Raw genomic sequence first — 140,686 nt, forward strand, 5'->3', positions numbered from 1 at the left:
TTATAGCTGGGAACCACGAGATCTGCAGGGGAGGGGGGTTGCGTGATTGCAGCGTACTACAGAGAACTAATTGAGGTTGAGACTCAATCTTGGATCAAAATCAAGGTTCATATGATATGTCTCTGGCTAGTCTGGGTGAATGTGTGGCCGGGATCATTTCATTTGTGGCCTGGCTTGGATGTCAGTCCTTGGCTGCTCTTGAGGGTCCTGTCTGTGATGGAGGTTGATCTCTTCCTATGCGTGACACTAACCCTTACCACCTGGTGAGAATCTCAGCTGAGCCAGACCCACTCTCCCCACCCCCCGCCATCCTGCACTGTATGAGGCCAGTCAGATGCTCAGTCTGGCCCTGCCTGTGCGTGTGGCCGCTCGGGCTACGGAAGCCTTAGCTGGAAAAGGCCTCATCAGGCAGCAGGGTGGGGGGCATGGAGAGGGATCCCGTGAGCAGGTTAGGGGTCACGATTTGCCCAGGCCAAGGGGGCACCTGCTGCGCCTGGAGAAAGAGCTACCCCCAGCTGGAACTGACTCAGTTGTGCCTGGGGCCGTTGCAGGTGAGAGGTGGGTAAGAGTGAAGAGCCGTCAGTCCAGTCCCTGAGAGGCTCTGGTTTCCACTGTCAGTGACAGAGAGGCGGCGGTTGGGCCAGCCCTTGCACCGGGCCCTGTGTGCTCCCTTTGTGGCAACCTCCCGGAGGGAGGCGTGGGTGGCAGCCGGTGGTTGTCAGGTTGTCAGTCAGCCTGCAGACGGGACCAGAGATGTAGATACAGGGGGCGCCTGATCCGCTGGTAGGGCTGCACGCTCTGAGAAGACAGGTTTCTGTGTCCCCTGACAGATCATGGTTAGAGCCCATCACAGGCAGAACAGCTCCCTCCCGAGGTAATGAGCCCCCTGCCTGTGGGAGAGTTCAAGCACAGGGTGGAAGAGTCTGCTCACATGCCCCATTCATTCATTTATCCATTTCCCATCTAATCGCCCATCCAGTAGTTTTCAAGCAGCAGACTTAGGCCAGGGGCTGGACTATTGGTTCCACACTGACAAGATAGAAGTGGCCCTTGGCCTGACAGTGGGCTGTGACCTTGACCTGGAAACCAGGGAAGGCTTCCTGGAGGAAACTGTCTTGGAAGCTGAAGCCTGAAGGCTGAGGAGGACTTAGGGTGGTGGAGATAATTTGCAGAAAGAGGAGGCGGCATGTGGGAAGGGCAAGAGAGAACGTGGCCAGCGAGGAGCCGGTAAGCTCGGTGAGGCAGGGTTTGGTGGGGGGCTGAGAGAGGTGAGAGTGAGGTCAGCACATGGGGTCGCCTTAGGGGGTCTGAGCTTTATCTCGGGAGCCACAAGGAACCAGTGAAGAGTTTTAAGCAAGGCAATGACATAGTCAGATGTGTGTCTTAGCTGGTTTTTCCAGAAACAAACCTTGAGACAGGGGTTCATCAGCAGGTTGTTTCTGTGGGGGGTGGGGGGTGATTCCAGAAAATACCAGTAGGGGAATGAGGGATTGAGACTGGCAAGGAGGCCAGCCAAGAGAGCATGTGTGGTCGAGCAAGTCGCCCCTGTGGGTACGGGAGCTTCACCCTGCTGGGGAACCCTGGGCATTCCGTCAGAGTTATTCCCCCCGACGGGGAGGGAGCTGGAGTGTTGATGCGCCACCCACCTCCCATCGGCCATTGGGCGAAGGCTGTCTGGGATGGGTGGGGCGCGGATACTGCGCCCTGGCTCTTCTAGCTTCCCCGTGGGGCAGGCAGAGCAGGCCTAGCTCAGGCCCTCGGGCAGAGATGTGGGGGCAGGCTCGGAGTGGGCCGAGGGACGGTAGGCTGGAGGGACACTGAGAAGCAGACAGGAGCCCAGGGATCTGTGAGGAGCCCACAGGAAGACATGTCCGGGAGATGTTGCTGTCCCGGGGAGGCTGAGGTTATGAGCAGAAGGGCACAAATGTCGGGATGCGGAAATGCCCAGGGTTGGGTGACAGACGGGGGGGAATCAGGAACACTGTGGAGAGGATGCACACCTCCCAAAGCTGCAAGGGCCCCTGCGCCTCTCAGAGGGCTCTCCCCACCCCCACACTGCCTGTTCTCCAGCAGGTCCCCCTTTGCAGCCTCCAGGGCAGCGGGGCCGCACCCCAGAGATCACTCAGCGGGTTTGAAGGGAGATGAAGGTGCTGTGAAGGAACTGCTTTAAAAAACCCCCAAACTGGGCTGTGCTTGGTGCCAGCCCCAGGTCTGAGGAGTGATCACTTGGACCTAGGACGGGGGATGAGAAAAAAGCAATGCAGCCGAGACCCCCCGCGCCCCGCCCCCCCAGTCTGAACGCCACCCTGCCCCCTGGACCGTCCTCCAAGTCCACATCTGTCTCCCGGTCAGACAGGCCGCCAGAGGGCAGGTGGGCTGCACGGCTAGTTTGCGGGACCTGGTTTACAGAAGGTGCTCTGTAACCATCTGCTCAAGGATGGAACCTGTGAGTGGTCCCAGCGTTCTGTGCTCTGTGCGCTTGGGAAGGGGGCGGGGGGAGTGCTGGGGACAAGTGAGCAGCTCTAAGGACAGATGGGGGTGGAAGGATGGTTGGGAAAGGGGACGGGAGTGTTGAAGTAGTGAGGGAGAAGATGGACGGTGTCATCAAGCCAGGGTTTTTCTTTGCCAGAAAGAGAAGCCAAGTCTGGATAAACTCAGTAGAAAAAGAATGTAGCTCTAACCAATGACCGATGGGAGGTGCTATATACTGCCGCCCAACTCCCTCCACGCGGAGCTGGGATAACTCTGAGGTGCGTGTTCTTCGTTGGCTCTGGGGGCCCATGGTGGTGACTTGCTGAATGGTGGGTCACTGTCCCTTCCCTGGCTCACTCGTCCTCTCCCCTGCTGGGCTTTCTGGGATTGCCTCTCCCATAAATCACCTATCCTCGAAACTTTGGCTCACCTCTGCTCCTGAAGGGACCCCATACCTGGGGCAGGTGCCTCCTACGGACAGACCCCATCGCATGTCCTTTCCTAGTTGCAGGGGAGGACGGGGAAGCAAAAGAGTCGGGCATTTCCAGCTGCTGGGGGGGTGGGGCTCTGCTTTCCACCGGGACTCATAGGTGGTGTGTCATCAGGGCCCCTATCGGTTCATTGGGGCTTTTTCAACAAAATATCACAGACTGGGTGGCTTACGCATGGGAGAAATACGTTCCTCTCCATTCTGGAGTCTGGAAGTCCCAGGTCAAGGTGTCGGTGGATTCAGTGGGCCTGTTTTCTGTTTGTAGAGAGCACCTTCCCATGGGTCCTCCAACGGTGGAAGGGGCCTGGAATCTCTCTGGGGCCTCTTTTACGACGGCACTAATCCTGCTCATATGCCCTCCCACAGCACCCCCCTCCTGAGGCAATCACCGTGGGGGCTACTATTTCAGCCTGTGACTTTTGAGGGGACACAAACATTCAGGCCATAGAGAAGCCAGTGGCAAATTCAAATTGTAATAATTTCAGGGAGGGTTGTTTCTAAAAGGCCTGTGTATGGGGCGGGGGCGGTTATAGAGAAACACATGGGATAGTGCAGTAACTCAGGATTGGTACAGTGGAACTGCTGCCATCCCTGGGTCTGAAAGGGTGAGAGAGGGGGGCAGTTGCCCAGAGACAGGCAGAAGCCCCCTGGGAAGAGCAGTGACCCAGCTGGACCCGGGCCACCTCACTGAGAGACTGGAGGGGAGCAAAAGCTCGAGTCTCTGAAATTCCCACCAACCCCCCCAAGCCCCCGATCTCTTGCCCCCTAGAGACGGTGCGGACAGATCAGCCTCCCAGGCCAGAGCAGGGTGGGACAGGGTGAGGACAGAGCCTGAGGAGGGCCGATGGAAGCAATCTGGCCCAGCAGGGAACTCCCCGAGCAAACAAGGGGCCTCGGGCTGACAGTCTTCCAGTCTGTGTGGGTTGGAAGGGGAAATTGCACACTGGGTCTCGAATTGGGGCTGAGGGCAAGCTGCCCCTCAACAAGGTTGGCCCATTCCTCCTCCCTGGCCATCCCACACCTTTTCGCCCAAGGGCCCTTTTTCTAGAGGCTTGTTGGTCTCTCCCAAGACTGGGGCTCGGAGCGCCGTGCGCAGGACTCGGAGACCTGACTGTGCTAGTAACTTCTACAACCGCAGCTCCATCCTCCGGGTCCCAGCTTCCCTAGATGGAACACCAGGAGGGGTAACAAGATGGCCTTTCAGTACCCTTTACGGAACACTGACCTTCTAGAAAGGCTTGTGGCCCCCTTCCACACAGTCCTGGGAACGGAGAAAAATGAAGAGTATCCTTCTGGGGAAACCAAGGCCCAGGGAACAAAGCGATTGCTGGAGGTCACTGATCCAGTGGGCACTTAAACAAGGCTCCCCTCTTCAGTCAGAGCAGTCCCCCGAGCCAGGCCTGCTTTCCCAGGGGGCTACGGCCCACACCCATGTTTATTTTCAATGAGCGCAGCAGCCTGCATGACCTTTCAAGATTTTTCTTGTGCTCTTGTTTGTGCGCGTGGCTGTGAAGGGAAAGGTGTAAGAACATTGGCTTCAAGCAGCCTTTTAGAGCCAGCCAGTCCCTCCTGCCCCCACCCCCCTTGGGGATTTGGGGTCAGCGTAACATGACTGCTGGGCTTCTGAGAGTATGGGTCCACACAAACCTCAAAGGCCTTAATTTGCAGGGAGTTTCGGAGAGAGTCAGGAAGCCAGGCCAGCAACCCAGGGCCCCTCTGACGGCAGCCCTGCCCGGCCCAATCCTGCCCGTTCTAGCAGGCTGCCTGAATCTCGCCACCCACCCCCATGGGCCTGTGTCCCAAGCGAGTGAAACAAAGACCATTTCATTTGAGGGCAGACCCCCGAGGCTCTGGGGTTCCCCACATGCCGAGGCCAGGAAGCCTCAGTCACCCCCTGGTTGGAGCCAATGCCTTCTCCCCTCCAACTGTGGGGGACGAGGGAGAGCTCTTCAGCCCGTCACATGGGTTCTGGTGAAATGACAGCTTTCAAGTTGATGGCTCTGGCTCGATTTCGGCCTGCACACACGTTCTCTGTGACTTGTACGTAGGTTTATTTTTACAAAGGGAACTGCCTTGCCAACAATTAGAGAAGCTAATTTGGGGTTTCTGGCTACTTTCAGAAATCCCCAGCCCTGCCAGCCCTCCTGTCTGGGAATGCCTGGCGGGGCCAGAGCTCCATAAATCAGCTCACCATAGTCCTCACCCTTCCCTGTGGCCACCCGGCTAGGGGCTGAACGTCTGTTGCCTTTCTCCCCGAGTTTGTGCTGCTGGGTCTCGAATCAGGAGTTTCGAGGGAAGTGAAATATTTTGGGTCCCCACGTTTCCAGCGCAAGTGGAAAGCCACTTGCTGGCCTGCTCCGGGGTGAGCGCCCTGTCCTGCTGCGTAGGGTTGCTGATGTAGACGTCCGTCTCTCCGGCCGCGTTTGGTCCCGGCCCTCTCCTCTGCCACAGGGACGGCCATGACGGTGGCCATCACAGCAAGGGTATAAGTCCTCCGTCAGGCTGTGCACACGCGAGGCCGGTCCAGACGGTCCCAGATTTGGCTGAGGGGCACAGCTGCTGGGCCAAGAAGAGAGAGCAAGCAGAGCAGCCGGGACGGGCAGGGTTAGACCCAGTGGGATGAAGAATTCCCCATGCGGGCAAGGGCTGCAAGGGAAAGTCTTCAGTGACAGCAAGCAGTCTGGGAGGAAGGGCCTCCTGGCCTTCTGCCCAGCTCCTGACCCAGGCTGTGGCGTGGGTAGCAGGCGCTGGAGGGCATGGCCTGGCCCCAGCTCATTTCCAGGGCTCGAGAATATCAGAGAGCTAAGGCAGTTTGGACAGGAGACTCAGGGCTGGCCTGGAAATTCAGCCACTTCGTTGAAAAAAAAAAAAAAAGTAAGCCTCAGTTTTCCATCTATCTACTGGGGATATGGAGAGAGGCCCTGGCTCCCTCCGTGAGGACCCCATTCAGTCCAGGCAGAGGTCCCCTGGTCCTCTCAAGACCCACTGCGCTCACCACACTGGCCCACTCCGGTTTCCTGGAGGCGCCCCCAGAAGACCGTGGGGGGCATACTGCAGGCAGGTTGCCCCCTCCAGGTGAGGCAAGCACTTGGCGTGGTAGAAGAATCTCAGGTGACCGTGGTTCAGGTTGCACATCACCTTATGGAAGCCCGACTGCGCTTTCTGGTCGCAGGTGCCGAGGAGGTCGTCGTCCCAGCCTCTGTCTTCGTCCCAGACCTGCACCCGCAGGGGCCTCTCCGTGGACAGGAGCACGTCCCCGAAGTCCAGCCGTGTCTCCCACTGGGGGTGGTTACTGTTCCACACCGTGTTGGTTCTCAGCTCCTGGTCTCCAAAGAAGACTTTCAGATAGGCATCTGTAGCAGTGAAGTGGTCTCCCCACAGGCCCGTCGCCTGGAATTTCATCACCTCCAAGTGGGCCAGGCCCCTCTGCCGGGGACAGCAGTCCTGGTTGGTGGCCGCCGAGCTGGGGCACACACACTGGCATGGGTCATGGGGGCTCTTCTGCTGCCCCGGGGGGCAGGGCCTACTGCAGTCCTTCCACCGGGCCCTGTCCATCACGTACTTGCTCACGGCCCGCCTCAGCGACTCCCGCCGTGGGTCCCGGCTCTTCACGAGCACGTGCAGAGGCTCCAGGGTGTAGTCCACCAGGCCGGGTCTGGCCATCAGTGAGTCCATCCAGGCTGAGAACTGCTCCGGCCCGGCCTGGTTCCCAAACAGCAGGTCGCCCACGGAGGTATGGTGGCCCCCGACTATTTGGGAAAAGCGTTCCCGGTAGGACTGGTGGAAGGAAGTCTCCATCTTGTGCTGCTTCTTCTTCTCCTCACAGGCCTTGAATTCTGATGAAGAGCTGGCGCGGCCACTGATGCTGACCTGGGCCTCGACGGCCAGGCAGTCCTCCACCTCATTGGCTGTGAGCCCGTTCAGGGCCAACTCACAGGTGCGCAGGGCAGTGAGGGCCGAGACCCGGCCGCCCAGCTCCAGGGACCGGATGAAGTGGGTGCCATAGTGGGAGATGAGCCTGATGTAGTCAGCCTCTGTGGAGGTGTTGAAGTTGGGGGGCAGGTCACTGAGGGCCTTCTGGAAGTTGGGGTGGAGTGGGGGAGAGTGTACCAGGTGAAAACTGGAAGAGGAGAGAAACATCAGATGGGCCAGCAGTGGTTAGTTTTCCCCATTCAGCCATCCCTCAAGGTCGCCCAAGGTCACATGTAAGTGATAGAAAGACAACTTGAACCCAGGTGGCCTGGCTCCAAGCCCAAGCTCTGAACCACTGAGCTGTCAGGGAAACCCAAGGTTGCTCCTTGGTGACCTAGGTATGCTGAATTTCTGCTTTTCCTTCGCAAAGTAAAGTTTTTTCTTTCCTTTTTATTTTCTAGTTAGAAAACTGATGGTGACCCTCTAGCTTTGGAACCTAGTCCTGTGGCCCTGTCCGTCTGTCCCCTAGATCGGGCTCCTGATAGCTCTGGCCACAAGGCAGGAGGCGCCCTGTCTCACTGTGGGAGAAATCAGGGTGGGTGACTTGGGTGCTCCATGGAGACCATGCATTTCTGGGATTGTGGGACCCAGGTCCCTGAAGGGAGGGGTGTGATTGCTGCTGTCTAGCCCTGTAGTTCTAATTCCCAGCACAGAGCCTGATACATGACAGGCATGCTCGTGGTCGAGTGGGTGAATGAGGCCCAGTGATGGGAAGTCTCCTGCCCACAGGACAGAGGGAACTGGGCACTCCGTAGATCCAAATGGCACCATGTTGCGGATCTCAGCACAGCCTTGCTCGCTCCTCCTCCACCTGTTCTCTCCCAGGGCTCTTCCTGTTCAGGGGACCCCGGGGCGGAGGCCCGAGGGCACCATACCACCCAGTGTGCGAGACCCAGGGTTGTGTATCCTCCTGGTGGACGCAGCCTCCGAGTCCCCACCCTGCCATCCCAGGGCTCCGGGACCACGCCGAGTTTCCCAGCCCTTTCTCTGAGCTCCTCCACCCCCACCTGCAGCACTCGCCTGTAGAAGTGACACTCCACCAAGTCAGTGCTGAAGCTGTACTGGTCCTGGTGGGTCTTCTGGGCAGCGAAGTTGGCCACCCTGGAGTGCGAGCCGGCCACGGTCACCTGCACATTGGCGCTGGGTTTGGGAGACACATCCAGCCCCACCCGCCAGTCGTTGCGGATGCTGCTGGCCGCCTCCCTGGCCACGCCCTTGATGGAACTGGCCTTGGCCCTGACCACTTGGCGCTGACAGCCTGAGCCCTGGGAGCGCCAGTCGGTCAGTGCCAGGGGCAGGCGCTGGAGGGCGCCCTCCTGCAGGGCATTCTGGCAGAGGGTGCAGGTGCCATCCGGCCGCAGGAAGCTCTCTGTGTCCACCGGGAAGGAGCCCGAGCGCCTGAGGCTGGTCACGTCCACGCCCTCCCCGGCCAGCGCCGCGCCGGGCACGAACACCTGGTTGCGCCGGCACTCATTGCGGGTGGCCGTGCGGCAGGGGGCTGGGGTGGGCGTGGGCAGCAACAGCAGGAGGAGGCCCAGGAGGAACAGGCGGGCACCCATGGAGCTGCGGAGACGGGGGGCGTCTGGGCTCTGGAAGCTGCGGGCAGAGGTATGGTGGATGAACCGTCGTGGCATATGGAATGGAGAGGGAATGGGATACCTCGTAAGTCATTGAACGTCAGAGCGGCAATGGCCTTTACAAACCTGGCCCATCCCCCACCTGTACAAATGGGCCCGAGGATGAGAAGGGACTTGCCGGAGGTCACACAGCCAGGAGGAGCCCCTTGCTAGGATTTCATTATTTAAGGCCTGATGGGGATTCAGACTGATGGCTTTGTCCCCAGGACCACAGCCGCTGCTGGTGGGGAAGGGGCTCTGCGCGCGGAAGTGGGGGCAGAGCGCAGATGGAGCGATTTTGGGGAGGGATCTGGGACTCTAGAGAAGCCTGGATTCTGGGGGAGTATCATTTTGGGCCCCAGAACAAGCCATGCTTTTCCCACCCCACCTCTCTCGTTCTCTGTCTGCCCTCTCTCGTTCTCAGCCCTTACCAGAACTGGGAAAGAAAGAATGCGTTGCCCTTATTGTCCCCACCTTCCCGTTGGGGCCTGCTCTCTGAGCCTCATGGGAGAACAGCAGCCCGAATTCCAGCCTGGAGGCTGAGCACGTGCCTCTGCCCTTGCCTCCTGTGTGGGGAGGGCTTCACGCTCCCTCTCCAGATCTCCGGATGCCCACGCCTCCTCTGGCATTCTCTGCCATGCTCTGCAGAATTCCGGCAGCACCGCGAGCTACCTGTGGCCTATTGTTGGGCAACCATCGGCTAGAAATTTCTTCCCAATTTTGAGGTGGCTCTGGAGCCTCACAGGGACCCGTTTATAATCTGGAGTCTCCACACTCTCCCCCTATCCAAACTGGACTCCTGGGAGGGCTGTCCCTTCCAGCGCCTGCCAGGGACCGCAGCTTCTCTGAGACATGGGGGCTGTGGAGAGCAGGAACGCCTGCATTCTAGCCAGGGCCTTCTGCGCCTCACCTGAAGGAGTGACTGGGTGGTGGGATTCCAGGTGACATGCAGGCCCCAGGGGAAGTAAATAGGAGAAGGCTCTGGGGTCATCCCACTTGGGAGGCCAGCACAGTTTATGACCTTAATGCACAGAGCTCCATCTCTATCCTGGTCCTCGTCATATGATCTTCCAGGGAGCCTGTTTCCAGCTTTCTAAAAGGCTCTCCCTGTCAGCATCTGAAGCGGCCTTATAGACGATGCCCTATAGCGTTTCCACTTTCTCTGTGAGGACACCGAGGCCCGGAGCAGGCATGAGGCCACCCAGCAAGTCAGTGACAGAACACAGTCTCATGGGTCATAGCACTTCCTGCTCCAACAGGCTCTTCCCCGGATGGAGCAGCCCCACTCCCGGGCCTCTCTGTCCCCACCCAGGGGCTCGCAGCCTCCCCGATGCCCGCCTTCCTCCCTACCTGGGGTCCTGGGCGGAGACGCTCTACACGGACATTCTCTTCCCCCAGGAGAGGCTCCTGAAATGGTGGTGTCAGCCCCCAGGCAGGCTCACCACACAGCTCATCACCCAGGCCACCGTGCACATCACTTCTGCTTCCTGCCCCGCCCCTCCAGCTGTGGTCATGGGTCCCCTCCGCTCTCCCCCTCCCACCAGCACCCATCCTGTCCTCACCTCCCCATCCGGCCCTTCTGACAGCCCTCCAGGAAGCAAAGCTGTGAGGGCCAGAATCTCATCCCTCAAGCAGAGCTGCCTGGGGCGCGGAGGCCTGGGCTGACAGGTGAGGCTTGGTGTGGAGCACACACAGGGGCCTGGGGATTTTGAGATTCAACTCCGGGGTTGACGAGTGGGCCAGCAGGGCAGTCCCCCTGCTTCTGATCTGCAGCGTCACGTGTGTGAGGCCCAGGAGGTGGCATAGCATAAGAGCTCACCATGGGGCTTGGAGCCTGCCGCCCGGGCTTGGGCTAGCTCCTTTAGGCTCTAGCTGTGTGACCTGGCAAGCTTCTCTAGCCTCTCTGGGCCTGAGTTTCCTGGCTGAAAAGGGGGATGATAATAGTGTAGACCCTACAGGTTGTGAAGAACGTGAGAGTTACTACGTGTGATGGGCTTAGAACAGTGTCCGGTTCTCAGCATGTGTGAACTCAGGTGACCATTTCCCGCTCCCCAGGCAGTGGGGAGAAATTAACCTCCTGGCCCACTTCCTACCCACACCTGCTTCCCAGCCCGCCCCGGCTCTAGACCCCAGACAACGTACCCCAGGACACAGTGACCTGGTCCCCCTTTTGTGAGGACAACCAGTGGCCACACTGGTTCCCCAGCCCCTCCCCAGCCCTGGCCTGAGGCTGCAGCCGCAGAGTGGGTGGGTGAACAAATGGGGAAAGAGATGTGAGTGGGGCCAGAGGCCCAGGGTCTTCATCCTTTGTCTTACCTGAGGTCAGGGTGGGGTGAGGTTTCCATGGGTTGAGTGACTCACAGGGCAACTTCTGGGGGCCAAAATCACACTGGTTTGAGGTGAAGACAGCTGGGTAAGTGGGGGGGCTATTTTAAGAGTTCACACTCCCAACTGGTGTACATGACGGGAACAGATACCCACAGGCCCCAGACCACATGTGACACCAAGGGGTAGCTCACCCCTTGAGTCTTTGTCTCCCCATGAGGGCCTTGCTCTTACAGGAACAGGGGCTTATGCTGCCTTCTGGGAACCTGGACGCCATCTCATCCCCGAGGTTCCGCCCCGCTCCAGAAATTGTAGCCTCCTGACCGCCTTCTATCTGTCTGTGCCTAGTTTTGTCACATGGACGTAAACAGGAGTTGGGTTGTTGTTTGCATGGCAGTGTGAAGATATATATTAAGATCTCTGAAACTTTTCAGAGACCGCTACCAGGTAAGTACTCTGGAGCGGCATTCAGAGAAATTAGTGTTGTTTTTACAGAAGTAGAAGGTAACCCGATTAAAATAGATCGACACATCTCAACATCAGCTTTTCAAAATGAAATTCAATTTAAACAGGGAGGAAAAGGCCCTACATGTCGAATAGTGTTGATACCATCGCATGAATAAAATTACATCTCTGCGTTTAAGGAATGGATAGGGACACGCCATGTCTCTTTCAGGAACACAAAACATATTTAGAATCTAGTGTGATTCACAACATATCTGTTGAATGCCCCTGTTACGGCTGCTGTCACCTTTAAAAATAAAAATCACCCGGGAAAAACTAAAAAAAAAAAAAGAAAGAAAGAAAAAAGAAAAAAAAAAGAGGTCAGCCTGCCGAGGCTGTGAGTTTAGTTCTGTAGGAAGAGACAGGTGAGGAAGAGGGAACAGGTTGTAGACTCAACTTTGTTGGAAACTTGCTAAGTTTGAACCCCTTTCCAGGTTAGTTTGCTCATCCATAACATCAAACGGAGGACTTGGGGATTTCTCACAATCCTTGGATTCTTGATGAAATGTGCATTTGGCACTTTCCGAGTCACGTACCCACCACCATGATCAATTTTCAAACACGTTCATCACTCTGAAAAAGAAACCCTGTATCCTTTAGTGGTCACTGCTCTTTTCATTAGACGCTGGTCTCCTTTCTGTCTCTATGGATGGAGGACAGAAAGTGTAGGACATTCCGTATTAATGGACTCATGGAAGATGTGACCTCTGTGTCTGGCTTATTTCATGTAACATCATATTTTCAAGGTTCATCCAAGTTGTACCATGTTATCAGTCCTTCATTCTTTTTTTGTGGCTAAATAATAGTCCCTTGTATGGAGTTACCACTTTGTATTTACTCATTAATTGTGGCCATTTGGGTTGTTTCCACTTCGGGGCTGTTATGAATAATGCTGCTATGAACATTTGCGTACAAGTTTTTGTGTGGACCTGGGTTTTCATTTCTCTTGGATATATACCTAATCATGGAATTGCTGGGTCATAAGGTAACTCTACATTTAACTTTTCAGGAACTGTTTTCCTACATGGCGGCACCATTTTACTTTCCCACCAGCATTGTAGGAGGGTTCTAACTTCTCCACATTGTTATTATTGGACTTTTTAATTACAGCCATTCTTGTAGATGTGAAGTAGTATCTCAGTGGTTTTGATTTGGATTTCCCCAATGGCTAATGATGGTGAGCTTCTGTTCATTTGCTTATAGGTCATTTGTATATGTTCTTTGGAGAAATGTCTATTCAAGTGCTTTGCCAATTTTTGAATTGCGTTGTCTTTTTGTTGTTCATTTATAATAGTTCTTTATATATTTTGGATTCAAGACCCTTTTCAGATATATGATTTGCAAACATTTTATCCTCTTCTGGGTTATCTTTTCACTCTCTTAAGAGTGTCCTTTGAAGCACAAAACTTTTTTTTTTAACTTTAATGTAGTCCAAAGTATCTGTTTGTCTTTTTGTTGCTTATATTTTTAATGTCATACCTGAGAGGTCTTTGCCTAACCCAAGATCATGAAGACTTACTCCTATACTTTCTTCTAAGCGTCTCATAGTTCTACCTCTCCCATTTAGGTATGATTCACCTAGAATTTATTTTTGTGCTTGTAAAGGGGTCCAACTTTATTCCTTTGCTTGTGGATATGGTTTTGATGTCTATTTTCCTAAGGTTACTAAATATTTACCCTTGACAGAAAGGTTCCATGGATACTCTACACAGAATGCATGAGGAAACTGTTGATCCTGATTGCATCTACTTACATAAACTCTACTTACTCTAGGCACTACACACACGAACTGTAATCAGAGAGGTCCTTCAACAAAACGGGGGTGCAGATTGCAATTATCGTGCCTATTTTGAAAACAACAACAACAACAAAAAACCAAATGCAGTCACAGTGACATTCCCTTCATCTTGTGATTATTCTTGGTTCCCTCTTCCTCTGGGGTTCTTCATGGGAAAGACCCGGGCAGTCTTTCCTCTTTTTCCATTCTGTGGAACACTGGCACCCAGTTTTTGTACTCAGCCCATATCTTCAGGAGTGATGGCTCTATTCGGATTTTCTGGCTTTTTTCCTGGTATCAGTTTTGGCAAGTTATATTTTTCTAGGAAAATTTCCAATCTGTCTGAAATTTCACTGTTGTGACCATGAAGTTATTTATAGTAGTCTCTCTCTCTCTCTCTTGCTCTTAGAAAAAATATCTTTCTGGGACGCCTGGGTGGCTCAGTCGTTAAGCGTCTGCCTTCAGCTCAGGTCATGATCCCAGAGTCCTGGGATCGAGCCCCGCATCGGGCTCCCTGCTCCACGGGAAGCCTGCTTCTCCCTCTCCCACTCCCACTGCTTGTGTTCCCTCTCTCGCTGTGTCTCTCTCTGTCAAATAAATAAATAAAATCTTTAAAAAAAAAAAAAAGAAAGAAAAAATATCTTTCTGAATCTTTTTAGCGATGTTTTCTTTCTTTTTTTTTTTTAAAGATTTTATTTATTTATTTGACAGAGAGAGAGATAGCGAGAGCAGGAACACAAGCAGGGGGAGTGGGAGAGCGAGAAGCAGGCTTCCCGCCGAGCAGGGAGCCCGATGCGGGACTCGACCCCAGGACCCTGGGATCATGACCTGAGCCGAAGGCAGACGCTTAACGACTGAGCCACCCAGGCGCCCGCGATGTTTTCTTTTTGATCACAGGTTTTTATCATTGTCTCTTTTTTTTAGATGAGTCTTGCTAAAGATTTTTCTATCTTTTATTATTTTTTTCAAAGAAGCTGCTCTTGGCTTTATTGATCCTCTCTATCGAATCATTATTTCCTGTTTGATCACTTTCATTCTTACCTTTTAATTTCCTTCCTTTTTCCCATATTCTTTGAACTCCTTCTACTGTTCTTTTACTAACTTAAAAAAAAGATTTTATTTATTTATTTTAGAGAGAGAGAAAGCCTGAGCACGGGAAGGGGCAGAGGGAGAGAGAATCTGAAGCAGACTCCGTGCTGAGCGCGGAGCCCCACACAGGGCTCGATCCCACGACCGTGAGATCATGACCTTAACCGAAACCAAGAGCCACTCAGCCACCCCTTACAAACTTCTTAAGTCCTTAGCTCGTTAATTTTCATTTTTGTTCCTTTTTAATGTAAACACCTAAGGCTCTACATTGCCCTAAAAATCTTTTAAACTGCTTCTCTACAGTTTTGGTAGGAAGTCTTTCTTCACTACTGCCTGGTTTCTTAACATTTTCTAAAAGTCCTGATTTTTCTTTAACCTGTGAGTTATTTAAAACTATGTTTTTTACATTTTCAAGAAAATGGGGTTTTATTTTTATTTATTTTTTTATTTTTTTAAAAGATTTTATTTATTTATTTGAGACAGAGAGAATGAGAGAGACAGAGAGCACATGAGAGGGGGGAGGGTCAGAGGGAGGAGCAGACTCCCTGCCGAGCAGGGAGCCCGATGCGGGACTCGATCCCGGGACTCCAGGATCACGACCTGAGCCGAAGGCAGTCGCCCAACCAACTGAGCCACCCAGGCGCCCCGAAAATGGGGTTTTAAATACTATCACTTGGCTAGTGATTTCTAATATAGTCACACTGTAGCAGGACGTGTCTGGATGAAAGCCATTCTTCGATGCTGGTTGAAATTTTCTCGGTGGTTAACTAAATGTTTTGGTAAATGTTCCTGTGTACGTGAGAAGAATATCTGTTGGTTGATTTTTTGTTGCAGCGTACTATGTTCAAAACTACGGTCTCTTGATATTTTAATTCCTAAGGAAATCATGTTAAACTCTCGCTCTGTGAAGACAGATTGTTCAAGACCTATAGATTTTCTCCTGCAATGAGAGTTCTGTCAACTTTGGCTTTATATGTTTGAGGCTATTTTATTAAACAAGTTTAGTATTGCTTTGTCTTCCCGGTGAATTAAATTCTTTAAACCACCCCAAATGATGCTTCTCCCCCCCAAATATAAATTTAGTCAGATCTTAATAGAGCTATTCCAATTTTCTTTTTTAATTTAATTATTTTTAATTGTGGTAAAATACACATAACATGAAGTTTACCATCTTGACCATTGTTCAGTGTGCCAACCTTCTTTCGATTAGTCCTCACAGGGAGATCTTTCATCTTACCTTTAAATTCCCTTTGTTTTTATGTTTCAGGTGGGTCTCGTTAACCACAAGTCATTGGATTTTGTGATGTCACCCAATCTGGGTAGTTGGCAGTGTGACCCTGAATTAGGTTCATTTATATTTATTGTTCTGTGAGAGTTTATTTCTACCGTGATGTGTTTGATCAATGGCCTGCTTTCCATGCTTTCTCCCCTCTTTTCCTGCCTTTTTCTTCTAAGATTTTATCTATTAATTTGAGAGAGAGCACGCACAAGCAGGGGGGAGCGGCAGATGGAGAGGGAGAAGCAGGCTTCCCGCGGAGCAGGGAGCCCGATGCGGGGCTCCATCCCAGGACCCTGGGATCATGACCTGAGCTGAACGCAGACGCTTAACCGACTGAGCCACCCAGGCGCCCCTTCTCCTGCCTTCTTTTAGATTGACGGAACTTTTAAAAAAGTCACATTCTTTTCTCTGTGCCGGTTGACTCTTAGAGCCCTTCTGATTCTCTAGTGGTTGCCCTTAAAAAGGCTAACATGCATTCTTAGCAAGGTCGAAAGTTTCTCATTGTTCTCCTTTCTAGGGATTTCATGACCTTAGGATGCCGTTAACTAAAATCACCCTTTCTCATTCTCTGGGGTATTGTCGTCCGGGACTTTTGTTCAGTCTTACTCTTCCTGTACTAACTTAGTCATTGGTGCTATTAGAGGATACTGTCAACGTTTGTTTATACTTATTCACACATTTGTCAATTTCTTTGCTCCTTCGTCTTTCATCTCTGAGCTTTCTTGGATCGTTTTTTTTTTCTTTTCCTTAAAGTACTGTGCACTGGAAATGTCTCTGGCAGCGCCTGCTCTCAGTTTCTGTTTGCCTGAAACGTCTTTATTTCACCCTCGGTTTTGGATCATCATTTTAGCGAGTTGACACTTTGAAGTCCCTGATGGTTGACACCTCTCGGCACTTTGAGGTCATTTCGCTGTTCCTGTCTTTCATCGTGGCTGTTGTTTACATATTATTCTGTGTAGAGAATTCATCTATTGGGGGGAGCAGGGACTGTTTCTAAGATCTTTTCATTTTTGATTTTTTGAAAGCTTACTACAAAATGTGTATCTAGATATGACTTTCTTCTTAATTTATCCTCTTTGGGGTTTGTTCTTCCTAAATCTGAGGATTCTCATCTTTCCTCATTCTGGAAAGCATCTTGGCCATCATCCCTTCATATACCCCATCTCCCCGGCTCACTCTAGTTTTGCCTTGTGGGGTGCCCAGCAGCGATGCAACAAGGCCCCTCACTCTCTCCTTCTTGTCTGTCATGCTCTTTTTCTTATTTCCTACTTTTTGTGTGTCTGTCCGTGTGCTCGTTGGTTTTTCTCCCCTTCTTTGTTCCAGTTCCCTAACGCTTGCTTTCTCTGTGTCTAGTCTGCGATTTAATCCATCCATTGAGTTTTTTAGATTAGCTCATACATTTACCAAGATGCAAACATCCAAACAATGTAAAAACATATTTAGTGAATAACCTCACTCCTGCCCCATTCCAACCTGCCTCAACGGTTGCCACTTTTTTTCTTTCTCTTTTTTTGTTTCTTTGGTGTCTTCTTGGAGTTATCCCCCTGTACAAATATAAGTAAATACTAGTAAAAATGCTTTCTTATTTTCTTCCTTCCTCACATAAAAGGAAGCATGTTATACATCTTGCTTTGTGCTTTTATTTTGTTTTAAAATAGTATACTTTGGAGATCTTTCCTCTTCAATATTAGGGAGTTTCCTCATTCTCTTATTTTTTTAAATGGTTGCATAGTATTTCATTACATAGATGAAACATAATTTATTTTACCAGCCTCCTCCTGATGGCCCTTTGAGTTATTTACAGTCTTTTGCTCTTACAATGTTGCAGTTGCATAACCCATACATAACTCATTTGCTGGATCAGAACATTATGAGTGTTCAATTTTGTTGTGTATAACACATATAGAAGTACATACACACAGGGGCACTTGAGTGGCTCTTTTGGTTAAGCATCTGACTCTTGATCTCAGCTCAGACCTTGATCTCAGGGTCATGAGTTCAAGCCCCATATTGGGCTCCATGCTGGGTGTGGATCCTACATAAAACACACACACACACACACACAATTTACATATATATACATGCATATCTATACATACTTTACACATATACATATATAGTGGATATATACATGCATATAGAAGTGTGTCTTCATACATACACACACACAACAAACACTCTCCATAGGGTTGGCATTCAGTTTTCACTCTACCAACAATGCATGAGTGAATTGGTTTTACCTCCACCTTACCTACAGAATGTGTGGTCTTCCAGATTTTTCTTCAGTTAATTTTTACTTTCAGTGATTTATTTTTTATTTATAAGATCTCTGTTTCACTCAGTTCCAAATTTGTGATTATGTTTTCATTCTGTTCCGAATTCTGTGATTATGCATTGTGATTATATTCTTTAAAAAGTTTTAAAACGGGGCACCTGGGTGGCTCAGTCGTTAAGCGTCTGCCTTCGGCTCAGGTCATGATCCCAGGGTCCTGGGATCGAGCCCCACATCGGGCTCCCTGCTCGGCGGGAGGCCTGCTTCTCCCTCTCCCACTCCCCCTGCTTGTGTTCCCTCTTTTGCTGTGTCTCTCTCGTCAAATAAATAAATAAAATCTTAAAAAAAAAATAAAATAAAAAGTTTTAAAACATTCAAACATACTTATTTAAAATTTCACATCTAGGCATGCCAATATCCGAAGACTTTGGTGCATCTAATTCTTTATCTTGTTCTATCAATGGAATCTGCCCTCTTGGTGGCTTGTATCCCGGGTGTTTTGCCTGTAGTTTAGACTGTGTTCTCATGCTTGGCCTCTCTTTACCTGTGGGCATCCTGCAAAGCCTGGGCTAAGAATATTCTTTTGCACTTGCTTTTGTGAGGCACCTCCCAGCTTTACCCACCCACCTATTTATGTTCATTTGTTGGCTTGGCATAGTTTGCCCTATAGCAGTAGGGTAAAATTGAACCACAAATGTAGGGAGAGTAAGTCTGTGGTTACTAGGTTTTAGGAGAGACTGTCGTTTTACTCAGATTTGAGACTGACACAAACAAGTATCTTCCTTGATTCCTTTTCCTAGTAAATAGATCCTTTTTCTAGTCTACACTTCCGTTGACTTTATTAGCCCATGGAGAATTTATTTAAGCTTTATGTGGGATGATCTCAGCTTCCATTCCCCTCCCCCTCCCCTAAGACATTATTGCCTTTTACTTCTGTGGTCATTATGACTCCGGATCTGGTTTTCCTGGATTGGCATGTGCCTCAGGGCATCCATGGCTGGTTGGCCTGCTTTTCTCTTTAGTTCTTACTTCTTCAGTTTTTGACTCCTTGGGATATTTCTCACTTATTTTCAATTTCATCTATGCTTTCTGATACATGTCGTTGTATTTAACTCAGCCTTTCTAGGTGTTTTTGCAGCAAGGTAGATTTTAAGAATAATTATTCTACAATATTTGATCTCACAAATGTTATTTATTCAATAAATATTTCATTCAATAATATTGAATGAAATAAATGTTTATTGATCACCTACTATGTGCTAGACTAATCTATTCTACTCTATTTCATTCCAAAAGATGCACAAAACTGGTAAGTATAGCAATCACCAGTTAATTCACACACCATTAAATGAAGGGGAAATTTTTTCCTGTTTCAACAAAGAAGTCTAAGCCCATGGTAGACGATGGCTATGACCAGGTTTGTGGTGGTTACATACTGACAACATTTTTTTGAAAAGATTTATTTATTTATTTGAGAGAGAGAGAGTGAAAGAGCATGCTTGGACAATCTTATTTTATTTTATTATTTTTATTTAGAGAGGGGAGGGGCAGAGGGAGGGAATCTCAAGCATACTCCTCACTGAGCATGGAGCCCCATGCTGGACTTGATCTCACAACCGTGAGATCATGACCTAACCAGAAATTAAGAGTTGGTCGCTTAACCAACTGTGCCACCCAGGTGCCCCTGACAACATTTTTATGTGAGATTGACCCAACTTAAGTGGCACTAAGAGGGCATTGGTCATACCCTTGGTTTGCAGTTTATCCCATCACATTAATCTCTATTGATTAATAAAATAAGACTCCAGGGGCGCCTGGGTGGCTCAGTCGTTAAGCGTCTGCCTTCGGCTCAGGTCATGATCCCAGGGTCCTGGGATCGAGCCCCGCATCGGGCTCCCTGCTTGGCGGGAAGCCTGCTTCTCCCTCTCCCAATCCCCCTGCCCGTGTCCCTCCTTTCGCTGTCTCTCGCTGTCAAATAAATAAATAAAATCTTTAAATAAAAAAAATCTTAAAAAAAAAAAATAAGACTCCAGTTTGCTAATGTACATATCATGGAAATGATGTTGTCGTAGAAATTGAATCTTTTGTGAATAATGAGGTTGCTATAAGGAGAGCCTACTGTGGAAATCACCCAGAATGCCTGTACTTGTGGAAACCAGAAAGACATCAGGCTCCTCGTTCTCTCCTCCTGTGTGTTCTGTATTTCTCTTTCAGATGACATGGCCTTCATCTCCTTTCCTTTCTCTGCTCCATTCTCCACTTTCACCAGGCTGCCTTCTTGGCTCACCCATCTGCTTCAGTGGTGCCATCATGGCTGTTGAGAAAATGGCAGCCCAGCCTTCCCAACTGGCTTCCATGGCTTACCTTCTTGATTTTATATGGCACAGACTTTCTAGCTTACAAAGACCTTCACATACATTATTTTTGTCTATGCCTAACAATGTTGTGACATAAGCAGAATGTTGTTATCCCTAATTGTTTTTTCAATGAGAAAAAACAAAGAACAAACAAGAAGAGGTACTTGCCCAACATTACACAGCCAACAAGTGGCAGAGCAGGGACCAAACCCTGGTTTTCTGGCTCAAGGCCAGTGCTTTCTCAGGAGTCCAGCTCACATACAGCTGCCTAGTAAATCCACATCCAAGTGAAATTCCAACGTCTGGAAAAACTGGATTTCTAACTCATCAGTGAGCTTTCAATTTTCTGATATTTCTATTAAAGAACAGTAGGTCTGGGATTTCTCTGTGAGAGTGGTGGCCTCAGATTATAGAGCTCAGAAAGTTGGTGTGGCTTTTCTGAATGTTCTCAGCACTGTGCCTAGCCATGTCTGGGAGTTTTGCGATGAGTTATTAGTGGCCAAGGGCTTGTGACAACATAAACATCTCACTGAGCTCAAACCTGAATGGAAAAAAGAAAAAAAGAAATTCTGAGTAAGAGTCTGACTAATGACTCTTTGGAAGAAATTGAGCAGTGTCTGAGACTTTTCCATCTGCCTTTCAGCTAGAAAAGTTTCTTCCTAAAACCTCACAGCCCTGTGCATTTAAGCAGCACAACGTACTGTGCACATTCATCTACTGTAGCTCACGATTAAATCTTTGCTGAACACCTACTGTGTGCTGGGTGCTGCTAGGAACTGATGATTACAGAGAGAGTTACAAAGGCATATAAGCCAGGACTCCATCCTTAATGGAGACTACAATCCAGAGAGTTGTAGCACCATGATCAAGCTTATAGTCTTGGGAACCAGACCACCTGGTCAAAATACCTGCTTTATTACAACCAACAATCAACCTTGGCATAAGCATCTAATCTCTTTCAACCTCATTGTCCATAAATGTAAAATAAGGCCAATAATTAGATCTACCCAATTATACCTATAATCAGGGTTTTGCTGTGGGGATTAAGAGGTAATATATGTAAAAGGCTTGGCATAGGACAGAAAATCTAAATAAAAGTTAGGGCATTGGCATAAAATCTTAGAGGAGGTTTAGGATGTGTGGCTTAGAAATGGAGCTACAGTGGTCCAGAGTGGTGGTTGGGTTCAGTTAACCCACTCATATAACCAGAATAGGATGCTCTTGAAGGATTGGTAGGTGACAGAGATTGTGCAGAAGTTTTTCAGGGAAAGGAATAGCAGGAGCAGAGGCATGGAGGCAAGAAAGAGAGAGTGTTTAGGGGTAGGACTAATATGTATGGTACAAGGTGGTAGGCATTAATAATTATAACTATTATAAATATCCTATGTCTAATACTATCTGCCAGGAACCTTGGGGAATGCTTTACAATCATGATGTAAATTAATCCTCCCAAGAACACATGGCATCTCCCTATGAAATGTTGGAATTCATTAGCCAAATATCTCTTCTAGGACAAAGCCCTACACTGAGGGGAAATGGCTAGAAGTAAACAAAAGGACAGCGCAGAGCCAAGTAGGGAGAAGATCCAGATAAAATAGGGGACCCAGGTTTCTGTGAATGCCTGCATGCACAACACGTGCGCACGCGCGTGCATGCACGCGCACACACACACACACACGGGGGGGGGGTACCAGAGGAAACAGTTCTCAAACTCCTCTGAAGGCAGTTTCAAAGACATTTTTCAGTACAACTGAAGATGGAGCCCTAGAGTCATGAATCTTAGCCAAGAAATCCTCTCCCATTCTCCCCACTTAGGAGTACAGGGAAGCCTATCTCACTTAAACACGGGCAACAGAATAGGATTGCAGAGAAGGAACCCAGCTCCATTCAGAGTTCTTATAAGAAAAGAGACTAATGAGCATAATAACAGGCCATCAGACCATGAAGGCCCCTAGAAAGACTTGCCCACAAACAAACGAAAATTTTAATTTAATATTTCAAAATGAGCTAAAAGAATTTTTTTTAAATGATGGAAGCTATGAAATTAAAGCTTAACTCAGGATCATAAAAATTAATAAATGAGATGATTGGACAAAAGGAAGACTTGAAAAGAGCTCACATAGAGTTAAGAAAGACAATTTTTCTTTTCTAAAAAGAAAAACCATGTCAGAAATGAAAAAAAAAAAACTAGAGTGACTACGAGAATGAACAAATAACACAAATAATATCATTAGAGAAATAGATGAAAAGGAGGAAAGTTAAAAAGAAATAAAAATAAACTGGGGAGTGAAAAAGAAAAGACATGTGAGAAAGAGATAGATATGGAAGACAGAGAAGATCCAACCTCTGTGTAAAAGAGAACCTAAAGAAGAAAACTCAAGCAGTGGGACAGAGTAAATACACAATCACAGTGAAAGACTTTATCCTCCCTCTCTCTATAACTGACTAAGTAAGTAAACAACAATAAAATCGGTATTGATATAGAAGATTTGAACAGCATGATTGATAAACTTGGCTCTATTGATGTGTATAGAGCACTGCATCCATGTGCTAAAGAAATAAATCTTCTTTTCCAGTGCGCATTAAATATTTCTCTAAATTGGCCATATAATGGGCCATAAAATAAGTCTAGAAAATGAATTCAATTTCAAAAGGTTGAAATTTTACAGACAGTATTCTATGACTCAATGGATTAAGTTAGAATCAATTCTATGAACAAAAAACAAAAGAAAATCCCCAAATGTTTGGGAATTAAATTCTTTCAAAATAACCCTAAGTCAAGGAATAAATTGAAAAATACTTTCAACTGGATGATAATAAAAACAGGACATACCAAAATATGTGGGATGCGACTAACATCATACTTAGGAGAAAATTTATAGTCATAAATACACACATCAAAAAAAGAGAGAAGGATTTACTATCAATAATCAAAAAACCATTTCCAGGTGTTAAAAAGGACAACAGATTAAATCCAAACAGTGTGGGAAGGAAATAATGAGGAGAAGAAAGTAATGAATCAGAAAGCAAATATATAATAAAGAAAACTAATAGCCATAGCTTGGTTTTTTAAATGATAAATAAAATTTATGAACCCTTAGCAAGGCTGATATAGACAAAGAGAGGGAAGAGGTACAAATCGACAGTATCAGGAATGAAAAAGCATTATCAGTACAGAGCCTACATACATTAAAAAGATCATAAGAAGTTATTATGAATGATTTTATACCAATAAACTTGACAATTTAGATAAAATCAATACATTTCCTTAAAGCAATAGCTTACCAAAATTTACATGGAATGAAATGTCTGAATAATCCCAAACCTAGAAAAAAAATGTTTTTCCTTTTTTTGTTGTATAAAATATTGTCTTTATATAGAAATCAACTGATTTATTCAGGGTCATTGTCTCCAATGTTATGCCTTCCTGAGAGATTGTTAAGAATAATTTGGATTATAAGTCAATTTAACTCTATATATCAGCTGTAAAACTGTTTTTATTTTTTTAATTAAGATATTCATACCAGAAAACCCACTCTTTTAAAGTGTAAAATTTAGTAGTCTTAAGTACATGCACAATGTTGTGCAACCATCACCACTATGTAGTGTTAGAACATTTTCATTACCCCGAAAAGAAACCTCATATCCATTAGTAGTCACTCCCCATTCTCTCCTCCCCTCCTTGTGCCAGTCCCTGGCAACAACTAATCCACTTTTCCTCTCTATGGCTTTGCCTATTCTAGAAATTTCATGCAAATGGAATCATATGACAAGTATATGTGTTCTTGTGTGTCTGGGTACATTCAATTAGCATAAGGCTTTCAAAGTTTGTCCATGTTGTAGCACTTATTAGTACTTTATTTGTTTTATGTCTAAATAATATTCCATTGTATAGTTATACCACATTTTGTTTATTTAATTATTAGTTGATGGATTGTTTCCACTTTTTGACTATTATAAACAATGGAGCTGTCAGCATTCATGTACAAGTTTTTGTGTGAATCTACATTTTCATTTCTCTTGGGTGTGGAATTCCTGGGTCATATGGTAACTCCAGGTTTAACTTTTTGAGGAACTGCCAAACCATTTTCCAAAGTAGCTGCACCATTTTACATTCCCACCAACAGTGTATGAAGGTTCCAATTTCTCTACAGCCTAGTTAACATTTGTAGTCATTTGTCCTTTTGATTATACCATCCTAGTGCATGTGAAATGGCATCTCATTGTGGTTTTGATTTGCATTTTCCTAAAAACTAATGATGTTGAACATCTTTTCATGTGTTTATTGGTCATTGTGTATACTTTCTTTGGAGAAATGTCTATTCAAATACTTTGCCTATTTAAAAAGTAAGTTATTTTTCTTATTGTTGAGTTGTAAAAGTTGTTTATATATTCTGGATAGTAGACCCTTTTCAGGTATATGAAAAGCACTTGATACAATTTAATACCCAGTCATGATAAAAACTCTTAATAAAATCTAAAAATAGATGAGAACTACTGCTAACATCATACTTAATGGTGACATAGTAAAAGCTTTTCCTTGAAAAATGGGAAAAAGACAAGTGTGCTTCTTTTCACCAATTTTATTCAACATTATATTGAAGGTTGTAGTTAGTACAATAAGCAAGAAAAGGAAATAAAGGCATATGATTGGAAAGAAAGAAATGAAATTATCACTTTATGAAGATGGTGTATTAAGTACATCGAAAATTGAAAAGAATCTAATCATAAACTATTGAATTAACAGTAAATTAGCAATGCCCCTGGATTCCAAGTCAGTGTACCAGCCATGATTATAAAATAAATTTTAAAGAATGATTCCATTTATCATAACATCATAGTACATCAAATTCCTAGGAAAAATTTTAATGAAGAATGTCTGCTATACAAAAATCTCCAAAACAGTACTGAGGTAAATAATGTAATTGAGGGATATACCATGTTCATGAATTAGAAGAGTTAAGGTTGTAGCGTAGTCATTTCTCCCCAATTTGATCTATAGATATAAGGCAATTCTACAAAATCCTGTTTTAATATGGAAATTTATAGGCCAATTCTAAAATCTATATGGAAATGCAAAAGGCCAAGGATAGTCAAGGATATATAAAAGAAGAACAAAGCTGGAATGCAGAACTTTTACCACCAAATATAAAGTCTTATTGTAAAGCTATAGTAATTGAGTCAGTATGGTGTTGGCATACATATAGAAAAATAGACCAATGGACAGAATAGGGTCCAGAGACAGACACACATATATGATCACCAAATTTCCAAGAAATGTGTCACTGAAATGCAATGAAAGAATGTTCTTTTCAATAAATGATATATGAGGGGCTCCCGAGTGGCTCAGTCATTAAGCGTCTGCCTTCGGCTCAGGTCATAGTCCCAGGGTCCTGGGATTGAGCCCCACATCGGGCTGTCTGCTTGGCGGGGAGCCTGCTTCTCCCTCTCCCACTCCCCCTGCTTGTGTTCCTGCTCTCGCTATCTCTCTCTCTGTCAAATAAATAAAAACAAATAAAAATTTTAAAAAATGATATGTGAAATTTGAATACCCATATAGGAAAAACATGCATGTTGAACCTTACTCTACCTCATGTAAAAATAAATTCTAGATGAATGTAGACCCAAATGAAAAAAATAGTAAAGCTTCTAAAAGATAACATAAGAGATTATCTTTAAGACCTTGGTGAGGTAAAGATTTATTAAGTAGGATTTTAAAAGGGCTTACTAGAGGAAGAATGGATAAATTAGAATTTATGAAAATGAAGAATTTCTGTTCATGAAAAGATATGAAAAGAGTAAAGAGGATAAGCCACAGAGTAGGAGAAATCCTTTTTTTTTTTTTTTTTTTTAAGTAGGTTCCAAACCCAGCATGGAACCCAACATGGGGCTTGAATTCACAACCATGAGATCAAGACCTGAGCTGAAATCAAGAGTCAGACACTTAAGTGACTGAACCACCCAGGCGCCCCAGAAGAAATCATTTTTTAATAGACATGTCCAACAAAGGATTAAAATCCAGAATATAAATAAGCTTCTACAAATCCATAAGAAAAAGACAGACAACCCGTGGTTAAACCATGGGTTTTTAAGATTTTTAAAGATTAACATACATATATCCTATGGTCAGGCAATCCCGATCCTGTGTACATACCCCCCAGAAATGATTGCTATGTCCAACCAAAGCTGCATACAAGAATGGTCATAGCAATGTTATTTATAACAGCCCAAATGGAAACCATGCAAATGTCTACTTACAACAGGATGGGGGAATGAACGGTGGTATCTTCATGCTGTGGAATTCTGCACAGCAACAAAATATAGCCAACAACCAACACAGGAAACAATGGTGGATGAATCTTGCATGTAAAATGTTGAGTGAAGGAAACCAGACACAACAGAATATAAACTGTACGAGTCCACGTATATGAAGTTCAAAATAGGAAAAACTAATCTTTGGTGGCAGAGGTCAGAATGGTGATCATTTTGTGAAGGGTTAGGGATGGGGAGACTACATGGAGGGGCATCTGGGGAGCTCACGATGCTTTATTGCTTGTTCTGGGAAGTACTTACATGAGTTAGGGGTGTAGATTTCTTATATTTCTTGAGCACATGCTCTTTGTGCACTTTTCAGTATATATATTACCCTTCAAATGGAAATTTACTTTCTTTAAAGGGATCTTGTATTTTAGAGATACATACTAAACTATTTATAATTTGCCTCAATATAATCTGGTGAGGATGGAGCGTGTGTGTGTGTGTGTGTGTCTGTAGGGGTGTGCAGAGCGTATAAATGAAGAAGATTAGCTACAAGTTAATTATTTAAGATTGTTTATGGGTACACGAAGGTTTCTTATACTCTTTGCTTTTGTATATATTTGAAAATTTTCATGCCCAAAGTTAAAAGATAAAAGCAAAAAGCCCCAAACACCAGGGTTTGGCAAGGGAGATGATGGAGATGTAATTTGCATATCCATCTACCTTGGAGAGGAGGGGAAGTCACTGGAAGTGCCATTTACGGAAGGACCCAGAATCCTACTGAAGAACGTGTCTCAAGGATGGGAATTAAGTACCTGGCACAGGGGCTGGAGAGTTATGTACAGAAGGGGTTGAAAATTAATCCTGTCCCATAAGACGGTCAGCAAATTGCCCAGGAGTCAAAAAACTCAGAGGACGAGACCTTCAGCTACTAGGAGTCAGTGTTGTTTTAATTCTACCATCAAGCCTCTCTCCTGACTGCTTTGGCCCCAGAGTCAGCTCACCAATCCCTGTGGCTTCTGTTGCCACCCAGAGGCTGATGATTCTCAGATCTCTCATCGCCCAGGAATTCCAGGCATGGGTGCTCACTGCATGCCGGGGGTGGGCCCCCATGGTTGTTCCAGAAACTTCAAACTCACCTTGTTCCAAATGAGCTCTTCCCTCTCCCTCTTGATCTTTTCTTCTCCATTTCAGGGGATGTTTCCCACCCATCCGCAATCACCAAGGCAAGAACCAGTGGGGTCATCTTTATGTGCTCCCCCTTCTCCTCCAAGCCTCTCCCCCGACTGCTGCGAACTGTCTAGTATATTCACCCAGCTTCTTCTCAGAGAGTCTGCCCTTTCCCGAACCTGTGGGCAGCATCCTGGGCCAGCCCCCCAACCCCCATCTCTCCCATGGCCTGTCACACAGCCCCTGCCCAACCACTGTCCATGCTTCCCTATCACCTAAGGGATAAATGTCCGATTTGGGAAGGGTGCCAGTTAGGAGCTATACATCTAGAGGGTACCGAACCATGGGGGCAAGGGAGCTGGAAGGGGAGGGTGCACACTGTGATATTGGGGATGAAAGGTCAAATTAAAAATGACTGTTTTGAGCATCTACCAGGGGCAGACACTGCATTAAGCACTTAATCTGCCCCCGCCAGCCATCCAGCAGGCCTCACCCCTGTGCCTGACAACCTGTAGAACTGATACGCCACCAAGTTTGTGGTCCTGGCACATCTTCAGGGCCTTGGAGTTGGCTGCCTTGGAGTGGGGCCAGTCACAGCCACAGTCACATTGACCCCTGGCATCTGGGCCATGTCCAGTCGGACCTGCCAATCACTGTGGATACTAGCAGCCAAATCCTGGGCCACTTCACGACAGCCGGATGTGGCCCTGGCCAGGTAATGCTGGCAGCTGGGGAGGGCCAGGGCAGGTGCTGAAGGGCACCCTGCTGCAGGGTGTTGTGGCAGAGGACGCAGGGGCCATCAGGCTGCTGGAAGCGTTGTGTCCCCCAGGAAGGAGCCCAAGCACTGGTGGCTGGTCACATCCTTGCTCTCCGCCACCAGCCAGGAGGCAGGCAGGAGGGGAGCCCCAGGAGGAGAAGCATGGAGCTGCAGAGATGGGGGTAGCGGGGGGACACTAGCTCATGGGGAGCGGAGCCTGCAAAGGGAGTGGAAGAGACAGATCTCTGCAGCTTCTTGCCTCCTTCCTCCTTTCAACCTCCCCACTGCTGACTCGGACACACCTGACCCTCTTTTTAGTACCTCCACCTCCTGCGCGGGGAGGTCTCCTAGGCGATGGTGCAGCTAGGGTGGGGTGCACAGCAGAAGCTGGGGATGGCTCCACTGAGGGTGCACAGGGGTGCACGCCCATCTCAGTGTGCCCAGGACTGGCAATGCCCGAACTGGAGAAGCCAGGCAAAGACAAGCTGGTGACCCCAGCCATGCACCCAGCCCACGCTTAACCCGACCTGTGAGCAGTAGGACAGAGGCCCTCTAGATGCTGCAGAGCCAGCTGGCTCTGGCCCCACTGGGACCTCTGCCTCTGTGGGACCTTGGGCGCTCTGCTGGACAGGTTCCAGTTCTGGGCCCGTGGAACTGTGGCCCAGAGGCTTTTTCCACATCTGTAAACAGGAGTGTTGGTCCCCACCTGCCCAGCAGATTATATGGAGTCATTGTGAACGTGAGAGAGCCCGGTGGGGACCTCCATCAGACAGCTGTGCACATTGTGGTCATCTTTCCACTCCGGTGAGGGACCCCAGAGGGACCCCAGAGAGCTGAGTCCAGCTGGTGGCCGCCGTGTCCTTCCTCCATTGTGGCACTATGTACTCGCTCTGCTTCCAGGCCTTTCTGACAGAAGTGCGTGTGTGAGCCACTTAATCATGGTCAGCACCCCCTCACCTGCTCTCATTTGGAGCAGAGACTCCACAAAGCCCCCAGATCTAGGTGTCTTCATTTAGGATAATACTACTAAATGCAGTCAGAGTAACAGCTGACATTGGTTGAGTCCTTATCACGTGCCTGGCACTCTGCTAAGTACTCTGCATATAGCAGTCCTCACCACAGTCCTATAAACCAGCTCTGAGTTTCCTATTTTACAGATAGGGAAACTGAGGCTTGAGGGGGTTAAGAAATGTTCCGAAAGTCACAAGCATTTCGGACTTTCCTGGAGCCCTTCCGGGGTGTGCATTTGACAGGACAAACCTAGGACAGTGGGTGGAATCCCCTTGGCCAGGCATCGACCACCCAAGGTGGGGGGGTGCTGGGCTGCCGAGTGGGAGAGAAGGGGTGGAAGGAAGGAAGTGGGGTTAGTGGATTGGACAGCCCCAGTTGGTGGTGGGCGTCTTGGGAGGGAGGTTGGTGTACCTGGGTTGGAATACAGAGCTTATGTTCTCTTGCTGTGGGACCTTGGCCAGTCTGCTTCTACTTTCTGTCTTTAGTTTTCCCACCAGAACCATCGCTGGGAAACAAGCGGTCATCATTCATGGTGCAGCTGCTTCATGATAGCTTAGCACTTGCCATGGACTGGTGGGTTAATCTTTACAAGATCTCTCATGAGGAGCTACCTTTATTCTTTCAATTTTACGTAGAAGGAAAGCGAGGCACTTGAGAGGTGAGGTGGCTTGCTCCGGGCTTGAACCTGTCCCAGTCTGACGCCAGGGCCAAGGCTTTAACCTCTGGGCTAAATTCGTGGAGCCCTCAGGTTCCTACCAGCTGCATGAGATCAGGATTCCCCTGGGGCCTTCCCTTTTGCTAGGATCGGGGAGGTCAGGTGGATCAAGCAGGGAAGTCCCATGGGTGGGGGTTCTTTGGGAGCAGACACAAACAGGTCACCTAAGTCACAGGCTGGGCTCCCGGAGCCCCCTTATCAGTTCCGATGCCCGTTCTGCAGCCTCCTTCCCTCTCTTGGACCCCAGGTACCTGGTTCCCCCAGCAGCCTTCCCCTGGGTGTCTCAGACCCTGCTTCTCGATGCTCTAGTCCGAGTCAGGGCTCAGCCAAGGGAAAAAAGGATGTAGTTCCCCACTGCCCTTGCACTTAAGGAGACAGGTGGCCTCTTTCTGCACAGCTCACAGACGTGCATTATTTCCACCGTATTTGTTGGGACATGATTCTAAGGAGACTGTCTCCTGAATAGCTTTGGTTCTGGACCACATTTTTGAGGACTTTTGCATAGCAGATGGCCCTGGCATGTAATGATCTTGTCTTTTTCCAGGGCAGGGCCATTTGCTAGCAGCTCCCTTGTAAGACGGGCATTTCCTAAACTCAGGGTTCCTCAACTGCGACACCAACCCACTATGGGCCCAGCATCCACCAGGGCCCACCTCCAACTTGGCCCCATGGGACTTGGCATCAGGGAAGGAGAAGCTCACTCAGCCCACCATGCCATGAACAACAAAGTCCTTGGTCTCTGACCCAGGCATTTAGTGTCTTCCTCCGGAAAAGAGGGTGAGCCCACAAGGAGGGTAACATCTCAGACCTTCACAGATCTTTATAGTTACGGTGATGAGGGTGGGTGCTACAGAGACATGGCTTTCTGGAAGAGGGAAGAGCAAGAGCCCCATGGGAGCCATGATGAGGGATAGAAGACCCCATGGATGCTGTCACCCAGGTGGTGGCGGAGGGTTGAGGAGTAAGGGTCCCTCATTGTCCTTCCTGTCACTGAGGCTGTGGGGCTGGAGGTTGGAGGGAAGCAAGCGGGCTGAGCGTCACCTTGGCTGTCACTCGTGCTCCTGTATCGAGGAGGAGGAAAGGCCAAGGAGTCCCCAGAGCTGACAGCTGACAGCTCTGGACGGATCCAGTCTGAGACCAGGCTGTCGCAGCTCAACACCCCAGCCCACGATGGGCAGCAGCTGCTGACATGTCTGCAGGTGACCGATAAACCCATGTAGTCTTGGAGCTAATCTGTGGCTTGTGTTTGGCTATCTGGGCCATTTGCCCTTTGATAGGGGTGCCCCTTCCAAAAGCCACTCCCCGGGGACTGATGGAGGGCCCAGCCTTCTGCCTCCCCCTGGTGCTCCCGGCTCAGTGGTGAGCCATGAGGTCACTGGGTGTGGCTGCCTCCCGGGAGGGCTCCATCTCTCAGCTGCTCTGCTCTGTGGGCCACGGCGCTGGAGACATATGTGGACCTATTTGGAACATTCGGTGGAGGTCAGTCGCGGCCGGGTGGGAGGAAGCTTCCTCTTGGCCAGCTGGAGTGGACCCGGGAGAGCACACAGCTTGTAACATGCAATCTACGGCCCTTTTTTTAGCCCGCTCCGGATTTGGGTCTTCACCCTGTGCTTTAAATGCCCCGTGCACTTTGCTCTCTCTGTGACCTGGTCTTCCCACAGCCCTTGGCACCCTTCCGCCCAAGGCTCAGCTCCACTGGCCCGAAGTAGCTCTTTGCTGGCTGCGAGGGATTTCTGACCCGGTTCCCACCCCACAAACCTCCCAACTTCTCAGCACTGACTTGGCTAATTGATCTGGAGGCCTTGCCAAAAAGCACATCCTGGAGGCCTGTGGAGCATAAATGTGGGGGCAGGTGTAGGGCCCGCTGGCCTCAGCTGCCCAGAGTTATAAAAGGAACAGAAGTGCCTGTGGTGGGTGGGTGATTAATGGTGACCGCAAGGGTGTCATCATCAGCTGTTGGGGGAGATGATGCGTTTCAAGCCTCCCTTGGTTCCCAAGGCCTGAGTATCTCTGGAGGCCTCTGTCCTTTTTCACCTCACAGCTTTCACGGCAAAGGGTTTAAACCGTTAGAAGAATGACTTAGCCCTCTGGAGAGTGCTACTCACCCAGCGTGGAGGGCTGAGGGAAGGGACCTCGATGCTGGTCAATACAGCACGCTTTTATTGAGCACCTGCTGTGTGCCAAGCCTCAGTGAGATGGCACCTGAGCCCTGCCCTTAAGAAAATTGATAAGAGGGACCCCTATGGGGCTCAATCGGTTAAGCTGCTGCCTTCGGCTCAGGTCATGATCCCGGGGTCCTGGGATCGAGCCTCACATCGGGCTCCCTGCTCAGGGGGAGCCTGCTTCTCCCTCTCCCTGCTGCTCCCCCTGCTTGTGCTCTCTCTCTCTGCCAAATATATGAACAAAATCTTTTTTAAAAATTGATAAGAAATGCTTCACTGAGAAGTATGTGTCATAATGGGTTCAGGGAGGAGGTGGTTGCTGACAAAGGATCTAAAGGAAGAGTCAAAGCTTGCCAGGAGGAGGTGTGGGGGAAGGCACCCCTGGCTCAGGAAAGAGCCTGTGTGCAAAACCCTGGGGGCTGAGTCATGAGGGGGCGCTCAGAGGCCCCCCGAGAGGTGATCTCATCTGCGCGCTCACAGCGCAGGGCCGGAAGGCACTGCCCAGAGCTCCCCAGCCCGTTAGCAGCAGAGTCTTGACCAGAACCCCAGCCTTCCAACTTCCCAGCTGAGGTTTTTCCTCTCGCTGGGCAAATGCATACACAACATCATACACAACATCACCTTCACCGCTGGACTCACAAGCAGGCATACATCCAGGTCACCTGAACTGCGTTCAAAGTTTGTCCACGGAGAGCAGAGCTGGAGAATTGGATGTTTCTTGGGTTTCTAGGGGCCTGGACAGTGCTTTCCAGAGCCCCCAGTACACAGTCGGTGCTCAACAAAGACCTCTCCCTCTTCTGGAGGACACAGAGGACAATTGTCTACTCATGACGATTTTGAAGCCAGGGCTTGTGAAAGCTCTGTGCCGATGGAAGGCAGGAATTCCACAGGCAAAGTGTGGGTGTCTGTGTGTCCCCTCCACCCCCTCCCCATTTAAAAGAGGGCGGGTCATCCTGGAAATGAGCAAATGTAGCCTCACCTCCAACCCGTCTGCCCTTTGAGTGGCAGACAGTGATGCTTTTCAGGCACGCAGGGCGTTCAGTTTTAAGAGCTAAGAAGGAAGCAAAATGCCAATAGTATTTTGCCTCCTCTGCCCCGGCTCTTAACGGACTTCCAGATATATGGCTGGTATCGTGTGTGTCCATCCCTGATGGGAGATAGGGATTTCTGTTCTCATTTTCCAGATTTAAAAACCAGCTCCAAGAGGGGCCATAGCCCAGAGCCACCTATTGGAGCAAAGGTGGCTTTGGGTGAAGAGAGAAAACGTGCTACCTCTGTGGTGTCATTCCAGAGGCTCAGTTTCATCATTAGAATGCCACCCTGCGATGCACCGCAGGACGTTGGAAATACAGACATACAAGAGTATTCTTGTATGAAATACGTCAGATAGATATTCAGATAGATATTCAGATAGATATCTTTATATTGATATATAATTTAATAACTATATAAATAAAATTTTATATTAAATATATAATAAATTAGGCATCTTATACATTGTGGTATAATTACAGATTTTATAGTATATAATATATAATGCATAAATTGTACGTTATTTAAAAAAATTTTTTAATTTAAATTCAATTAGTTGATATATAGTGTATTATTAATTTCAGAGACAGAGTTCAGTGATTCATCAGTTGTATATAATACCCAGTGCTCGTTACGTCCCGTGTCCTCTTTAATGTCCATCACCCAGTTACCCCATCCCACGACCCACCTCCCCTCCAGCAACCCTCAGATTGTTCATAAATTGTACATTAAAATAGAGATTATATAATATGAAATATAATATAAAGATAGATGCATTAAAAATGTACATATTTGACATATTTTGGAAAAGACAAATTCCTATTATCAACACCCCTCATACTGTATCTTAACGCTTTCACCCCCTGGGGTCTAATCACCCCAGTATACAACCATGGTTGACTCATGCCTCTGTGTGAGTGAGGAATCTGATAGCAGGTTTTACACCTCACTAGCTTTCTCAAGTCTAATGCTGCTCCTGGCCCCGCATAGAAGCTTCCAGGGGCTGCTGAGAGCCTTCTGGATGGGCCAGACCCCTTAACAGGGCTTTTCAGCTCCTGAGAGGTGGGATCCTGCCCCATCCTCCCCACCAGCCCTTGGGCACCTCCTCCGGCTGTGCAAATGCAGGTTTGGCATCCTTTCTCCATGCCCTCCCGGGGCCTGTGCTTGCTCCCATCCCGGAAACACCCTCAGTGGATGATGAGCTCAGAGGGGTGTGCCATAGTCCCCTCTGGATCTCTAGTGTCAGGCACAAACCTGGGAGAGGGGGCGTACCAAGGGTTTGTTAGATGCTGATCGCGAGTTGGAAGATGGAGCAAGGAGAATCTGTGTCCTGGGGGCGCAGGGGCACCCCGACTGGTTACAGCCAGCAGAGGGAGATGCAACCCCCTCCGGCATTTTGCTGAGTTGGCCCATTTTGGAAGGTTGGGATCATCATCCTCGGTTTCCAACCTAACTATTCACTCCCCTCCTTCCTTCCCGATAGAAATCCGATTTCGTTCAGCTCCTGAGCAGCCACGTGCTTCCGAGGAGGGCCTCAGCTGGGTACACTGCTGTGGGTCGGCCTCTGGAAGCTTCTACCTGGCCCTTCAAATGGGACACCAGAAAATGCGGAATTCTGTGGGAGAAATGTCCTCCTTTCTTCAACCCAAAAAATGGAGAGGAAGAAAAAAGACAGGGGGAAATTGTTTAGATGAGGGGTCATCAAACCTCTTCTGTAAAGGCCAAGTAATAAATATTTTAGTCTTGGTGGCTCAACCTGGCTCTGTAGAAACAACTCCACTCTGCTTTGCAGCATGAAATGAAGCCGAGAAAGCATAAACAAGTGAAGGTGGTGGGGTGTGTGTACACAAACAGGCTGTGGGCTGGGTTTGGCCCCATGTGTCTGCCCACCCATGGTTTAGATTAAAGGAGTCTTCTGAGACACATCAGCCAAACACATTGTGTGGACTTCGTTTGGACCCCGATTTGAACAAACCAAGTCTTCAAAACAAAACTAAAGAAAACAAAGATTTCTATGACCTAGAAATGTAAACAATGAGCAGATATAAGATGATTTTAAGAAATTGTGAATAATTTTGTTAGATGTGACAAAGAAATGTCTTTTTGTTGTTAATGTTGTTTTGTTTTTGTTTTTAAAGGAGTCTTTATCTATTAGCTACTGATACATTTTAAATGGGAGATGATGTCCGGGATTTGCTTTAAAATAACCCAGGATGTATGGAGGGGAGGGATAACAGTGAAACAAGACCCATCTTGGGCTAACAATGATCGAAGCTGGGTTGTGGGTAAATGCAGGGGGTGTTGGGGGGGTGGGTGGTGGCTTCATACTACTCTGTCTTCTTCTGTGTGTGCTTGAAAATTTGCATAATAAAATTTTTAAAATGAGGGCATAAGAAAGAACTCCCTTTTCCATTGCCTCTGGTCACCATTGCATTTGGTGAACATATGCATTAGGCCAGTGCTAATGCAGCCATTTTGTGACTAAGAGGGGACAAGGCTGAGGATAAGACTAACCACAAACATGGCAGAGTAGAAAGAGGAAGGAAATGGGGTGCTGGATAATTCTGTTGGGCTGCCAAATTAACCAGGCAGGCACAGGCATGTTTCAGTATTCCATATTATGTGGAGTAATACATTAAGCCATATTTATTTATTTGGTTACATGTAACCCAACTGATCTAGAGAAAGGACCAGAATGGAGGCCTGGCCCATCTTTGCTGCAGGATGCTACCATGACATCGAAGAGGACACCAGGATTCAAAGAAAGGCTTGTGAGCAATGAGTCCTTGCCAAATATTTCTGAGACCTCCTATCACAACCTAGGGGCTCCTGGAAATAGGAGAGGGTCTCTGCTTTCTGCCTGCTTCTCTTGAGCCCCAAGGGGCCAATGACAGGGGCTGCACCGGACTTCGGTTTGCAATTATAAACCTACTGTTTCTGGAAAGGAAATAGCAGAAACAGAATTCCTGAAGGACAGCTGGCCTTTCTGGCATCCCTCCTTACAAGGACAAGGAGACCTCCTCTCCCTGAACCCCTCAACATGCAGTAACCACAACCATACAGTGTCTACACACAGGGCACAAACAGCATTGTTTCTAACTGATCTCATGGTTCAGCCGGTCTCGGGGGTGTCAGCTGTTCTGTAATGTATGACAAATCACTGTGGTTAACTTAACCCGTCCGGGTCTCCTAGATACAGTCACTAAATGCTTGCCAAGAAATGTGCAAAGGGAATGCGAGGGGTGGGGGGAGGGGAGGGGAGGGGTGGGGAGGGGAGGGGGGCGGAGGGGGGTGATGTGGAGGACCACAAGGCATGGTCTCTGGTTGCTCTGGATGCATCTGGATCTCTGTCCAGACCCAGACTTCAGATATAGCTCGAGGCCAGGCTTTAGAGACTGACGATAGGCGGTGAGGGTGGCAGCCTTTAATGAGGAGCAGGTCACAGATCCTCAGTGAGTTTGTTCTCATCCTAATTTGGCCCTCGTTTGCAAGGCTTTGCTTAGAACAGTGATTCTTATATTTGAGCATGCATTAGAATCCCCTGGGAGGTTTGATAAAGCACAGGTTGCTGGGCCCCACCCCCGGAGATTCCGGTTGAACAGGTCTGGGGTGGGGCCTGAGAATTCAAATTGATAACAAACACCTAAGTGATGCTGATTCTGCGGGTCTGCGGGACCCTGATTGGAGAACTACTGACCTGGAACTTCTTAGTTGGACTATGGCTCTCAGCTACCAGGAGGAAGAACTCTAAACCTTTCTTCTTCCCTTAGCAATGAGGTTAGAACCAATGATGAGTAGCCAAAGGGCCGAAGTCCTGGGTGGGAGCGACCAACAGGGTGATGCCCTAGGATCATCTGACCAGGAGCCAGGAGTCTTGGGTTGTTATCCTGCCCCTGAACAAGCCCATTGTGTAGCTTCAGAGAAGTCACTTCTGCTTTCTGGGCCTCAGTTTACCCTGTGTAGAAAACGAGCAGATAATACTCTTCTGTGTGCATTCTAGTTTTCACAACAGAAAGGTTTTTAAAAAGAAAAAAGGAAGACACTGACCCACACGACCTCTCAGGGGATGAGGGTGGGAGAATCTCGTGTGGGCACCACGGTGTACTCTGAAGCCTGTGGGCTTTGGCTTGCACCCAGGTCTTCCACTGAACTTGTCCCGAGCCCCTTTCCTTCTGGAATCCCCGTAGTGCTCACTGGTGACTCTGCTCCTTTATCCAGAGCTTGCTTCTCTTTCCTGTCTTACCCAGTTTTCAGGCTTTCTCATGCACCTTTTGTGTCTTCCAATTGGCTATTGACTGCGCCGTGCCAACTGTTTGCATCTCCCCTCCTCTGCCAGGGCCTTGGACAGAAGGAGCGTGGGATAACCGTTGGAGGGCCGTCGGCAAGAGAAACACCCAAGCCGTACTCCACTGGGCGAGAATCCCAAGGTGAGAGACAGGGAACCCAGAACTTGCCTTCCTAGGAGAGTCCCCAGCTGATGCCTGTAGAGTTTTTTACTTTGGCCCTGTTCACCTCCAGAAGAGGGGCCTGCCCCCCAGCCATTTCCTCTACCTTCTGCCCAGACTCTGAGTTATGCTCCCCTGTCCCCTCTTCCTAACAAAGGCTTCCTCAGTAGAAAAGAGCTTGGACATACAATACTTGCCAACAAAAGCAACCGTTGTATCCCCAGGGAAGGGGCTGGGGGCAAGAATCGGGGTGAGGTTTTGCTCTCTGTTTGCCAGGACTGGCTCCGGGGAAGGCCCCAGCCCGTTGCTCATGAGTCAGGCTGCTGGGGTCCCAGCTGCAATCGGTACCTCTTGACTTCCCAAGTTTAAGGCAGGACGAATGGGGTGGGGCTCAGGGAGGGGGCTAGGCAAGCTTTTGGGATGGCAAGGGAGAAAATCAGTGATCACATGCCGTGACTTTTCATTTCTGTCTCCACAGGGCCCCCACTCTGCAGCTGGGAAAACTGAGATCCCAAGAAGGGAGGTCATTTTATCCTGAGCTCATTTAGTGGATTTGTGGAAGGCCAGATGGAGACAGTTCCAGCCTGGTTATCTCAGAGCCTCTCCTCCAAGTTCCCACCGACACAAGCTTTCACACACACACATACACATCCCTCACATTCTTGCTCCATCTGCCCTCACACACAAAACCACAGTCTGGCTCTTGTCTTCACAGATCTTAAAGGACCAGAAAGAGGAGAAAAAGGAACACTATTTTTCCTGAACTTAATATAGATCAGTTTGGTGGTGCCATTTTCAAATAACTGGATGGTCTTGGTGTTGCTTGGAATAGAATATGCTCTGCATTTCCACAGGACCTCAGAGTTTGCCTGTGAATCCTGTGAGCCTCATGGTTTCCCCTTTTGACAGATGAGGTACTGCAGCCCAAAAAGAAAAATGACTTGCCCTGGTCATACAGATGGTACTTGGCAAAGTTCAGCCTAGAGTAGTCTACTGATCCCTAATCTTTTCTCTTCTTCCCGCTCAGCACTAGACTCTGGATTCAGATTCCAGCTCTGCTGCAAATGAGCTGTGTGACCTGGGTCACCGCTTCAGCTCTCTGAACCTGCTTTCATAAATGCACTGCCCCTCCAAAAGCCTCCTCACTCCAGAACTACTGCCTCTCAGGAGGTCCTGGGCCAGGGCCTGGGGCCACGGGGATGAGGAATCCAGCTCTCTGCCCACAAGGCAGGAACATATTCAGAGCCCAGCAAGGGTGCAGACGGAGAGGCCTCACGTCATGGGGAGGGAGGGGAAGAGTACAGGAAGCCAAGGCCTCTCTCAGGGGATCCAGAGATTCCCAAGAGAAGTCTGGTTAGGGAATTTCCACCCACAAGTTGGTCTACTTTTAAGAAGGCCCCACAACAAAATGTCTGGTCTCAAAAGCAGAAAGATTAGGGGTCTTTATACACTTTATACAAAGATTCTTTATTCCACAGTTCCTTAAAACACACACACACACACACACACACACACACAAAACTCCTTTCTCCAGTTCCCACCTCTGGCTTGCTTGAAATACAGTTCATTTGCAAATTGTTAAGAACACATTTATACAGTCAAGCAGGAGTTGGGCTATTTGCCCTGACTACTGAACTGGTCTCAGCAACATTGCAAAACCAGCAATCCACTCTCATCTCTGACTCTTGGTTTTTCCCACCTTAGGCTGTGGAGGGGTTACTGGTGCCAGAGGAGGAGGATATTTTATTTATTGAACACCTTCTATGGGCTCTAGTTAGGAGGCTCAGTGCTGGGATGTCAGTCAGGGCCGTCTGGGCATAAAGCCAGGAAACTCTCCTCACCTTGCTCAGTCCCGCACTTGACTAGGACACGGGCCGCTCACTGCAACTGGGGGCAGAGAGAACTGCAGTCTGCGAAATGGGTAGATCCAAGGGGTCAAAGGTTAGTGGAGGGCGTCAAGACCATTAGGAGAGAAAGAAGGAGACACCCTCTCTTGGGGAGGAGAGGTGCTCCCCGTCTCCCCACCCAAACGGAGTTGGACATCCCTTCGGCCCAGTGGCTCTGGAGAGGGGGGCCCTGCGGTCAAGTAAGGGGAAGCGAGGGGACAAGGAAAGCGGCTACGGCCACGGACCGTCACTCTGCGGGGAGCCCCGGCGGCCGGCTCCGCGTGGCACTTCCGATCCGGCTGGGCCGCTGCACTCCCCGGCCCCGCGCTCCGCCCCGGCCGCGCGGCGCCCCCCGTCCGACCCGCGCCCGGCCCCGCCCCGCCAGCGTGCACCCCCCTCCCCCAGGCCCGGCCCGCCCCGCCGCCCCCTAGGCCGGCTCCCGCCGCGTCCCGGAGCGTCACGGCGCGGGCGGACCGACCGGCTCGCGGCAGTTGGCACCGGGGGCGCTGGCGCGTCGGCCGCTCCGCTCTCCCGCCGGCAGCCTCGGGCGCGCGGAGCCAGCGGTCCAGGCGGTGGCGCGGGCGGGGGGCCGGGAGCCGGGAGCCGGCGGGCCGGCGGCGGCGGAGCAGGCGGAGGCCGGGGGGCCCGCGCTCGGCAGTCCGGGGCGCGCTCCAGCCTTGCCGGCAGCCCGGAGCGGGGGGCTCGGGCGCCCTCCGGCCCGCGTCCGCGCGCGGCCACATGGCTCGGCTCCGCGCGCTGCTGTCCTGCCTGCTGCCCCTGCACTGTGCGCTCTGCGCCGCCGCGGGCAGCCGGACCCCAGGTGCGTGCAGGCCGGGCGCGCGGGGGCGCGAGGGGTCCCGGGGGCCCGAGAGTCCGGCTGGCCCCAGGGGGCCCGAGGAGCCGGGCGGCATTGGAGCGAGTGGGAGGCGGTGCGCGCCCTGGGCTTGAGCTCGTTTCTTCCCCTGTGTCCCCCCGGCGCTTACCCGAGATTGCTCCTCCTTTCGGGCACGAGAGGTGGAGAGAGACCCCGGGAGACGTTTTGGGAGTTTTGGGAATATGGAGTCTCTTCTTAGGGGGCTGTATATTGGTCTTTGTCTCTGTATTTCGCGCTCTCTCGTTTTCATTCTCCCCTCTCTCTCTTACACGCACACGCACACACACATTATTGGTCTGTCTCTGTCCTGTGTGCCTTTCACTTTTAGTAACTTCTCCGTCTCCAACTTGTGTGCACGTGTCTGTCTCATCCTCACAGAATCAGGCTGGCAGGTGGTTGCCCCACACCCCAGGGAGCACCTGGCACTCACATTCCGGCTTGGAAACACATGCCTAGCCCTCTCCTCCGGCATTCTCCGGCTCTGTGCAGACCCCGTCCATCTCACACACAGCCAGACACCCCGCACCTCACCTGCTGTGGCTCTGAGCATGACTCTGAGCATGGCTCTGGTCATTTCCAGGCAGACTGCCTGCTTGTGTGTGAGCTCTGTTCATGTACTGAAGTGGGCTCTCTCTAGCAGAAATCTTGAGGGTCTTAATGGGTAAAACCAGAGGAGGGTCAGTACTCCCCCACCGGAACTGCCTTGGGCATGGGGGGTTTTGGGGGGACCTCATTTTCTAGGCTTCATCAGTAGCATGAAGGGGCCCAGGGAGGCAAGAGATAGAGCCATGCGGAAATGAAAATCCCTCCAAACTCCAGTCCCTGAGTCACCAAGCCTGGAAGCCAGCGAGCTGTCATTCCTGCTGGGCCTGGCTGGGCTGGGGGAGAGCTGTGTGAGGACCTGGCTGCTGGCATGCAGCCTGGAGCATGGGGCCATGACCTCACACTTGATTCAGTCCGAGTGGGCAGGTCACTCCGTCCGTCTCCTTTTATTTTTGAAGATCTGTATTTACCGGGCTTGGTGCTGGGCCATGTAGAAATCTCAGCAGCCTCTGTTTACTTTAAAAAGTTTTCTTTCTAAACTTGGAAAAATATAGAACCTGTATTCCCTCCCTCCCCCTCTCCGGCTCCTCCTTTCTCCCTGACACGTGCCCCGGATCCCCTGGGTTTCTAGGTGTGTTTGTTTTGCCAGCTGTGTTTCGAGAGCTTGGCAAGGAGGAGGGCCCTACCCCAAGCTGGTGACTTCAGCCATCCGTCTCTTTGCTCTGGGGGCTTTCGGGGAATCTCAGCCCATTCCTCGGCAGTGCCCAAAGTTGGAAGGCTAGTTGCTAGAGTGGCAGACAGGACTCTGGCATCATTCTTTTCTTCTGTTAAGTTTAACAGGGCCTTGGGGACTACAGGGAGCAAATTATGTCCACAGAGTTCTTGAACGCCGTTCATCCAAGTGCAGAGATCCTGAGGCTCAGGAAGCCCTGGATGAGTCTCTGATGAACTTGGGCTAAGGAGTCCCTCCGAGGCGACGCTCAGGGTTGCAGAGCCCCTCCCTGCCCCCGTGGGATTGCCCAGACTACTTTGCACAGACTACGTTGATATAACTCCTTGTTTATTCCAGCAGAACTGCGTCTCTCTGGAAAGCTCCGTGACTATGGTGTGACAGTGCCATGCAGCACGGATTTTCGGGGACGCTTCCTCTCCCATGTGCTGTCTGGGCCGGCAGCAGCCTCTGCAGGGAGTGCAGGAGCCGAGGGGGTGCCCCCACCACAGTCACACTCAGGTCGCCTCCGGGCGGCCCGCAGCCTCCTGCGCCAAGAAGGAGCCACCCTGCAGCCTGGCCGGGTGGGGCGCCCCTCCCTCTACTTCAATGTCACGGTTTTTGGGGAGGAACTACATTTGCGCCTGCGGCCCAACCGACGGCTGGTGGTGCCCGGAGCCTCGGTGGAGTGGCAGGAAGATTTTCGGGAGCTGTTCCGACAGCCCCTGCGGCGGGAGTGTGTCTACACCGGGGACATCACGGGCATGCCTGGGGCAGCTGTCGCCATCAGCAACTGCGACGGATTGGTAAGGGACAAGCCTTTCATCAAGCCAATTTTTGGCACGCCCCCCTCCCCCCCCCCCCCCCCCGCAGCTACTGAGCCAGTCTGACATAGTTTTCTCCTTAGCTCCCCTGTGTTTGGGACTCCTGTGGGCCTAGTATATGGTTTGGGCCAAGTCACAGGCTTCCCTGCTCCAGAGAGCTCTGCACGCCCCACTGGCCACCAGGTTCCCACTCTAGCGGGTGTGCAGGGCCTGGTGGGGATGGTGCCTTGTTCACTCCCTCACTGTCCGTGGACACACTGGGACTCCAGCTTGCCTAGCCCAGACACATGTGGGGGTAAGGAAGGCGGGCTCTGCTGGGATTGAATCCTGGCTGTACCCCTCACTGGCCTTGAAGCTCAGAGAAGTGACTCACCTTCTCTGCGCTGCTTTCCCTTATGTGTGAAGTGAGCATTTATTCATAATGCACATATTTACTGTGTGCATCCCCTGTGCCCTGCACTGTTCAGGCTCCAGAGATTATGGGAGGACCAGGGGCGCACATGGTCCTTTGCTCTCACAGAGGTGACGTGGTAGTGATGATGATGGGACCTACCTTACCAGATAGCATGGTCAATGGTCAGCACCTGCCTGGCATGGGGTCAAGGCTCTGGTGGTATTAGCGGCTGTTAGGATTCTTACTGTTATGTCCTTCCTTATCCCCCACTGTGTTTGGTCCTAAAATCAGCCTGCTCTTTCCCAGTGCCCTGCTCTGGGAGCTCCCTTTCTCAGGACCTGTTCCCTCCCTCCAAGCTTGGAACGCCCTGCTCGTTGGCTCCCTATGGTGAACCAGAAAGCCATGGGTGGCCCCTGTCTGAGGCTTGACTCATGCTGGGGTTCAACTCCATCCCCCGTGGGTCAGGTCTTTGTGAGCCTGTGTGGCAGGCCCAGGGACCTGGTGGGCATTCCTTCTGTGACCTCTGCGTTGTCAGGTAGGAGCCGACGTGTCCCAGGAAAGGACTCTCTTGCTCTGCCCTTTCGCTTGAAGTGAGGGATGAGTCAGATCTGGGGAGATGGGAAAGGGGGTCTTTCTTCCCTAGCAGGGCTGGGAGCACTCCTCACTGTCTTCCCATCCTTGTGAGGTGTCTTCCTGCTGAATGTCACACGACCTTTGTCTGGGCCAGTGCTTCTTGATCTTTTTTTCATTATCACCCCCCCCAAAGAGTCTTTCTAGCCATTTTTTTTCTCTGACTGCCCTCCTCCATGAAATTTTAATACCACAGATACACTGCACACCTGTTTATAAATTGCATGTGTATCTGTGCTTGATATATATATATATATATACATATGAAAAGAATACATTTTTTGCCTTCCAAAGAATGAGGTTTGTCCACATTGGAGGTGGTGGCGCCCCCCCTTGAGAGGCATGGTCTAGGCAGTGGTTGGTTTATCAAGGCTGAGCGTATGCTGGAATTACCCGGCCCGCAAGGGTTCTGTGAGGCCGACTTGGAGAAGCCCGGGTTGTGAGGACGGCTGCAGAAGGCTGAGGCCTTGTCCTGACGCCCGGGCGAGACTTAGGGGCCCCCCACCCTGGACCAGCAGGTGTGTGCAGCAGAAGCCTGCTGGGTGGGGCTCTGCTGTGGCCACAGTTTGGCTCGGAAATCCCAAGGAATGCTTGGAGTCGCCCGGGGACACAGTGTCGGGGCAGAGGGAGAGATGGAAAGTGCTGGAGCAGACCGGTGGCTTGACTGCATTGCATGGTGAACTCCTACAGCCCTCAGCCGCAGAGGCTGCCTGCCATTCCGGGACCGGGCTGTGTCTCCCACTTCTCTTGCTACCTCCGTAAAAGTACCCTGGGGCCCTGACACAGGTGTCAGTGGATGATCAACACCATCACTAAGTAACTGTCCACGGTCTTTGCTTGCCACCAGACCACCGCTTTTGCCTTTGGCTCTCTCCCGAGCCAGTCCCCGGCCACAGCCCAGTGCAGAGGTCTCCCCAGGCCAGAGGTTTCCACGTCTCCGGCCCATTCCAGAAAGCTGCCCTGTGTCCCCTGAGAGCAAGGGGCTGTTCGCAGAGACCCAGGTGAGCCACCTTTGGACTCAAAGGCCACAGTGCAGCATCTCTGATAAGATTTAGCTCTATATCTGTATGTGGTCTTTGGATCTTAACCCCATCTTCCTTGGCATCTCATGTCCCGAAGTCATTCCTTCCAAAAAACTATGTATTGACCACTGGCAATGGGCAAGTCCTCAGGGAGATGTAAGAAAATGAAAAGGACATGTAGAATAGTAGTGGCAGGGAGTCCTTCCCGCCACCCAGGCCCAGCCCGCACTGGGTCTCGCACATTCGTTAACTTCGCTCATCGTGTAGACGAGGAAACGGAGCCGCGGCGGGGAGAGCTGAAACTAATGCAGACAGCTTCTGTTCGCACAGGACCCAATAGTTGGTAAAACCCTTCAGTCGTATGTGGTGTGTATGCAGATGTTGTCATTACCCTGCTTTGCAAAGAGTTCCGTCCCTGCCCTCAAGGAACTTGGGTGCTAAGCAGGAGAAACCCCTCTGGTGGTTTCAGCATTCACTTGTTGGTTTGCCGTGGCCCGGTGGGGATGGTACTCAGTCGGTGGGAGTGGTTGTTGTCTTTGGTGCCAGAGAAGGTGACATATGAACGGGGCCTTGAAGGATGAGTAGAAGTTTGCTGGGGTCAGACGGCGGGGAAGGCATTCTGGGCAGAGGGAAGAGCAAGTGAGAGCGCATCACAGTGCCAGATGGAACTGGGGAGGGGATCCCAGGAGACACACTGGGAAGGTGGGCCTTGGCCTGACCTTGAGGGAAGGGCAGGATAGGAGAGGGGGTCCAGAGTGGGGATGGGGCAGCCCAGTATCTGGGAGTTGGCGGTACAGGGCTGTGTGACCCTGAGCAGCCCACCTTCCTTCTCTGGGCTCCACTTGCCTCTTGGGTAGATCTCCGAGGCTGGAATGGAAGGGCTCAGAGCCCCTGCCATCTCTGGCATCGGTGCTTTGTGACACGGGGCAGGCCTTGCCGAAGGGCTTTGAAGCCAGACCTCTCTAAACCTATAGTCGACGCCTCCGTCGCTGGCTGGTCCTAGGATCTGCTCTGTGTGGGACGGGGCTGCACTGCAGGTACAGGGAGGAAAGACACCAGCCCTGAGCTTGGCCCTCGTGGCCAAGCAAACCTCCCAAGTGTGAGAAGGTCTTGAACAGAGACTCCTTTGTGTGGACAGAATGCAGCCATTTGGATCTTAGCTGCTCTGGGGAGAAGCGCCATGTCTAAACTGGTGGCTTGACCCTCATTTCCAACTGGACCCTGCAGTGGGGGGCAGCAAGCATCACTGCCTTCCCATCTGCTGCCATCCCATAGAGTCACTCAGCCATGGGGCCCTGGGATGGACACTGGGGGAGGGTTCAGTGCGCTGTGGTTAACTCCTGCTAAGACCCAGGAATGGGGACTTCCTGTCACTTCCCACCTGCTCTTCTGGAGGGCCTGGTGTGGCACAGCGGTGGGGAGGGAGTTCAGGAAGGACCCAGGAAGGAGGAAGCCAGGACCTCTGGCCTGGATGAGTTTGTAGGGTGATGGGGACCCAGACATAAAAGCAGACAAATGACAATCTTGTGTGAGGCAGCAGCAGAAGGACCAATTTTTGGTTAGGGCATCTAGGAAGGCTCCCCGGAGGAGGTGGCATTGGCTCAAGCCTGGTCAAACATCATAAACATGAGAGAAAGTGCTGGGCCTCTGGCCAGCGGAGAGAATGACTGACCCAGGGCAGGCTTGAGAATGTTTGGGGGAAGGGAAGAAGGGCTGTGGGGAGGCCATGTTCAACCTGCAGAGTGTTTCCTCTGGGGCTGGGGGCAGCTGTGAGACCCTAGGGTCCCCAACTGGGAATGTACCCAGGCAGCAGCAGCAATCTGATGGACCACTGTCCAGGGCCTTTCTCGGGGAGCCCGGTCAATCAGTGTAGTGGTTGTCCCGACACTCCTGTGACCCCCAGCCTCTGAGGGCTGGTGGGTGGGGAGGGCCTGGGTCATCTCAGGACCCCTCCAGCTGGGGGCCAAGTGCAGAACAGACCCCCTGTTAGTGATTATGGTTCTGAATTCCTGAGAGGAACATGGAGACCTGGGGTCAGGGCCAGTTCTTTGTGGGCCCAGGAGGGATTGTGGGGTACAGGAATGGGATCAGGAGCGTGGGGACCCCACATACCATCTAGAACCCAGACTAAAAGGCTCCCCCCCCCCCCACTGCCATCTCTGCCTCTCTGGGTCCCGGGCCTCCCTGCCTGGGCATTGGGGCGATGGGGACTTGGCTGTGCTGTGTGTCTCCTCCCTTTGCCTTCAGCGATGCTGTGAGTCACAGGCCTGGTGTGGAAGGAAGGCACGTGTAGGCTTTGTCACCATCTGGTTCTGTTTTCCACCCTCTGCAGATCATGCATTTTTAATGGGTTACAGAGTAGACCCCTGGCAGGCCGTGGGAGGAGGGGCAGGGGGGCTGAGTCCCAGCCCTGCTTCTTATCCCCTGCCTAATGTACAAGTCCCAGCAGCTCTCTGAACCTCAGGCCTTTGTCTTTAGAATGGGATTACAGTGGGGGAGAGGGCAGGTGGCGATGGATGGTGACAAGGGCCGGGGTTTCGTTATGGGGTGATGAGGAAATGTTCTAAAATGGATGGTGGTGGTGATTGCACAGCTCTGTGCGTGTACTAAATACCATTAAACTCTACCCTTTAAATGGGTGAATTGTATGCTATATGAATTACATTTCAATAAAGCTCTTATAAAATGTGGCTGGCCAGCAGAAAGACCTGAGAGAGGTTTTGTTAGTAATTATGAGGAGACAGTCTAGGGTGGTGGAAGTGTGGGGTCTCTTTGCTCGGGTCCAGACTAGCTGCGTGACCTTGAGTGAGTTTCTAAATCCCTCTGGGCTTAGATTCCTCATCTTTAAGGGTGGGGGGCGCGTGGAGGAGCAACCACCTGTAGGATTGTTCAGAGGATTAAATAAGATAATAAAAAAAGTGCAATCTCTGGTATATGGCAGGGTCTTAAAAAGGGAGTTTATTTCAGTGATTCTTATAGTAATGTTTATTACTTCTCTATAGTAATTGCTACAGCAATCATAGTTACTATGAATAGTGGAAAACAGTGCAGATGTGGTTAGAGTCTGTTGTATTGCAAGAGTATGTAGATTAGCGGTGTTCTCTGGGGCGGGTCTGAGGCCATCTCTGGTCCCCGGGCAGGCCAAGCCCTGCCTTCCCTCTGCTTTGGCAATCTTCTCTGTACCATCAGCCGACTGGCACTTGCTTGAAGCGTGGAAGTGTGAGCATCATGACCCATCTGAGATAACCCCACGTGCCCTCCCGGAAAGGAATACTGAGAGGCTCAGGGGAGCACTATGTTAACAATTCATGGGCCCCTGCCCAGAAACCGGCCCTTGACCAGCTCCTGCGAGTGCAGGGATGAAACTCAACCCTGTCTCCCTCTCCAGAAGCCCATAGCTGAAAGAGAAGGCAGATGTGCGCAGTGGACAGAGTGAAACAAGGCAGACTGCATTGAACTTCAGTGTTTTGTGGGGATGCAGGGAAGCAGAATGCCCTCGGTGGGTGGTCTGGAGGTGAACATTGCAAAGGAGAGGTGCTCAGGGAAGGCTTCCGAGGGAGAGGACATTTGGGCCACATTTTAAAGCCACAATAAGAGTTCTCAAAGCCAAGAGGTAGAAACTGTAGGCAGTCTGCAGGGGAGGAAATCCTGTGTCTTCCCAGGATTCAGGAGAGGGTGAGTCATCCCAGCCCTCCGTGGGAGATGGGGAGCAGTGAAAATGTCATTTGGAAAATCTCTGCCTCCCCGTGGAGCTTAGACTTGCCCCTCTGGCCATAGGGAGCCATAGGAGGTTTGTAAGCTAGAGTTACATTCGTACTGGGGTGAGATGCTGATACCCATGCCACAGATTAGCCTGTGGCTCACTGGTGTTCCCGTCAGCACCTGTTCTTGCCACGGGGACTGCTCCTTGCTGGCGGGGGTTGGGGGGGGGCGGCGGTAGGCTGACCCGGCAGCTCTGTGGGAAGCCCCCGGCTCTGCCCTGCAGTCCTGGGGATGTGGAGTGTGAGGCCTAGAGTTCCAGAGGTACCCTCCTCCAGCCACCCAGCTGGTTTGTCTCTGTACATTGTGGCCTGGGGGCCGCCTGCCCTCACACAGGTGTGCTGACAACCCCGGGAGGGACAGAGGCGTTCTGGCCTCACCTCCTTGCTCCCCCTGCGTCCCCAGCCTGGAGAGTGGCTTCTGCTCTGCAGACCCCCACCCCAGCCGAGCTGATGCGTTCACACCTTGCTCTGCAGGCCCCCACCTTGGCTCAGGCTGTTCACACCTCCCACAGAGCCTTCCCCTTCCCTCGGCTTGATACATCCCCCCATCTCAGCCACCTGGTTCCCAGAAACCGGGGACTGGCTTACATCTTTTCATTGCCTAAGCGCGGAGCATGGGCTGGGGCTCACGCAGCCCAGGAGGCTGAGACTTGAGGTGCCTCCAGGAGCAGGGAGTCACAGGAGAAAGAGAAAGGGCCTGGGATAGTAGGGGAGGCGGGACTGTGCCCTGTTTAAAGGGAGTGCCGGTCTGGCTTTGCAAGGTCTTTGGGTATTTGAAGGAGCAATTAGCAGTGACGATTTTTAAGTGTTCTGTTTGGTTACGACGGTGTGTGGGCCCAGCACAGTAGGACAATTAGCTAGAGGCCTCGGATCGCCAGCAGGGCAGTTTGTGAGGGGATCTGCAACCAGATCACCCGGGTTGAAATCCCAGCTCCAGCTTTTACGTGCTGTGTGGCCTTGGACAATTACTGGACCTCTCTGTGCCTCGGTTTCCTCGTCCGTGAAGCAGGGATCATAGTAGAGGTCACTTCATGGAGTTGTCCTGCGTGCAAGGGGCCTATTAACACAGTACGTGCATTGCTCCAGCTGTTGCTATGGAATGGTGTGAGCTTACGGGTTGAATCTGCTGGGTCTGAGGGGCTGGGTGATGGGAAAGAAGAGGAAGTCAAGAGCATCTCATTAGTCTGCTTGACAACCCCCCCCTCCCCACCAGAGAGGTCCCTGGGCTTTCAGCTGGGCAGCCAGAGTCCATCCCGGTCCTGACCCCACCAGGCCTGTTAGTTTTTCTCAGGCTGCACCCTGCTCCCCGCACAGTTTGCATTCTCACCAGAACAGTCCCACTGGGTTCGCAAAGGGTGGGGTCTGAGCTTAGTCACCTGTGTGTCCTTCGGACCCTGGCACAGGGCCTGCCTCGGGGTGGGCTTTCGGTGGCTGCTGGGTGAGCTGACCCGGTGAGGGAAGGTGGAGGATTTGCTTCCAAGGTGGCATAAAGCTTACGTTTGCATCTCCTCAGCCCTGGCAGACGTGCCGGTCCGCCGTGGCATGCTGTCCCCCGAGTCCGCTTGCCCAGCGTGTGGTCCTCGCAGCCGCGACCCGGGGGCCTGAGTGGGTGTGTGAGCTGAGGCCTGTCTGCCTCCCTGCTCTCTGCGGCCCCCTCCTCTTTGGTCTCCAGAGCTCACGCCCCGTCCGAGGGTACCACGGAGGGTACCATGCCTACTCTTCTGGGGAAAACCCTGGATCTGCTCTTTAGAATTGATGTTTGTGGAGTGAAAACAGGAAATTATCTCTTTGGAGGGAGAGGGAACGCCTCACCAGGCTGACTGCGGGTCTCCAGCGGGGAAGTGGCCCTTCCTGGGTGCGGGCCATGAGGGCCTGGGGGCCGCGGGGTCGGAGGCAATGGTCAGCATGGGGGTGCCTGGACCTCAGCCACATCCCAGGAGGCGGGCAGCCTGGGTGTTGCTGGGGGGAGATACCACGTGGGGAAACCGAGGGGCTGGACCAGTTACCCACGGCTGTGTGACAAACTGGCCTAAAACGGACCTGCTTACTGTGACCGCACGTTCTTCCTCACCACTGTAGGTTGGCCGGGCACTTCCTCTGCTACTTGCTCCTGGGCTCCCCTGTGGCTGCACACAGCTGGAGGGTGGGCCGGCCTGGCAGGCCCGAGCGGGCCTCATTCCCGCATCCAGCGTCAGCGCTGGTCAGGCAGCCCCGCTCTCTCCGTCCTGTGGGCAGGACAGGCCTCTTGCACGGCTGTGTCAGGGGACGCTCCAGGAGAGTGTGGGCAGAAGCGGCAGGACCTCTTCAGGCCTAGTCTGGCAAGTTGCCTGACGTTGCTTCGGTGCATTCTGTGGGTCAAAGTGAGCCACCAGGCCAGACTAGATTTTCCGAGAGCAGGGGAATGGATGCCACCTCTGGAGGGCAGGGGACGGCGGAGTCTCCCTGCAAAGAGGCGTGTGGACAGGGCCAGGAAGACTGCAGCCAGCTTTGCAGGCGTTCTCCCACATGACTCCGGGCAAGTCACTTGACCCCTCTGAGCCTCAGTTTCCATATCTGTAGAGTGGGGGTCCTGCCTTGTAGTTTTATTCATTAGAAACCCAGCATGCTGCCACAGTGCCCGGAGCAATAAATAGTAGCTTTATCATGGTCACTGATCTCTTGGAATAAATATGGAAACTGAGGCAGGATCCACAGTAGGTTTGTTTCCAGACCTCTGGTCACCTGTTCCGGTGCTCTTCTTGCTTCCCAGAAGGCCCTGTCCCATCAGGGCCTCTCTCTGTCTGAGCGGACATGCAGGGTCTGGGTCCTGGGTAGTTTTCTGGTCCTCAAGGTGGTCTGGTCTTGCAGAGTTTCACCTCCCTAGTCTCCCCACAGCTGGGCCATGCTGTCTGCCCAGGATTAATAACTTACTTATGATATGGAATAAAAGCCAGACATCACCTCACTGCTGCTCCTTCTGAGCAGAGCCAGTGAGGGCTGGTCTGGGGGCTGGTTTTATTTTCCTGCCCTGGCATCCTCAGGCTGGCTGGAAGGAGGGCGGCCTCTGGGCCGCTGAGTGTGGTGGGGGCCGCGCTTGCCTTCCCTCTGTCTCCCATACTCAGAGGGGCAGAGGCCCGGGGGCGGGGGCCTTTTGGAGGGGACCCAGGGCATTTGTGCCGTGGGACGTTTCCAAGCCATCTGCCAGGGCTGGCATTCCATTTTCAGCAGGTAGGCCTTGCCCTGCCTGCAGAGCCTGAGAAACAACAGCAATGACTTGGACGACAGTAACAGTAATCTTTGCAGGCTGCCTCAGCTCTGGCAGCTGAGTTTCCTGTTAGCACAAATAATCCTCTTGTTATGAAAACCTCTAGTGATGAGTTCAGCTCAGCGTCATTTGCCCAGATGACCCTGACTTTGGCCTGAGTGCAGACAGCTGTGTCCGGAGGAGGCTTTCAGGGCCTCTTGGTCCCCTCTTAAGTTTTCCAGACGAGGAAAGTTGAGGCTCAGGGAGGGGAAAAGACTCACCCAGGGTCACAGAGCAAGTGTCAGGACCCCTGACTCCCCGTCCAGTGCTCCCCTACGATCCCACTCAGCCTCTCCCGAGTCAGTGGACAAGGACCTAGTAAATGATGACAGTGACTCAGGACGTAAGCCCTGTGCCGGCCAGAGATGCAGAAGCCATGGCAACGGCTTCAGAGCCTAAATGCTGAAGCGATTGGTCCGGCGGTTGCCTGCTGGGACACGTCCTGGCAAGTCCTCTGGCCTGGATCCCACTGCGAGGGCAGGATGCTCAACTTCTGCATGTCCTTGTTTCCCTGAAAACTGGGAAGCCAACTAAGAAAACACAGTGTCAGCTGCCCAGTTAGGATGTGAAGGTGGAACAAAGCCTTCTGGTGTCTCTTGGCCCTAAGTCAGCATTGCCACTGGTTTATCCATTTTCAAAATTCGGGAGGGCAGTGGGTTGCTGTTTCGCCCACATTACTTGTCAGAGGGTTATCAGACACCCTGCAGTCTCCTTTTCTTCTGCTTTCCCTAACACAGCCGAGGGGCCGGTAGAACAGGCCCCTTTCAGAGAAATGTTTGAAGGTGGAAGCGTTTGTCCAGACACAGTTGGTCTGAATGCAAACCCTGTTCCCAGCGGGTTGCCTGAAGCCTTTTGTCAGCCTTTGCTTTTAAGCCAACCAAATATTTGTACCTCTGATCTGTCCAGAAAATGCCCTTACCCCCCAACCCCCACGCCCCACAGCAGAGGTTCATTTCCGCCCCTAGAAGCTGGCAGGAGCCCACACTCTGAACGAGCTCCTCCAGCCCAAAGAGGCCTTGTGTTCTGTAGCCTGACAGGCCGCCGGCCTGGGTGTGTTGAGTGCTTGGTGCTTTGTCACCTCATAATTCGTCGTCCCTAGGTGGGGAGGCTCTAGGTAAAACATGCTGTCCCCTCAGCCGTGGCCACATTGTCTGGGGGAGCAGATCTCTCACGAAGGGCCATAATGCCCAAGGGAGTTCGTTAAGGAGGCTTGGCCCCAAAGATGCTTATTGAAGGGGGTTTTGTTCCAAAGTTGGCCCCCTGGTGTGGCTCAGTACTTGTGCTCCTGAAGCTCACATTTCAAAGAGGAATAGACAGGAATATCCCCTGGATGGGGACAGAGCACGGCCACAAGCCGCTGAGGGCACGGAGGAGGGAGCGATGATGGGGTGACATCTGAGCTCGGCTGGAGGGGCATTCCTGGCAGAGCTCACTGCAGCCATGAAGGTGCGGAGGGCCACATGAACACGTGTGGTTCCAGGTGTGGAACAGGGCCCATGCGGCTGCAGTGGGGGAAGGGGGGTGGATTTTTAGTGTAAATAATTCCAAAAGGGAAACAAACAGGGCTTGACAAGAAAAACAAGTCAGGGGGCGGTCCAGACACCACTCTCTCTGGGGTGACGGTTATGGCCTCCCTAACCAATCTCCCTGCCTCTATCCATGCCCCTGTCTCCATCACCAGGGGCAGCAGGGGCAGTCTTGTTCATTCCCAGCCCTTCCGTGATGCTCCTGTAGGGGGAGCCAAGCAGGCTGGGGCTGTGGTCCCTCCTCCCTGTCCTCCTGGGACCTCCTCTGCCCCTTCCCTCAGTGCTCCCCTGACTGCCCTCCTTCGGGGCCGTCCTCCCCAGATGCTGTCCCCTCATCTCCCTCAGGCTTTTGCTCAAATGTCACCTTCTGAGTGACCTCTTCCCTGACTCCATTCTTTAAAATTTCAGATCCCACTTCTCTCTCTGCTTAAGTTTTCCCCACGGCTCCTTCCATTTGGTATGCCATGGTTTTACTTATTGATTGCTTGTGTCACTGCTCCGTAGAACGCTGGCTCGAGGTGAGGAGGGGTTTGTGGCTGTGTCCCCAGTACCGAGAATGGGGCCTGCTCAGTACATAGCCCATGAATGAGTGAATGACTAGAAGAACTGTAGCAGACAGAGCTTTAGGAGAAGCACAATTGCAGAGGTGTATGGACTCGGGTACCTGCTGAGTGGCCCAAGCCACTGGGATGTGAGCATTTGCGTTGCTAGTTAATTGACAGGGTTTAGCACAGACAAGATTTGGTGACGTGTCAGAGTTCTGAGAAATCTGGAAAACATGCTCATGGTGCCAAGCCCAGGTCAGGAGTAAGGACAGCAACCTGCCCCAGCTAATCTGGATTCCTCTCCACTGAGGGCAGTGATGCCCAGAGCGCATGTGTGGTCAGGGGCCCCTCGTGGGCTGGAGCTGGGCCCTGCACGGGAATCCCAGTGACTAGGCCCACTCCTCCTTCCATCCCCCCATGCTTATCCGCCTTGCATAGGGAACCTTCCCTGCCACCACCACATCCCTCGTTTATCACTCGCTGCGGACCTGCTGTATGTCAGACTCGGTGGTAAACATTTTACATGCATGACCTCATGTGGGGGAAGCATGGCTTAAAACCAAGTCGGCACCCCTCTGGGCCAGGGCGATGTCAGATGGATGAGAGGGGAGGTCTGGCTGGGACAAGTGACCTGCGGGGGGGCTGGCCCTCAGTTCTGGGCGGGACTGGCCCACCTCTTCCTGGAGGACTGGACCTCTTCCATGGTCAGCTGCCTTGCTTCTGAGCTGTGGGGCTCCGACTGCAGGGCCACGGTGCAGGGAGCCCCTCCTCAGCTCAGGGCCTGGCAGCCACACTGCCTCCTGGCATTTGAAAGCTGCTTCCTGTCTCCTTGTCCTGAAGCTACTGCTACCGCCAAGACTCAGGGCCAAGCAGGGGGCCAAGTAGTGCTCCCAGCCCGAGCTTGGCGGGCCATGGTGGTGATAGAGGGGGACACTTCAGAGCCACGTGGCTCCTGGGCACAGGGAATGGAAAGTGGGGGTGGCTGCTAGCCTGGCAAGCTCTGCCCTGAACTCTGGCTGGGCTCCAGGGTGGGGGTTTGCTGCAGAAGGGGAGTCTCTGAGCACCTGCAGGTGTGAGGCCCTGCCCTGCCCTGGGCTGGGCCCTCTACTGCTGGGGGGCGGGGTCAGGAAAAGTGAGCACCCTTCCTTTAAAAATATTTACCAAGCTTTTGAAGACCTAAGCAACTGCTCTCCACGGTGCCAGAGGACAGAATCAATCATCCCCTTCATCATCATCGTAGAGGCACGGCTACTATTTGTTCTCACCCTCCGCACCGTGGACTGCCCAGCTTGGGTGGCCGTGACATCACTGACTTGCCACTGGCCACCCAGCAGATCACAGCCCCTCCCCGACTCACCCAGCTCAGGGCAATGTTGGTGAATTATCCTTCATTCCCAGTGGAGTCACCCCTGGAGGGAAGGAGGTGGTTAGGTTCTCAGACGGTGCCTAAGGCACAAGTAGATGCGGTGTGGACCGTCCTTGGTCAGGCCCCACCCAGGGACAGGCTCTCGACATAAGAGGTGTGCAGAAATGCAGCCTGCCCAGCACCCTCCCCCTCGTTCAGGGCCCGTTCTCATTGTCCTCTCCTTCCCTGTCTTGCCCATTTCCTGCATTATGACAAACAGATTCTGGTCGAACGACCGCAGCTGATACTACTCTGTGGAACTCCGATGACCCTTCAACATTCCATTGTCGAGAAACTTCCGGAGTCTAGATCAGTGGTTCCCAGCCCCGGCGGCACAGGAGAATTATCTGGGCGGCTCAGAGAACCTCTTGATGCCCGGGCCGCACCTGCTGAGATTTGATCCGTTGGCCTGGGGTGTGGGCTTGGCGCCAGTAATTCTGCAAATGCCCCTGGCGACCTGAATGGGCATCTAGCAGTGACACCCACTGCTGTGGCCTCCTGGAAAAGTCTACTGTTTGATGGAAAAGTTGGCGTCAGGTCGGGGGTGCCGGGAGAGCCAGGCCAGAGAAGGACGGAACGGAAGAGCCTGCCGCCCTGCCGTGGGCCGTGCCTCGGGAAGGGCCTTTGTGCGTCACGACTTCAGTCCATCCTGCCAGGAACCCTTTGGTTTCACATGGGGACTCTGAGGCTTGGGGAGGGCCTGCTCCCAGGTGCAGCCTCTACACCACTTGCTGGGAAGTTGGGGGACAGAAAAGGAGGGCTTCATGGGGTTGGCTTCCCTCTTTTGACCTTTGTTTAAAACGCCTCTTAAAATAATGATGCCTCGCTCGTTGCAGTAGGCGGGCATTCTGTGCAGAATCGACTTTCCTTTTCAGATGGGCAATCGTAGGAAAGTCAGAAAACACCTCAAAGTTTAAAGAGAAGGAAGTTGCTACGGTTTCGCCCCACAGAGCTCCCTAGCAGCTGGGTGCGTTCCCACGAACCTTTGGTGTGTCCTTTGTCATCTTTAAAATTACCCTGACCCGGTGCAGCCTCTTCTTCTTGGCAAGGACTTTCTCCCTTAAGGATCCTCAACCCATGGTATCTTTTCCCTCAGGGATTTCGTCCCGTGTACGGGCAGGGATCTGAGCGAGGAGGCAAAGCCAGGTCTCGGTGGAACCAGGAGTTAGAGGCTCACCACCCTGTGGTTCTAGGATGCTGCTCCCAGCACTGAAGCCACAGGCGCCCTTCCTGAGCCACGGGGACTCCCAGGCACACCGTGAACGAGGGTGATGGTAACCCTGGCAGCAAATGGGAACACGGGCACTGTCCTCGCTGTGTGCCTGGACCATTCCAGCCGCTCTGTGTACATTCCTCAGAGCAGGCCCAAGGATCGGTGCAGGTATAATCCGGAGACACAGGGATGTCGGAGTAACTTGTCCAGGACGACACGGTGCGAGAGTGACAGCACCCAGGGATGCTGGCTCGCGGCTCGCTGCATTTACCCACCATACCTACCACGGCGCTTCTCCCCCGAGAGGGATTCCTGCTGCAGATGCCCTGGGAAGCCTTTCACCCAGCACCTCCCAGGGTGTGGGGCCTGCAGAGGTCATGGCCCTGGGAAGGGGGCGAGCAGCCGTCATCCCAGATAACTACCTCCAGCTGGTGGGGGCGGTCGGGGCTTCTTCCGAGACTCCGGCCTGTTCTGGGAGTTCTCCTTCGGCCCGTGTGGGGCGGGCAGGACAGGGCACGCCAGCTGAGGACGAGCCGGGCAGCTCTCCGCAGCCTCCGGGGCTCCTTCCTCCCACCTGTCCCCGGAGTGGCTGCTCGGGAAGAATCCGCGCTCAGACTTGCCTTGGCGGGGGCCCAGGCCTTGGCGGCGCAGCCTGCCGCCGAGCTCCCGCGGCCTGGGGCTTCCACAGCAGGTTTGAATTACACGGCATCGCAGCGTCCGCGGGCCTTCGTCCCAGCCGTGCTGACTCACGCTTCCGCGGTCACGGGCGGCCCGCGCGGCTCGGGCACGAGTGCCGTCTGAGCGCGCGTGTTGTCTCCGTGCCTATGTGTCTGCTGTCGGCCGGCGCGCGTGCGGGCGCCGTCGCGTCGTGTGGCCTCGCCGTGCGCGCGTAGCCCTGTTTGCACGCATGTGGGTCATCTCTCATTTCCGTACATGTGTGTCATGCTTTTTTTTTAAACGGCTTTGTTGAGATACAGTTCACGTAGCACGCAGTTCACCTAATTTAGTGTGCAGTGCGCCGAATTTTTGTGATATGCGTAGAGTTGGGTAATTATCACCACATTCAATTTGAGGATATTTTCACTATCTCAGAAAGAAGCCCTGTGCCCTTTTGTGCACCGCCCCCCCCCGACCCCCCAATCCATTACCCCAGCCCTTGGCAACCACTCATCTTTCTGTGTCTATAGACTTCTCCATTCTGGATATTTCCTATGGATGGGATTGTATCCTATATGGCCTTTTGTGACTGGCTTCTTTCACTTGGCAGGATGTTTTCAAGATTCATGTGTGTTTTAGCATGCATCAGTTCTTCGTTTTGGGTTTGTTTTTTTTTTTAAAGATTTTATTTATTTGAGAGAGAGAATGAGAGAGAGAGAGCACATGAGAGGGGGGAGGGTCAGAGGGAGAAGCAGACTCCCCTTGAGCAGGGAGCGGGACTGGATCCTGGGACTCCAGGATCATGACCTGAGCCAAAGGCAGTCGCTTAACCAACTGAGCCACCCAGGCGTCTGGTTTTTTTTATTCATCCATTCATCTGTTGGTGGGCATGTGGGTGGTTTCTCCTTCTTGGTCACCGGGAGTAGGGCTGCAGTGAGTGTCCGTGTGCAAGTTTTTGTGTGGACATTGGTCGTCATTTCTCTGGGGCGTGTACCAAGAAGTGGAATTGTGGGGTCCTATGGTCACCATTTAGTATTTTGTGGAGCTGCTAGACTGTTGTCCAGAGTGGCTGCATCACTTTACCTTCCCTCTGGCCGTGTCCAGTGTGGAGGGGGGCAGAGACTCTGGCAGTAGCCTGCCAGGGCTGGGGTGGGGGTAGTTTCCCAGGTGGGGGATCCCTGAGGGCATGAGCGTGCCAGCAAGAATGATCGAAGAGAGGGTGAGCGTGGTGATGCCGGAAGGAGGGGCACTAATTACAGGAGCTGAGTTCTGGAGGGGGAGAGGGAGGGGAGCGGGAGGTGAGGACGGGCACAGCGGGGGGAGTTCATAGGATGGTGGCAGGGCAGGGGAGAGCCCGCCTAATGGTGCCTGTTTTCTCCTTGAAAACAAGAGAGGAGGAGGTGGGGACAGTGTTAGGAGTCTCAGCCATCGGGAGAGCTGGGATGCAGACATAACAGGGAGATGCAGCAGAATCACCAGCCAGCATCGTGCTCACATGAGAGTTGGGGCCGCTGATTCCAAGTGAGACCAGCTCTGCGTTGGTATGCAGACCTGGAGAGGTTGACTGGGTGGGTTGAACCAGGGCGGAGGCTTTTCTGGGACAGTGGGAAGGAGGAAAAGGCAGGGACAGAGCTGTGGGTATTCACAGAATTCTTATGCATCTAGACTGAGAAGTCCAGTTGGTAGGAAGGGAGGTGAGGACTTGGCGGGCGTGGGCAGTGGTGGTGGTGGGGTATGGACAGTGATGAAGCAGTGAGGTCACGCACTGGCAGTCTTGATGACGCTTGGTAACAGCTGGAGACAGAGTGTGGCGGTTGGGTGAGCAGGACGGTGGTGGGAGGGAAGCGGACACCTGCAGTGGGGGTCTCTGAGTTCCAGCCAGAGACACCATCTAGGCCAGGGCTAGAAGCAGGTGGCTGGGCTGGGGGTGGACCCGAGGGAAGCCATTTCAGGTTCTCTTGCCAATCCCAGTTGTGTGCATCACCCCAGCCTCCCCTTGCTCGGCTTTCTTTCATTTCCTACAGTGGAACGGTTTTAAGCTGGATTTGCTGGACGCCTAGAACGTGAGACAGCACAGGTGGCAGTAAAACCTTGGTAATGGAATTTCCAGAACAAGTTTGGGCCCAAGAATGTGCTCTCCTTGGGAGGTGGCGGGATGGTTGGTTGGGTTGGAGGTCTGCTCTACTTCTTTCTCCTCTGGGGAGGCCCCACATAAGCTCATCTTGGAAGGAGAAGAAGGAGGGGACCTGGCTTACCCTTCACCTGGCTTCACTGGATCTGCCATCTTGAAATAGGTCCTCCTGGGCATTCTGCAAAGGTTAATGAATCTGAGGGCACAGCAAGGGGCCTCTGGATTACGCTTTGCTAGAAGGAGGGCGTGTGGCTGTCCTTTCAGCACTCAGCCACCCACCTGTGCCTGGACCCCAGGCTCTGTCCCTGCTCTCTGTCTCTGCACTTGACCTCGCACAGATGGAGTGCTTTCCTGTCTCAGCCCAGACTTCGGCACCCCCACGGGACCCATATTTCAGTCTTTGGGGGTCTCTTCCAGGAGAAGTGTTGGCTTATTCTACCCTTGCCTCACGGTTTATGTGCAAGTACGTGCAACTGCAGAATAAACACGTTTAAATATACACATGTACACATACATACTAATTCTAAAATAACGTGGCTTCAGTTATCTGCTAAGATATGAGGGACCTCATCCTGATGGCAGACAGCTACCAGTGATCTGCTGAACTTGCTCAATTATGACCTACGGCAGGAGACAAGGATAAGCCAGTGCCTACCTCCCCCATCACCACATGGCCCGTCTCCTTCAGGCGCCCCGGGCTTACCCTCTGGACCTGGGGGCTTCTCCTGCAGGGAAGCTGGGCTGAAAAATCTGGGATAGTATGGCCTGGAGGCCTCTGGATGAAGACACAGCAGAAGGCATTACCTTTGCAACTGACATGATGTCACCGTCCATATTGGAGATGTCAAACAGGTCCCCCTCAGCCACTCATCTCCCAGGAAAGGCCCCTCAGTAGCAGCTGTAGGAAAGGGGTCCAGAGCCAGGCTGCTGGTGGCCAGGCCTGCGCCTTGGAGAGAGTCCATTTGGAGAAATGGCCTGAGGGCCTGCATAATATGTGGCTCAACTGGATATAACCAGCTGTTTGCTGTTGTTTGTGTTGCACGAAGGACCTTTCTAATATCTATCTCCACTGAGTTGCTGTTTCCACGAGAAGAAGGTCTGGGGGAAAACAGATAGGGCCAACATTTATTTTCCAGCAACTTATGTTCTGCCTTTTCTTGATGTCTTATACAGAAATTTGATTTGATTTGAGTTCTTTAAAATTAGCCACCACTTTTCAGAAATATAAACATCTCATAAATTGAGAGACGGGAGTAATTTGGCAGGGAGGCAGAGAGCCAGAACATTCCCGTTGCCAGTCTGTCTACTCCAAATGGTGCCTGGTTTCTTGGCAGGGCAGAGCTGGAGATAGTCCGCTAACCCTCTCACGGTGCAGATGGGGAATCCGAGGGCCATGGGGGAGGGACCTGCCCAGTCTACCTCCTGATCTGGTGGCTGACCTTGCCCACCCATCCCCTCTCCAGGAGGAGGGCCTCAGAGGCTGAGGGGACACCCAGCCTGGACAAGAACTGCCTATCGAGGCCAGACGCAATGCCCAAAATGGACCAGGAACATTGCTGGCAAATTCTGTCCTTGACCCGCAGTGGGATCAAGGTGGAATCCACAGTCACAAAGAGGTTTGAAACTGATTTCCCAGGTTGTATATTACAGGGCTTGGGTCTTTGCCCTCCCCAGTTAACCGGGATAGGGAAATAGGGGTTTGCTAACTCTTCCCTGGGGAGAGGCCTGTGCTGTCACTTACTTGCTGGGTGACTGGGCAAGTTTCTTTTTTTTTTTAAGATTTTATTTATTTATTTGAGACAGAGAGAATGAGAGACAGAGAGCATGAGCGGGAGGAGGGTCAGAGGGAGAAGCAGACTCCCTGCCGAGCAGGGAGCCCGATGCGGGACTCGATCCCGGGACTCCAGGATCATGACCTGAGCCGAAGGCAGTCGCTTAACCAACTGAGCCACCCAGGCGCCCACTGGGCAAGTTTCTTAACCATTCGGAGCCTGTTTCCTTATCTGTGAAATGGGTCTAGTATTTGCATCTATCTTATAAGGCTGTTGTAAAGATGAAATAATATATGTAAATATAAGTGGCAGATAGCGTTGTTACTAGCAGTGATAAGAGGACTGTTCACAAAGAGTAGAGTTGTAGGGAAGTGTGTTTCAGCTCACTAAAACCTGACCAGTGTCCCTGCACAGAATAGGTTAGATCTTGAAGGAGGGAGCTCTCTGTTGCTAGAGGCATCCAAACAAAAGTGAAGACCTCCCCTGAGTAGGGAGGTAGAGGTATTGAAGCTTCAGACTGGGTAGGCATGGCAATCTTGAAAGGTCCACGATTGTGGACAGGAGGGGTGAACTGGACAGCAGGGCCTTGCAGTCCAGCCCGATGCCGTGCGGATCATTCCAGAGCCTGCATCCCTCATGTGAGGCCCTGAGATCTGGTGGCCATATGGGGCAGGCAATGCCAGAATTTGAGGAGTTGCAGTAGCTTTGGCGGGAAGAGGATTGGTGGCGGCCGACCCCGTGCTCAGTAGGTCTTAGAGGACCTCGTCTCAAAACAGGCTGCGGTGGGGAAACTAGTGGTGTTTGGTTGCGTAAAGTCACGGCTGCTTTAAAAGGAGGGGGCTCCTATTCAAGTGGAGAAGGTCTGATAGATTGGTAAGAATGGTTCCTTCATGCGCCGCCTGGTGTTCACGGCTGCATTCGCAGTGTCTGGAGCGGTGCTGGTATTCAGTAGGCACTCAGTAGGTACTTGTTGAATGAGTGAAGGAATTCAACAAATATATGTATTTCTTCAGGACTGCCTACTATTTTCCAGGCCCTGTGGTGGGTGGGCTGGTCTGACTGCTTTCTAGGCCTGGTGCCGGTGGGGGAGGGTGTGAGCTTGCGCAGCTCAACACATCGAGTTGTGTGTCTCGTTGGCCCCTGTGATTATTGCCTTCACTGGGGGCTAATAACACACTTGCCGGACTTGGCCAAGGTTATATTTTTAATGTTTTTATTTCCAAGGCCAACACCTGATTATTTTTACAGACATATTTTGATGCAGGCGAAAAATTAGATTAAAAACAGAGCACGTATTCCTGTGCCCTACTCTGGCTCTTTCGTTGTCAGTGAACGTTAGCTGCTATCCCTGGTGTAGATGCACACATGCTTTAAATCTGCAATAATAGCCCTTTGTCTTGGAGTGGGGAACCAGCACCCATGTGAGGGATAATTAACCTTTACCAGTGGGCATTTCCCTCCTTGTCTGCCCTGTAGGTAAAGGCAGATCTTCAGGATGGTGCTTTGGGGTTGGAATTCTGTGCTCTGTGGGGGGGGGGGGGGGAAGGGGGATGTATTTATGGCAAAGCCTTTCCAGCGTCCCCCTCCCCCCTCGAAGTGCTGGAACCCTTGGTTTAAATGAAATGTTATGTGGAACCCCGTGAGTGCACAGCACAGGAAAAGTGGATCTGCTTTGCTTTAAATGGGCATGGCCCCCCCCTTGCTCAGCGTCTTCCCACCCGTTCCCACCTCCCTGCCCCCGAGGAAGGGTCTGCCCGCGGGTAGTCACACACATTTGCATTCACAGATGCTCACCTGTTCTGTGCTGTGTATTTACACTTCTTCTCTCTCCCCCTTTGCTCCTTCGGCTTGCTGTGGGCCTGGTTCAGGCGGGCCTCATCCGCACGGACAGCAGCGACTACTTCATAGAGCCCCTGGAGTGGGGGCAGCAGAAGCAGGAGGCCCGTGGGAGGACACACGTGCTGTACCGGCGGGAGGCCGTCCGGCAGGAGGGGGCCCAGCCCGGCGGGGACCTTCACAATGAAGGTAGGCACTGGGCAGATCCCTGAGCTCCACCTCTGCCTGGACCTGTGGTGTTTTTAGGTCACTTCTGACCTTAACCTCTCGAGCCCTGGCCTCAGTCTTCTCATCTGTAAAGTGGGGCTGGAGCATGTATACCAGCAGAGAAACCCCAGTGGGTTTTAGGGGCTACTACAGCTGGCTGGAGTTGGGGGGCCAGGTGAGCGACTCGAGCCCCCTGAACTGTGGCCCTAGGGACTCCAGAGGTCTCTGCATGGCTCTACATCGCTTCGGAAGGTGACTTCCCTGCCTAGCGGAAGGTGCAATGGCTGCAGTTGGCTCTTCCCCCCTGAAAATCAACTCAGCCCTTGGGAGCCACAGGAAGGAAGGTCTTAGGGCACTCGTAGAGGGGGGACTGCCAGGTATCAGGGCATCAGGGTCAGCTTTGTGTCCAACAGACCATTTTTATTTTTTTTATTTTTATTTTTTTATTTTTTATTTTTTTAAAGATTTTATTTATCTTTTAGAGAGCAAGCGAGAGAGAAACAGCATGAGAGGGGAGAGGGTCAGAGGGAGAAGCAGGCTCCCCGCTGAGCCGGGTGCCCGATGTGGGACTCGATCCCAGGACCCCGGGATCATGACCTGAGCCGAAGGCAGACGCTTAACCATCTGAGCCACCCAGGCGCCCCTCCAACAGACCATTTTTAAATCCTACATCCAACACTGTCAGCTAACCTAACCAAGTTGCTTAACATCTCTGAACCTCATTTTCTAATCTGTAAAGTGGGGGTGATTGTGGCTCTCTCAGGTTGCGTGTATTCGCAATGGTGTATATAAAAATCCCAGCGTGGAGCTTGGCACATAGCAGGCGTTTGATAAATGATTGCTCTTATTCCAGTATTGTTATTAGGGTGACTACTGCCAGGTTAGGGCGAGAGCCCCTGAGAGCAGCCCGGCAATCTGCTCGGCAGCCCGCACGTACTCAGGACGCGTGCTTTTGTGACCGACGCGGGGGATGCAGCGTGTGCTGGTCCCGGGCCCATAGCCAGATGCACTGTCCCACTTAGCTTGGTCATGAAGCCCCTTTGGCCAAGAGGACATGAGGAGGCCTTGGGTGGAATCTGGCCGTGAATGGACTGCACCCTCCTGCCAGGGCCCTGGTGGGGTGCGGCAGAGCGGGAAGGAATGCTGGAAACCAGTTGTCCCCACATACAATGCCTCCTTTGAAGCTCTGGCTGCCCTCCCAGTGTGGCTCACAGGAGAGGCCGAGCTGGGTGGTGGAGGGCTCTGCAGGCCTAGAATGGGGGTGGGGGACTGGGGTAGATTTCAGGGGCAGCCTGGGACAGCACCATGCCCTCCACTGTGGCTGGGAAGAAAGACAAGTTTCGTTGGGCTCCATTTTATCTAAAGCCAGTTCTGAACAAAAGACCATAAATCTCCCGTTTGGGGGAGACCCACAGCCGTGGGCCTGGAACCAACCACATTGCTTACCATCACGGTCAGTGGCTGGGAAGCCCAGACCGCTGAGCTCAACAGGGTTGGCACTCAGGCCCAGGAAGGCTGGTGGGGCTCCCCATCATTAGGGGAGTCCTGGGCCTGTGGGTGATGCCATGACCCGGGCCCACCTGTGTCCCTCCTTAGACTAGCGGCAGTGGAAGGCTTTCTTGGAAACCTGTGACACTGTTATTTTAAGACCACTGGTGGGTCTGAGCCCAGAGAGTATATTAGCATTTCTGTGTGTGCCTGTCTTCATTTATCATTCTCGATTAAGTTGAAAGGTTTCACCTCACATCTGTGGGTTTACCTCTTAGCACCCAAAGAAATGCCTCAGAGGCCGAGGCCAGGCAGTCAGAGCCTGCTTAGCTGCCAATAAATGGGCTTTTGAGCAATCTGCCTCAGCCTGAGCACCTTCCTCCATCTCTGTCTGCCCCCATGCCCCATGCTGCCCAAGTGTCAGCCCAGCTCAGGGGTCCCCTCTCCTGGATCCCTAAGCCCTCTGGATTTCTCCTGGGACCGTCTTCTTGTCCCAGATAGGCTGGGGGCCTTCCTGGAGGACAGATATCATGTCTTCATGATCTTTGTTCCTTCACATGAGCTCTGCTACCCCACCGGGTATGGCTTTTGTCAAGCAAGGAGAGGAGGCATCAGAAGACCCATCAGATTGATTTTCTAGCTGAGCTGTGGCCTGTGGAGGGGCTTCAGCCCCCAGGGCTCCATGGTAGAAGTATCTGACATGCACCGATGAATTTGGGGGTGGAGGGGACTCTTCCTGGCACTCAGGGTATGGTCTTGATGACTGCTTCCTGAAGAGGACATGCGTGTACCCACAGACTCACCCACTCATGTGTAACACACTACACTTTGGAGTCTAGAGGTAGAAATTCCCCTGGCTGGACCTCCAGGTGTGGCTGGCCCCCTCCTAGCCCCTCAGGGACTGCCCTGTGGACCCTGCTTGGCCTCAGGGGCTGTGCCCTGGACACTGCCATGCTCTGAATGCTGCCCTCTCTCTCCTCACCCCACGGCCCTGCTCTCTATAACCCCTTCCCACCCTACGGTCCCCACCTGTGGAGGGAATGGGATGCCACGGGGCCATATGCCCCTGTGGCCAGAGTTCCAGCTCTCTGGCTGGGGGCCAGGGCCGTCGGACGTGAGGGCAGCTTGTCCCTTCAGGGGCAGCCAGCCAGGCTGGGCTCTGGGCTGCTGCTTTTTTTAACTTGAGATAAAATCCACCATTTTAATGATTTCCAAGTATACGGTTCAATGGGTTTTTACTGTGTTTACAATGTTGTGCAACCATCACCACTATCTGATTCCAGAACATTTCTGTCACTCCCATAAAGAGCCCTGTACCCATGAATTAATGACCTCTCCCCTTTCCCCCCGCCGCAACCCCCGGGCAGCCACTCATCCACCTTCTCTCTCTGTGCCTGTTCTGGACATCTCGTGTAAAGGGAATCACGCAACGTGTGGCCTTTTGTGACTGGCTTCTGTCGCTTAGCCTGTGAGGTCCATCCGTGTGTAGCACGTGTCAGTCCCTCATTCCTGTGCACGGCAGGGTGATATTGCAGTTGCATGAACAGACCACATTTTGTTTATCTCTTCATCTGTTGATGGACATTTGGGTTGTTTCCATTTTCTGGTTATGATGATAATGCCGCTGTGAACGTTCGTGTATGAGGTTTTGTGTGCATGTATGTTTTCAATTCTTTTGGGTATAGGACTCGGAGTGGAATTGCTGGGTCCTGTGGTAACACTGTATTTAACTTTTTGGGCGACTGCCAAACTGCTTGTCAAAGCAGCTGCACCATTGCGCATTCTCATGGGGCTTCTTGGGTGGGCTCTTGGAAAGGCTCCCAGGGGCCTACTGCCCCCACCCTCCCCACTCGGAAGGTTACCTATGGCCCAAAGGATGAGAGATGCAAGAGGGTGTGGGTGGCCCCTCTCCAGGGCCTGTGGTGGTGATGTCAGCAGGCCCTCCCCACGGCCCCTTGTTCTTTTTGCCGAGAGGAAAATCTGGGTGGGCCCTGGGAGGGAGCCCTGGGTTTGCATTCTGGGCTTTGGCCATTAACCTGCTGTGTGACCTGGGATGAGTCAGGCAACCTCTCTGAGCCTCCCTTTGACAGACCTGGCTGGGAGAGCTCTAAGGGGTCAAGCTGCACATTTCACTTGCAGTTGGTAAACCTTCGGGCCCTGCTCATGTGTTGGGAGTGACTGTCATTTAGTCTCCCTGCTCCATGGAGAGAATGCTTGCCCCCTCTCCTCCCCTCCTCTCTCCCAGGCATTTGTCTCTGGGCTGCTGTACTCACCATTGGGCTCGGGCGCCAGGTTGAGCGAGGGTGACGGTGGCCTGAGCCACGGTCACCAGCCTGTGCATCACTCCGAGGGCTGGCCACACGTTTCTGCTTTCCCAAGTGGGCCAGTGGGCACACGTTTTTCCAACCCTTTAGTCTAGTGCTTTCCTTCCTTGGTGCTTGCAGGCCACTAACTGAAGGGATGATAAAAAGAGACAGTAGCAGAGTCCCATGGTTCCCTGTTGCCCTGTCCTCAGATTTTAGTTCCTGAAGGATCCATGTCGATAGAGCTGAGAGGCAGAACTTGGGTCTCTGCTGAGGTACCCGTGGAACCCTCCATGAGGGTCACCCACACTGTGGCTGATGTCACCCTACACTTGCTCACAGTGGATTTTGCCGGTGTACTTCCCTCTGCTCGGGACCCTCTGTTCCCCGTGTTCCAGCAGGTTGTCTCCTGTTCCCTGTCTGGCCCAGCTTAGACGTCCCCTCCTCCAGAAGCTTCTGTCAACTCCCCAGTTCTGGTTTGGGGCTCTGGTGTGGTAGCCTTCCCTAGTCAGTCTTCCTGTAGGCCTTGAAGTTATCATACTATTACCTTCTGGTTCCTTCTCTGTCATCTGGGGCAGGCAGTGGGCTGAAAGGCAGGGGACCTTCATCACACACCCACCTAATAAGTTTGCGCCCCTCCTGCGGCCATACCCCTTGATACACACTGGGCATGCTTTGGTGGCATTTTCCTGTCCTTAGCTCCTGTCCCACTCTGGGAGATTCTTGCATAACTGGATATTCTTAGAAATCAGTGGTTCAAGTATCAGAACTTCAGGGTAGGATGGTGGGGAAATCATGAAATGTTAAGGCTTGAAGCCTTCTCAAGAGACCCCCAGGCTCCTATCCTGCTTTCTTAGTGTGGGGGAGGAAGAATAATTTCCCCTTTACTCTTCTAGGTTCTTGGCTGAGGCACCCTGTAATAAACGATTAGCAAGAATAAAATAAACAGAAGTTGAACTACATGGATACCTCCTGTATATGTGGAAGAGGCCCAGGGAAACTGAGTAACTCCCTCAAATGGTCCAAGCCACCACCTTAACATCTCCAGCTAAAGACAAAAGACGATGTTGGTGGGTGGGGAGGAGGAGTGAGTTATGGGAGGTTACCAAGAAAAGCACAGTAAACAAGGGGAAGGTTATGTGGATTTAAGTCATTTCCTTCTTTATTGATAAGAATTTCCCGAGATTTAGAGTCATCCTCCTTTTCCTGGTACAGACAGGGAGACACCCTTACAAATGGAGATTTTCCTTCTACATGAAAACGTCTCTTACAAAAGGCTCACTCCTATGCAATTTCTAGAGCTTTTCCTGTGTCTGCCATTTCTTAAAAATTAGTCTAAAATAATCCTTGTGCCACAGAGACATATTTTAGGGTGGCAAATTTTGCTCCCCTTCATTCGTTTTTCCCACAGTGTCCTCAGAAACCCTTAACTCCACTGCCCCAACAAATGTTGCTCCAGTCTTTTCAGACTAGGGTGTAGATGACTGATAACTGCTTTGGGGGCTACCTTTCTCGGGAGCAGCACCGATGGTGATGTTTCCAAGCCTGCTCCCTTGATTTGGACAGACCTGGACAAGCTACTCTGGACCTCAGTTTGTTGACCTGTATATTGGGGACAGGAACCTGAGAGTTGTAAGGATTGGATTGGATTCGATTAGATTGGGGGTCAGCAAACTAAGGCCGCCACGTGTTTTTGGATTTTAAGTTTTACTGAGATGGACATACTTGTTGCTTATATATTGTCGATGGCCACTTGTATGCCAAATTGAATCACCGAGACAGACACTATATGACTCACAAAGCTAAAAATACTATCTGGTCCCCTACAGAAAAAGTTTGACAACTCCTAGATTACGTCATACAAGTTCATGAATCCTAGTTAAATAAGTATTTTTGCATTTTGCCAAAAAGGCAAAGCGGTGATGGTGACATTGGGTTGCTGGCAGTGATGGGGAGGGATTTGGGGGGGACATACTCCAGGGGTTCCTGCATAGGACTGCAGTAACACCATGATTTTTTCCCTTTAGGGAGAGGTTTCCACCCACTGCTACCTTTGATTTTTATAGCCAGCTCCTGGATAAGAGATCAAGGATGGTTCATCTCTGAGTCACAGGAGGGGAGGGGAAGGCTTGCAGGGGTGAATGGGCCGGGCTAGAGCACATGGGGAGATAGTGCTGAGTGGGAACTGGGATCTAGGCTCATGACTTCCGGCAAGATACCCCTTCTCTGCTGTTCATCGCCTCAGAGACTCAGCCATGGCCTGGTGCCCAGCTAAGGGCTTGTGCCTCCAAATTCAGTGGTGTGGCACGAACCCTCATGCTAAGTTGGCTTCCAGAGGCAGGAAGAGAGCCCACGTGATGGGGCAGAGGGGGCTGGTGGGCAGGGTCCAAGCCATAGCCTCTCCTGTGGGTCTGACCTCTGTCTCTCTTCCCATCCTGGTTGGCAGCCTTCGGCCTGGGCGACCTCCCCAACCTGCTGGGCCTGGTGGGGGAGCAGCTGGGCGATGGGGAGCGGAAGAGGCGGCACGTGAAGGCGGGCAGCTACAGCATCGAGGTGCTGCTGGTGGTAGACGACTCGGTGGTGCGCTTCCACGGCAAGGAGCACGTGCAGAACTACGTCCTCACCCTCATGAACATCGTGAGTGGCCCCGCGTCCCGGGGCGTGGGGTGGGGGGCGTGGGGCACCACCAGTCTTAGAGCAGAGCCGATTTCTCTCGGACCTGGTGTTTCAGGTGCACGTACAGCTCGCTCCCCAGCCCAGCTGTGAGGCGGGCCTGAGCTGGCCTGCCGTCCGCTCCAGGCCGAGGCTGATGTCCGCTGCCCACGCCTGTGCCGAGGTGCCCCCAGGCATCGGTGCCAGCCCCTGGCAAGCTGGAACCCCAGGGACAGTGGCTTCAGTGCTGGGACGCATTCAGAGTCCGAGGCAGGTGTGGCCTGGGGCCTCACAGGCCTTGGAGTTGCAGGGACTCCCTGAGACCCCTCATCTGCAGAAAGTACCTGATCTCAGGCTGGGAAGACTGGCCAGCTAGTTGTCAATCTGCCGCGGATGGGGGGGGAGGGGAGTCCCAGGCCCTGAAGGTGGGCCTTTCGTGTTCACTGAGGACAGAAATGCTGTTATGTAGATTTAGATCATTGCCTTCCTTGATTAAGAGTTTCCGGAGCTTGAATCATCCCCGTCTTCTGGTACGGCTAGGGAGACACCCTTACAAATGGATAGTTCCCTTACACCTGTCAATGTCTCCTACAAAAGGGTAGCTTCCACTGGGGTTTTCAGAGCTTCTCATAGGTCTGCAGTTTCTTAAGAATAACCAGCTTAAGATAATCAGTGGGGTGACAAAACCTGCCTCCCTTCATTGTTCTTACAGCTCTCTTGTCTGTGTGTATATAAGTGCTTCTTTGTCTAAGCGCCTGAAGGTGAGGTCCTGAGACGGGGTATTTGTCTTATACTTTTTTTTTATTTTATTTTTTTCTTATTATGTTATGTTAATCACCATACATTACATCATTAGTTTTTATGTAGTGTTCCATGATTCATTGTTTGCGTATAACACCCAGTGCTCCATGCAGAACATGCCCTCTTTAATACCCATCACCAGGCTAACCCATCCCCCCCCACGCCCCTCCCCTCTAGAACCCTCAGTTTGTTTCTCAGAGTCCATAGTCTCTCATGGTTGTCTCCCCCTCTGATTTCCCCCTCTTCATTCTTCCCCTCCTGCTATCTTCTTTTTTTTTTTTTTAACATATAATGTATTATATTTTGAGCCCCAAGGGCACATAGCACAGTGCCCGTCCCCTGATAGGTGATTGGTAAATATGGAGAGAGGCAGGGAGCCGGCATCCACCGAGAGGGAACGAGAAGGCAGCAGATTTGTGTCCACAATGCAGGTGTAAAGAAAAGGGGGGCAAGAAATCAGATCCAATTACAAGGAGCCTCAGGGAGGGGAGGGCTGCCTGAAAGTTTCCCCCCTCACCACCTCTTTGTTTGGATATTAATTCTTCTGTCCCTCAAGGAACCTGTGGTTTGGGACTCATGGAGCAAAGGCTCCACCACGGAGGGAGGATGACTATGAATATGGACACACCCAACTCCCAGAGCACCTGACCACCTACCCAGACTCCAGAGATTGCTAACCTAACCTAAGGCCACACAAGCCAAGTACTAATCCCATTAGTGGGAGAGCAGGGTTAGCCCCTGGAGCCAGCAGGTGGAGAATGGGAGTGGTGGGGCAGGGCAGGGGGCAGGGGAGGCCTTAGGAAGCCCTCAAGTGCTGGGAGCCTGGGTCCTGGGTCCAGACTGGGGGCTGCAGACCCCAGGAGTGTGACCCTGTGAGCCAGGCCTTATTTAGTCCCAGAGTCTTTCAGTTTGCTAAAAGATAATTTTCAGGAAAAGGTAAAATCATGACTCTCATACAGAAATAAAAACAGGCAAGTGTTAAAGGTTTTGCTTTACTCACCAATTAATGAGAGAACCAGGCAAATGTGAAAACCCTTTCAAAAGAGAACCCCAAGAATGGAAACATTTATAATCAGGAATTTTGAAATGAAGGTGCAAACAGAGAGCAGAATTGGCTGTCTCACAGGGTGGAGGACAAGACAGAATTTGTGCATCCATGGACAATGTGCATTGCTGTCATATGCCGAGCTCTCAGTTGTGAACTAGCTTCCGTGGAATCAGATTCAGATAAGGCCGAAAGCTATGCTGTGGACAAGGCAGTTTCCATCAAAGCACACATTATAATTATTCTTGGAGTTTGAGGCCTGGCCGGGGTCCCAGGTAGAGAGCCAGTCCCGTGGACTGCGGGGAGTTTGGCGGCCCGTCTGACTTATAGGCTGCGTCCCTGTCCCTGGAGCTGGGAGGGTAGCAGCCTTGCTCAGGACACACCCCTGGGTGCTGGCTATGTGACCATCCTAAGCAACTAAGTAGTGGAGGTCTTTTGATGAATCATATAAGCAGATATTGTTTTCTGTAGAGCAAAGTATACTTTTGGAACCATTTTCCAAAGGCTTGCCCAGACTGAGATGTGATTTGTTCAGGAGGGTCTTGTTCAATCCCTCTGACCTGGAGCTGTATGGAGGGTGGTGGCGAGTGCGTGGGAAGTGCCACCAAGTTCTTGAGGTTCCCAATGTGGAGGCCTGTCGCCTAGTAGTCCTTCCCTGGCGTCCCTCCCCATGTCCCCTGAACTTTATTGAGGACGTTTATTGGAGAAGAGTTCAGGCTCTCATGACCTGGGACCCATGAGCCTTGGCCAGGAGCTCCTCTGCTTAATCCTCACCAAAGACTGTGCCCTGAGGGCCTGCCTTGGAGACTGCTCTTTCCATAGGCTTGGTTCTACTTTCCTTCTCCTTACAACCTACCAGAAAGTAGGTGGGAAGAGTAAATGTCTTCCAGAGGTTCCTGAAGGCTGCTTGAGGCTGCTGCTTCTGCTCACTGCTGGCTTGTCCTATGGATGTGGGAACAGAAGGGGTAGTTGAGGCAGAGCTTCTCCCCCCCCCCCCTCCCCGGGCCTGTTCCTCTGCGGGAAGGAGGCTCACCGTGCTGAGGAGCTGTTGTGTGCAGACCCACAGCCGTCTCAGGGGGTATGTGAGCAGTGGGGGGTCCTGATTTCCCAGGTGCAGAGGGCAGCTAAGCAGAGTTCCGGCCCATGGAGGTGAGCGGATACGTGACCAAGCAGGTCTCCTCCCAGGGGACCAGCAGCTCAGCCCATCCATTGTGTGGGAACTTTATTTGGCTGGGATGCTTGAAACACTAATTTCCTGAGGGATTTTATGAAGCCAGTAAAAAGGGGGTCCCTGTGCTGTCCCCTTGGAGTGCCTGCCAGCCAGCCTGCGACCATTTCTGATCTTGATTTGCGGGACCAGGGCTGGCCTGGTAGGATCAGGGAGAGATCCGGTTCCTGGGATGTATGGTCCCATTGTGCTAACCCCAGAGGAGGGGCCGAAGCCATTAGTGAAACACTCCGAACCATCTGATCAGGCCCTGCTCACTGGCAACTCTCAGGGCATCCAGCCTCTCACTTTTCCTTTGCATTACCCTGGGGATGTGCTATACATATTCATGCAGCTGCAGGTGGTGGCCCGGCTCCCTCCTCTCTCCTCCTGACATGCTGGTGGGCCCCTGATGGACTTTATTTGCCTGTGCCTCAGTTTACCCATCTGTACCAGGCCACTTACCTTAAAGCTTAAAGGGGAACTGTTTTGAGAGCTTTGAGACATAAGGGAAAGTTGTATTCAGCATGTAGTAGTGAGTGCCTGGTGTATGCTTAGTATGACAGACAGACTCTTATTCTAGAAGCTTTGGTCTGGCTACAAAAACAAGCCTCAGCCCATGGAATATTTTTGGGGCAGTGCTGAAGGAGCTTAGAGGAGGCAGCCATCTCTGTGGACTGGCGGGGGGGTTGGGGGGAAGAGGCTTTCTGGAGCGGTTTGGAGCTGAGCCAGCCTCGGGGTGGGGGGCAGGGGTTTGGTGAGGTAGAGCGTGCAGGCCCGGCAAGCATGCCACCATGCACTGCAGGGTTGTGGACGCAGGAATGAGGGGCAGCCAGGCCTGCAGAGACCTTTCAAGAGCTGTGGCAGGAGGGTCCCCCAGGCAGTAGCTGGGCTCTGGCACGGAGAGGAGTGCTGAACAGCGCATGACAGGGGCACCAGGGTGGGTAAGGGAGGAGAAGATGGACCCCAGAGCCAGCCGAGGCTGTGACGGGCCAGCAGGAAGCCTCCGGAGACAGGGACTGTGAGCTTTCTCGAATATCACAGTATCATTCCAGTACATACCACATGTCAGGCATGGGGCTGAGAACCTCACAGACAGGCTCCGTGAATCCTCACTGTGGCCTAGGCCAGTGGCATTCCTTTAACCGCTGTGGCTCTGAGAAGCCAAGTGACTTGGCTCAGACTAATAAGCGGCAGTGTTAGGATTCAAACCCAGATCTGTCTGATCCCGAAGTTCGTGTTTTCCCCCACAGCTGCTGTGGTAGAACCTGGGGCAAGTAGCTCTGAGGAGGAGGGAGAAGGAGGATCACAGGCCCCCGGAAGGAGCCTCTCCCCAAAATGGTCCCCATATCCAAGTCAGGATTCTGGGGCTTCGCCCTGGGCTTTCTTCCTGCTCTTGTCTTGGCTCCTGGATGTGGCTGGGCTTGCCAGCCAGGGCCACGGAGAGAAGCAGGCACTGTCAGGGGCCCTCTCCTTGCCTGGAGTGACACACTGAATCTCTGGGGTGAGGACCCCCTTGGACAGGGGGATCCTCTGAGGGCCCAGAGCCAGAGCAGAGGGAGGGTGAGGAGACAGAGAAGCCCTTTCGTCGGTCCTCACTGAGCCAGTCTACAGCCGGACCCTTCTTGGCAGCCCACTCTTGCGGTGGTAGGCTCGCTGCCCACCTTGCTCTCCACCCCACCCGGCCAGGCTGATACCACAAAGGCATTGGACATGGTTGCTGGAGAGACATTGCCTGGTGTCTCTGAGAGGGTCCTCCCCACTCTCATCTGCTTCAGGACCCCTTCCTGAGGCTTCTCAGATGCCCTGCTGGGAAAGCATGGTCCAGATGGCTGTCAGACCAGGGCCTTGGTGGCCTCAGCCTGGGAGAGTGGCATTCTCTTGGCACATAACTGTGTTAAATATTCATCATAAAGGCCGGTTTGGAACACCACAAAAAAACTGCCTTCGTGCTGAGAGAGTGTTGCTTTGCCAGCCCTTTTCCGTTTGGGGATATGTGAGCCTCCCAAACAGCTCATCCTCCCAGCTCATTGGAAGGATGCAAATCTTCCCCCTCCCTCTCTTTTGAATCCTTTCTCTTCTCTTGTCTCTAAAAAGCGTTCCACTGCTTTTTTAGGGCACCCAGAGACCACCAAAACTAAAAGCAAACATCTTACTTTAAGGTAGTGGTTCTTAACGGGGGCAGTTTTGCCTCCCTGGGGACTCTTAAGAAGGTTTGGAGATTATTTTTTGGTTATCCCAGCTGGAGGGAATGCTTCTGACATCCCCGAGGAGCCTGGAGTTGCTGCTCAACATCCTACATGCACAAGACGCCCCCAGCCTGAGTGGTCCTTGGGGCCAGGCGCCCAGCCCTAAGGTGTTAGCTCCACATGCTGGCATTTGCTTTTTCAGAGCAGGCCCCCTGGGCAAAGAGTGGTGCTTCACAAAAGCACAAATGCTGGGGTTCCTGGCAGGAGGGCCATAATAATAATGACCGTCCCTCACGGTGGCGGGGAGAGCTTTATGGTCGACAGAGCACTTTCATGCCAGGCATCTCAGTTGCCATATGGACAGCAGGGATCCTGTGCTGCAGGCCGCAGAGGATTACTGATACACACCCCACACAGTGCACCCAGCGCAGAGAGAGTGCTTGTTTCCACACACGTGCGTGTACAAGCACGCACATCTGGTCATCTGTGTGTATAACACAGATGTGTGTGTAGATACATGTACCAAATCAGGTGCGCACACGCAGAGGAGTCCACACATCATGCGTGGACACATACTTACCATATTTCATCAAAATTGAACCCATTGATTGTCAGATGCTCTATTATTTTGCGTAGTTAAGAAACAGAAAAGGTGGGGTGCCTCGGTGGCTCGATTGGTTAAGCGGCTGACTCTTGGTTTCGGCTCAGGTCATGATCTTGGGGTCCTGGGATCGAGCCCTGTGTTGGGCTCCGTGCTTGGTGGGGAGTCTGCTTCAAGATTCTAGCTCCCTCTGCCCCTCTCCCTGCTCACCTCTCTCTGTCTCTCTAAAATAAATAAATCTTAAAAAAAAAAAAAAAAGAAAGTACTACCTATTAAATTCTGATAGTGATGTTTCCTTATCACTTAGAATTTTTATTTGTACATTTTGGAAGAGCTCTTTTAACTTGATTGAGACTTAGATATTTATCATATATTACTTGTGTACATACATAGACATGACAGCATGGGAAAATAAGGTATTCCCTTAACTTCTTCCATTCAGAGTGTTTCTTGTCCAAGTCCCTTTCCGCACAGAGCCATCCCAGTGTGTCCTTTTCCGCACAGCATTGTCCCCTGTGCCATCCGGAGTATGGGCCATGTTGCAGGCGTGCCCCACTCTTATCTTTGGGATTTCCTCCAAGCTGGAACCTGTTCTGCAAGCTTTGAAAAGTGGATGCCTTCTTGATTTTACCGGAAGGTGGCAATGGAGGTTTTCAGACAACCAGGACTCACCTCCCTTCCTCAGATGGGCCCCAAACGGTCCACTGTCAGCAACGGCAAGGGGTTGTGGTGTCCTGTGAAGCCCCAGGAATAACGTGAGATTCTGGCTCGCCTGGGCGGTGACAACCCGCTGTGACTGCCCCCTGACCCGCTGCGATTGTAAACAGGGAAAGAAGAGCGTCTTAGACACATGCAGTGCGGTGCTTGCTGGACGCCTGGTCGGCAGAGTCGCTGCATCCCCTCTTGTTGGACGCTTTGGGACTGGGAGAACAGAGGGCTGGTCCTGGGGCCTGGGGCTGAGAAAGGGTAGGACAGGTGATTGTGGCCAGGCCTCTCCTCCCAGCAGGGCTGCCCCCATTCCGTTCGGGTTCAGAGCCGAAAGTGACCCGGGAAGGCACGTGGGCAGAGGCTGGACGTGAACTCCGACCATGGCTGCTGGCTCAGGCAGGCTCTGCCATCAACGGGGGCCTGCTCTTCGGTACGACGAGGGTAATGTGCCACGCTCCTTGGAGCTCCTGCGAGGAATGGCTGACTCTTAGAACCAGAGTGGAGAATGTCCAAGATGAGCCTCCCATAGCGCCAGAAAGGAAGGAAGTGTTCAAACACCACCCAAACACCCCATAACTGACAGCGAGGGTGTGTTAAAAGGACACGGGAGCCAACTGCAAGAGCTCCCGGTGGCCGAAGCTGGGACAGTTTGAGCAACAAAATAAATAATGTAGCATTAAATTATAACCCAGGGTATAAAATCCATATCCACGGGTTCATACTGATAAACAAACGACAGAATAAATAAACAGGTTGGAGGAGAAGAATTCCGAATAATTGAGGCAGGTACTCCGTCCTCAGGTGGATTTTAACTCCCACTCCTGCAGCAGGGGCTCTGCACGGTGACTTTGTCCCAAAGAGCATGGCCTGGGGGTGGACGCTGTCCTGGCAGGCAATGGCGGTCAGCCTCGCCAGGGGCAGGTCCTTCCGGCTCCAGGTGCCCTGACATCATGTGGGGAAGGTAGCACTTCAGCTCTGTGGCCTTCCTCCCCTAGGCCCGCGCCCCCCATCTAACCATGAGACAAACATCAGATGTACCCACATGGAAGGCCAGTCTGCTGGATGCCTCACTGGAGTTCCTCAAGACCGTTGGGGTCATCAAAACCCAGGGAAGTCTGAGGAACGTTCAGAGAGGGGGAATGCCCTACAGCAGCCCGAGGGGATGCGGTGGTGAAATGTAACCTGGGGGCCTGGATGTGGTCTCGGAGCAGAAACAAAGGACATTAGGGGAAAACTGGGGAGATCTGAAACAAACATGGGCTTTCGTTAATAATAACGTGTCCTGTTGGTTCAGTCCTGTGACAAATGTACCACGGTCATGGCAGGTGTTAATCATAGGGGAAGCAGGGCGTGGGGCCCTTGGAAACTCTCTAGACTCGGCTTGCAGCTTTTCTAGAAATCTAAATCTATTCTAAAATCAAAAGTATACTAATTAGAAAGGAAAGAAGGGATAGTACTTCCTTCCGGGCAGGTCGCTGGGAGGGTGCGGGGAGGTGGGCAGGAGCCGTGGCTGTATCAGCCCCTCCTTTGATGGCAGTTCATGTCCTCTCCTACTTGAGCAGGGGGTGGGCTTGGGACCTCGGGGTCGTGCTTGCCCAGCACGGCCCCTCCCTGTCTGGAACCTGCCTGCACCTGGCTGACCAGGCAGGTGGACATGCTGCCTCAGAGCTCCTCGGGAGCCATGCTCCCTAGCAGTGTGGGAACCCAGGGCTGGCCAGGGACCATTCTGCGCTGGACCCTGTCTCTGCACGGACAAGGAGAAGCCCATCTTGGCCTGGTCCAGAAGGGAAGGCTGCCATTTGCCCTCCCATGGGCTCCCCAGGGGCCTAGCTCTCCCCTCCAGCCCTAGACAGAGGCCCAGGCATTTCTGCTGTAACCCAGAGTCTGATCCTCCCTTTGGACAGGAAAACAGATGCAGAGCTCCCACCCCAATAGACCCTCCTTTCCTTCTTCCTGCTCCCTGGGCTTGACTCCAAAGCCAGCCCCCTGCCAGGAGGCCTGCCCATGCAGGGGTTACAGGAGAACAGGGAAGGGGCTCTTGCAACTACCCCCTGCCTGGCCATGTTGCTCTTTACTGGATTTGGAAACCCACTTTCTCCTCTCCCAGGCCAGAGGAAGCCCACTCCAGCCGGCCTGCCACAGGGGCTGGTTCTGGAAAGCAGCTGGGCATAGTGGCTAAGAGTCACAGAGATCTGAGTTTAAATCTGAGCCCTCCCACTTTCCAGCTGGGTGGCCCTGGGTGAGTTACTCAGCCTCTCTGAACCCTGGCTTTCTCACCTGTGAAATGGGAACAATTCCTCTCTCCATAAGGTTGATGTGAGGTTGTATGCAAGCCCTCAGCATGTGCCTGGCACATAGTAGGTGTTCAGTGAACAGCAGCTCTTCCTCCAACCCTAGTGGTTTCTAGCTTCTGCTGCATTATCGTGTAGTTTCTCCCTTCTTCTGTTTTGTCTCCCCATGGCCAGAGAGTCCTGACCTTTGCTTGTTTTTCTAGTACATACCCAGTGGCCGTCCCAAGCCAATACGTGACATGGAACCCTAACCTGGGGATCTTGGCAAATGACATTGAACGTGGCTGAGGTGGGGAAGCAAGGAGACCAGACACAGTGTTCTTTTCTGCCCTGTGGGTGTGTCTGGCGGCTGTCACGCTGGGGCCCACACCCATGGGAAGCGATTCCTGCTCTCCCCAGAGCTGGCGCACAGGCCTGCCTTCTGCCGTTTGGGAGGCAGCCGTGGAGGGCAGAGGCCGACAGAGCTGGTTCTGGAGAGCACAGCCAGACCAGAGCCTGTCAGGGAGCCGCCTGTGGGTGTGTTCCAGAGGTCCTGGGCCTCTCAGGTAGCAGCGCCTCCTGGCTGTGGTTCCGCCCCCGGCTCACGGTTGTGGCTGGGACCCATGTGCCAGGCGGCTTCCGCGGTTCTGGGTGGACATGGCAGCCCTGTCCAGCCACCTCCTTGGCCTGCGCAAGCGGTCAGGACAGCTTCAGCGGAATCCAAGCCCGAAGGTCCTACTCAAGGGCTAGGGCTGATCAGGGTGTGTGCACGTGAGCATGCCAGGGCCCCAGAGATGGACCAGACCAGGGGATGTGGAATGGCAGGGCCAACCCCACCTTTTTTTTTTAATGAGGGAATAAGGTTGTAAAATAGAATTACTTTATTTTTTTTTTTTAAGATTTTATTTATTTATTTGAGAGAGAGAGTGAGAGAGAGAAAGAGCACAAGAGGGGGGAGCGGGAGAGGGAGAAGCAGACTCCCTGTTGAGCAGGGAGCCCGATGCGGGACTTGATCCTGGGACTCCAGGATCATGACCTGAGCCGAAGGCAGTCGCTTAACCAACTGAGCCACCCAGGCGCCCTAGAATTACTTTATTTTTATCACTCTTATGTAGTATAAGAAAAGACTAGACTATCGCTCACGCCTCAGAACTATTCATCCACTCTTGTGCCTTAGGCCACCTTTTGGGGATCACTTTCCATCTTCCTTTGCTACAGACCCTTTGATGGGGTCTGTATAACTGTCTCAGGTTCTGTTCCCTTGATAATGTCTTCTTTCCTTGATAATGTCTGTTGAAAATCTACTCCTAACCAGATGGCCCTTCCTTGGCAAGTGGCCCCGTCCTCTCTCTTCTTGCCACCCGGAAGTCATGTGACTGACGTGAGCATGGGGAGAAGTCTCCCAGAGACTGTGGCCACCGTCTCACCCCAGGAACGGAGCAGCTATGCTCAATGGGACTTTCAGAGAGAGACTTGAGGCCAGTGGGGGAAGCAGACAGGCAGGTTGAATGGGGTTCATGACACCCAGAACTTTCTAACGGGCTAGCACATGCATGCATTGGGGAGTGTGTGAGCAGGGGCTGGGAAGAAACTCCCCATCCTGGGTGGGGCTTGCCTCAGCTGCCCGGATTACCACCGGCCTCGGGGCTCTCTTGATGGCTCCAGGATTCCTGCTTTTCTCTCCCCTGCACAGAACCTCTGCCCATCTCCTCCAAAGGTCCCATGACTTTCTTGGGCGAGGCTCATTCTCGGTCCTCCAGCAAGCCCTCCCTGACCCTTCTGGCCTATGTATACCCCATCTCCTTTACCCCCAACTCCTGGGGTCTGGGTCCACCAGTCACCTGAAGCATTTGGTTGCTAGATTATTTCAGAGTGCTGTGCTGTGCTGAGCAAGGTCTCTCTGGATGGAGAGACCTTGTCTCTGTCCCTTTCTGCTTGCTCAGTATTACATTTAGGCCAGTCACCCAGGAGTGGGAGGTGGCATCAGGAGGCCCCACTCAGTCCCCACCAGTGTTGGACACTTGGGCTCTCATTCTACCTCCTGTTCTGAGGGGTGGCAGCCTTCTCCCCAGTCCCACCGTGAGGACCTCCCAGTGTCCTGCGCTGGAGATGCCAGCCATGGGAGCAGGAGTCGCTGGAGGCTTTGATGGGTGGGTTTGGCCTGCTGAGTGTGGAGACAGCAATAAAGGATATGGCCAGATTCTGGCAGCAATCTTCCTGACCCACTCTGGAGAGAGACAGAGCAGGAAGACAATGGCCCTGGGAATTTCCAGATGCCCAGGGGCTCTGCACATACCTCTACCCAAGCATTCCAGTGACTGCTCTCTTTTCCTGCCCCGGGGGCAACCAGTGGGTTTATATGTGTCCATGTGGGGCGCAGATGTGACTGTGTAAAGCATGCCTTGCTTAGCACCCCATCTTTGGTCTGCGTGCTTGCAGGGCACATCAGGGGGTCTGAGACGCCTGCCACACCCCATGTAGAAGGAAGGCCACATTCTGAGTTGGAGGGGCTGAGATGTGAAGGTTATGTAAGAGTTATCCTGCAGCAGGTGGATGATTATTTCAGCAGAAGAGCAAAGAATTCATAGGTTGGAATTCTGTTAGGGAGAAAATGCGTGTGGCCCCACCGCCATGGAGCACCCCTTCCACCACACGGTTCTCTTAGGATAAGTCGGGACACATAGGTTGAGAAGGACGTCATCTCCTTCCACATTTGGGCACTCTGCCCCCGTGATGTGTGCTGGGGAGTGGAGGAGTGTGGAAGGAAGTGCCTCCGCCCATTGGATTTCCCGTCATTCCCTGTGCTGGGGTGTTGGGGGGCCTGCTGTTTCGCAGCAGGCACTGGTCTTTGGTCTCTGTTGGGTCCAGACATGGGTGCCAGGTCGGCCCCGGCGGAAGGAAGCCTGACACAGGGTGCTCTGAAGTCCACGTGCTCCCGAGTTAGGGTAGCTTCCTGTTCCGGGGGAGCCGGTGGGGGCCCTATGGTGCACACAGCTTCGGCTGCCAGGCTCTGTGGCCATAGCCTGCTCTGTGTTTGGCCGGCCCGGGAACAGGCCTCCAGTCGCCTCCTGGCTTTCCCCTCCCTGTGGGACCCTCACATATAGGCTTGGCAGCTCTGTTCCTCTCTATTGGGTAGACAGCAGTCCCTTTGTGGGTTGTCGGCTGGTTACTTTGCTCATAGGCTGCAGGGCATGGAGAGATGGAAGCAGGGAGAACAGGGCCATGTATGAAACGCCCTCCAGGTCCTGGGAAGACGTGCGGCCAGGAGTCAGAGGCTGGGATCCACTTCTGCCTCTCTGGTGTGTGGCCCACTCATTGTTCCCAGATGCGGAGTTGGCATGAGATGTCCATGTGCCAGCCCTATGACGGCCATTATGATCCGCATCTATAGGGACAGAAACAGAGGTCCTAAGGAGTTGCCTGGTGTGCCCTGAGCCACCCAGAATCCAGGGCAGAGGTAGGATTTGAACCCGGGACTCTGGCCCCAGTAGCTGCATTGCTTTACCAGTGCTGCGTGCTGACGCTGACTTGCTAAGCAAGTCACTCCTCTCTGGGGTTACGTTCAATGAGGCGATTAGTTACGTAAGTCGTGGCCCATCACACACAGACATTGGAGATGATGCTTTTAAATATGCGGAATACTGTTTCACAAAACAAACAACATATAAACAGTATATTCAGTATGATTACTGTTTTGTAAAATGAGCCCACGCACGTATGCACACACACACACACACACACGGCAAAAAGCACGGTAACTGGTTATCCTACATCTATCTGGCAGACGGTCGATTTTCTTCTTCCACCTTTTTTTGTACTTTTCAAAGTTTATAGGGTGAAATGTTTTATATTCAGAAAAAAAAGTTAGTTAAAAAAGCTGGAATTGTTCAAGGGGCATCCTCAGGAGATGGACACTCAGGGGAGAGTGACCTCCCTGTCCTTGGGGGTGGACAGGCTGAGGCTTGTCCATCTGTCATGGACACTGTTCCTGGGTATCCTGATTAGAGGAATGGGGAGGACAGCATTCTTTGGTGGACTGTGCCTGGCACGGCCCCCCGGGTCCCTGGACCTATGGAAGAAAGGAGTTTCCCAATGCCATGCTCCTCAAACTTGACCATGGCTGAGAATCCCTGGAGACTGTGGTCACATTGCAGACTCTGACTTGGGAGGTGGGCCCGAGACTCTGCATTTCTAAGACCCTCGTGTACTTTCCTTTGGATTTGCCCTGGAAAAGTTCCCCGGGCACTGCAAAGCAGATGATTCCGGTGGCGATTGGAGAGGTACACACAGGGACATGAGGATGAGCGACCTGGACTGGATGACATTTGTGGAAGGACTCTTTCCAGCTGTGGAAAGATGAGTTTTTGTCAGAGGGCTGAGTTTGAGGCCGGGGCCCCCTCACACTTGGCTTCATGGAAAGAGTGCACAGGTGGAACCAGGAGGGCCAGGATTTTAATCCCAGCTCTGCAGCTCCTTAGCTGCGTGTCCTTGGGAAGGCCATTTTGCCTCTCTCTGCCTCAGTTTCTTCATCAGTACAGTAGGGATAAGAAGGCTGCCTGCTAAGGCCATAGTGAGGATGAATTGGGATAACATGGATCAGGAACCTGGCTCAGGATCTGCTCTGTGGTAGGCTCTTAACACATGCTTGCTTCCCCTAAAATTGCATGCTCCCTTCTCCTGGCAGGTGGATGAGATTTACCATGATGAGTCCCTGGGGGCCCACATAAACATCGCGCTGGTCCGCTTGATCATGGTCGGCTACCGACAGGTAACCCCCCCTTGCCAATAGGCAGGGTTTGGAGGGAGAAGTGGTGTGGGGCCGATGCATCGGACTGGCTGCGGGGTGGAGAGCCATTGGTCAGTGTCTAGGAAGCATTTTGTTTCCAGAATCAGAACCCTGAGACCATTAGAATTGAGGCTTCAGGGGCATTTGGGGATGTTACGCAGGGACTGAGGGATTCCCTCCAAACTTGTAAGCAGACAGTCCTACAGCCTTACAACTGGAGATCCCTCTTCCTGAGGAACCGAAGTGGAGATGGGCTCAGAGTGGGGCAGTGACCGAGCCAAGTCCTGCTTTGCTTGGACGCTGGGGCCCTGAGCTCTGCAATCTTAGACTGGTCTCTTATTCTCCCCCAAATGGGGGTAGCAACAGAACTTTCCTCCAGGGGCTATCGTGAGAATAAAATGAGACCGTGAACATAAAGCCTAGAAGAAGTACTCAGCACAACACCTGTCTTGCAAGTCAGTTGAGGGATGAAAGAGAATGTGTGTTGAGTTCTCAGCAGACAGGTGTCCCGGCACACTCCCTAAAGTGGGAGGGCTGTGCACCAGCAGTTGGAGTCAGGGCTCCTCGGGGACAGTCCGTGCAGTCCCGCGGGCCTCAGTGTCCTCCGCCGGTGGGAGGGGAGCGATGGGTGCCCCCTGCAGTCTGGGGACTCTGGTGATCGCCCGTCTGCTGATGCTCTTGGCCCCCGCAGTCTCTGAGCCTGATCGAGCGTGGGAACCCCTCTCGCAGCCTGGAGCAGGTGTGTCGCTGGGCGTACTCTCAGCAGCGCCAGGATCCCAGCCACGCAGAGCACCATGACCACGTGGTCTTCCTCACCCGGCAGGACTTCGGGCCCTCAGGTACGCCAGGTACTGTATTAGCTGGGGCCAGGTGTGTAGCTGCAGGGCAGAGGCTCAGGCTCGGGGCCGGGCTCTCTGGAGCCACCCCAAGGCGGTTTGAGGGACCAGGTTCCCTGTCAACAGAGAGAGTCCTGGGACTCTGGAGATAGGACCTGGCCGCACAGGTGGGCAAGCTTGGGGGACCAGGGGAAGTGAATGGGTCCCCATTCTGGTCCCTGCGGTCTTGGTTGAGCCTGCCAGTGGCTGGGAATGGCGTGTGTTTGTTGACTGACCAACTGACTGGCTGGCTGGAGGGACATGGCATGGAAGTCGGGTGTGCACAGGCTTGGGGTATCTGGAAATCTTACTGTTTTGATCAGAGGAGGGGGTGACAGAGGCTTGGAAGCTGTAGGCCCTGAGGGGAGCTGTAGAGCTTTAGGATGTGGGAGAATTTGGCTCAGGTTGCTCTGCTATTGGGAGGGGGACAGACTTTGCAAAGATCCTCCTTCCTCCAGACACCCTCTGACAGTGACCACGTCAGCATGTCCCTTCAGTGGCTGGCTGTGCACAGACCTCGCGGAGTCCTGCCTCACCTTCCTGTGACCTCTGTCTGCCCTCTCTCCCTCTCCCCGGCAGGGTATGCACCTGTCACTGGCATGTGCCACCCCCTGAGAAGCTGTACCCTCAACCACGAGGATGGCTTCTCCTCGGCCTTTGTGGTGGCCCACGAGACTGGCCATGTGTAAGTGTGCATAAGCGTCGCCGGGAGGGCCTGCTGCGCTGGGAGCTCCGAGGAATTCTGCGGGTGTGGGTGGCTTAATCCCAGATTGGGCTCCCACCCCCCCATCCTGGGAGATGCCAGAGGAGCTGCCCATGCAGTGTGCCCAGCCATGATGGGGAAGGAGCCCCGGGGCCCAGATGGCAATTCTGGGCCTGCCTTGGGTCCAGCCCCCACATCCCAGGGCCATGGAGGACCAGATGTGGCCCCGCCTTTGGGCAGGTAGATGCCGTGTCCCATCATAGGCAGGGGTCTGTTCTCTGGATGGCCTCTATCCCTCATCCCATCCACAACCTGAGGCCCTCCCAAGAGCCGTTCCAGCCCAAACAGCTGCTGCAGCGCTGGCCTGAGCCCATCGTAAACAGGCGCTCATGGGCTCAGGCCTCGGGCCAGGCTGGCAGCCGGCTTGCTTGGTCTCTGGACCTGGATTTTGTTTAGAGCATATCCATTCATTCATTCAACCAGTATTTCTTGAGCACCCACTGTGCACCAGGCCCTGTGGTAGGAATGGACTGTAGTGGAGAATAGGCCAGAGAAGCTACATTCCGGGAGAAAGCAAATGTGCCACTGTCATCCAGGTTGTCCTTTGGTAACGCGCACATGTTACAATCATGCCTGCCGGCCTCGTCCCCCCACTGGGCAGAACTGAGGGACACACTCCCGGCCCCTCCCCTGCAGGTGAAGGACTTGGGAAGGAGAGGGGTGGGCCAGCCTGGAGGGGTCTGGCACCTGCTGTCTGCCACGCGCCTCTCCACACCAGCCCTATCTGCCCAGGAGGCCCCTGTGGACTCCATGCAAGCTCCACCCCTCGCTGGGGCCCCAGCTCCCTCCTGACTGGCACGCGGGGAACCTCAAGAGTCCCTTCCTTTCCCGGAAGCCCATGGTGCCTCATATTTTAGAGCTGGGGGTTTGTCCTCCTGTGTGTGGGAGGCGGGGCGGGGGGGGGGCGGTGCTCCACTCTTCATGTAGCAGAGGCTCTCGCTGGGGAGAGACAAGGACAGCCTTAGAGGTCCATGTGTCTGTCTGGTGGTCAAGGCCAGACGCAGCCACCTGGGAGTATTTGAGAATTTAGAGCCTCTGGGCTTTGGCATTCAGTACGAATGATACAAAACAGACTTTACAATTTAAACCATCGCTATGGTAGGTGTGTACCACGCACAAAGCTCTGTGCTCAGTTCTGCAGGGTCTTGGAAAAGCTTAAAAGCTGGCATGCAGATACTCAGGAAATGAGGTTGAACTGAACCAAATGAGTGAGACCTGGTCCTTGCACTTGCAGGCCTTGGGCCTGGTGCTGCGAGTTGTTAATGGTGGGACAGGTGGCCCCTGCTGTGGGAGGTCAGCCCTTGGGGGTCGTGACCAGGGAGGGTGTACGGGGGAGGAGTGGGGCTTGAGTGGGCCTTGGAACCCCTGAGGATGTGGGTGGAGTTTGAGGAGAGGGCAGGAGGGCAGAATGAGTCCAGCCCCATTGGGGAGCAGGGTGGGGCCTCAGCTTCCATCCAGAGGGGTGGGCCTCCCCTCTGCATGGTGGGGAAACTGAGGCCAGGAGTAACAGTCTGAAGCCTGGTCAGGGCATGCTCTCCTATTGCCTTCACAGGGACCGGCTCCCTAGCGTGACTCGGGGCTCTCTTCTGTACCCCACCCCCACCCTCTAGGCTCGGCATGGAGCATGATGGTCAGGGGAATGGCTGTGCGGACGAGACCAGCCTGGGCAGCGTCATGGCGCCCCTGGTGCAGGCTGCCTTCCACCGTTTCCACTGGTCGCGCTGCAGCAAAGCGGAGCTCAGCCGCTACCTCCCGTAGGTTGCCTCCACCTCTGGGCTGGGGACAGGGGAGCACACAGCCTGCCACTCCATCTCCCCCGCCCCCCAGCCATCTCCGTCCCAGGACCACCCTGCCCCCAACATGCGCTCCATTCCCAGCCTTGCTGCTCAGCTCCTGGGCCTCCAGGGACGTTGAGGCCGAGGACAAGCTTTAGACCCAGGAGCTTAAGGCAAAGAACGGGGGCAGAGTGGATTTGGGTGGGGCAGGTGTGGGCAGAGAGACTGTCACTAACCTCATGCGGCAGCTGGCCAGGGCCCCCAGTACGTCCTGTGTGGCAGGCTGCCTTTCCTTCCCTCAGTGCAGTGAGCCCTCCGATTGTTCTGGAACGGGTCCTTCCTCCCTGGAAGACGCAGAGGGCAGCAGGGGCTGATTCCTGCAGGCCTCCTTTGCTCCCTAAACCCCCTGTCCTCCAGGACAGGAGGGCGTGGGAATTCCTGCCTCGGCCTGGCTCACCTCCTTGTCTCCACCGGCAGCTCCTACGACTGCCTCCTCGATGACCCCTTTGCACCCGCCTGGCCCCGGCCCCCGGAGCTGCCAGGCATTGACTACTCAATGGACGAGCAATGCCGCTTTGACTTCGGCTCCGGATACCACACCTGCTCTGCGGTAAGTTCTCACCGGCCTCTGCCTGCCGGGGTGCCAGGGCCTTGTCCTCCTGTGACCCCGGCTGGGCCTCCGCAGAGCACCTCCCTCCCAGCTGGCCAGGTGGCCTGGTGATGGGCCCACGGGCTTGGTGCTACCTGCCGTGGGGGGATGCAGGGTGACCAGGGCCCGGCCCTGCCGCCTTCTGCTACATACCTGCCCCACCCAGTCCCACGCTTGGAGGCAGGTTTGTGCAGTGGCTGGAGGATGCTTTAGTCCTGGGAAAGATGGGACAGAGTAGAACAGAGAGGGCAGGTGGCCGATGGGGTCCTGGCTGGGTGGGTTACTGGGGAACTTACCTGCCGGGCAGCCCCTCTGTCGCATCAGGGGCTGGGCTCTGGCCTGCTGGACTAATAGTTGTCTCCATCTACTCTGCGGGGTTTGACAGGATGTTTTGGGCTTATTTGTCACCCTAGGGAAAATCTCCTGTGTCCCCACATAATCTCTCTCCAGGGGGTCAATTGCATGCTCTCTCCTCCCCACCCCATGCCTAGGAGATAGATACAGGGAGCATAGCCCTTCCTTACCCTGCAGAACAGGGCAGGAGAGAGCCTGGCGCTGGGGAGCCCCCCAGGAGAGAACCAAACAGCTGCTGATCAGGGCCTTGGCAGAGGCTCACATCCTGCAGGACCAGGAGACCCTTCTCACTGCTCAGGCCACATGGGGACACATGGTCTCTGAGCTAGGCGGGGAGAAACAGCCTGGGATGTGGAATTTCGGTGCCCAAGGCCTGTATCTGTAGGACGCTGGTCTGGCTGGCAGGGGATCATAGGAGAGAACAATCTGGGCTCTCCTGGACAACATGAAACAGGAGGTCACCAACATCAGGCACAGCCTGGTGAGACCAGAGGCGGGTGGGAGTCCTGGCCTCGTCTGGGTGTCTTGGGGTCTGGGCCAGACTGGCAGCCCTTTGAAGGCCCTGATGTGCACTGGGCTCAAGGGGCTTGGCAGGCCCAAGCGTCCCCGGAGCCTCAAACCCTAGTCCCTGCCCAGTGGCATGGCGGCTTCTTCAGAGGCAGGGAGGGAGACCTGGGAGGCAACAAGGGGAATGTGGGCTGTGGCCTGCCCCTTCTCGGTGCCCCGCCGGAGAGAGTAGGGGGTCCCTGGAGGCCATTAAAGTGGGGTCCAGTTTGAGGGCGTGGACCTGCCTGCGTCCCTCCCCGTGTTCTGGCCCCAGCGCCCACCACAGCCCTCCCCTCTCTCTGCCACTGCCCTTTGCCCCCGGACAACTTGGAGCCTGAGTGCGTGACCGCTCTCCCCTGCCCGCGCAGTTCCAGACCTTTGAACCCTGTAAGCAGCTGTGGTGCAGCCACCCCGACAACCCGTACTTCTGCAAGACCAAGAAGGGGCCCCCCCTGGACGGGACCGAGTGTGCACCTGGCCAGGTACCTGGGGCCTGGGGCTGCGGCAGGACTGTGTGGGTCCCCGGGAGCCCCCGTCCCCCAGGCGTGGGTGTGCAGATGGCATGCATGGAGCACCTCCATGAACTCATATGTTCACACCCTCCCTCCCACACCACAGTGTGCAGAGCTTGACATTCTCTTCCAGCCCTTCCGGCAGGAAGGCTTACTTCCATTTTACAGATGAGAAGAATGAGGCCCAGGCAGGCAGGCGAAGGAACTTGGGGAGTCAAAGAAGGGGGGGAGGGAAGACTCCAGGTGTCCTGCTTGCCCTCCCTGGCCCACCACGCAATTTCTCCCACACACGTGTTGCCTCCCCTGCCCCAGACCCAGCCTTTCACATATGTGCGGGCATGTGTTTGCCCCCTCGAGTGTGTGTGTGTGTGTGTCAGGGCTTCATTTGTCCTGGGGGTCTCATGGCTGGGTCTGAGAGCCCTGACCTGGGGTCTGAAACCCACCTCTGCTCTATCGCTGGCCCTGAGCCTGATCTCTGTGGTGCCTGTAGGCCACTTGTGGCACTTCTCTGGGTCCTGCTGACCCCTGATCAAGTGCCCTCTCCACTCCTCAGGTGGTTCTGATGTCACGTGAGAGCAAAGGGCAGAAGCAGGGCGTTGAGAGAGGCTCCAGGCTTACTCAGCATCAGCTGGGAGCCCAGCCACAGGGTGCCCCCCTCCAGCCTGCCCTCTGCCCTCTGCCCTCACCAGGCTCCACCCACCCAGCACATGTGTGTGGGGGGGGCGGGGGGGGGTCTGCCCCTTCACAGATGGCTGGGGCTTCCCGTGGCTTTGCACGGGCCCAGTGGGCTCTGCGCCTGGTGGGCTCTTATCCTAGAGACTCGGTATACCTGCTCCAGGTGTTTCCAGAGTTCCAGGAACTTCCGTCACCATTTCACGTGACAGTTAATCCATGACTCTCAGTTTTGGCTGCATATTGGAACCATCTGGGGAGCTTTCCGAGTCCCCACCCCCCAGGGCAGGGAGTGACTGCAGATGGGCATGAGAGCTCTCTTTGGGGTGATGGAAATGTTCTAAAATTGGATGTGGTGACAGTTGCACAAGGCTGTAAATTGTGAAAACTCACTGACTTGTGCACTCGACCGGAGCGATTTTTATGATACAGAAAGTATCTGCCACGTCTTTAAAAAATCCCGACCCCTAGAGATCCTGACTCAGTTGGTCTGGGGTGGAGTGAAGGCATCTGGCGTTTTAAAAGTTCCCCAGGGGACTCCAAGGCTGAGAACCACGCAGCTTTCTCTTGAAAAAGACCCAGGGAGCTTTGCTGTCCTTCTCACATGTTGCCCTGCAGGAGAAGGGAAGCGAGTTACTTTGGTTGAGCCCGCCTTTATGCCTGGCCTCAAGCTAGGGCCTTGGTAGGTGTTCTTGCTTTCAGTTCTTAGAACAGTTCCATTTAACAGGTGAGCACACTGAGGCTCAGCAAGGGAAAGTTGTGCCAAAGTCACACACAGCTTCTAATGGCTGAGCCGGGATTCAAACCCAGGCCTCTTAGACTCGATTCAAATATTCCCTCCATTTGTGCATGGGTAGACCTTCCGGTGGGGCTGGCTTGCCTCCCACAAACACACCTGCCTGTGGCCCCTGCAAGGGGATTTTCAGGTGCAGAGTCAAGATCGCCTCTAGACAGCATGGAAAGATTGTGTCTTCTATTCCCGATCAGTTCTTTTTTTCTCCAGGAGTGTTAAGCCAACTAACGGCAGTTACTATCGTCACTGATAATACTGTCTGCCATTTTTGGAGGGCTGTGCGTGCCAGGCATGATCTCCTTCAAGGCTCCCAGCAGACCTGTGGGCAGGTGCTGTTAGGCACACTGTTCACTGGAGGGATAGGCTCAGACAGGGGAACCCTTTGCTGAAGGTCCACTCGGCTCATGGTAGGGGTGGGATTCTGTGCAACCCTGAGGCTCGTGCTCTTAATGTCCTTCGCTCTGGGCTCAGCTGTGGTGCCCCCAGCCACGTGCACCATGGGGCGCTCTCCATAGCAGGCTGGGTGGCCCCGGGGTAACTTCACTCCGTCTGCTCCATCCCAGTGGTGCTTCAAAGGTCACTGCATCTGGAAGTCGTTGGAGCAGACTTACGGCCAGGATGGAGGCTGGAGCTCCTGGACCAAGTTCGGGTCATGTTCACGGTCATGTGGGGGCGGGGTTCGATCCCGCAGCCGGAGCTGTGACAATCCCCCGTGAGTGCTCTTGGCTGAGGTGGGCAGGGCAGGGGACTGGGAGAGGAAGGCACGTGGGGAGGGGTGAGGGCAGGACACTCGAGAGAAGGACCCCTGCAGGTGGTTTGTATTCTATTGGTGAGGACCCAGAATTGTTGGGGGTGGGGGTGGGGCTGGGCCTGATGTCTCCCATCGGTCTGAACCAGTGATTCTCAAACTCTCGTGTATGGAAGATTCTGAGTGGGCCGAGGACCCTGATCCTCTGGCTAAGCTTTGAGAAGACACTGATCTAAATGCTCAGTAGCCGTGTTTGCTTTCTTGCCATATGAAACAAAACTTCCACTGATTTTCCTTCACTAACCTCTTTCGGTCATCAAATCCTGCCTTTCACTGCCCCACCCAAATTCCAGGAGTCTGGGGGAGCAGTCTGTGTCTCCCCCTTTTATTCCCTCTGTGGGGATCCCTCCCATGGTTTTGGAACTTCCGAGTGCCAGCTGGCTCTGGCCTCCCTGTCCCAGGCTGAAGCCACCCGGTTGGAACAGGCTCGGGCTAGATGGAGGCCGGCCAGGGGCGGCCGTGTGGGTCAGCAGGCTCCAGGAACCAGGGGTGCCCAGCCTCCGCAGAACAGCAGTGCCCTTGGATGCTGTGGCTCGGTAGTGGCCATCCGCCCTCGCATCCTCGGGAGGGATCCTTCGTCCTCTGCTGTTTACCTCCGGGGATGGGAGGCTCACTACTGCCTGTCGCAGCCTGATCCCGTGTCCACGGGCTGTGCTGACCTTTTATAAATATGAGCCCAAATGAACTGCCCTGTAACTGCCACCTGTTGGGGGTGTGAAAGCCCGGGTTGGAGAAAGGCCCCGTGAGGCCCACTCTGAGTAAACTACCTTCCAATCTAGATGGATGGTTATCCCCTTGATCAAAGCTGCCGTCTAGCAAACTCCTCTATAATCCTAACTCTTTGTGTTGTATGAGGCTTAAGTGACATAATATGGGTACTCTCAGCACTATGCCCGGCCCAGATTAAGCGCTAATAAATGGCAGCTGCTGTTACGATCATTGGTACAGTGTATCCAGCACTCTCTCGTGCCAGGTGGGATGGGGGGATGCTGAGCACTTCCGTGCACACACCCATGTGATGTCGCTGGCTCTGGGAGCACAGTACCAGGAACCTATGCTTGGAAACTTTGCATCGATAATCCTACCCAATCCTCTGCATGTAACGGAGAAGAGAATACAGATGGCTTTAAATACCTTTTCTTATTTATTCTCAACAGACACACCAGGAGGCAGGTAAGAGAAGAGGTATCCCAGTCCCACCTTTAAAGAGGAAATTAAGGCTCAATAAGGCTAGGTGACTCAGCCGAGATTTGCAAAGGCGGGACTTGGGGTTAGACCTAGCACAGCCTTCTCGTTCCAGATCCAGGTCTCTCTTTACCACTCCTTACTTTATTATGAGGTGCAGTGGAAGTGGACGCAAATCGGAATTGTGGAGGCACGTTTTGAGCGCCTACTGTCTGCCAGGCCCTGTGCGATGGTTGAAAACATATACAAAGACGAATAAGACTGGTTTCTCTTCCAGCCCAGTGGGAGAGCATTCGTCATCCCTGTCCCCGCCATCCACCCCCCTGCCCTGTTTCTCAGCTCTCCTCCTCCCCCCATAGTGGGACAGGTGGCATGTGCCCAAGGGGTGGAGTAAGAGGAATCTGGAAGGACTCTGACCACAGCAGCCCCCACTGGGTGGGGGGGTCCCTCTCTAGTTTATAAGTTAGAGGAGCCTCTTTATGTTCCTCTCAAAGGCTGAGCTGCCATGGGTGGCCATGTGGGAAGCCTGGCCCTCCCAGCCTTCCGGCAAAGTCACCCTGTCCCTCTGTGCCTGCCACAGCCCAGCCTACGGAGGCCGCCTGTGTTCAGGGCCCGAGTTCCAGTACCAGATATGCAACAGCGAGGAGTGCCCGGGGCCCTATGAGGACTTCCGGGCCCAGCAGTGTGCCAAGCGCAACTCCTACTACATCCACCGGAATGCCAAGCACAGCTGGCTCCCCTACGAGCCTGCAGACGGTGAGTGGCTCCCCGCCCCCTGCCATGTCCCTGGGCGTCTGCTGGGTCCATGTCTTCCCAGGTGCGTCTCCCATGCCTGGGGCCACCAGTGGAGGTAGAGGGACAGTTGGGGCACCAAAAGGGACATGCAGTGGGCAGGCTTGCCATACACCTCTGTGCGGGCCCTTGTCTTGTGTGCCTTGGGGCCAACGGACCTCATGAAAGCCATCCCTGATTTATGTATTTATGCTGACGGTTTTCTGGCAGGGAAACCACCTAGAATCAGGGGCCCTTCACCCAGAGCTGCTGTTGGGGTGGGCAGCAGTGTTGGCTGTTGGGTTGGTGCCTCTCACCCGGGCCCCAACCTGTACGGGAAGGCACTCTACAGGCGCACGCGCCCTGGCTTTGCGTAACCACCATCCCGAGAGGCTCTGTCCTATCACATCCCATATTTTTAGGTTTTACTGATGGTGCTACTGTTATAGCAGGTAATGAAGAGGATTTAAAAGGCAGGCAGATGAGAGCCTCTGGGATCCTGATACTGACTCCCTCCAGGCTGCTCTGGGACAGACACAGGCCCCAGGACTCATGCAGAGGAACTGAATTTTGGGACCAAGTGCCAGTGCCAGGACCTGTGTGCTTTGGAGCCTTTCCACGGACGGCTCTCTTAGCAGCAGAGAGATGCCAGTGAAGGGCTGGGGTTCAAGGCGTCTTAGAGCCTTCAGGCTGGAGGGGCCCCTCACGGTCCTCTGTGTCCACTCCGCCTTGCCAGCTTCTCTATGGTCCTTTGATGGACAGATGTTCAACCCCTACCCCGCAGCCCTCAGCCTCAGATGGCACCTACTAGAATGGCCTTCCCTCTCCTGAGCCCAGGGCCTCCTCTTTGGAGCCCTGGTTCCAAAGGATTAACTGCAAGACCCTTGGTTGTTCAGCTCATATTTAGAATGACAATCTTCAGGTTGGAAGGGACCTCAGAGGCCTGTCCATTGCCCAGCAGGGCACAGACCTCTCCGGAACATGATGGCAGAGACTGTTTTCCCTCTGCTTTGAATTCCTCCCACCCTAGGGAGTTCGCCACCCCGTTGCCACTGTGGGCTGGCTTCCATGGCTGTCCACAGAGCTGTCTCCCTGGGGCGTACTGGTCATTGTCCCCAAACCCTTTGGGAGGGTTAGAGTCTCCTATCCCTCTCCCACTGGCCCAGGTCCCGCCAGGAATCTGGCTCCTGTGCATGAAATCTAAAGTGGTATTGGATGCTATGGTTCTGGACTTGAGCTCTGCGTACTGGGGCAAGATGCATCCTGGGAGCCCATGGACCAGGAGCAAGGAGCCGGATGTTTCCTTAAAAATTTGGCTGAGAGGGGTGGCTTGCTTTGAAAGCCTTGCAGATCCACTCAGATCCAAATAAGCCCCTGGGGCATTTGGACTTTGGATTTTCCCAGGACTTTTCGACAAATTCCAGAAAGTTATCTAGCCCCAACTTCCTTTTTCCTAAGAAACATGCAAATGTTTATATGTTCTTTGGAACCTTCTTTTTAGCACATCAATGGCCCAGATAGGGAAGAGAACAATCAAATGTTAGAATTAGAAAGGATCTCCTGTCCTCTCTCACTGCAGCTTCATTGGGCAAACCCAAACCCAGATCCCTGTTCTGCCTTACCTTCACACAGCCTCCTAATGTTTACAAACATGTGAAGATACACCATCATACATGTGACTGGGGAAGTGTATGGAGAGGTCAGTGTGGGAATCAAGCCAGACTGCCTGGCTTAGGATCCTGGCTCTTCTACTTACTGTGTGTGTGGCCTTGAGCAAGTTTCTTAACCTCTCTGGTCCTTGGTCTCCTCCTCTGTAACACTAGAACTTACTTCCTTATGGTATTGAAAAATTTAACTGAGTTCATTCACAAAAAACATTTGAAATTTTACATCCAGAGTGTGTAGGGGCACCTGGCTGGCTCGGTCGGTAGAGCATGTGACTCTTGATCTCAGGATTGTGAGTTTAAGCCCCACATTAGGCGTGGAGCCTACTTTAAAAAAAAGGAAAAAAAGAAAAAGAAAAAAAAAAAGCGTGTAAAGGTTTTGGAAGTATCTGGCACTTAGTAAGCATTCACTAAGTGTTGGCTTATTATTATTGTTATTATTATTATTTTATCACTTGATTTTCTTTAACATCCTATGTAGCATTTTATTGGTCAGGGATAAGGAACTGAGGCTCAGAGAGGTCTGATAATTTGCCCAGGATCACTAGGCTAATAAGTGACACAGCAGGGATTTTAAGCCCCAGCTCCACCCCCAGAGCTCCCCCCAGCACCCAGAGCTGGTCCAGGAGCTTCCTGCTCCGGACGGGCGCTGCTCTCCTCCTGGGCCAGCCCACATTCTCCGAGCACGGCTGGGAATTCAGCATGGTCTCTTTGTCCACAGATGCCCAGAAGTGTGAGCTGATCTGCCAGTCGGAGGACACAGGGGACGTGGTCTTCATGAACCAGGTGGTCCACGACGGGACACGCTGCAGCTACCGGGACCCATACAGCGTCTGTGCCCGCGGCGAGTGTGTGGTAGGTCCCCTGCTCTGGGCCCCCCACCTTCTGCCTTCCCCAGGGAGACTGGAGGCTGCACTGCTTGCCCCTCTTTCTGTTCCCTGGGGAGACCAGCGTCTCCTTGCCTGCCCCACCCGTGACACCCTTGGTCCTCAGCATAATCCCTGGTTGCTAGAAAGGGGTTATTACCCAGCCCCCTTCAAGGGAAGAGGAATGGCCAGGTTTAAGACCTGTCCATGTCACATGGAGAGTTTGTGGCAGAGACCTGTCCAGGAGTGCCTCTTGGTCTATGGTCACCTTGTGGGGCCTGGGGACCAGGGAGGGAGTCAGGGGCTGCCGGCCTGGGGATGGTAATGGGGGGCATGGGAGCCTTCTCCTGCTGAGCCCCCCTTCTGGCCTCAGCCTGTTGGCTGTGACAAGGAGGTGGGATCCATGAAGGCAGATGACAAGTGCGGGGTCTGTGGCGGCGACAACTCTCACTGCAGGACTGTGAAGGGGACACTGGGCAAGGCCTCCAAGCAGGCAGGTGAGCAGCCTGGCGCTGGGGAGATGACCAGGAGTCGCTGGGGTTCTGGCCTGGCCAGGGGTCCCTTGAGCCTGAGTCCCTTGGGCGGGCCCTCCTTCCTCTGCTGGGCCACAATGCGGGGTGGGGTAGGGGGCTGTGGGGGGAGGCACCTGGAACCTGCCTCTACACCTTCCCAGGAGGCCCTAGGCGGCGGAGTCAGAAGCCACAGATGGCCACCTCCCCTTCCAGTGTGTGCTGCCTGCGTTTGGGCCCAGGAGCCTGGAAACATTTTCCTGCTGGCCAGTGTGCTGTGATAGGAGCTCAGCCATCTCTTTGGCCCAGGGACTGTTAGGGGGAGTGAGAGCTCAGATAGGTCTGAAGAGGTAGCCCAGACTGGACTGGAATGTTTTTTCTCCTCCCTCTCTCCCTTTTTTGGTAAACTTGTGGCGCCTCCTGCTTTGAACTCCTAGTACCTTGAGTTCCTTGACTTCCCTCCCACCTTCAGTCTGTCCACACTTGGCTGATGAAAAGGGCCAGGTATTAGTCCTTTACATTCTAGGATAAATTAGATCCATTTCCCCTTTGGGAGTGTCACAGCTTTGCCTCGCCTCTCCTTTTGAGGGCAAGGTTGGTGGCTTTAAGAGAGGTTTGTTTCCAGGTTTGGGATTGGGAAGGCCATGGGGCCCCGAGAAGCCATGCTGGATCTTCATCTAAATCCCTTAAAGTATGAGAAGAAAGGGGGAGAGGACATCAGGAGAGAAAAGGAGGCTCAAGAAAGTGGGGAATAATAGTAACTAATGTGCATGCGTGCTTACCCCCCACCCCCACCCCACGCAGCCCTTAGACTTGATAGAGCATTTAAACAATAGCAACTCTCAGCACCTTGTGGACAAGGGCCCGTTCCTGTTTTACAGATGAGGAAACAGGTTCTTGGGGATGTGCTAGGGGCCGGGGGGCATGGGTGATGGGGTCTGCTGGGCAGACGGGCCACCAGTTCAAGATGTTCACGGATCCTTCTCTGTGGCAGGGACTCTCAAACTGGTACAGATCCCAGCGGGTGCCAGGCACATCCAGATTGAGGAGCTGGAGAAGGTCCCCCACCGCATTGGTGAGTGCTGGGGAGCTGGGAGAGGGGCTGCTAGGCCCTCGGGCCTGCCCTCAGCTGTGGGAAAGCCAGGAGGGCAGAGGAGAGAGTCTAATGCAGGGGAGCTTTCACAAATTCGAATAATGGCGGGGAACCCTTAATTTTTTTTTTTTTTTTTTTTTTTTTTTTTGTTGAATAGACAACCTGTTCCATGGTTCAAATTTCCCAAGGGGTGAGAGGGGATCTAGCAAAGATTTCCCTCCCATCTCTGCCCTGCAGGAGCTGTTTGTTTCCCCAGGGGCAGCCACTGTTGATTAATCGTGCACACCTCTTAAAGGAAAACGATTTTCATAGAATGTATCAGCCACCTTTTGCTGTGTAACATACCATCCCAAAACTTTATGGTTTTAAGCAAGTGTTTGTATTAGCTTATGGTTCTGTGGGCCATCAGTTTGGGTTGGGCTCAGCTCTTGCTGCTTCTTTTCCTCTGCCTGGACTCACTCATGCAAAGGCAACATCTGGTGGGTCCGTTAGATGCCGGTTGGTACTGGTGGTCAGCTGGGGTGATGGGGGTGACAGGGCCATGTCCCCAGCTGGCTAGCCTGGGATTATTCACATGGTGTCTGTCACATGGTCCTCAGTGGGGGCAAGAGCAGGCAAGCCCCAGCGTGCAAGCACTTGCCAGGTCTCTGCTTGTGTCATGCTTTGTAATGTCCCATTGGCCCAAGCAAGTCTCATGGCCAAGCCCAGACTCAGGGGGTAGAAACTGACAATCTCTTGGTGGGAAGTATGTTAGAGTCACAGTTCAAGGAGGTGTGAACACTGGAATAGGAGGAATTTGTAGCCATTTTTGCAGTCTGCCACATGGACCCTTAAATTATTCTTATTATAATGACACTTAAACACAATCACTAAATCACCCCTTAAAAGAGTTATACAACTATGAAACCAAGAGAGATTAAAAATGAGGGCCCCGAGGGGCGCCTGGGTGGCTCAGTTGGTTAAGTGACTGCCTTCGGCTCAGGTCATGATCCTGGAGACCCTGGATCGAGTCCCGCATCGGGCTCCCTGCTCGGCAGGGAGTCTGCTTCTCCCTCTGACCCTCCCCACTCTCATGTGCTCTTTCTCATTCTCTCTCTGTCAAATAAATAAATAAAATCTTTAAAAAAAAATGAATGTCTCCAGAACAGGCAAATCAAGAGAGACAAGAGGGCAGGTTCGTGGTGCTCGGGCTGGCCTGTGGGAGGGGATGGGAGTGGCTGGAAATGGGGGTGATGAAGTGTCTTCAGGAATCGGATAGTGGTCCAATAATCACTGAAGTCCACACTTGAAAAGGCTGAGTGTACGGTATGTGAATTACATGTCAATTGAAACCACATAAGCGTGGTTTGGAGCAGGGTCTCAATGAGCAAGCAGGGAAGGTTGCTGTCCCGACCTTAGGTAGTGGCTGGGGTCTCCCACACTTGTCTGTGTTCAGAGCCCTCACAGAGGGCATGTGTGCCATGATGTTGCTGGGCCTCAGCATATCCCAGAGGCCCCTCTTACCTGTTATGCCCACATGGTCACACTGCTTGTCACCAACTCTTCCTAAACACGAACACAAAACCTAACATCTCTGGGCAGGCTCGTATATTACAAAAATGCTGATAGTCATGTTTTTAGGTTATCATCAAAATAATAGAAAATATTTTAAAGTGTCCTGGGGAACTTGCACCCCCTGGGGAATACATCTACACTGACACAGTTGTGATCGAGCCTTAACCTGCTCTGGAAGGCACCTGAGAGGGTATAGTGCAAATGGGCAAGAGGCACAAGGAGCAACTGAGGCCCACAGTGTCTCATGGGCCCTCTGTGTTCCCCGATTCACCCACACAGTGAGCCAGTCTGGGCCGGGATCTCCTGTCTGCCAGCCCCATGCCCTTGCCCCCCACACCGCTCTGCACGGGGAGTGTGAGTTTGGAGGGCTTGGCTTGGCCAACTCCCTGCCCACTTGCCTGTCTGGCTCCGGGGTATTTTGCCGGAACAGGGGCCAAGAGGGGAACGGGGCAAGGAGAGGAGACTCATTTACTCCAAGGAGAGGGTGGAGCTTGCAGACACACCTCCGGCTCCAACCCCCCCCCAGATGATTCCATAATACTAGCAGCCCCTTGGGCCTCCTCGGTCCACCCCTTCTGCCCCTTCCCGGCCCCCCATGCCCTGCCTGCCCAAGTCTACTCCTCTGTCCTCCGGAGGTGAGGAGGGCTCCATGGAGGCTGCATGTGGGCTTCTGTAGGGGTCCAGGCAGAAGCTCCCAAAACCCAGGGCAGGTTCAGCACAGGGACACTTGCCTGTGTGTTTACTGGGTGAGTTCCCTGGCAGGCTAGAGCTCCACAGGGTTGGGCAGGCAGGGGAGTGGAACTGAAACCTGACGTCAGCACGCATCGTGTGATTATGCACGTGTGAGGTCCACAGCGTGCCCTCAGTGAAAACGTGCAAGGTGTGTACATGTGAGTGAATGTGCATGCGTGCGTGCGTGCGTGCGCCTGCCTGTCAGGGTACGTGCTCTCCGGAGAAGTCCAGGACAGATAGCGGTGTTGGCGGTGAAGGCCAAGGCCCTGCCCAAACTCATTAGACTCTCCTGGAATCTGGGGACGTGGATTCTTTGAAAGGGAATGAGGGGAAGAGAATCGGGCTGTTACTGTGTGCCCTGTGCTGGGCCTTGAGCTGGGACTTTTCACTCATTACCTCCATCGGCCTCGTGATGATCCGTGGAAGCTCCTCTCTAGCCATGGAAGGCCTAGATGGCATCTCTCAGGAGGAGACTGTCTCATCTGCATTGGAAATGTGTTGTGTAGCGTAGCCACCCTCATGAATGATCTCAGCTGGATCTTCTGGATAATTTGCTCCAGCTTCTCCATCAGCACTTGATGCCTTTCCTTGCACTTCTTTGTTACGGAGATGGCTTCTTAAACCTCAAGAACCAACCTCTCCTAGCTTCCAACTTTTCTTCTCCGGCTTCCTCCCCTCTCTCAGCCCTGAAGAATTGAAGGGCTTTGGCTTAAGGGAATGTCATGGCTGGTTTGATCTTGCATTCAGACCACTTTCCCCATATCAGCAATAAGGCTTCTTTTCTTTCTGATCATTCCTGTGTTCACGGGAGTAGCACCTTCAGTTTCCTTCAAGAACTTTTCCTTTGCCTTCACAACTGGGCTGACTGTTTGGTACCACACTCCTGGCTTTTGGCCTGTCTCGGCTTTCGACGTGCCTTCTGCACTTCGATGCATCATTTCCCAGCTTTTGATTTAAAGTGAGAGACGGTGACTCTTCCTTTCCCTGGAACACTTCGTGGCCATTGAAGGGTTATTTGTTGACCTGATTTCAATGTTATGGTGTCTCAGGGAATAAGCAGGCTTGGGACAGAGACGGGGGAACGGGCCCCTCAGTGGAGCAGTCAGGACATAGACGACATTGATCCATGAAGTTCACTGCGCTATGTGGGCACAGTTCGTGGTGCCCCAAAACAATTCCAGTAGTAATATCAGATATCACTGAGCACAGATCACCAGAACAAGTATCATAATGAAAAGGTCTGAAATATTGCAAAAATTACCAAAATGGGACACAGAGACGTGACGTGAGCAAACGCTGTTGGAAAAATGGCACCGATAGACCTGCTTGATGCACGGTTGCCACAGGTGTTCGGTTTGTAGAAAATGCAGTATCTGTAAAGTACAATGAAGTGAAGCTCAGTCAGACGAGGGATGCCTGTAGTCGCTCAGGATACAGAGTGGCTCAGCGGTCGGGCCAGGACTCACAGGCGAGCCTGGGTGGGCAAGTCCCCACAGAGCCCAGCCCACCGCCCCTGGAATTAGGGGTGTACAGGCTGGAGGTGGGGCGGTGGCTGCCGAGAGGTTTTGGAAGCAGATGGGGTGGTGGGAAGATTTGTGGCTGGGCCTGGCCTGAGGAGCTGCCCAGTTCTGGCTCCAGGTCTGGCGATTCTGGGGGCTAAGAGACATCAGGCAATGAGAGATGGGGGTATCTCTCCTCCTCCCGCTTGGCAGGGAGGCTGGTCCTCCAGAGAGCTGGGCCACCAGCCCTCTGTGCATCCGGGACAAGCCTTTGCCCCTCGGGGGCCTCCGACTCTCCATCCGGACTATGAGTGGCAACGGCCTCGGGATGTGTGTGAGGATTCCATTGAGGCAGGTAGCACTGTGACCAGCTCATGGTTAGTGCTCTGACCGTTGGCTCTCCCGGTACCATAATTGCGTGGAATGGTTTTCGTCCTCATCAGGTGGGGACACCCCCGGGCTCCGGAGCCCTTGCTCTCCTACCTGGCTGAGGGGCTTGGGTCCCAGGCTGCCGCCCTTCCCCACCCTGCCCCTTCCAGGGTGGCCGAGGCTGTGACCCGGGGGCCTTTTCCAGGGTGTCTGCACCTGCGTACCTCCCGCCCACCTGCCAGGCACCTTCAAGAGCGAGTTGTGAGTCACTCGCTGACTGGGACGTTAAGCGGTAGAAATTTATAGATGTTATTAAAACTCTCACTCTGCACCAGGCCCCGAGGACACCAAGACGGAGGCGATACCCTGACAGGCTATCTGGGGGAGATGGGACATCTACAGTAGCAGCAGTGCTGAATATCTGATGACAGTAACAGTGCCTACCATTTATTGAATGGCAGCTGCATGTCACACACGCTGCCTAGTGCTTTACATGCACGAACTCCTTTAATTGTCCCAGGAGCCCCATGGTGGCTAGGTGGGGTGGGGAACTGCAGTTATCCTCATGGGGCCCGCCACCCTGTGAGCGAGGTATAATTAGGATTCCCATTTTATGGATGGTGAAACTGGGGCAGCACAGGGAAGCTAAGTAACTTTCCCAGATCAGTCTGACCCCAGAGCCTGTGGGCTTAGCCTTAGGGCTCTGCTATAGACGTTGTAGGGAAGGCAAATGCCTGAGGCCTGGGCAATCAAAGAGGGCTTCCGGGAGGACGGGGGAAGTGTGCTGAGCCTTACATATGATTAAAGATTAGGCAGGAAGAAGGGAAGACAGGGTGGGAGGAATGGGGTGCACCAGGGTCCAGAGGCAGGGTAATGCTGTGTACAGTCAGTGTGATGACTCATCTGACTGGGGAAGGAGTGACAGGTCATAGGGAGCCCCGAGGGGTTCACTAGGAAAGTCTTGATGCCCCAGAGGAGGTCTGGCTAGTGCTCCTGTGAAGGGGAATAGAAATTTGTGTGACCCTCTCCCCATGGCCAGCGGTGAAGAACCAGGTCACAGGCAGCTTCATCCTCAACCCCAAGGGCAAGGAAGCAATGAGCCGGACCTTTACTGCAATGGGCCTGGAGTGGGAATACGCGGTGGAGGACGCCAAGGAAAGCCTCAAGACCAGTGGGCCCCTGCCTGAAGCCATTGCTGTCCTGGTGAGCCCCCATCCTGCACAGTGGCCCTTGTCCACTCCCTTGCTGCCCCAGCCCAGCCCCCCCTTGCTCACTGTCTTCACTGTTAAGCCAGCACAAGCCTGGTGGAAGTCTTCCTGTTGCAGTGTCTTCAGCGGCCTGGGCAAGGCCAAGGCCAAGGTGCCCTCTGTGCTTAAAGGCAGGCAGGATGGCAAATGAGGAAGGAGAAAGAAATGATTGTCTTACTGTCAGAGGGAGTCTCCTTAATGTAGCTTCAGAAATAGGGCCAAGGAATGAGCAGGAGGCATGGGGTTGGTTCCCCCTGTCATCCTGGCATCCTCTGGTGTCTGCTGGCATTCCGTCATTGCCAACGAGTGACCTGGGGGTGCCGTTTCATGCTGCCAGCCTCCTGAGAGGGGGATGGGGCCAGCCACCTCTGCCCACTACTCCTCTTCCTAGACCATAGACCGGGGCTTATAGAATAGGGACTGTTAATGCAGGAGATCAGACCAGGAGGGGCTTTGTCTGCAGGGCTCTTGACACCGGCTGGTGGCAGGGAGATTGTGGATAGGCTTTGTTCCTGGTGCTGCCCTCACTAGTCGGGGAAGTCCTAGAGGGCAGGGTCTGAAGCCTATTGGTGACAGCATATTAATTCAATCTACATGTATTTCCCTTCACCCTAATTTGCTGACCCCCCCTATACACCTATGGCCAATGATTTTCAGCAAGGGTACCAAGACCATTCAGTGGGCAAAGAATAATCTCTTCAACTAGAATGGTGCTGGGACAACTGGATTATCCACATGTAAAAGAATGAAGTTGAACCCCTACCTCACACCATATACAAAAAGGAGCTCAAACTAGATCAAATACCCAAGCACAAGAGCTAAAACCATAGAACTTTTAGAGAAAATAGAGGGATCAATCCCATGACCTTGGATCTTAGTCGTGATACCAAAAGCATGAGCAACAAAAGAAAAATAGGTAAATTGGTCTTCATGGAAAACTAAGAACTTTTGTACATCAGAAGACACAATGACAGCAGTGAGAAGACAAGCTGAACAGGATGGGAGAAACCATTTGCCACCATATATCTGGTAAGAGTCGTTATAGACTATCTTCTGGAGTGTCAGGTAGTGTGGCTGCCCTGGTGAGGAGGACAGACCGACAGACATGTTTCCTGCCCTTATTAGAACGTAGGTCTGTGGGAGGGAAAATTATCCACGAGCACACAGCAGGTGTGTAGCCTGAGTCTGCTGCATGGCTGCTGGTGTGAATGGTCTCCCCGGCCATGCTCAGTGCTGACCCCACATCCTTCCCTTTGACTCCTCTTTCCTGGCCCCCACCCCATGCTGGCCTTGCCCCTCTGCCCTCCAGTCCTGTGCCACCTCTTCTTTCTCTCCTCAGGTGCTCCCCCCAGCTGAGGGTGGCCCCCGCAGCAGCCTGGCCTACAAGTACATCATTCATGAGGACCTGCTGCCCCTGATCGGGAGCAACAACGTGCTCCTGGAGGAGACAGACACCTATGAGTGGGCACTCAAGAGCTGGGCCCCCTGCACCAAGGCCTGCGGAGGAGGTACTGGCCCGTCCAGCCATCTGGCGGCCTCGTGGGGGCAGCCCAAGCCTTGTCAGGGGAAGAGCAGGAGTGGCTGGGGGCCAACATTGTCTCCGCTTGTTGTGTCCCTAGCTTGTGCCCCACTTTCTCCTTAGAGATGTCTCGGGTGTGACAGCCTGTCTGGGCAGGGCGTTAGGGCTGGGGCTGGGAGTGCTGGAGCAGTAGTGGGGCCGGGCCTGTGCCCTGTGAGGGCTCCCCAGCTATGTCAGCTCCCGTCCTCCCTCACCCAGGGACACATGAGATGGGCAGATCAAGGCTTCTTCAGAAAGCGAGCAGGACAGGAGGGTGCAGAGGCACAGAGGGAGGTAGGATTGGCCCTCCAGGCTCTCCAGAGTTTGCCATCTCCGAGGCCCCGGCAGAGCAGCGGGGGCCTGGCCGCACCCGGCCCAAGTCAGCCTGCCCTCCCCACAGGGATTCAGTTTACCAAATATGGCTGCCGGCGCCGGCGCGACCACCACATGGTCCAGCGGCACCTGTGTGACCACAGCAAGAGACCCAAGCCCATCCGCCGGCGCTGCAACCAGCACCCATGTGCCCAGCCCGCGTGAGTGTCCTGGGGGAGGGACTGGGAGCCTGATCCCATTCCCGGGGGTGTCGCTGACCCTCCCTCAGCCAGGAGGAGGAGTTGCTGGGCCTGCTTCCTCTGGCCCCTGCCCCTGGGACTCCCTGAGCAGAGCAGCCCACACGGCAGACTCTGCCCGTGGCCATCGCGGCCCTCCTTGTGCATCTGTCCCCTGCGGGGCTTCTGGGTTAACTTGCACTCCCAGAAGAAGGACGATGCTTCCTTTGTTCTGCCCCTTCCAGTGTTCTTTAACAGATGGGAAAACCGAGGCCCACTTTGGGGACATAGCTTTCCCTCAGTGTCCGAGGGACGATGAGGTGAAGTGGATTTCAGTGCTTCCAGGCTCCGGGCCAGGATGCTGACACCAGCCCCCAGTCGCGGTCTGGCCTGGCCTGAGGAGACAGGCTCATTTGAGCACAAGGTCTTATTCTTAGGGTATTTGGAAGGGGCTTTGTGGAGAGGAAGACCTATGACCTGTCAGGTATTCGATGTCTGGTCTTGAGCGTGTTACAGAGGTGGCCCCAGCACCTCCTCGGCCCCCAGGCAGAGAGCCGAGTCCTTTCTCCAGCCTCCTCAGGAGTCCTCGGGGGTCCGAGCAGTCCACCTTGGCCTTGCTGACTCACGGGCTGGGGGAGCCTTAGGGCCGGGGTGGGAGCTGGTGACCAGCACGGAGCCCACCATGGCCTCCCTGTGCCCGGCCCAGGCCCTCAGCCCTCTGCACTTCCCTTTCACACTGCATGCAGGCTGCTTTCCCCACCAACGTATGTGGTCACAGAGCACGTGGCACTAACTGTACTGTGGTCCTGGGCAGGTCACCCCACCTGGCTTCTCTTCTGTAAAATGCCCAGTGAAGTTTGGGGCCTTTTTATTTTTGTCTTTTAAAGGAATGGGTTGGCCGCAAGAGCCCTCATTCCCTAAAAGAGGTCTCAGGAAACACAGGGGAGTAGGGATTGGGGGCTGCCCCTCCCACGCCCCCGTTTGGTCTTTGTCTAACTCAGCCAGCCCTGTCCGCTTCTCGCGCTCTTGGGAGCTGCTCTGTGGCTAGAAGACACTGGAGACCACCAGCTTAGTGGATCAGCACCGAAACTCTGCAGGTGCTGATGGTGATAATAATCGTACGTGCATTTATTACACGCCTACTGCGTGCATGCACTCTGCCACGTGCTTTAAGTATACAAGTCCTTTAATTGTCCCAGGAGGCCCAGGGGAGGGGCTTCAACTCCACAAGCCGACTCCCCTCTGTTTTGCATACTGCTGTAGCTCAGCACCTAGGACAGTACCTGCCCACCGGAGACACTCTGATATTTACGAGGTGTTGAAAGAATCCTGATGTAAAGATGGGGTAATTGAGTTTAGGGGCGTTAAGAGCTTGCCTGCGAACATGCAGGGTGCTAGATTTAGAGATGCACTATACCCATTTTTCAGATGAGGCAACAGGAGAGAATAAGTGACCTCCCTAAGGCCACACAGCCTGGCAGCTGCAAAGCCAGGCGAATGGTAGTCTTGGTTCCCAAGCATTCTGGAGCTCAAACCCACTCTCCAGCTCTTGCCTGCAGTGATTCGGGGTGGGAGCAACCCTGGGAGGAAGTGTCCCCTCGTCCCACCTCCCCTCCACCTTTTGCCTTGTCTGTCTCCAGGTGGGTGACGGAGGAGTGGGGTGCCTGCAGCCGGAGCTGCGGGAAGCTGGGGGTGCAGACCAGGGGGGTACAGTGCCTGCTGCCCCTCTCCAACGGTACCCACAAGGCCATGCCGGCCAAGGCCTGCCCTGGGGACCGGCCTGAGGCCCGGCGGCCCTGCCTCCGCGTGCCCTGTCCAGCCCAGTGGCGCATGGGAGCCTGGTCCCAGGTGAGTTGTTCTCAGAGGGCAGGAGGGGCTGGGCCGGCAGACACCTTCTCTGGGGAGTCCGGGAAGAGGTGGGTCTGGGTGAGCGGCTGCTAGAAGATGTGGCACGCGCGGCAGGCAGAGAGTCTCTGAATTTCTCTCCCCATATCTGATCTGATCCTAACTGATTTTTCTCAAAACTAAGTCCAACAGCTCCTACATCTGCCGGGCCATGTTTCTGGGCTAGGCCTTTCTATTCATTCACTATCTGCTTTGACCTAGAACTGGGTCAGAACTAGGAGGCAGGGGCTAATATCCTCGTGACACAGGTGAGCAAACGGAAGCACTTTCTTGCATTCAAGAAATATTTACTGAGTGCTGACTACGTGCCAGGCTTACTCTACTAGGAATGCCTGGAATCCATCATCGACTAGACATGATTCTTGGCCTCATATAGCTTCCAGTCCAGTAAGAGAGACAGAAGAGATAAGTAAACCAATAACAAAAGCATTTACAGATTGCAGTTGGAGCTGTGCAGAAGTAAATGGGGGTAATGTATCTGGGAGGGCCTCCCTGAGGAGGTGACATTTGAGCTGAGACCTGACGGATGAGCCACAGGAAGACCCTGAGGCAGGAACAACCTTGCCATGTTCCAGAAACCAAAAGGACGGTGGGACTGGAGCTGAATGGAAGGGATGGGGGCTACAGGATGATGGAGAGGCAGGCGGGGGGTGGGGGTGGGGGTGGGTGGGGTCAGTGCTTTGTGAGGAGTTAGAATGTATTCTAAAAGCAGTGAGAAACTGTTGAAGGGTTTTACCTGGGGCATTCCAAGCTCTGATTGCAGGTGTAAAAGATCACCTAGCAGCTCTGTAGAAAGTTCACTGTTGGGAGGCCAGGTTAAGAAAGGGGAAACCACAGGAAAGAGTCATCAGTCCAAGTGCTTCTGGCTAAGCCCTCCAAGTGGCCACAGGGAAATTTTCTGCCTTGAGTTTTCACTTAAAAATTCATTTGACGCAAACCTTGAAAGGGTTATGCTAAGGGAAACCAGCCAGACGCAAAATGACAAATGCTGTGTGATTCCACTTACCTAGGGTAGTCACGTTCATAGAGACGCAGAATAGGAGGATGGGTGCCTAGGGCTGGGGGAGGGGGTGGGGGAATTCGTGTTTGGTGGGGACAGGGTCTCAGTTTAGGAGGAAGGAAAGAGTTCTGGACGTGGAGGTACAGATGGTCGTACCACAATGAGAATGTGCTTTAATGCCACTGAACTGTACACCTAGAAATGGTTAAAATAGTAAGTGTTATGATATGTATGTTTTACCATAATTTTTAAAACCTCATTTGGTCACAGGGATAAGCACAACAATGCTTATTGTAATAGCAGAATTTCAGGAAATATTCTAAATGCCCATCTGCAGGAGATTGGACCCAAAAAATCATGGTCTGTTCATATAATAAAATAGCACAGATGGAGAAAAACAAATGAGCTTGAACTGTACTTACCAAGATAGATAGACCTCAGAAAAACAGGGGTGAGAAAAAGCGCAGCAGTATGAAGAAAAATCACTTCCAATGAGATACGGTGCACTTAAAGTTTAAAAAGGCATGACACAGTATTTGAAAATGTGCCCAAATGCTGATTTATGAAAGCTGGTGGTGGTATTTGAACAGGCTCTCATGACCGACTTCCTCATACTTTTCTATATGCTGGAAATATTACATAATAAAGAGTATTTTTAAATAATCCCAAATCCCCACACAACTTATGCAGATTTTAGTTTCTTCTCCATAACATATAGCTTTGTTTGTTTTAATATAAAACAGAAAGACAGCTGGTCTGCAAGAAAACTGACAGCAGACGGGCGGTCGGGGGGGTGGTGTGTGGAAGGTAGTTGCTCCCCTGAGACTGACCAAGCACTCAAGGGCTGTTGTCATTCTTCATCCTGGGTCGGGGTGGGGGGGATGAGCCATCTCATCCCACGGTCTGTGTGGCCCTTTATGCTCATGTCTCCCTCAGGCCCCAGCAGAAGTGCATGTCTGTAGGTTCTTCCTGGTCCCACTAGGAGAGGCTGGGGCAGTGCCGACCAAGCCCTGTGACCCGGTCACGCTGGGCAGCCTTGCTCTTCGGGAGCCCCCGCCACCAGCCCCCATCACTCAGAGGAGGTGAGGCCCCGGGGGATGAGGTGCCCAGCGGCCCTTGCCCTCTTGGGGAAGAAGACACTTTTGAGCCTGCTCTGTCGGCTGAAGTTCAGTACGTGGAGTCACAGTCTTTGAATGTCAGAGCTAGAGGGGTCCATGGCGACCCTGTCACCCAGCTCGCTCAGCTTAGCAGGTGTCACAATCTGGGTCCCTCCATCCCATTGCTAAGATATCATCAAGTGAGTGGACTGGCCCTAGGTCCCTCAGGCTGGCGGATTGCAACAAGGGGGTTTGCCAGGACGATACACAAAATATTTAAGGACCCAGGGCACAGACCAGACATGGTGGCCCCGGGCAGAAGTGCTGGAATGGGGTCTCTGGGGTCCCCTCCTGAGCCGGGGTGAACTGTTTAGGTGACAAAAAGGGTCAGAGGGTTCTGAGCTGAGGGCGGCGCTATTCAGCACCTGATGAGGAACATTGACGTTGGCATTCTGTCCTGGTGAGGCTATTTGGAACTCTCTTCACATGTCCCTAGGGTCAAGTAGAAACTCGGTGCCCTCCTCTTCACCTTTCTGTCCTGGGCATTGGCTGGACTCTGGAGTTCACCGCCCCCTTCCTCTTGTCTCTCCACCTATCCCCCTCCCCCCCCCGCCCTGCTGGCTGCTGGGGCCTGGCCTGGCCCTGCCCTTCCCACCACAGTGCTCTGCCACCTGCGGAGAGGGCATCCAGCAGCGGCAGGTGGTGTGCCGGACCAATGCCAACAGCCTCGGGCAGTGCGAGGGGGACAAACCAGACACTGTTCAGGTCTGCAGCCTGCCCGCCTGTGCAGGTGAGCTGGATGGGAAGGGAGGCAGGCCCAGCTCCTCCAGCTGAGGCCTGAAACCCAGCCCGGCTTGCATCCTTGCCCCCTAGAGATCCCAAACACTAGAGCTGCTTCTCCTCGCTCATAGGAAATCTCCAGAACTCTACAGTGAGCACTGACATTCAGGAACCTGTGACCCCAGAAGGACAGTGGGTGCCACAGTCTGGGCCCCTACATCCCATTAACAAGATATCATCAAGTAAGTGTATCTCGGGACCCCACCCCCTCCCCAGACCTTCCTGTGGTTGCGAAGTCACAAGCATGGGCCGTGGGATAGGGCAGCCCCAGCTTCCAGTCTATCCACGTGACCTTAGCCTCCTGGAGCCTCCGATTCCTCAGCTGTGAGCTGTGGGTGCTGCCCGTACTGGTCCACAGACCCTTATCTGCACTTCCAAAATGTTGAAAGCGGCAAGTGTTTCCCTAAATTTGGTGCAAACTCATTTGGCAGCAGAATCTGGCCTGACCCAAGAGATCAGTATTCTTTTGCTATAGAAACGTTGCCAGAGTAACAAGGGGACATCCTACTCCCCACTCGGGATATTCTGTAATATGAATATTACTTTTCTAACTTCAGAAGTTCTGAATTATGAATCATATCTGGTTTCAAGATTTGGGGATAAGCAATTAAAGATCTGAGCTGTCTCCATAGGGCTGTTGAGAGAATTAAGTGAGATAATCATGCACTCCTACCTGTCAGCTAACATCAAAAATAGTAGTAGTATTCTCTCTTTCTGCCTCATGATCAGGAGCTCATTAGTCCATCCTCCCATCTTTCCATCCATCCACCCATCCACCTGTCTATCCATCTACCCATCGATCCATCCACCAATCCATCCATTAATATTGACTGAGCACCTGCTATGAACCTGGTCCTGTGTCCTATGCTTCCTTCCTAGACTTTTTCTTTCGTTTCGTTCTTCACCTTCTCAAGGACCAGGGTCTGATAAGACAAGTAACAGAAAAATCATAGACCCTATTTTCTAGTGGAGGACCAAAGGGCTGTGTGACCCTGTGCAAATCCCTAAACCTCTCTGAGCTCAGTGGCCTCATCTGTAAAAAAAGAGGTCTCACTAGATATCCTCAGAGTATCTTTTGGCTCCAGCCTTGCTTCTGCTCCGCCCCTGTACCAGGCTGCTCAAGTGGCATCCTGAGGAAAGGGTGGGCTCAGGATTCTAGTCCTGGAATTCTGGCGCCATCTAGAGGCCACTGGCTTTCCATTTTTGCCCCCTCATCTCTCTCTGGTTCCCCCAAACCACCCCCAACCCCCACCACTATCCCACCCCGCTGCAGCCTCCCCTCCCTGCCCCAGGCAAAAATTAGTAGAAAGCAAAGCTCCTGCCTTCACATTGTCTGGAGAGACCTACCTGGAACTATCCCAGAAACACAAAACCATTTTTAGATGATATTTGAACCAAAGCAAATGGAACTAGTATAGAGGGCACCCCTGTATGCCAGGAACTTTATAAATGGTATTTATCATCGTAAAGTTATTATTCACTGGCAAATGTCTAGCATTATCCCCATTTTATAGGAGAAAAAACTGAGGGTTGGAGAGTTTAAATGCCTTGCCCAAAGGCTCACCCTTTTCAAGCGGCAGAGCCTCAGTTGGAAGCCAGATCTGCTTGATTCCAGATTTACTGGTGGAGGTGTTCCAAATGAGTGTTGACGGGTAGCAGGATGTTTCATTTGCTCGTCACAAGTGTGGGTTCCCCAGGCACCTGCCTGGCCCTGGCCCGAGGGGATCAGTTCCTTTGGGTTGATTGGGAGGGGGTGAGGGTTCCCACTTCCTCAAGAGCACGGTTCCCAAGCTTCGCTGCAGGTCAGAATCACCCAGTGCCCAGGCCACACTGACCGTGCAGTCTCCCTGGGTGTGGGGGCTGGGCAGCAGCTCTTTGTCAATCCCCCCTTCCCCCCCACCCCCGCCGGGGCAATTCCAATTTGCAAGCAAGTCTGAGGGCTGGGGACATAGGGCTGTGCTTCTCCGATTTCTCCCGGCCTTGGAATCACCTTGAAGGTTTTGTTAAAACCCACAGTGGGGCCCCACCCCCAGAATTTCTGATTCAGTAGGTCTGGATGGGGCCTGAGAATTGGCATGGTTTCCAACACGCTTCCAGGTATTGTTGATGCTTCGTGTGTGGGGACCCCACTTTGAGAACCACTGCTCTAGGGGGTTTTAGTTCCTCTTCCGTAAAATAAGAGTTCTTCCTCTGGCCAGACTCTCCATCAGGCAGCCCTGGGGCGCCCTCTGGGAAAGAGCTTTAGAGCGAGTCCAGCGAGGGCAGGGGCTGGGGGGCCTGCAGTTGCTGGGCCAGTGGGGGGGGGGCACCCTCCTGGCATTGGTCCTTGTGCTGTGTGTGCGGCAGAGCTGTGCATGGGGGACCGCTCCGTCTTCTGCCGAATGGAGGTGCTCGATCGCTCCTGTTCCCTCCCCGGCTACCACCGGTTATGCTGTGAGTCCTGTACCAAGAAGGCCCTGGGCCCTGCCACCAGCCCGGCCCCGGCCTCACCACCACCCTTCTCCGCCCCCGGGAGCGCTCTGCCAGGACCGGAGGCCCCTCCGGATGCTGTGGAGCCCACTGTGGGGCCAACAGGATCAGATGACCATCAGCGTGGCCGGTCCACACAGCTCCCGAGCCCTCTGGGCACCAGCTCCCCGGTGACCCAGCACCGCTCTCCTCCCCAGAGTCTGAGCCCTCGAGCATCCTGGGGTGCTTCCCCCAGCGCCCCCCGGGGACTGCCTTGGGGCTGGACCCGGGCACCTGTGCCCATCTCCGAGGATAAAGGGCAGCTCAGGGAAGACCCGAAGCCCCCAGGCACCGGCCTCCCCAGCGCCTCCCTGGTGACATGAGCCCCACTTTGCCTGTCCCGCCAGTCAAGTTTACACTGCGTGCCACCTCGGAGACCGCCAGCTCGGAGGACACATGGCGGGGCAGGGCAAACACTGACTTCCTTTTAAATTATTTGCCTTCTTGTTGTTCTGGTTTGGGGCTGTGGCACTTCACCCCGTGAGGTGGGTGTGCGAGGAAGAAAAAGATCAGGGAAAGCCCCTAACCAGAGATACCTCAGCCGGGAGCCGGGGCGACACAGCTGAGCCTCTCAGGGGCTCCTGTCTGTCTCCTGGCAGGACTGAGGGCCAGCTAGCCCCTCCTCCTCACGGCCACACGGTGGGGCCCCCCACCCTGGATCCTTCTGGCCGCCTGCCTTTGCCAGAACGTGTGGGGACCACTGTGGAGGCCCTGTCTGTTCGGCCCCTCTGCCTCGAGAGGCGAAGCGGGACAGGGAAGGTGAGGAGCACTCTCAGGGCAGGCCACGAGGAAGGGGGTACGCGGTGCATGTGGTCACAAGTCTCTGGCTGCAGGGCTCCGGGGCGGTGCCGGGGGCGGGGAGGGGGCAAGTTCATCTCAGGCCCGGCTCTTCCTAGCAAGAGCACCACACGGTTCCTCTAGCCAAGGCCAAGAGGCAGAATCCAGCTCGCTTTTGCCGGTTGGAAGGCAGTGTTGGTGGCCACCTCTGCCCTTGCCGATGGCATTTCCTGTCGCTTCTGGTGCTTCCCAACTTCCCCCAGCCCATCCCAGAGAAGGGGGCTCCGGACACTCTGGAATGTGTGTCCTCCCCATCCAGGGGCTTCACAACGGTGCTAGGCTGCTGGCTGAAGCGGGAATGTCAGCTTTGGCCATCGCTCTAGAGCATGAAGGGAGGCTGACCTGGAAGGTCACTTTGTGGGACACAGAAACGGAGTTCTCAGGTTGTGCCCTATCAACCCTTGTTCTCCGCCAAAGACCGCTCCTGCTGGAGTCAGGGGTCTTCTCCCGCCTGGCTCGGGCTGGGCCAGAGGTTTGTGGTGCTAGGGCAAGGCCATGTGGCCCAGTACCCCCGGGGCAGGATGTGAGCCTTTGCCCCATGCTGGGGTGGGGAGGAGATGTGACCCACAGTATTGTGGGGCCTCAGATGCCCTCCATGTTACCTCCGAAGGCAGGTAACTTCTCTAGACCCTCTGACTCTCAGGAAGCTGCCTGGGTTCCCAGGAATTCTCCCAAGGGTCCTTACTCTTAGTCGTGCAGAGGGTCTTCTGGACTCGGCAGCAGGTGCTGGAGGGGCTTGCCAGTCTTCCTTCCCTGAGGGGGCTGGGGAGGGCTGTTCTGAGCCAGGCTAGAGGACTAGGAGCAGTGGGTCCCTGTCTGCAACCTGTGGAGAATAGAGGCCTTGGAGGGGGCTCCCCACATGTCCTCTCCACCCGCTGCCGCCCCCTCCCTGGGATGCCGGGGCACACACTGAACCATTCCTGTGAGACGCAGCCTGCCTGTGTTAGGGATATACATTCTTGTGCCTCTGAGATCCAGGTCTTTACATTTTTATGTATTTATTAACATTGTCCTTGGTGTTTTGTTTTGGACCCCAAAATGCTGTGTTGTGTTTTTCTTGTTCTCTCTGTTTTCGAAGAAAAGGACAGTGAAGCAACTTTCTCATGTGCTCTGCTGGGCAACATGTTCAGGGGTCGGGGATGGATGGGGGGGCCACGGCCATAGACCCTCAGCCTGCCTGCCTTGGCCTCACTTATCCTGGGGTTCCTCTGAGCACCAGCTCAGCGTTGAGAGGCAAGAACAGTGCCACAGGCCTGGGGATTCTACCACTGAGTAGCACTGTGTCCTTGGGCAGGTCACCATCCAGAATCTGATCCAGAGGGTAGACGTGCCTGGGAGGTGGTTTTGGGGTGTGCTTAGGGAAGAGTGTTCTAATTAGTAGAGCTGTTCAAGCATGCAAAGGGCGGCTTCTATAGAGGGGGGTGAGCGCTCTTTCCTCAGAAAAGTCCAGGCAGAACGAGAGTGCCGGATAGGCAGGGGAAGGAACGTGACACGCCTGGGTGAGCAGGGAAGGCTGACACGGAGCACGTAGAACTTAAAAACAGCCAACCATGCCTCATACCTTGCTCGTGTCACACATCGCTAATCCCCCACCACATTTTTTTTTTTTTTTTGGAGTGAGAGAGGTGGGGGGAGGGGCAGAGGGAGAGAGAGAATTTTTTTTTTTTTTAAAGATTTATTTATTTATTTATTTGACAGAGAGAGAGAGACAGCTAGAGAGGGAACACAAGCAGGGGGAGTGGGAGAGGGAGAAGCAGGCTTCCCGCCGAGCAGGGAGCCCGATGCGGGGCTCGATCCCAGGACCCTGGGATCATGACCTGAGCCGAAGGCAGACACTTAACGACTGAGCCACCCAGGCGCCCCGAGAGAGAATTTTAAGCCAGCTCCAAGGCCAGTGTGGAACCCGAAGGGGGGCTCGATCTTATGACCCTGAGATCATGACCTGAGCTGAAATCAAGAGTTGGATACTTAACCGACTGAGCCACTCAGACGCCCCCACCACCATGGTCTTTCAGTGAATATACCCCAGGCTCTTCCCTGCCCAGTTGTGGGGCTCAGGACTAGGCACAGAGACCCCCTCCAGGCCTCACATGCCTGTGTGGACACTCTAGCCCGCAAGTCCGAACTCCGTTTACATCCGTCTGCAAACAGCCTCCCCCTGGGAACCACCTGTTCTAAACAATTACCACTGGAGCCTCGGGGTGCACACCCAGTGACCTGTCACTCCTTAGGGGGGCCCAGCCTAGGGAGATGTCAGCGCAGGCCCGATAGTTGCTCTCGTATGACTGTTCAGGCAGGGAGTTCTGTGGGCCGAGGCACCCAGCATGTGGCCCACAAAGAGCGGGATCCCGGGGCCCGGGTGGGCATGTGCCCTTGGCCTGGGGGCCAGAGTGGGGCCCTCTAAGAGCCCCAGCACCCCGGTTTGACTGCGGGCAGGGATCACACCTGGGCCTGGGTGCCGAGGTGCCCCCTTCGTGTGCCATGGCGGACATTGCCTGCCGGTGGCTGCACTGAGCCTGGACTGCCGTAGGAATCCTTCCTATGGTTGCCACCACCAGGACAAGGAGCAGCGCTGTTGGGCTGAATCGGTAATTTGAACCCCATCGGGAACCCGTATTCAGCCATCTCAGGCAGAAGTGTCATATCTCAAAGCAGGCCTGTGGTACTCGAGTCTGGGAAGAGGGACCCAGAAACCAGCCCGGAGGAACCTCCATTGACCTTTAGGGCCCTACAGAGTCTAGTGTGGGGTGAGGCTGCTCTAGAGAGCCTTTGGGCCCTAAGATTCTGGAGGACATGATCCCTCTGCTCATCTGAAAAATAGTGAAAGCATTTGCCCTGCCTATCTGTAAAAACACCAGAAACAGTCCGACCGGGAAATGCAAGGGACGATGGGGAGGGTGTCTTCCTGGGACAGCATCATCCCTGGCGTATTCCTGCAATGGAGCTTAGGGGACCCGCTCTGCGTGGGGGACCAGATGAGCTGTTGGCTGTGCCACAGGGGTGGGCCAGAGTCAGAGTCCGGGTTCCTGAAAAAGCCCCCAGACCGTCACCCGAGGAGTCCTGCCCCTTCTCCAGTCTCCCTATGGCCCTTCCACCCATGTAGGGACTGTTGGCCGGGGCCTGAGCAGCCCAAGCCACACATTTTTTTTGAAAGATTTTATTTATTTTAGAGGGGGGAGGAGCATAGGGAGAGGGAGAGAGAAACTCTAACAGACTCCATGCTGAGCGCCTGGCTCGACAGGGAGCTCGATCTCATGACCTTGAGATCACGACCTGAGCGGAAACCAAAAGTTGGATGCTTAACCGACTGAGCCCCCCAGGCACCCCTACAAAGTGGTACTCTTTTTTAGCTTATCCTAGGGGTAAGGTTGCAAGGCAAGCAGGTGAACTAAATTCCAAAGAGTGACAAGCCCCTGTCAGCAGAGGGTGTATATTCTGTTCTACTTGAGGCAGAGCATGGGAGGAAGTGGTCAACAGAGGGGCAGGTAAGAAAATACAAGTGAAATTTTAACAGATTTGTAAAGGTCAGTGTGACAATTTGGAATCATTAAGCGCCCTGTGCACAACGGGGGGTCTGTACCTCCTCATCAGCTTTTGTCCACAGGCCTCTGCTGGATGCACAGGAGAAAGATCTAGGGCTCCAGCCAAGTTGGAGAATACAAATGAAAGAAGCGATACACACTAAAATACCTCTCCACAGAAAAGCATACGAATATCTAATGGGAGACTTTCTGAATCCCAAGACTCAATGTTGGTAAGATGTCAATTCTTCCCATAGTGATCTAAAATGTAATGGTATTTCAATCAAAATTTCAACAGACTGTCTCTTGTCTGCTTATTTTAGAATTTGACAAAGTCATTATAAAGTTTTTATGGAAATAAAGAGGATCTAGTATAGCCCAAAACAATTCTGGAAAAGCACCGAGTGGTCGAACTTACACTACCTGATTTCAGGCTTCTGGTGAAGCGGCAATAATCAGGACGGTATGGTTTGGTGTAAGAGTCGACATACAGAACAGTGGAACAGAACAGAGCATCCAGAAATACACCCACACAACCGTGGTGCTAAGATAATTCATTTAGGATAGGATAGTCTTTTCGATAAACGATCCCAGAAAATTGGAAGCTCCAGATGAGCAAAAATAAACCTCAACTCTCGTATCCTATCCAGAGACTGACTCAGTCCAAATGTTTGGCAATCCACTTAAAGGTATGAACTGAAACTATAACACTTCTAGAAGGAAACATAGAAAAATACCTTTGTGACTTTGGGTGAGGCAAAGATAACTTCCCTGGGTACTCGCCACAAAAGAAAGGATGGACACATTGGACTAGGTCAGAACAAAGAGCTGCTATTCCTCAAAAGGCAGTGGCAAGAAAGACAAAACACGAGAAAAGTCTTTCCACATATATATCTGAAATTGGACCTGCATCCAAAATACATAATGAACTCTCCAACAACCCAATAAAAAATAGGCAAAGCACTCGGACATTTTGCCAGAAGAGATGTACGATGACGAGTAAGCACATGAAGAGGGCGCCCCACATCATGAGTCATTCAAACTACAAAGAGTTTGAATGCAAGTTCAAACTACAGAGAGATACTATTGAAAGAAGCGATACACACTAAAATACCTCTCCACAGAAAAGCATACGAATATCTATTGCAACTGTTAAAATTAAAAAGATGGATCACGTCCAGTGTCAGGATGTCATTGGGCAACTGGAACTCATACTTGTGGGTGGGAACGCAAGGTGGTGTAGCCCCTTTGGAAAACATTTTGACAGATTTTCATAAGGTTAAACATACACTTATCCTCAACCTAGCAATGCCTCCCCTATGTATCCACATGAGGGAAATTAAAACATCTGCCCATAAAATGACCTGTGTGCAAATGTCCACAGCAACTTTATTTGAAATCGCCTCCAACTGGAAACAACCCAGATGTATCATGTATACCAAATAGTGAATGGATAGATAAATTGTGCCATATCCATACAACGGAATTCTACTCAACAATAAAAAGGCATAAACCACTCATATGTACATGCATGTGTCGACTTGGCTAGATCTAGAAAGCGCTGTGCTTCGTGGAAAAAGCCAGGCCCAAAAGACTAAGCACTGGGTGATTCCATTCATATGATATTCTGATAAAACTGTAAGGACAGAAAACAGATCCCTAGTGACCAGGGTGGGGGTGAGAGACGGGGTTGGCTGGGAGTGGGCACAAGGGTACTTTTTGGAGTGATGGAGATACTCTCTCTCTTGATTCTGTTGGTGGTTGCACACATTTATCACACATTTTAAAATGAATTTTCTTGTGTGCAAATCGTGGCTCAGTCGGTTAAGCATCTGACTCTTGGTTTTGGCTCAGGTCAAGGAGTCTGAGATTCTTTCCCCCTCCCCCTCCCTCCTCCTCTGCTCCTCCCCCTGCTTGCATGCATGCGCTCTCTCTCTTTCTCTCTCTCAAAATAAATTTAAAAAATGTTTAAATGACATAACCAGGGCAATGGGAGCCACTCTGTCCACCCCAGATCTCTGAGAACACACCGCACTGTGTCCCTGGTGGAAAATGTCTCCCCTCCCCCAATTGGACAGGGATTCATTTGATTCCCAGCACACCATTTACTACGTGGATGGATTGGGGAAAGTCATTTTACCTCTCTGAGACTTAGACCCTCTCATCTGTAAAATGGGCATAATTCGTACCTATTGGATTGCTGATCATTATGTAAGGTGCGGAGTGCTGTGTCCGGCACAGGAGTACTTTATAAGTAATAATTATCACTTATAATTTTTAACATATTTGACTCTGCCTACCAAGGATGTCGGCTGCCGGCAGGGAGATTCTTTTTGTATTTCTGTTTTTCTCCCCCTGCCCCCACAAAGGTAGCAGCAGGGCCTCTGGGACTCCCTACGTCCCTGGCCCTGGCTGGCATGATGCAGGACAAAACTTGTAAGGACAGCCGGAGGTGCTCAGACTGAACCTTCCTCTCCTGGGGGAAGGGCCTGTTCCTGCTGCCAGGCCTCCCCGGGAGGGGGGTGACAGCCCAGGACTGGCCGTGCCTCGTCCTCCCCAGAGAGGCAGAGGCAGGAAGGCATCTGCTCGTGAAGCTCCGAGGCCGGGGACGAGTGCAAAGAGGCGGGAGTTGGCCACGCGCAGCCCGCCCAGCCACACTCACTGCCCTGCCTGCCTCAGCTCCCTCATTTGCAAAATGGGGGTAACGGAGCTGTTCCCAAGATTGATTTGGAGCAAAGGAAACCGCGTCTATGAATGCACTTAGTGGGTGAGGGATTATCATTGTTCCTAAAACTATGCCAATGAAGAATAATGCCGAAGAGACCCTGCCAGGGGTTGGGGAGTCTAGCTTGGGGCTCGTTCAGTTCTGCCTCATGGGGGCCCGGCCAAAAGTCATTCCCGTGGCTTCCGGCACCTTTGGGGAGAAGACCCAGTCCTTCCTTAGGCCGCCTTCCTCCAGCCTCCACTTCAGAGTGCTTGGTGCACTTGTGACTTTCTCTCTGGTTGCTGAAGAAGGCCTGTTTGCCCTCAGACCACACGCCCCTTCTGGGGAGCTCTTACTCTCAATAAATGCAGTATTTGCAGGATAAACAGCAATGCACAGAGCTGGTGGGTACTCTGCCTCCCTTCAAGGCCCCACGGGGCTCATGTCCCCCCTCACTAGGCCCTCCCTGGGGGCCGGGCCCTGCAAACCCAGGGGCAGCTGGAAGCCAGGGGAGGCGGGCCACCCACCGGGGCTTGGGGCTGGTTTCAGTCCCGGAGGTAGCATCTTCCCTGGAGGAGCCCATCACTGGCTGTATCAGTAAGAGGGCACTTGACGCCTTCAGTTCATACAAGATTAGCAGCAGGAGAATGTGCCGACAGGTCTGATCTCCTTGTACAAGTGGGGAAACTGAGGCCTGGAGAGAACAAATGGTTTTTCCTAACCCAGATCTGGTGGTGGCAGGGTCCAGGCCAGGATTCAGGGCTCCGTGTCCCAGTTCATAGATGTTTTCGTGACTCTGTGAACTTGGTGGTGAGGGTCCATCCTGTCACAGGGCCCGTGGGAGGGAGGGCCTCAGCCTGCTCCGGCCAGCAGAGAGAAGCTGGGCTGCAGGAAGTGGCCCCCCCTGCTCTCCAAGAGAGGCCCCACTTCCCCAAGGCCTCAGCCTCCCTCCCAGCCTTGGTCCATCAGCCCCTCGCAAGGCCTGCCTGATTTCCGTGTCAGTGTCGGCCCCCAGCACGCTCGCTCCCTACCCCCCACACCTGATTGTCTCGCCAGAAATGATTCTGCTTGGGCCCGCCTTTCCTTCCCGCTCGGGGGTCTGTCTGTCCTCTGGCCGTTGCCAGGAGGGGCCCAGGCTCTGCCCGCCCTAGTCCAGCCCTCCGCAGCGCCGTCCCCGCAGAGGGGCCGTGCTGTTGGCGGGGACAGTGGTCTTCGGAGCCACTGCGGGGGCCCAATCCCAGCCCACAGCCTATTTGCCGGATCCCCTTCTCTGAGCCTGCCCCTCCCCCCCCCCCCCCCCGAGCTGAGAAGGGCTCTGAATGAGCTCGGGCTTTGCAGGACTGGGAACAGTACTTCCCAGGCTTCCTCCTCCGAGAAGCCCTCGAGGCCCCTCCTGAGTGCCCAGGAGGCCAGCCTGGCCTGCGTGCCTTTCCCTCTCTCCCCACCATTGGAGTCTGAGCAGCCACATGGCGGCGCCTGCCCTTTTCTTTCCGACCCAGCACTTGCCCCGTTCTAGTAAGTTCTGTTAAGTGTGTTTCTTTCTATCCCAGAGTTCCTTGGGAAAGAAGATAGGAAGGTATTATGGGCCAAAGTGAGGGCAGAAAGGGTACTCTTGCCCGAAGCCTGGTCTCGTTAACTATTCAAGCCCCCATCAGTCTGCCCCCATCACAGCTGCCTCAGCTGTCCCTTCTTTGTGGTCCTACAGCGCCCAGGGCACCCGTCCTGGGTGTGAGGCCTCAGTCTCCTGCGCTAACCCGAGAAGCCCTGAGAGCAGGGGCTGACAGCTTGGAGCCAGGCACTCAGCAAGCACACGGTAAACGCTGGTTGAATTGCGGGCAGATGCATGAAGCACAGAGTGGACGACTCTGGGAAAGTTCCCATCAGAGCCTGGTGTGGACCAAAGGGCCCTGGGGTTCCCCCGCTTCCCTGAGGGGCGTCTTCCCCTCCTGCAGCTGCAGACCCTGGTGCATGGCGCCAGCCGACGCTGCCATGGCCACGTGCAAGGCAGTGGGTGACCTCCACGTCCAGCTGGGCTGTCATCTCAGCAGCCCCGTGAAGGGCATCCACAGAGAAATGGAAATCCATCTCCGGGGCAGCTCTGCAGGGAGACCTCTCTCATTTTCAGGCTCCTGCTCACTCACATGGAACCATTATCCAGATCACTGGGGCCCCACACCCTGCCTTGGCCAAGTACTTGCTGAGAGGAAGCTGGTAGAAATCCAGGAACCTCACCACCCATGTGGGGAGAGGCTTGAGGAAAACCCCATTCCTCTGGGGCCTTAGGACCTCCATCCCCAACCTCAGGCACCAGGCTTGGAATCCCTCCCTCCGTTGCCTGGGTTTTGGTTTTCAGTTTCTGTGCCCAGAGGCTCATGTGAACACGACACATCTGGGCCAAGGTGGATGCACATTCATCACTGCCCTGCAGCCCCCACCACAGTTGGGGGGGGCCTCGGGTGGTCCCCCCTGCAGGCCTAGGCTCATGCAGTTCCCTTGCCTTTTCCTTACTCTTCTTTCAGGACTGGGCCCAGATGTTGCCTCCCCTGGGAAGTGCAAGTGAGTTCGTGGTGCCCTCCACCCTCGTGCACGCAGAGCTGTCTTTAGGGACCCTGCCTTCATATCCCTTACTGTCTCCTGACTAGCCCCTCTCCTGGGCTGGAGCTCCTCGAGAGCAGGGATCCAGTCTTCATTACACGGTCATTCAATCAGCAAACATTTATTGAGTACCTACTGTGTGCACTGGGGCCACACAGAGGTGAAGACAGATGTGGTCCTTCCCTGCAAGGAACTTACAGTTCAGTGGGGAAGGCACATGACGAACACGTCAGGAATGAAGTCGGGAAGGTCCTTATAGATTGTGGATAGGCTAGGAGGAAGAAAGGGGTCAGTTGTCCTTGGGTAGGATGGGAGGGGGTCTCTCGGAGGAGTGGTGACTGTGCTGAGAGCCAAGGATAAGAAGGAACAGCAGGCAAGTGCTGGAAGAGCATCACTGCGGGCAGGTGCTCGCGGTGGGAACGGGACCATGGCTCCCCGACCTGCTGGGAGACGTGTGCGTTGTTGGGGAGAGAACCTGTGGAGGCCCTCACAAAGAAATGGGTTGATGGCAACAGCGGGGCCTGTGGCTGGGGCAGAGTGTGGGCAAAAAAATGATGGGATATGGTTTGCATTTTAAAGTCGGCTTTGCAGGGAACGGGGAGGAAGACAGGAGCAAGGACGCTGCATCAACCCAGAAATGGTGCTGGCCTAGGCCAGATCCCCTGCCGCGGAGGTGGAGGGAAGCGAGAATCAGATGTTGGAGATGGATTGGCCTTGAGGTCAAGGGTAACCCCCAGGCTGCTGAGCCCTTGGGTGGGTGAGGGGCCATGCTGGAAGAGCAGGGTCAAGAGCTACCTGGCGGACGTACTAGGTGTGAAATGCTGGGAGCCCTGGAGCAGACATTGGGGGGCAGCAGCTCAGGGCAGAGGGCAGGGCTGGACAGGTAGGTGTGTGGGTTCTCAGCTTATCAGGGCTGTCTTATTAGGAGGCTGGAAAGATGGCCGCCAGGGAGAGAGCCGTCGGGGGTTAGCAGATGACAGGCAGGAGCCTGGTGGGGCTCTGACAGTTAAAATTCAGGCACCTAAGCCGGGTGTGTTTGCCCAGTGCGGGACACTGCCGGCCAGGAATCAACAGCAAAGGCCTACCGGGCCTGGAAGCCCCTCACACATGTGTTATGGGTTGAATTGTGTCCCCCCTCCCTTATAAAAAGAGGAAATTTGGATACAGAGACACACATACAGGGAGAGGCCATGTGAACACGAAGGCGGAGATCAGATGAGGCATCTTTAAGCCAAGGAATGCCAGCGATTGCCATCAAACCACCAAAAGCTAGGGGAGTGCCTGGAACAGACTGTCTCACACAGCCCTCAGCAGGAACCCACCCCACCGACACCTTGTTCTCAGACTTCTGGTCTCCAGAATGGGGAGACAATACATTTCTGTTGTTGAAGTCACCCTGCTTGTGGGACTTGGTTATGGCAGCCCTAGAAAAGTAACAAACTGGCCAAGAAATTCAGGGGAAAAAAAAGTTACATGCCAATTATCCAGAAAACTGACACTGAGCCCACTGTGTGACCTTGGGCAAATCACATGCCCTCTCTGGGCCTTTACACCCATGACACACTGATGAATGGTTATGAAGGAGCCACGTGTTGAGTGGAGAAAAGCCACCAAGAAAGAAGAGGGGCTGGGTAGACGGGGGAAGTCCAGGGAAGGAGGAAGGAGCCGGAAGGGAAAGCAGCAGATGCTGGCAGCCAGGGCAAGACTGCGCCCTACGAGGTCGGTGACATAGCAGGTGTGGAACTGCTCCAGGGGGGCTGTGGCCCCAGCTGTCCCGCAGCTCTGTCCCTGGCTGTGTTCAGGGTGGTGCAGGAGGAGGGGCTTAGCTCCAGGGAGGTGGCTGTCCCTCGGGGCCAGCGGGTACAGCCTCTACCACTTTGCTGCACCCACCTGCAGCGGGGACATGGCCTGGCTCACCTACTCCCAGAGCCCGCGTCTCTGCAGTCCCTCCCAAGGGTCCGGGACAGCTGCAGACAGGAGCGACTCCAGCAGGGTGCCCTGCTCGGGGACTGTGGACATCCAGGAGCTCCGCGGGTGGCCAGGGAGGCCTCTGGCTGAGTGGAGGTGACTGTGCCTACCCAGAAGGGGCTGGGGAGGGGGAGCAGGTGAAGTCCGGGATGAGGTCACACTGTGGGGACGGAGAAGGTGGAAGGAGGGCACAGGCCAGTAAGAGAGGCTCTCAGCTCTGCAAGGACTCTGAGTGGGCCCCCCAGTGGCAAATCCTGGGGAAAAGGAACCAGGGTGGGGGAGGGATTGTTTTGCCCGTCTCTGAGAGTCAGACAGAGGGAAGGGCCTCTTAGGGAGAGGCCTTGGTACAGCCCCTTGGGGAGACATTGATGCAAGGCAAGTGTCCTGGGGCCTAAGACTGCCAAAGGCTGGGAGCTGCTGTTCCAGAGCAAGGGATAGTCTCTAAGGGCTCCTGCAGAGCTAATGGGGAGATGGCCATGGGGAAAGGCGCGGGAGGGAGGGAGGCCCATGGTAGAATCCCAGGGGCTAGCAGCACAGCTCCTCCCTGGGACCCACACATCTCCTGCAAAATCTCCAGAGATCCCAAATGCACATTATGATTGGATTCCTCATTGCATTTTGTGTAGGAGCCAAATTCTGCATCTGGGTCAACGTGAGGGGCAGAGCAGGGGGCAGAGGCAAAGGGGCCCGAGATTCTGTTAGCAGGAGCCCTAGAAATCTGTAGACAATGGGAATTGGGAGGGTTCAAGGATGTCTGTCCTGGAATGCCATGGCAGGGGGACGGAGGGCCACAGAGCCACATGGGACTAAATGCTGGGTAGGAGCTCTGGACCAGGAGCCTGGGATACTGTTTTCTGTCACATGTGTTAATATTGTCCTTGGGTCTGACGCTGGTAGTTTGCCAGTTTGCAAGGTGCTTTCATTCAATAATTTCAATCTGTTTTATTCTTCCACTTTATACGTGTGGACACTGATGGACTGAGAAGTAAAGGAACCTGCCCAAGGAAGGCATTCAGAGCTGAAATGGGAACCCAGGTGTGGGTCCAGCCCCAGAGCATCTGGGCCCTGTCCCTCGCAGACCAAGGAGTGAAAGGACTTGGCTAAGTTCCCTGGACCAGAGACACGCAGGTGATGGGCATTCTGCACTGTCTGATCTGAGACTCCCAAAGGCTGTTCTGAGGAGTATCTGTTCCCTGCCTCACTTCAGGTGCCTCAGGGCTTGGGGAAAGGCAGAGGTGTGGCTGGGGATGAGGGTATAGGGAAGAGAAGGGGGGGATTATGGCTGGGGTGGTGCCCAGGGACCCAGCTCCTACTACCTAGGAAATCCCAGGACCTACATCTCAAGTCTTTTTCTTTAAAAAAATTACACAAGAAATTACAGGCTCGTTATTGAAAACAAATCTAAAAACCTAGTGAGGAAAAAAATCCATTTTTTTACTTAGCAGTAACCACTGTTAACTATTTGGTTATCCTTCTAGACATATGTAGATCTGTGCACATATGTGCATGCATACACACATACAAACCTGGGTGTTACCATGCATGCCATCAGAAACTTGCTTCCCTTCTGCAACAATAGAAGAAGGACATCTTGGGGCACCTGGGTCGTTCAGTCGGTTAAGTGTCTGCCTTCGGTTCAGGTCATGGTCCTGGGGTCCTGAGATCGAGCCTCACATTGGGTTCCCTGCTCAGTGGAGAGGCCTCTTCTCCCTCCTTCTGCCTCTTCCCTGGCTTGTGTGCTCTCTCTCTCTTGCTCTCTCACTCACTCTGTCTCTCGAATAAATAAATAAAATCTTAAAAAGAAAGAAGAAGGACATCTTTCCAACCTGAAATATGTCAAGGTGCATCTGCATTCTCAATGATATCTCATACCCCATCATATGGCTGGATAATCACTTATTTAACCAAATTCTCTAGTACTGTAAATTGACGTTTCTAAATTTTGGTATCATAAAAAATGATGTAAGGTAAATCTGTTTTGGTTTACCTGGTTTTTCTTAGGAGACATTTCCAGAAGTGCATCTGAGTGAAAAATGTACCAAAACCACATGCTGAGGGCACTTGATGTCTATTTCCCAATTAAGGCAATTGGGATAGGTTGTTCAGATTTTAGTCTCTCCAGTGGTGTAATAGGATGACAGCCCAAATATTCTAAATTTTGGTTTTCATCATCTTTTCTCAAACCTCTGAGAGAGGTCTTAAGTATCCAAATGGACGACATTACCAGAACTTTTTGAGTTTGCTGTCTGCTTGGCAAGAATCTGGCATTCATAATGATGCTCCCAGTAGCTTAGCACATTTGAGGGACCTTCTGGATCATCATCTCAGCTGATTGTCTTGCTAAATGGTCAGGAGGATGTAGAGGCCGGAACACTGGTTTGGGAGGCAGAAGACCCAGGTTCTAGTCAACTCTGCCTGTCTTTGTGTCTGACCACCCAGGCCACCTGTCACCTGCAAGACAGAAAAACCATCTCTGACCTGATCCTTTCATGGGGCCATTGTGAAGATGGTATGGGAGAGTAGCCATGAGACCCTTTTTTTTTTTTTAAGTTTATTTATTTATTTGACAGCGAAAGAGGGAACACCAGCAGGGGGAGTGGGAGAGGGAGAAGCCAACTTCCCGCTGAGCAGGGAGCCTGATGCGGGGCTCGATCCCAGGACCCTGGGACCATGACCTGAGCTGAAGGCAGACGCTTAACTGACTGAACCACCCAGGCGCCCCGCCATGAGACCCTTTTGTAAGTGTTAGCCTGTCCCTTGGATAAAGAGTTGTCAAGAAAATAGGTATGGTAATAGTAATGTGGTTTTCATTCTAGAAATCTCTGGAAATGAGTGCTTGAGTGTAGGGGAAGATATTGCTAACATTTACTGAACATGTACTATGGGCCAGGTACTGTGTTATGCCCTTCCCCTAATATCTCACTAAATCCTTACAACAACCCTATAAAGCTAGTGCTCTTATCTTGCCCATTTCACAGATGAAGAACTGAGGCTCAGAGAGGTTGACTTGCTTGCCTAAAGTCACCCAGCCAGCAAATAATAGAGGTAGTCTCCATGTAGGCAGCTGAGGAGAGATCATGTGGTCGACAAAACACATACATGGAATCCTGTATGGAGGACCGCCTCTGTTATCTGGTAAGTGACAGTGTTCGCAAAAAGGGGTTGAGCGCAGATAATCCACTTCCTGATTAATCTAATGCTCTGGCTGGGAACAGCTCTGTGGAAGCAGAAGCCAAGAGAGCAATGAAGTAACTGCAGAAGGTCACACGATGAGGGGCTGAGCCTGGCTCTGAAGCTGCCAATGCTGTCCTTCCACTCCACCAAGTAACTACAGACCTGGACCATGGTCAGGGCCTGAGAGTCCCAGCCCCTCGATAAAACTAGGCGCTCAATCAACACCTCTTGCAGTGAATGGAATTGGACCCCCTGGTGCTCATTTTCTGTAATTTAGAATACAAGGAAATACACTTTGCGCAGAACTTCCCTGATCCGTGGCCGTGGGTCGAACCTTCTCCTCTCTAGGGCTCGGCGTTGAACTTAAAGCTCACGAGGCAATTGTTCCAGCCAAGAGCAGGCCGGACCGTCTCAAGTCCTTGAGGCCAGTACTGTGTGGATGCAGAGCAGAAGGGGATGGGGAGGGCGCCTGGGTGGCTCAGTCGGTTAAGCGACTGCCTTCGGCTCAGGTCATGATCCTGGAGTCCCGGGATCGAGTCCCGCATCGGGCTCCCTGCTCGGCGGGGAGTCTGCTTCTCCCTCTGACCCTCCCCTCTCTCATGTGCTCTCTCTCTCTCTCATTCTGTCTCAAATAAATAAATAAAATCTTAAAAAAAAAAAAAAAAGAAGGGGATGGGGAGCTGAGGAACTGAGGAGTGGAGTGGACGGAAGAAGCAGAACGGCCCATAATAGACAGCACGTGTGGCCAGAGCAGGGCTCTCAGACGCAGGACAAACCTTGTAAATGGAGGGAGGGACTACGGGGAGTGGGGGCTCTGCCAGGCAGAACAGGGATCCAGTGTGCTCGTAGCTTCTGATGTTTCAAGAGACACCCCGAATCCTGATTTTTAAATTGTAGTAAGAAATATACCACAAAGATCAAATGCACTTACCGATGGTCTGGGTCTGATCCTCTGGCCACCTGCTGTCTCTGGTCTGTTGCGCTGGCAAAGATGGGCTGCGCTGGGACTTTCCAGAGCCACCAGCACCTTTTCCTGAAGCCCTTGGTGTCCTCCTCCACTGCCTGAGTGCAGCACCTGAAGCTCCAGGTCAGGTTGCTTAAAAGGGCTGGGACCCTGCAAGGAGACCCTCCCTTTGCCTTGGCTACACCAGTTTGGACAGGCGGCGGCTAGCAGCTCTAGAAAGAGGGTCCTGGGAGCCAGGGGGCCTGAGCTCTGGCTGTGTGCCTGAGGGGAGCACATCTCTCTCTGTGCTTCCTTTTTTTTTTTTTAAGATCATTTATTTAGGGAGAGGGTGGGTGGGGGGGAGGGAAAGGGAAGGGGGAGAAAATCTCAAGCAGAATCCCCACTGAGCACGGAGCCTGATGCGGGGCTCCGTCCCTGACCCCGAGATCATGACCTGAGCCGAAATCAAGAGTCGACACTCAACTGACCACTAAATAAATAAATAAAATCTTTAAAAAAATTGGTGGGGGCAACTGGGTGTGGAGCTCTCTACTATTTTCATAAATTTTCTGTAAACCTAAAACAGTTCTAAAGCTAAGTTTATTTCTTAAAAATTTGCAGATGAAGAGAACAGAGACCCAACGGATTTACTGTCTTCCCGGGACCCAGTCTTTTCCAACCCCTCTGTCCCAGGCGGCTTGAAGAGGAATTAGGGAAAATATACACCAGTGACACTCAGCCCTCAAGCTAATGCTCAGAGAGGAGGATGCATACAGGGCCCAGGTAAACAGAAAGGAGAATTGCACCCTTTTTGCAAACGGGAGGCTTGACTATAAATGTTCCAGATCCAACGTAAGCGAAAGCAAAGCAGCTGATATGGTGCCTATGCTAGATTTCTATAGGAAAAAAAGAAGGGAGGAAGGAATTAGAGAAGAAAGGAACGAGAGAGAGGAAGGATGGCATGCAAAAGAAAGACAAAGTATACATTCTGGAAGAAGACACCCCCAGGAACTGAAGAAAATATTAGGTAAGAAATGTTTTGCATCTCAAGAAATTAAAGATAACTCTAACTCTTTGAAACAAGAGAAGTTGAGACAAAGCAATAGGATGAGTTGAAAAGGAGGTTGTGGGGACTAAGAAAGGGAACCAAGGATAAAAATAACACTGCGGAGTTCATGATTATAGTAGAGTAATATCAAGGGTGTAGTTGATGTGATAGAGAAATGGAAGACAGATGTGAGAAAAATCGCAGAGCATGTGGAAGAAATTAACCCAGTGTGCAGTAGAGTTCACCTACTGCCGATCAGCGCATGAGGAGGATACACTAGCAAGCTGCTTGACTTGGACAAAACACTTAACGTCTCTTTGGATTTCTCATCCGTGAAATTGTGCTAATAACGGTATCTACTATGTAAAGTTATGGGGTGTATAGGGTCAAGAGGATGGGCTCTGCCCATGCAAACTGCCGGTTTAAATCCTGAATCTGATTCTTATTACTTGTATAACTTTGACCAAGTTACTTCTTTTTTCAGCTCCTTATCTGTAAAATTGTCGTAACAGTCATTGTATCTACCTCACAAGGTTCCAGTGTAGATTAAACACTGAAGAACTGGGGGATACTTCTTTTTTTTTTTTTTTTAAAGATTTTATTTATTTATTTAATTGAGAGCGAGAGAGAGCGAGAGAGGGAACACAAGCAGGGGGAGTAGGAGAGGGAGAAGCAGGCTTCCTGCCGAGCAGGGAGCCCGATGCAGGGCTTGATCCCAGGACCCTGGGACCATGACCTGAGCCGAAGGCAGTCGCTTAACCAACTGAGCCGCCCAGGTGCCCCCTGGGGGATACTTCTTGACATAACTTTATGAATATGTGATTATTTCAGTTTATAGGTACTTCATAGGTAAACATGCTTAATGATGAAAAATGAGAACGATTCCCATTAAATACTATTAAAATGCCCACTGTCATTATTATTATTATTTAAAGTTTATTTATCTATTTTAGAGAGAGAGAGTGTGTGCACGCACATGTGTTTGGGGGAGGCGCAGAGGGAGAGGGGAGAGAGAGAATCTCAAGCAGACTCCCCACTGAGCATGAAGCCTGACGCCGGGCTTGATCTCACAAACCTAAGATCATGACCGGACCTGAAATCAAGAGTTGGATGCTTCAGCAACTGAGCTACCCAGGTGCCCCTATCATCATTATTATTTAACATTATTCTCTGGAAGTATTAGCTAATGCAATTGGACAAGAAAAAAAGATATAAATATTGGAAGGGAGGTGTGGTCTGGCTGAAACTTATAAAAGAGTTTTGACAAGTGTGAAATTAGGTAACCAGGGGATGGAGGAAAGACTTGATCTTGGTGCCTCTGGGGGCAGAACTCAGGTTTGAGAAGCTAGGAAATGTAGTGAGATCTCGGTTACTATAGTTGTCCAAGGTGAAGTTGGATACCATGTCATGGGTGCTCCAGTGAAGGTTTCCCATGGGCTGGGAAGGTCATTACAGAATTTCTAAGGGGTGTCCAACAATGGGATTCTAAGGCATTGTTGGTGAGGATACCACATTTCCCTGCCTTTGCTGCAAATGGGCCTCCAGCCTATTCTCATTATTTAAGGGGAGTGGGGTGGGGAGGTGGTTGTTGAGCCAAAAAACCGGGCAAGGAGAAGCTGACCCCCATATGTGTCCTTAAGCCAAGAATCCCAGGGGTGGCTCTCTCATCTTCAAACTGCAATACGTTCTAGGCAACGTTTCTAAGGTGTGGCAAACATATTCTGGTGGTACAACAGATTAACTTAGGAGGCACATGGAGGAACCATTTGATACACTTATATTTATCTGCTTGCATATGAGGAACTTTTATAAATAACATATCAAAAACATGATGCCATGGATATTATTGCTTAGATAAAAACTATATTCAAGTAAAAAAATGAAAAAGGTACATTTAAGAAAACATTAGGAATAGTACAGGTAGTGAACAGTTGTAACAAATTCATGATGGTGTTATGAGAATGGTTCAGGCTTGGGAACCAAGGGCTCTTGTCACTGACTCTGGAGTCTGACAAACCTGGATTCTAATTCTCCGGGCTCCCTTTCATCACATGACATCAAAATAAATGACTTCTGTACACTCACGTTCTTAGCAGCACTATTCACAACCCAAATGTCCATTGATGGATGAATGGATAAACAAAATGTGACATGGACATTCAATGGAATGTTACTCAGCTTAAAAAAAGGAAGGGAATTCTGACACATGCTACAACATGGACAAACCTCGAGGACACTATGCTCAGTGAAATAAACCAGTCACAAAAAGGCCAAATACTGTATGACTCCACTTACACGAGGGACCTGGAATAGTCAAATCTGTAGAGACAGAAAGTAGAAGAATGGTTGCCAGGGGCTGAGGGGAGGGGACAGGGAGTTCGTGTTTGATGCGTGTAGAGTTTCAGTTTTGCAAGATGAGGAGAGGTCTGTGGGTGGATGTGGTGATGGTTGCATAAGGTGCATGTATTAGCCCTGAGCTGTACTCTTGACAATGGGTAAGATGGTAAGTTTTATGTTAAAAATGCATAAAAATCAACTATAAAAAGTAATTTTATGGACTCATATAATAGGGAAGGATGGGGGACAGTCAGGGGCTGCAGGTGTGACTGATGCTTGGTCCCCTTGGAATGATGATGACCAATGACAGCATCCTTGCAAAAGCCAATATTCCCCTCCTCCCCCTCAAGTCCGTGGATTGGCCAAGTCCAAGTCTGTGATTGGCTCAGCTTGGGTCACGTGCTTATCCTACCCCGGAACCAGTCACTGTGCCCAGGGATGGGGTGTTGTGGTTTGGATGGAGCTAGTTTCAGGCTCACCCTGGAAGGAGGGTGGGGGACGTCCTGGGCAGCCCCAAACAACGGCTACCACAGTGCCTAAGGAGACTGGACCCCAAGAAGGACCCAGAGCCATCGGGGAGAAGATTGGAAAGGAAACATCTGTCTTCGTGCTTCAGACAGAGAGGCAGAGGGTAGGGAGAAATTTCAAGGTCTGGAGCTGGGGGAAACTTAAGAGTGACCTAGAAGTGGCTATGGCGTCCTGACCCCATGGTGGCCAAATGGGCGCCCCCCCACTGCAGCCAGGGGGTGCTGCCAAGCAAAGCATAGAGACTGCACAGGCCTCAGGGGCCACAGTCCAGGAACCAGTCTGGCCTCCAACCCACGTATGATCTGAGAGCACAGGTGGCCTGGTGCAGGTGACGAGGAAGGCAGGCTGGATGCCACCCACATTTCCAAGAAGGCCATCGACAACTCTGACCCGTGCTTTGTGACAGGTCTGGAACCTTCAAGTTCCCCCAGCTGGCTGTCCCCCGGGGTTTAGCAATAATTTCCTTAAAACCTGGAAAGAGGATGGGGGCCCGATGAGGGACTTTGAAGAGAGTCAGGGAGTGAGTGAGAGCAAACCCTGACAAGCTCCCTATCTGAGAGGTGGGGGAAGAGGAACCAGGAGACAGGGGAGGGCGGGATGAGTGGCTGGAAATGAGAGATGAGCAGGCTGGGGGCGGGGGCTGGCCTGTGGAGCACTGACTGAGAAGCCCTGCAGCCCTGGGTTTGCTCCACTATTTATTGCCTGTGTGAACTCCGACATGTTACTTTCGCTCCAAGCCTCGGATTTCCCACCTGTATAATGTGGATAATGATGCCCGCCTTACATGTTTCAACTCAGTCCCTTTGCCTTTCTTCCTCCGGATAGACCTCGGGGCTGTGGGGAAAGATCTCTTTGCCATCCACCCTCAAAATAGATGAGTAAGAAGCCAGGCCCAGAACACCCTGTCTTTAAGCGCACTGACAATGGGTGCAAAGGCCAGGCAGTGACACGAGAGCATTTTGCAGGGAGTTGCAAAAGCAAAATCAATCTACAGATCTACAATCTACAGGGCTAAGCGGCTCTTTGGAATAGGAAAATGACAAGAATCTGCAGTTGCAAATATTAAACGCTCAGCCATACTTCCTGACCAATTAAAGGCGAGGTAGAAGGATGACCGAAAGAGCTAGGTTTTTTGGTTTTGTTTTTGTGTGTGTGTGTGTGCCAACAAGTATGATTTATTCTGGAAGCAGATATCTTCTAGGATTTTTTACTGTGTGGATTGTTAAAAATCATTCCTCATGGAGTAGGGAGAGACTGTCATACCTACAACCACCGGGCGCAAGGACCCCATTCCATGAACACACCTCTAGGTCAGCCCCTTGACGGGGTTGGACAGGCCAATGTGGGGCTGGAGAGTCTGGGAACGGGGGTTGGGAAGGGAAGCCGAACTGCTGTGTCGGAAAAAAATATTAAATGTGAGAGAAAGTTCCTACACATGCTACAACGTGGATGAGCCTTGAGGACATCCTACCCAGTGAACTAAGCCAGTAGCAAAAGGACTAATACGTTGGGGCTCACTGATAAGGGGTGCCTGGAGCAGTTCTGTTCATAGGGACAGAGAGTAGGAAGGTGGTTGCCGGGAGCAGAGGGGGGCGAATGCTGTTTGTGTTTAATGGGCACAGAGTTTCAGTTTTGCAAGATGAAGAGAGTTCTGTGGACAGATGGTGGCGATGTTTGCACAACAACGTGAGTGTGCTTAATTACCACCGAACTGTACACTTGAAACATGGTTAAAATGGTAAATTTTATGTTATGTGGATGTTACCATAATAAAAAAAAATGGGAAAGAAGGAGAATACAATGCAGGTGGGCTTTCTGGGGGCAAACTGGGGGCAGGGATGAGCACAGGGGAGGACAGAGCCTGCGAGATGACAAGGGGCATGCTGCTGCCAGGGGAACATCCTCAGTGGGAGGGGGATCTTTAAAAACACAAGGCGATTTAATATTGACATGATGCTGTTGGCTAGATTCACAGCAGATCCCCATCCAGCCCCTGATGTGGGCTGAAGCTGGCTGCACACACAGGTTTTGTGTGAATGGGGTCTTTGAGAAAACCCAGAGGGACCGAATCCATATGAGCTGCTGTGAGGTGGACCCGTGTTTGCCAGCGCGGGAAGGAGCCACGGTCCAGGGACCTGACTCAGTGGAAGTAGGAGCTCAGAGCCACAGGTGACCATAACACCGTGGATTCCCAATGCCTCCCATGTCTCCCTGTCCCTGCTTTCCAGGGAATCTGCAGAAATCTCAAGGAACACTGGACTTCCCAGAGAATCAAAGGCCATCTTCTCTAGATGGTAAAGGATAGCGAAACCCCAGCTGGGTCCCATTTATGGAAGGTCTCTTTCCTCCTTGATCTTTCCAACCACCATTTTGCTAAGGCTTATGCGTTTCCGATTGCAGTGCCACCTTTGGTGAGGGTTGCTGTTTGGAAGGCAGTAGAACACAGTGGGGAAGATCAGGAGTTCCCCAGCCAGATATGCTGGATTTGGGGCCTGCCCCTGCCACTTACTGTGTGGCTTTGGACAAGTTATTTCACTGTTTGAGCCTCGATTTATTCATCTGTAAAATGGGAGTGATGATATTCATGGTCTGTCTCACAGAGCTTTTGGGAGAATCGAATATGGTACTGCTAGGAACTCAACAGTTGGTATTGATGGTTACTTTATGGAGGCCCGTGGGTTCTGACCTCTGCTCTAACCTACCCAGAGCCCTGTGTGTCTTTGCTCAGGAGGGACAGAGCCTCTTTCTCAGGCTGCCCTTCAGCTCCTAGGAACATAGAACCACTGGGTAAGCCCCGCATGGGTGGTACCACTTGGGCTTTCTCCAAGGGAATGGGACAGTTCTGTGCAGCCCATCCCCGCTCCTGGAATAAACGACCCCCAAGCACAGACCCACTACAGAGAGTAGAGTGGAATTGTCCTCCTAAAGGGAAGGCAGCCTTTTAATGGGCTCCATGTGATAGGAAAATCGGTGTTGCTGTTGAGGTGGTGGGGCTGAGAACAGCCTCAAACCTGGGGGCAGCTCCTGAGCAAGGCGGGCAAAGGGACTTGGAGTCAGCATTCTGCCTTTGGCTTTGAAGTTCTCTCTTCTGCGTTCTGGCTTGAATGCATCCGAAGAACTTGTGCTCTTCTGATATACTCTGGAGGTAGGGAAGACATCAGTCAGGAGAGGACGGGGAGGGGCCAGGCCCCTAGCTGGGAGCTGCTCCGGAGACCTAGTGGAGCTCTTCTCCCCGCAAGGCCCCAGGCAGATGTGGGTCAAGCCCAGCTTTTGCTCTGGGCTCTGCTGGTGACCTGGAAGGAGCCGACTCCCTTCTCTGAGCTTCACCTCCACCTCTTCTTTCTACACCCAGACAATAAATACTTAGGGAGTACCTACTCCAAGCCAGACGCTCAGCCCCCTTAGGACCCCCATAGTCCAGTGGGGGAGAATACTGTACATGGCGGGTAGCTGTCCTCTTTTCAGCCCCTGCCCTGGCCAAAGGCACCAGGATGATGCAGCAGCCTCCTCCCTGGTCTCCCCCCATCCCCTCTGGCCCCCGACAGTCCATTCTCTACTCAGCAGTCAAAGGCGTCCCCCCAGGCCCTGCTCGTAAGGCTCCAGTGCACCCCCACCCCCTCTGCATGGGACCACAGGCCAGCCCTGTCCCCCTATCCCATCTCATTTCTTACCTGTCCTGACCCACAAGGCCCCAGCCACCCTGGCCTGCGTGTGCTTTCACCCACACACTGGGCAGGTGAGAGTCCTACTTCTGGGTTCTCCCTAGACCCGCATCGGGCGGGATCCTGCCTGTTGTTCAGCTCAAGGAGCCTTCTCCACACCCTGCCAGTCCTTCTTACTGTCCCTCACTTTACTCTGCTTTCTTTTCCTCATGGCACCTAATCCCCTCAGATGTTTTTATTTGTTGTCTGCACTCCCCGTCACGAGGAGGATGTAAGCTCATAAAAGCAAGAATGTGTCTGGACTCTTCCCCAGAGCCTAGCTCACAGCTGCTGAGAAGTCTGCATTGAATAAACGATAAAATAGATGAATGGACAGAACGGGCAGCTTCATCTCCAGGGTCCTTGGATCCCCCAAGGCATACAGCCAGGGTGGGCCTTGGGGAGCCCCCAGGATGATCTGCTGCATGGAATCTTACCCGGTTTGTCGCCTTTGGGTAGGGGCGGTGTCTTCGTCTTCTTCGGGGATTGGCTGTAACGGACACACAGACAAGGCTGGGAAGGTGAGGCGGGGGCAGAGTAGCAGGGTGCGGGGCGGGGGGGGCGGGGCAGGGAAGGAACTGCTCCAGGGAGACGCATGAGCCGCCCCTCCTGGAGATCCCCAAAGCATCGGCTCCCCTGTCAGGAACCACCCCAGCAGGACCCTGAGAGATAACTGTGACTCCTTTGCCTGGCTGTGGCCACAAGGAACCAAGGCCCCCTGGCCCTCGGAGCGGTAAGGGAGGCCCCAGCCCACGGCAGCCCACCCCAGCCCCTGCTTGGCTCCCGCTTCCTGGCAGAGAGGAAAGCTTCCCCCGTGAGTGGAGAAACCGGAGCTCCTGCTACCCTAATAGAGGACTTGAGCAAGCCTGTTTACACACCCCATGTAATTGTCCTCCCTACAACTCTGGGAGAGGGGTTTTGAGAGGTGCAACTGAGGCCCACGGATGGGCGGTGGCTTGCCAGAGCTCACAGTGTAGCCTACCTTCCTTCTGGGCCTCCCCTGGTCTCAGAGCAGAAAATAGAACCCAGCTCAGGGCCAGAGCGAGAACCCAGGTCTTCAACAAACCTAAATGAGCACAAGCACCCGCCCCCTTCTCACCAAGCTGCAACCACCCCCAAACTTAACTAACATTCCCTAGAGTGAGCACATTCCTGCCTCCCCTTCCTGACGGCCCCCCACTCTCTCACTGGCTCCTTCAAATCCTCCCTATCCCAGCAGCGTTCCCCAAGCTCTATCAGAAAAAGCTCGGGAGATTGTCAAAATGACGCATCCCCTGGCTCATCCCCAACCTGCTGTGTAGGAATCTCTAGGAATCTGCATTTTTCACAAGGTCTCTGGCAAATCTACATGGGGCTGGGCTGGCAAGTTAGACTGGCCCGAGGCTGAATCCTAGCTCTGCCGCTGCTCAGCTGGGTGACTTTGCTGAGCCTGAGTTTTCCAATCTGTAAAATGGGGGTACCGCTGCCTCCGCGGGTGGTTGCGTAGGCTGCAAATACGTGAGCCTTCTGCTGATGTCAGGCAGCACGGCGGTCACGCATCATTGCCAGTTCCGTTGCCGACACCTGGCCCTACTCACCTGCCTTGTGAGGACTTCCCTAACCTTCCCTTGCCCTGTGTCCTCCGCTGTGCGAGGCGCTTAACGCCGCCATTAAGGTACTTCTGCTGGCCTGCTAGCTTTCCGTCTCTTCTTGCCTTCCCAAAGACCGAGAGCGGGAGGGCTCGACGTGGCTTCTCCAGCCCTGCCCTGCTACAGCTGACGCAGGTCACCCCTTGGGCGTCCCCCAGGGCCAGCCGCCGAGGCCTGGGCTGGCAGAGGGGCCTTCAGGCAGCACGGGCACGCCTGGGGGGGAGGGTCCCCAGGGGAGGGGCTGCACCTCCTCCCCCTCCAGCACAGGCTCAGTGAGCCCAGGCTGTGGCCAGTGCCCGGATCCCTTCTCCAGACCAGCCCGGCCTCACCTGGGAGGGACGTGAGGGAACAGTTCTGGGAACAGAGGGGCAGGTGAGGGGTGTGGAGCCCACCTGTAGGGTGGCTGTTGCCTCTCTTGAGATGGCTCTTGGACTTCCTGGAGCTGATCGAGAAGTTTTTCCACCGGGATAGAGTCTAGGGGCTGCGGAAGGAGCTGAGCCACCGCTGTCTGCAGGAGTCCCAGTGCTAGGTCTTTCTCTGTAAGCACAGCCGGGGGCGGGGGGGGGGGCACGGTCCTCAGTGGTAAGACCCACCCTGTCCTGTCGCCACAAGGGACAGGCTGGAAGCAGGGCCTCCAGCTCTTCTGCCCACCTCTGGCCCAGGGCAACTCTCTCTAACCATCTGACATTCTGCCTCCAGGTCCCCTTTGGGGGGGCCCCCCTTCTGTCCTGGCCCCTATGTATGCAGAGCACCTAGCCCGTCCCCACCTGTCACCACACGATCACATGCATGTGCCTTGTTCTTGGCCCCCTTTGGCTCACCCAGCAGCCATGCCTCCAGGCTGTCTCTGGAAAGCCCCCAGGGGACCTGCCTCCAGCCCCTGCCCTGCCTCTCCTCCTCCTCTCCCTCCACCTCCATCAGCACTCCTCAACCCCCCACTTAGATACACCCACCCACCATCCCAGTGTGTGCACGGGTGTCCGCTCATGTGTCCCCGTGCGTATGTTGTGTCTGGGTGTGCATGTTTCCCACAGTGCTGAGTGAGGGGGTCTGTCTGCTGAAGACATATCTGGACTTCTCCGTCCCCGGTGCCAAGGGCGGTGGCCAGCCCGAGGCCCCTCCGAGAAGCAGGGTGATGGGAGTCCTGCCGAGGGGGAGGGAGGAGGGAGCAGAGGGGCCATCCGGCTGGAACAGGTTCGTTTGGGTCTCCAAAAATGAGCAGCAGCCCAGGGGGAGGGCCCTGGGTGGGAGCCGAGGACGTCCAGAGAACAAGGCCCTCAACAGCCTCCAGCCCGAGAAAGCCCGGGGCACAGGCCGTGTCCTCACCCTTCGGGGGAGCATACAGGAGCCAGAACTGGATAGCGCTCAAGGAGTCTGTCTGCAGGATCTGACAAAGGAGCTCCAGGATCTGCGGGCAGGACCACAGGCCCCGGGTCAGTGTGTCCGGATGGCACGTCCCAGCCAGCAGCACAGGCCCCTCTCCCACAACGTGGGCTCCCAGAGCCACATGCTTGGCTAAACTGGTCCCCACCATGGCTCCTGCCTGTGACTTTGCACCTTACAGAGCACTTTCTCTGCCACCAGTCCCGGAGGAAGAGTCTTAACCTCCTCACAGGACAGAGGAAGAATCGGAGGCCTTGAAGGAGGAGGACACCCAGCAGGGAGACTGTGGCAGAACGAAGCTTCGGAGTCATGTCTATGGACCCCTCCTCCCTGAACCCCACGTGGGCTGATTGTACCCCAAAGTCCCTCACTGGGAAGGCAAAGTGAGAGCGGGTTGGTCGGCAGCTCAGAGACGCACCGAGTCCCAGATCCCTGGGTCCTTGGCGTGGGGATTTCAGGAACCCCACAGGCCTTCCCACCCTGGAGCTCCCAGGGTCTGGAGACGCTAGCATGGAGGTGGGGTGATCCCAGTGGGCAGGCTGAGGGTCAGGGCTGGCTGCTTCTGCAGACTGCCCAGCCTGGGGCTCCATCTTGCCGAGCAGCGTGCACACTTCTCTCTCGGCCACTTCCTTGGCCGCTTCCTCAGCCTGGGGCATCTCTGCCACTTCCGGGCCCTCTTCTACCTGTGTTCTCCAGTTAAGTGTCATCGGGGGGAGATCCAGCTCTGGGTCGGGTGGGATATGGGGGCTCCCTAGGCGGGGCTGCTGATGGCGGCTGTGGCTACAGTCAGCTGGAGTTGGGGCCCGCGGTATGAGGTGGAGCCCCTGGAGTCCTAGGAAAGTGGGGTCCCCTCAGTGCTTGGCAGTTGGTCTTCCCAGGACCTGATAGGGCCTCTCAGTCCCCAGTAGGTCTGCCTCATCCTTGGCAGAGTGGGAACCGGGCCGAGACTCTTCCCAGGCCTCTGCCTGCTAGGGTGCCCCCTCAGCCCCAGATACCCACCTGTTGCAGTGACCCCCCACCCTGGGTCTGCCCCTGGGCCCTTCTCCGTTCTCCGCGTCCAACTTACCTGCCCTGGGCCCCCTCCCCACAGGACCCGAGAACCTAATTCCAGGCAAGGTGAGGCCGCCCTATGGTGGAGAAAGTACTGTTCTAGTCCCGGCTATGCTGCTCCCTCGCTGGGGACCTGGGCCACAGATTGTCACCTGGCAGGGCCTTAGCCTCCCCGTCTATGGAATGGGGGTTCCAGGCCCTGTCTGATGTAGCCGCTTCACTGGGCTCTTATAAGTCTCCAAAGAGACTGCAGGCTTGAAAGTGCTGGTCACAGGGAGGACGTCAGGATGCTGGTGCAGGGTCTAACCTTTCCTGGAGAACATGTATGCATTTGAAAAGGGACCGTGAGATACAGCCTTAACCCTCTGGCGTTGGTCCCGGACTCATCTCAGGCCTTGACGGGGAAACTTGCACAGGAAAGAGGTGGGTCTGTGCGTCACCGTGGCAGAGACCAAACCCCTCCGAGCGTGGGGAGACCCAGCTGGGGCTGGCCTGGCTGGCTGTCATTCCCCCACTGTAGTTCCCTTAGCCCTTCGCGACAACACGTTCATGCTCCCAGCTTGGGTGGATCATGGAACTAAAGCCCGGAGGGGAGAAGGGTTTCAAAGAGAGGGAGAGCCTCCTGCAGAAACCTGGAAGCAACAGGGGATTGGATCCAGGGGCTTGACTCCCAGGCGGGGAGTTTCTGGGGCTGACAGTTTCAGGTACAAGTATCCCCTGGGAGAGGCCACACAGCCTTTTTTTTTTTTTTTTTTAAGAGAGAGAGAGAGGTGGGAGGAGGGGCAGAGGGAGAGGAAGAGAGGATCTTAAGCAGCCTCCACCTCAGCGTGGAGCCCGAAGCGGGGCTCCGTCTCATGACCCTGAGATCATGACCTGAGCCCAAATCAAGAGTCTGATGCTTAACCGATTGAGCCCCCAGGCGCCCCGAGAGGCCACACTTTAAAGCAGTTTGTAAGCACCCCATTTGGGATTGCTGTGAGCCTGGGAGCAGCACCACCATGTTTGCAGCCCTCAGACCAGGCGTCCATTGGGCCGCAGTTCCCAGCGTTCCCAGGGCCTCACCAGCAGCTCCTGATCCTGCGGAACGATGGTCTGGACTCCTCCATCTTTGCCAGAAGGATAAATCCGTGGGCCCTGGTGGGAGTGGCGGCCACCAATGGCTCGGGTGGAAGTGGGGATGAGCCTCCCGGTCTCGGCCGAGTACTTTGCCCCTTGCTCCCGTTGAGGCTCCTCCTTCTGCTGGGATCAAAGTGGCCAGAGACTCCAGGTAGTGAGAGAGATATTGAGAGAGAGAGAGAGAGGCTCAAGGAAGAAGGCAGAGGGGAAGAGAAGGAGGCCTCGTCACACCTCCAGGGCATCACCTCGCCTCCTGGAATCCTAGCATCACAACGTTGCAGGGAACTGGGAGGATGACCAGGGCGGCCCCACCCTGTTCTATACTCCGGGGCCTCTCTATAGCCAAAGTTCTTCCTTCTGAAACTTCTTGAATTCTGGAGCTCCTCTGAAGTCCTCATATTTCCTCCTAGGGAGACTCTCCTTCCCTCTCACCCCTGTGCCCATCAGAGATCTGAAAGCAGTATCCCAGGCTGAAGGCCCCCACTGCCTA

At 53.1% G+C, this 140,686-nt stretch overlaps 3 protein-coding genes and 1 long non-coding RNA gene across 5 annotated transcripts in view; 2 read left to right on the forward strand and 2 right to left on the reverse strand.

Annotated features, from left to right (window-relative positions):
* Positions 1–4,997: 4,997 nt before the first annotated feature.
* Positions 4,998–10,425, reverse strand: LOC118018380 (perforin-1-like). Of its 2 annotated transcripts, XM_035016847.1 has the most exons (3): positions 9,901–10,425; positions 7,955–8,530; positions 4,998–7,082 (listed from the first exon to the last, which is right to left on the reverse strand). In XM_035016847.1, the coding sequence occupies exons 2-3, from the start codon at positions 8,491–8,493 to the stop codon at positions 5,954–5,956; spliced, it is 1,668 nt and encodes a 555-aa protein (XP_034872738.1). In that variant the 5' UTR covers positions 8,494–8,530; positions 9,901–10,425; the 3' UTR covers positions 4,998–5,953. The 2 variants fall into 2 exon arrangements, with proteins under 2 accessions (XP_034872738.1, XP_034872729.1); XM_035016838.1 differs by lacking the exon at positions 9,901–10,425 and having other exon boundaries at positions 7,955–8,698.
* Positions 10,426–42,056: 31,631 nt separating this feature from the next.
* On the forward strand, positions 42,057–113,578 carry LOC118017824 (A disintegrin and metalloproteinase with thrombospondin motifs 14-like; the record flags this gene model as incomplete). The annotated part of the gene is given in 21 exon segments (XM_035016084.1): positions 42,057–42,521; positions 62,747–62,903; positions 69,159–69,349; positions 82,870–82,953; positions 83,663–83,810; positions 84,426–84,531; positions 86,220–86,363; positions 86,862–86,994; positions 88,302–88,415; positions 90,474–90,622; positions 92,484–92,659; positions 95,060–95,193; positions 95,578–95,701; positions 96,708–96,788; positions 102,000–102,163; positions 103,547–103,715; positions 104,166–104,298; positions 105,954–106,161; positions 108,976–109,105; positions 109,227–109,343; positions 111,502–113,578. Coding segments are annotated over 21 exon segments (3,612 nt in total), but the record flags the coding sequence as incomplete, so codon positions are not given.
* A 10,511-nt stretch (positions 113,579–124,089) lies between these two features.
* Positions 124,090–128,764, forward strand: LOC118018395. The gene is made up of 3 exons (XR_004681392.1): positions 124,090–124,495; positions 126,267–126,423; positions 128,027–128,764. It is a non-coding gene; the product is annotated as an uncharacterized LOC118018395 (long non-coding RNA).
* A 5,607-nt stretch (positions 128,765–134,371) lies between these two features.
* LOC118017827 (protein TBATA-like) overlaps positions 134,372–140,686 on the reverse strand; it is a 12,582-nt gene continuing 6,267 nt past the window's right edge. Inside the window, exons 5-9 of the mRNA XM_035016097.1 lie at positions 140,143–140,319; positions 137,974–138,055; positions 137,040–137,184; positions 135,457–135,509; positions 134,372–134,457 (exon numbers count right to left, since the gene is read on the reverse strand). Of these exons, the coding sequence (XP_034871988.1) occupies positions 134,372–134,457; positions 135,457–135,509; positions 137,040–137,184; positions 137,974–138,055; positions 140,143–140,319 (543 nt within the window). The remainder of the gene's footprint in view (positions 134,458–135,456; positions 135,510–137,039; positions 137,185–137,973; positions 138,056–140,142; positions 140,320–140,686) is intronic.

Source organism: Mirounga leonina, unplaced genomic scaffold (assembly GCF_011800145.1).
Source record: "Mirounga leonina isolate KUSES-001 unplaced genomic scaffold, KU_Mleo_1.0 Mir_106, whole genome shotgun sequence".
NCBI lineage: Eukaryota > Metazoa > Chordata > Mammalia > Carnivora > Phocidae > Mirounga > Mirounga leonina.

Excerpts from the sequence above, each read along its gene's own strand:
- LOC118018380 (XM_035016838.1), bottom strand. The coding sequence starts at position 8,568 with ATGCCACGACGGTTCATCCACCATACCTCTGCCCGCAGCTTCCAGAGC. Across the intron at positions 7,083-7,954 it reads GTGGAGTGTCACTTCTACAG|TTTTCACCTGGTACACTCTC; the intron begins GCGAGTGCTGCA and ends CTCCTCTTCCAG.